At 40.4% G+C, this 144,179-nt stretch overlaps 1 protein-coding gene across 1 annotated transcript; it reads right to left on the reverse strand.

Annotated features, from left to right (window-relative positions):
• Positions 1-23,816: 23,816 nt before the first annotated feature.
• On the reverse strand, positions 23,817-112,544 carry FKBP5 (FKBP prolyl isomerase 5). The gene is made up of 11 exons (XM_065884975.1): positions 112,436-112,544; positions 76,957-77,085; positions 73,694-73,838; positions 59,869-60,011; positions 58,804-58,918; positions 43,312-43,468; positions 38,460-38,550; positions 35,644-35,727; positions 29,694-29,879; positions 26,902-27,141; positions 23,817-26,176 (listed from the first exon to the last, which is right to left on the reverse strand). The coding sequence occupies exons 2-11, from the start codon at positions 77,059-77,061 to the stop codon at positions 26,069-26,071; spliced, it is 1,374 nt and encodes a 457-aa protein (XP_065741047.1). The 5' UTR covers positions 77,062-77,085; positions 112,436-112,544; the 3' UTR covers positions 23,817-26,068.
• Positions 112,545-144,179: the final 31,635 nt, after the last annotated feature.

Raw genomic sequence — 144,179 nt, forward strand, 5'->3', positions numbered from 1 at the left:
AAACGTCACTAAACAGACAAACTACAAAAAATAGCAATTATAACAAGCTGCTGGGGAGGAAGAGAATCTGATTTGCAAGGTTACCATATTATATTAAATGTTCATTTTTCAACAAAAAATTGAGACATGAAAAGGAACACAGAAATGTGGCCTATGCACAGAAAAATGTAATCAATAAAAACCATTTCTAACGAAGTCTAGATGTGGAACCAACTAGAAAAATACTTTATTATTATTATTTTTTTGGCTGCCCCACATGGCTTGTGGGATGTTAGCTCCCCGACCAGGGATTGAACCCAGGCCTTCGGCAGTGAGAGCATGGAGTCCTAACCACTGGACCACAGGGGAATTTCCTAGAAAAATACTTTAAATCAACGATTTTAAGTATGTTTAAAGAACTAAAGAAGATAATTTCTAAAAAGTTAAGTGAAGGGTGGGTGAAATGAATGAAGGGAATCAAAAGATACAAACATCCAGTTATAAAATAAACAAGTCACGGGGATATAATGTACAGCATGGTCACTATAATTGATGCTGTATTGTATATTTGAAAATTGCTAAGAGTAGATCTTAGAAGTTCTAATCACAAGAAAAATTGTAACTATGGGAATCTTGCATGATACCATTACACCAACAGCACTAACTGTAACTATGTATGGTGACAGATGTTAACTAGACTTCTCGTGGTGATCGTTTTGCAATATATACAAATATTGAATCATGTTGTATACCTGAAACTAATATAATGTTATATGTTGATTATGTCTCAATTTAAAAAAAGACATAAACTTAAAAAAATTGGAAATAAAGAACTAAGTGAGAATATGAGAGCAATATCTCACTAAATAGGGAATATCAACAAAGATACAAATTAAAATGAAGAACCAAATAGAAACTCTGAAGTTAAAAAGTGCAATAATTGAAATGAAAAATTCACTAGAGGGGCTCAACAAAATATTTGAGCAGGCAAAAGAACCAGAAAATTTGGAGATAGTTCAACTGAGATTATCAGTATAAGGAACGGAAAGAGGAAAGAATGAAGAAAAATGAACAAAGCCTCAGAGATCCATAGTACAGTTCAGGGAGACAAAGGAGGGTCAGCCTGTCCAACTGTTTCTCAAGTACCTTTAATTCAAAACATCAATATACCAAAGTGGCATGTTTTGGAGTGACATATTCTGCTGCCCTTCAGTTATATTAATTTGAGTCTAAAGAAAAATGTTGAATGAAAAAAGTGAGTTGCAAAAGTATCATTTTCAATCAGGTTCTAAAGTGTAAGTAAAGAAAATGCTTCTAACTTAAGCAGAAAAAGGATTCATTGGGAGGATAATGGTAGTTCACAGAATCAGCAGGAGAGCTGAAGGACTGAGATCCAGGACCAAATTGTGTGGCTACAGCCGGGCCCCAGGCCCTTTAGTCAGCACTGCCATTGCTGCCAGGGGCTGTGGTCTGATTGCAGACCCTTGTGTGGTCACAGGCCTGTCCCAAGCTGGGAGGGCAGCCCGCTGGCCTTTTAGCTCTCATGGTGAAGGGACTCTTCCTCCTCCTGGGAAGGGGCCTCAGACACTGAGCAGCCAAAATAGTGACAGATGGCCACATAGCTATCATTTATGTGAAACTTACAAACACCCAAAGCAATAGCCTAGGTTGTTTGTAGATAAGTACACAGCGAAAGCAAAATCATTCACCGGAATGACATGCACTAACTCCAGGATAATACGTACCTCTGAGGAGGGACGGTCAGGGAAAAGAAGTGGAACTTCAGTTGTATCTGAAACATTTCCCTCCCTTCCTTCCTTCGCTGTTCAGCTTGCGGGATCTTAGTTCCCTGACCAGGGATGGAACCTGTGCCCCTTGCTGTGGAAGCAAGGAGTCCTAACTACTGGACAGCCAGGGAATTCCCCTGAAACATTTTATTTCTTAAAAATGAAAAAAATGTCACCACCTGTTTATGCTTAGTGATGAGTACATGGGTATCATTACTTTCTACACTTATGTGTATCTTACAAACATTTCCTAATTAAAAAATCACTTCGGTAAATCAGCAGTATCTGTCAGGCCACTCAGGTCTCTACAGACGCCTCCTTATATAACTTGAAATGCAAATTGATCCAGCACCCACAAGAGGAGATGGAAAGCTTTGCTTGCTAGCACCCACCTATCTTGTGAGAGTTTTCCAGCACTTGTATGGAGTCTCTGTCTCCATCAGCTGAAAGTTGGCAGGGCACTCAGCTGAAGCTGCAAGGCTGAGTAATGCTTGGCTGGATGCTGTTTATTGGGAAGGAGTGATTCATTTCATTATCAAAATCCTAAGCCCTTTAATATGCCTCCCAAGAATTTGTCTGGTTTGGAAGATCAAGACAAAAACTGAAGGGAGAACAAGAATTTCAGAAAAGTTGGAACGATTTTATAAAACAAACAAAAAGAACCAAACCAAAATCTTTTTGTGCAGACTGTGGCCAGTAGGGGTGAATTAGTGGATCTGTTTCTACATATTTAAAAAAAAATTGAGATATAGTTGATTTATAACATTGTGTAAGTTTAAGGTGTACAGCATGTTGATTTGAAACATTTACATATTGCATTAGAATTACCACTAGCACTGGCTAGCACCTTTATTGGCACGTAATTATTTTTTGTGGTGAGGACATTTAAGATCTAGGCCCTTAGCAACCTTGAAGTTTATAATACAGTGTTGTTGACTGCAAACACTATGCTGTGCATTAGATTTCCAGAACTTACTTCTCTTCTAGTTGCAAATCTGTATCCTTTAACAACATCTCCCCATTTCCCCCACCTCACAGCCCCTGGTAATTGCCACTCTGTTTCTATGTGTTTGTCTTTTTTAGATTCCGTGTGTGAGTTGTATCATAGAATATTTGTTTTCCTCTGTCTGATTTATCTCACTTAGTATAATGCCCTCAAGGTCCATCCATGTCATAAATGGCAGGATATCTTTCTCTCTCGTGGCTGAATAATATTCCATTGTATATATACACCACATCTTCTTTATTCATCAGTGGACACTTAGGTTGTTTCCATGTCTTGACTATTGTGAATAATGCTGCATCCATATATATGTTTTAATAACAGGAAATCAGTTTCTCCTTGTTCCTCTTCCCTCCGAGTAAATTTTTAGCAAATATTTAAAGACTATGGATTTGAATTCTAATTGGAAAAGGTACATGCACCCCAGTGTTCATAGCAGCACTGTTTACTATAGACAAGACGTGGAAGCAACCTAAGTGTCCATAAGTGGGTAGATAAAGAAGATGTGGTATATATACACAATGGAATATTACTCAGCCATAAGAAAGCAGGAAATATTGCCATTTGCAGCAATATGGATGGACCTAGAAAATATCTTACTAAGTGAAGTAAATCAGAGAAAGACAAATATGGTATCACTTATATGTGGAATCTAAAAAACAATACAAATGAATCTATTTACAAAACAGAAATAGACTCACAGACATAGAAAACAAACTTATGGTTACCAAAGGGGAAAAGAGGGGGAGGGATAAATTAGGAGTATGGGATGAACAAACCACTATATATTAAATAGACAAGCAACAAGGATTTACTCTATAACATAAGGAATAATATTCAATATCTTGTACTAACCTGTAATGGAAAATAAAAAGAAAATATAACTTGAATCACTTTGCTGTATACTTGAAACTAACACAATGCTGTAAATCAACTATACTTCAAAAAAAAAAAAACAAGACTATGAGTTTGAAATGACACCAGAGTGTTAGCCTGCCAGGGTACTGCCTGTCTCAGTTTGGTCCTGAGCATAGTTTCTACACTATAATGTGAGCTAAATAAATGTAAGCTATTATTACTCAACAGCAAAAAAAACCCAAATAACCAGAATAAAAAATACGGAAAGGACTTGAATAGACATTTCTCCAGTGATGATATACAAAAGGCCAACGAGCATATGAAAAGATGCTCAACATCACTAAACATTAGGGAAATGCAAGTCAAAACCACAATGAAATATCACCTCATAACCATAAGGATGACTGCTAATCAAAAAAAACCGGAGAATAGCAAGTGTTGGTGAGGATGTAAAGCAGCGGTCCCCAACCTTTTTGGCACCAGGGACAGGTTTTGTGGAAGACAGTTTTTCCATGGATGGGGGAGGGGGGTGGTTTCGGGATGATTCAAGCGCATTGCATTTACTGTGTACTTTATTTCTATTATTATTACATTATAATATATAATGAAATTATTATACAACTCACCATAATGCAGAATCAGTAGGAGCCCTGAGCTTGTTTTCCTGCAACTGGATGGTCCCATCTAGGGGTGATGGGAGACAGTGACACCCGACGTGTGTTGCTTAGGTCCAGTCTACTCCGTGATCTCGTTTTGGTCGCTGTCACTGCAGAAAACCCTGCTTCACAAAGACAGGATGTTGGAAATGGAAGCAGGCTTTTCAGTGCTTCTGTGGCCATCTCAGGATATTCCACCTTGACTTTAATCCAGAACATAAGAAGATTTGAAGTTGTCTCAAACATACTTTTAAGACCCACCGTCATTTGAGATCTCAAGCAGTTGATCGTCTTCTAGCACGGACAAAGTTGATTCACCTGGCTGATTCACAAATGGGTCACGGATCCATTCCTCCCCAATTTGGGAGTCTTTTGTGGTTGGGAAGTTATGCTCAAGCTCTTTTGAAAGCTGAGATAGGTGATCGTGCACCATCTGGGAGAAAGAAGGCCCTGGCTCAGTCTCTTTCAAAATCTCTGCTAATGTTTGAAACATGTCAAAAATCCCAATGTTCACTCATCGCCCCCATACTTCCAGTTTGGTTTTGAAGGCACCACATTATCTGCCGACTTGAACACAGTTGTTGTTCTCCCCTGAAGTGACAGATTGAATTCACTGAGCAGGTTGAATATGTCACACAAGTAAGCAAGTTTTGCGACCCATTCTGTGTCACTGAAATGTGCTGCCAGTGGTGACTACTTTTCTAAAAGAAATCTCTGGATGGGACTCCCTGGTGGTCCAGTGGGTAAGACTCCACTCTTCCAGTACAGGGGGTCTGTGTTCGATCCCTGGTTGGGGAACTAGATCCCGCATGCATGCCGCAACTAAGAAGCCCACATGCTACAACTAAGACCTGGCACAGTCTAAATATATAAGATCTTTAAAAAAAAATAAAAGAAATCTCTGGAGTGGCTCTCATAACTCAGAAACTCTGGCCAGTGATCTCCCTTTAGAAAGCCATCTCACTTCTGTGTATAAGAGAAGACGTGTGTGCTCTGCACCCATCCCCTCACAGAGCTGCGTGAACAGATGTGAGTTAAGGGCATGTACTTTAATGTGGTTGATGATTTTAATCACATCCTGTAAAACGTTGTTAAGTTCAGGTGACATTTTTCGGCTAGCCGGCATTTCTCTATAGATGACACAGTGCGTAGACTCACATTCAGAAGCGACCTCTTTGACTGGAGTGGTGAAACCAGAAAGCCATCCAGTCATGGCAGCCGCTCCGTCCGTGCATATATCGACACAAAATGACCAGTTCAGTTTTCCTGATATGTAGTCATTCAAAGACTTGAATAAATCTGCAGCTGTGGTGTTGGTTGGCAACAAAAGTACACATAACATATCCTCATGCACGTCCTCCTGAAAAATATATCACACGGAAACAAGCATTGTTGCCTTGTTGTCAACATCGGTAGACTCGTCAACCTGAATCACGTACCACAGTGACCCATTAATCCTCTCTAACAATTGTGCCTCAATATCCTCTGCTATTTCATCAATTCGTCTAGTTACGGTGCTAGAGAAAGAGGAACACGTGCCACCTTTCGGACTGCAGCCTTTCCTAAAAGTTCATGACAGATGTCCTTAGCAGCAGGTGGGATCAGCTCTTCACCAATAGTAAAGGGCTTCTTAGCTTTAGCAATGCAGTTAGCCACTTAGAATCATGCTCTCAGTGCAGACACATTTGACGAAGTGGTGGCCTTCAATAATTGCTTCTGTTCTTTGTGTTCATGTTTTTTTTCTTTTGAAAAACTCCAAAGGCTTGTCTTTTAATTCAGGGTGCTTAGTCTCCATGTGGCAAAGCAGTTTTGAAGGTTTCATGGCTTCGTTGGATAGCCGGTCACCACATATTATACAAAGCAGGCTTGGAGAATGTGATTCACCTGTTGCAATGAACCCATAATTTAAGTAGGACTCTTGGTATTTTCTTTTAAATGAAGCTTTCTTTTTGTTGGCAGTCTTAGAGTCTTCTGCTGTCTCATACATTGGGTCTTTCCCCCTTTTCAAAGCGACATTTGTTTTTTACTCATTTTGGCTAGGGTTAGCTTGTGGACTTACAAAAACTGTGACTGAGACAAGTGTGCAGTGCGGGAAAAAGGCGCGGACAGAAGTGGTAAATAAAATAATGGGTGGGCCACACGCAGACTAAAATAAGTGTTGGATTCTGACATAAAGCCTGCCACCAGATGCAGCTTAACTGTCCCTTGCCACTCCCTGATAGGGTTTTGATATGAGTCTGAAAGCAATTGATTTATTATGGTCTCTGCTAATGATAGTCTGTATTTGCAGCCGCTCCCCAGCGCTAGCATCACCGCCTCAGCTCCAGCTCAGATCATCAGCCATTAGATTCTCATAAGGAGCGCGCAACCTAGATCCCTCGCATGCGCAGTTCACAGTAGGGTTCGCGCTCCTATGAGAATCTAATGCCACCGCTGATCCGACAGGAGGCGGAGCTCAGGTAGTAACGCGAGTGATGGGGAGCGGCTGTAAATACAGATGAAGCTTCACTCGCTCGCCCGCCACTCACCTCCTACTCTGCGGTCTGGTTCCTAACAGGCCACGGACCAGTAGCAGTCCGTGGCCTGAGAGTTGCAGACCCCTGATATAGAGAAATTGGAACCCTTGTTCACTGTTGGTGGGAATGTAAAATTGTCCAGCCTCCATGGAAAACACTGCAGTGGTTCTTCAAAAATTAGAATCATCCTATGATCCAGCAACCTCACTTCTGGGTCTATGTCCAAAGGAACTGAAAGAAGGATCTCAAAGAGATATTTGTACCCTTGTGTTCACAGCAGCATTACAATAGCCAAAAAGTGGAAGCAACCCAAGTGTCCATCAGTGGTTGAATGGATAAACAAAATATGGTATATACATACAAAGGAATATTATTCAGCCTTAAAAAGGAAGGAAATTCTGACATAATGCTACAACATGGATGAACCTTGAGGACATTTTTCTAAGTGAAATAAACCAATCACAAAGAGACAAATACTGCATGATCCTACTTATATGAGGGAATCTACAGTAGTCAAATTTATAGAAATAGAAAGTAGGATGGTGGTTGCCAGGGGATGGGGAGGAGGGGAGAATGGGGAATTGGGTTGGTGGGTATAGAGTTGCAGTTTTGCACAGTGAAGACGTTCTGGAGATTGGTTGCACAACAGTGGGAAAATGCTTAACACTGTTGAACTATACATTTAAAAATGATTAAGATGATAAGTTTTATGGGTTTTTTAAACCACAATTAAAATGTGAAAAGTTAAATAAATATTAGCTGTTTTACATGTGAGGAAACTGAAGTCTCAAGAGGGAAGAGGTGACTTGACCAAAATCACTTCCTTTCAACACAGAGCTGGACCTGATCCCACGCTCTTGCCACTTGGCCTCGGGGCTCCTCAGATTTCGAAGCCCTGACGAGGACCTTCTGGGGGAGCATCATTTTGGAGTCGGGATGGTGAAGTCGCAGCACAGAGGTGTGTAGCACTGTCCACAGGAAATCTGGTCCCGGCCATCATACAGCCAACTTGGGTCGTCCCACAAAACTTGGTTCTTGAGGCCCAGATTCACAGCCTGAATGTGGCACTTGGTTTATTTGCTGTATGTTTGATAACAACTGAAGAGTGCATGCTTCACTGTAAAGTCTTATTACCATCTGCCCCTGTTAATAAGCCACAGCTGGGCTCAGAGGAAGCTTAGACACCCTTCCAGAAACTGCTGAGGAGAGAGGGGAGAGGGATTCAACAGCCCCCTCCAACAGAGCAGCGCTGTCTGCAGCGAGGCCAGGTCAGCAGCAAGGGGGTGGGTCTCCCCTCAATATTGGGAACTGACGCCCCTCTAAGAGGGGTAGTTCTTTGTTCTCCCCTTTTATGTTGTTTTTTAAAATTTTTTATTTTATATTGGAATGTAGTTGATTAACAGTGTTGTATTAGTTTCAGGTGTACAGCAAAGTGATTCAGTTATACATGTACATGTGTCTATTTTCCCATTTAGGTTATTACAGAATATTGAGCAGAGTTCCTTGTGCTATACAGTAGGTCCTTATTAGTTATGTATTTTAAATAGAGCAGTGTGTACATCTCAATCCCAAACTCCCAGTCTATCCTTCTCCCTGACCCTTCACCCTGGTAACCGTAAGTTCATTCTCTAAGTCTGTGACTCTGTTTCTGCTTTGTAAATAAGTTCATTTATATCACCTTTTTATATTCTGCATATAAGTGTATCATATGATATTTGTCTTTCTCTGTCTGACTTACTTCACTTAGTATGATAATCTCCAGGTCCACCCATGTTGCTGCAAATGGCATTATTTCATTCTTTTTAATGGCTGAGTAGTAGTCCATTGTGTATGTGTACCACATCTTCTTTATCCATTCCTCTGTCAATGGACATTTAGGTTGCTTCTATGTCTTGACTATTGTAAACAGCGTTGCAATGAACATTGGAGTGCATGTATCCTTTTGAACCATGTTTTTCTCTGGATATATGCTCAGGAGTGGGATTGCTGGATCATATGGTAGCTCTATTTTTAGTTTCTTAAGGAACCTCCATACTGTTGTCCATAGTGGCTGTACCAATTTACATTCATAAGGGCAGGGGGTAGTTCTAATTAAGCATCAAACTTGTTTCTTTGAAACTCAATACTTTCTAGTAGCTTTGCAGTAAACGAGGTTAGGCATGGTGTATCCGTCCAGTTGCTTTGTTAACTAAAGGGAACTTCTGGGGATTTTGTAGCTGCAGTCTAGTGGGTGAATCACTGAAAAACAGCCCCCCGACTCCCCAGACTTCTGCCTGGAGCTCCTTTAAAGAGGGAGGTACTGCTCCAAGGAGGAAATTAAGATTCTGCCACCAGGAGAAACTTACCCAGTCTGGGTCCAGGGCAGGGTCTGCATCAGGGCAGGAACCTACATCAGTTGCTGTTGCAGAAGGGCCATGTGTATGTAGTGGGTCTGGACGTTGGCTGTGGAGTGGGCCCTGGCTGGGACACTGTACGAGCAGGACACTGAGGAGGCAGAGTTAGGTTTCCTGCTTTGTTCTCCAGGTTTTGTAGGTCTGAATAGCAAGCGACAGATGCTCTGCCGTGGTCCAACCATCTCCTTGCTTCCTTTCCTACTTGTCTGTGAGCTGCTCGAGCACAAGGGCCCTGTCCTTCTCTCAGGCTCCCCTGCATATAGAACAGTGGTACCCAGATGGGCCATAAATGTTTGGGGGCTTGCTGGTTGTTGACTAGGAGGGTGGTCCTAGAAGTACTTCTAAGGAAAACATCCCACTTCACATTTCTTTTTTTTAATTTTTTTTTTTTTTTTTTTGGCTGTGTTGAGTCGTCGTTGCTGCGTGCGGGCTTTCTCTAGTTGTGGCGAGCAGGGGCTACTCTTCGTTGTGGTGCGTGGGCTTCTCATTGTAGTGGCTTCTCTTGTTTTGGAGCACAGGCTCTAGGCATACGGGCTTCAATAGTAGCAGCACATGGGCTCAGTAGCTGCGGCATGCAGGCCCTAGAGTGCACGGGCTTCAGTAGTTGTGGCATGTGGGTTCAGTAGTTGCGGCATGCTGGCTCTAGGGTATGCGGGCTTCAGTAGTTGTGGTGCACGGGCTCAGTAGTTATGGCGCATGGGCTTAGTTGCTCCACGGCACACGGGATCTTGCCGGACCAGGGATCAAACCCGTGTCCCCTGCATTGGCAGGAGGATTCTTAACCACTGTGCCACCAGGGAAGTCCCACATTTCTTTTATTGTGTTAGAATACTCGTAAAATTTACCATCTTACCCATTTTAACATGTAAAGTTTAATGGTCTTAAATACATTCACATTGCTGTGCAGCCATCACTACCATCCATCCCCCATAAATCTTTTCGTCTTGCGGATCTGAAACTTTATGCCCATTAACCAACATCTGCCCATTCTCTGCTCGTCCCAACCCCTGGTAACCACCATACAATTTGTATCTTTATGATTTTGACTACTCTAGATATGTCACATAAGTGGAATCAAACAGTATTTGTCTTTTTGTGACCGGCTTAGTTCATTTAGCATAATGTCCTCAAGGTTCAACCACGCAGTCATATGTGTCAGAATTTCTTTCCTTTTTAAGGCTGAATAATATTCTATGATATGGGGAATTCTCTGGTGGTCCAGTGGTTAGGACTCTGCACTTGCACTGCTGGGGGCCCGGGTTCAATCCCTAGTTTGGGAACTAAGATCTCGCCAGCTGTGCTCTCATTGTAGTTCTGATTTACATTTAATTCTGATTAGCGATGTTGAGCATATTTTCATGTGTTTCTTGGCCATTTGTGTATCATCTATGTAGAAATGTTTATTCAAGTCCTTTGTCCATTTTTGAATCAATTATTTTCTTGCTGTTGAGTTTAGGAGTTCTCCATATTGTGGATATTAATTCCTTATCAGATATATGATTTACAAATACTTTCTCCCATTCTGTGGGTTGCCTTTTTACTCTGTGGATAGTGTCTTTTTCTCAATTTTTCTTGAAATTTTATTTCAAGAAATAAAATTATTTATTTCTTTTATTGAAATAAATACTTTTTATTGAAAATATAATTGACAGTTTTATTGCAATGTAATCGACATACAGTTTTATTGAAATATAATCGACATAGAGCACTATGTAAGTTTAAAGTGTACAGCACTGACTGTCACATCTTGTGAAATGATTACCATAATAAGTTTAATGTCCATCATCCATACAGATTTAAAGAAAAGGAAAAAATGGTTTTTCCTTGTGATGATCTACTCTTTTAAAAATTTCCACACATACTATAAAGCAGTGTTAACTGTAGTCATCAAGTTGTACATTACATCCCCAGTACTGATTTATCTTATAACTGGGAGTTTGTACCTTTTGACCACTTTCATCCAATTCCCCCATACCCAACCTCTGGTAACCACAAATCTGATCTTTTCTCTATGAAGTTTTTTTTTTTTTTAAAGATTCCACATATAAGTGAGATTATACAGTATTTGTCTTTCTCTGACTGACTTATTTCACTTAGCATAATGCCCTCAAGGTCCATCCATGTTGTTGCAGATCTCAAGATTTGCTTCCTTTTTTTTTTTTGCAGTACGCGGGCCTCTCACTGTTGTGGCCTCTCCCGTTGCGGAGCACAGGCTCCGGACGCGCAGGCTCAGCGGCCATGGCTCATGGGCCCAGCCGCTCCACGGCATGTGGGATCTTCCCGGACCGGGGCACGAACCCGTGTCCCCTGCATCGGCAGGCGGACTCCCAACCACTGCGCCACCAGGGAAGCCCTGGTTTATGTATTTTTTGATGATAGCTTTTTTAAAAAATTTATTTATATATGTATTTATTTATATATTTATTTTTGTCTGCGTTGGGTCTTTGTTGCTGCATGCGGGCTTTTCTCTAGTTGCGGCGAGTGGGGGCTACTCTTCGTTGCGGTGCGCAGACTTCTCATTGCGGTGGCTTCTCTTGTTGCAGAGCATGGGCTCTAGGTGCGCGGGCTTCAGTAGTTGCAGCATGCAGGCTCAGTAGTTGTGGCTCATGGGCTCTAGAGTGCAGGTTCAGTAGTTGTGGTGCATGGGCCTAGTTTCTCCGTGGCATGTGGGATCTTCCCTTATCAGGGCTAATACCTGTGTCCCCTGCATTGGCAGGCAGATTCTTAACCACTGTACCACCAGGGAAGTCCTGATGATAGCCATTTTGACTGGTGTGAGGTGATATCTCATTGTAGTTTTGATTTGCATTTCTCTAATAATTAGTGATGTTGAACATCTTTTCACGTGTCTCTTGGCCATCTGTATGTCTTCTTTGAAGAAATGTCTATATAGGTCTTCTGTTCATTTTTTGATTGGGTTGTTTGTTTTGATGATAGTAAGCCATATGTGCTGTTTGTAAATTTTGGAGACTAATCCCTTGTTGGTCACATCATTTGCAAATATTTTCTCCCATTCTCTTGGTTGTCTTTTCATTTTGTTTGTGGTTTCCTTTGCTGTGCAAAAACTTTTAAGTTTAACTAGGTCCTATTTGTTTATTTTTGTTTTTATTTCCATTACCCTGGGAGACAGATCGAAAAAGATATTGTTGCAATTTATGTCAGAGAGTGTTCTGCCTATGGTTTTCTCTAAGAGTTTTATAGTATCCAGTCTCACATTTAGGTTTTTAATCCACTTTGAGCTTATTTTTGTGTATGGTGTTAAAGAATGTTCTAATTTCATTTTTTTTTTTACATGTAGCTGTCCAGTTTTCCCAGCACCATTTATTGAAGAGACTGTCTTTCCACCATTGTATAGTATTGACTTCTTTGTTGTAGATTAATTGATCATAGGTGCATGGAGTTATTTCTGGGCTTTCTATCCTGTTACGTTGATCTATATTTCTGTTTTTGTGTCAGTACCATACTGTTTTGATGACTATAGCTTTGTAGTGTAGTCTGAAGCTAGGGAGCCTGATTCCTCCAGCTTTGTTTTTCATTCTCAAGATTGCTTTGGCTCTTCAGGGTCCTTTGTGTCTCCATACAAATTTTAAGATGTTTTTGTTCTAATTCTGTGAAAAATGCCATTGGTAATTTGATAGGGATTGCATTGAATCTGTAGATTGCCATGGGATAGTATAGTCATTTCCACAATATTGATTCTTCCAATCCAAGATCATGGTATATCTTTCCATCTGTTTGTGTTGTCTTCAATTTCTTTCATCAGCATCTTATACTTTTCAGAGTACAGGTCTTTTGTCTCCTTAGGTAGGTTTATTCCTTGGTATTTTATTATTTGTAATGCTATGGTAAATGGGATTGTTTCTTGAATTTCTCTTTCTGATCTTTTGTTGTTAGTGTATAGAAATGCAACAGATTTCTGCATATTAATTTTGTAACCTGCAACTTTACCAAATTCATTGATGAGCTCTAGTAGTTTTCTGGTAGTGTCTTTAGGATTTCCTATGTGTAGTATCATATCATCTGCAAACAGTCAGTTTAACTTCTTCTTTTCCAATTTGAATTCCTTTTATTTCTTTTTCTTCTCTGATTGCCATAGCTAGGACTTCCAAAACTATGTTAAATAAAAGTGGTGAGAGTGGACATCCTTGTCTTGTTCCTGATCTTAGGAGAAATGCTTTCAGCTTTTCACCATTGAGTATGATGTTAGCTGTCGGTTTGTCGTATATGGACTTTATTATGTTGAGGTAGGTTCCCTCTTTGCCCACTTTCTGGAGAATTTTTATCATAAATGAGTATTGAATTTTGTCAAAAGCTTTTTCTGCATCTATTGAGATGATCATATGGTTTTTATTCTTCAATTTGTTGATGTGGTGTATCACACTGATTGACTTGCGGATATTGGAAAATCCTTGCATCCCTGGGATAAATCCCATTTGATCATGGTGTATGATCCTTTAAATGTATTGTTGAATTTGGCTTGCTAATATATATGTATTTTTATAAATTTTATTTATTTATTTATTTTGGCTGCGTTGGGTCTTCGTTGCTGCGTGTGGGCTTTCTCTAGTTGTGGTGAGTGGGAGCTACTGTTCATTGCAGTGTGCGGGCTTCTCATTGCAGTGGCTTCTCTTGTTGCAGAGCATGTGCTCTAGGCACATGGGCTTCAGTAGCTGTGGCACGTGGGCTCAGTAGTTATGGCACACGGGCCCTAGAGCACAGGCTTAGTAGTTGTGGCACATGGGCTTAGTTGCTCCGCGGCATGTGGGATCTTCCTGGACCAGCACTCGAACCCACGTCCCCTGCATTGGCAGGCGGATTCTTAACCACTGTGCCACCAGGGAAGCCCTGGTTTGCTAATATTTTATTGAGGATTATTGCATTTATGTTCATCAGGGATGTTGGTCTGTAATTTTCTTTCCTTGTGGTGTTTTATCTGGTTTGGGAATCAGGGAAACGTTGGCCTCATAGAATGAGTTCAGAAGCATTCCTTTCTCTGCCACTTTTGCAATAGCTTAAGAAAGATAGGTATTTGTATGCTAACACGTGTATATGGAATCTAAAAAAAAAAAATGTTCTTCAGAACTTAGGGCAGGACAGGAATAAAGACGCAGGCATAGACAATGGACTTGAGGACATGGGGAGGGGGAAGGGTAAGCTGGGATGAAGTGGGAGAGTGGAATGGACATATATACGCTACCAAATGTAAAATAGATAGCTAGTGGGAAGCAGCCGCATAGCACAGGGAGATCAGCTCCGTGCTTTGTGTCCACCTAGAGGGGTGGGATAGGGAGGGTGGGAGGGAGATGCAAGAGAGAGGAGATATGGTGATGTATGTATATGTATAGCTGATTCACTTTGTTATAAAGCAGAAACTAACACAACATTGTAAAGCAATTATACTCCAATAATGATGTTAAAATATATATGTATAAATGAAACAAATAAATAAATAAAGGAAAGAAAGATAGGTATCAGTTCTTCTTCAGATGTTTGATAGACTTGACCTCTGAAGTTGTCTGGTCCTGGACTTTTGTTCGTTGGGAATTTTTTATTACTGATGCAGTTTTTTACTGGTAATTGATCTGTTCATACTTTGTATTTCTTTGTCATTCAGTCTTGGGAGATTGTACGTTTCTAGGAATTTATCCACTTCTATGTTGTCCATCTTACTGGTGTATATTGTTAGTAGTAATTGCTTATGATCCTTTGTATTTCTGTGGTGTCAGTTTTAACTTCTTTTTCATTGCTGATTTTATTTCTTTGGGCCTTCTTTCTTTTTTTCTTCATGAGTCTGGCTAAAAGTTTATCAATTTTATCTTTTCGAACAACCAGCTCTAAGTTTCATTGATCTTTTCTTTCTCTCTCTCTTTCTTTCCCTTTCTTTCTTTCTTTTTGTTTCTATTTCATTCATTTCTGCTCTGATCTTTATGGTTACTTTCCTTCTACTAACATTGGGATTTTTTTTGTTTTTCTTTTTCTAGTTCCTTTAGGTGTAAAAAAGTTAGGTTGTTTATTTGAGAATTTTCTTGTTTCCTGAACTGGGCTTGTATTGTTATAGACTTCCCTCTTAGCACTGCTTTTGCTGTATCCCATAGATTTTGGATCATTGTGTTTCCATCTTATGGTTTTTTTTGTTTTTTTGTTTTTTGCGGTACGTGAGCCTCTCACTGTTGTGGCCTCTCCCATTGCGGAGCACAGGCTCCAGACCCACAGACTCTGGATGCACAGGCTCAGCGGCCATGGCTCATGGGCCCAGCCGCTCCGCGGCATGTGGGATCCTCCTGGACCAGGGCACGAACCCGTGTCCCCTGAATTGGCAGGCGGACTCTCAACCACTGTGCCACCAGGGAAGCCCCTCCATCTTATGCTTGTGTTCAGATATATTTTGATTTTCTCTGTGATTATTCCAATGACCAATTGGTTGTTTAGTGGCATATTGTTTAGCCTCCACATGTTTGTGTTTTTTTGCAGTTTTTTCTTGTAGTTGACTCCTAGTCTCAGCATTGTGGTCAGAAAAGATGCTTGAAATGATTCTAGTCTTTGTAAATGTATTGAGACTTGTTTTATTGGCCTAGCATGTGATCTATCCTAGACAGTATTCCATGTGCACTTGAAAAGAATGTGTATTCTGCTGCTTTTGGATGGAATGTTTTATATATATATATATATATACACACTCACACACACACACACATATATATATACTTTACATATATGTAAATTTCATCTGATCTAATGTGTTAAGGCCAGTGTTTTCTTTTTTTTGTTTTATCATCTTTATTGGAGTATGATTGCTTTACAGTGGCGTGTTGGTTTCTGCTTTATAACAAAGTGAATCAGTTATACATATACATATGTTCCCATATCTCTTCCCTCTTTTGTCTCCCTCCCTCCCACCCTCCCTATCCCACCCCTCCAGGTGGTCACAAAGCACCGAGCTGATCTCCCTGTGCTATGGCGGCTGCTTCCCACTAGCTATCTGTTTTACGTTTGGCAGTGTATATATGTCCATGCCACTCTCTCACTTTGTCACAGCTTACCCTTCCCCCTCCCCATATCCTCAAGTCCATTCTCTAGTAGGTCTGTGTCTTTATTCCCATCTTGCCCCTAGGTTCTTCATGACCATTTTTTTTTCTTAGATTCCATATATATGTGTTAGCATACGGTATTTGTTTTTCTCTTTCTGACTTACTTCACTCTGTATGACAGTCTCTAGGTCCATCCACCTCACTGCAAATAACTCAATTTCATTTCTTTTTATGGCTGAGTAATATTCCATTGTATATATGAAGGCCAGCGTTTTCTATTGATTTTCTGTCTGGATGATCTGTCCTTTGATGTAAGTGGAGTGTTAGAGTCCCGTACTATTATTGTGTTACTGCCAATTTCTCTCTGTACATTTGTTGATATTTATGTATGTAGGTGCTCCTATGCTGGGTGCATATATATTTACAATTGTTATATCTTCTTGTTGGATTGATCTTTTTATCTTTATGTAATGTCCTTCTCTGTCTCCTGTTACAATCTTTGTTTTAAAGTCTATCTTGTCTGTTATAAGTATTGTTATTCCAGCTCTGTTTTCATTTCCATTTGCATGGAATACCTTTTTCCATCCTCTAACATTCAGTCTGTGTGTGTCTTTAGACCTGAAGTAAGTCTCTTGTAGGCATCATATATATGGGTCTTGTTTTTTTTTTTTTAATCTATTCACCCATTCTATATCTTTTGATTGGAGCATTTAGTCTATTTACATAAAGTAATTATTGATAGGCATGTATTTATTGCCATTTTATTAATTGTATTTGGGTTGTTTTTGTAGTTCTTTTTTGTTCTTTTCTTCTTCTTTTGCTCTCTTCCCTTGTAATTTGATGACTGTCTTTAGTGTTCTGCTTAGATTCCTCTTTTTTGGGGGGTTTGTGTATCTATTATAGGTCAAACACATTCTAACAACCCTGCATTTTTACTGTTCCCCCCACCTTAATGTTTTTGTTTTTGTTTTTGCGGTACACGGGCCTCTCACTGTTGTGGCCCCTCCTGCTGCAGAGCACAGGCTCTAGACGCGCAGGCTCAGCGGCCATGGCTCACGGGCCCAGCCGCTCCGCGGCACACGGGATCCTCCCAGACCGAGGCACGAACCTGCGTCCCCTGCATCGGCAGGCGGACTCTCAACCACTGCACCACCAGGGAAGCCCCCCACCTTAATGTTTTTGACAGCATATTTTACATCTTTTAATTTTGTGTATCCCTTAACTACTTATTGTGGATATAAATGATTTTACTACTTTTGTCTTTTAAGTTTCCTACTAGCTTTATAAGTGTTTGATCTACTACCTTTACTATACATTTTCTTTTACCAATGAGATTTTTTTTCCTCTTATAATTTTCATTTTTCTAGTTGTGGTCTTTTCTTTTCCGTTTAGAGAAGTCCCTTTAATATTTCTTGTAAAGCCAGATTTGTGGTGCTGAACTCTTTTAGCTTTCATTTGTCTGTAAAACTCTTTATCTCTCCTTCAAATCTGAATGATAGCCTTGCTGGGTAGAGTATTCTTGGTTGTAGGTTTTTTTTTCTTTCATCACTTTGAATGTATTATGCCACTCCTGGCCTGCAAAGTTTCTGCTGAAAAGTCAGCTGACAGTTTTATGGGAGTTCCATTGTATGTAACTATTTGCTTTTCCCTTGCTTCTTTTAACATTCTCTCTTTATCTTTAATTTTTGCCATTTTAATTACAATATGTCTTGGTATGAACTTCTTGGGTTGATCTCATTTGGGACTCTCTCTGCTTCCTGAATCTGAATGTGTTTCTGTCCCCAAGTTAGGGAACTTTTTTCAGCTATTATTGCTTCAAATAAGTTTTCTGCCCCTTTCTCTTTTCTCCTTCTGGGACCCTTGTAATGCAAATGTTAGTATGCTTGATATTGTCCCAGAGGTCTCTTAAACTGTACTCATTTTTTAAATATTTATTTTATTTATTTTCCTTATATTTTGGCTGCATTGGGTCTTAGTTGCGGCACACGGGATCTTTGTTGAGGCATGTGGGGTCTTTCGTTATGGCATGTGGTCTCTTTGTTGTGGTGCTCGGGCTTCTCTCTAGTTGCAGCTCATGGGCTTCTCTCTAGTTGTGGTGTGTGGGTTTTCTCTCTCTAGTTGTGGTGCGTGGGCTCCAGGGCACGTGGGCTCTGTAGTTGTGGCACGCAGGCTCTCTCATTGAGGCACACAAGCTCAATAGTTGTGGCATGGGGCTTAGTTGCCCCGCAGCATGTGGGATCTTAGTTCCCCGACCAGGGATCGAACCCGCATTGCCTGCATTGTAAGGAGGACCACCAGGGAAGTCCCTAAACTGTACTCATATTTTAAAACTTCTTTTTTCGTTTCAGCTTAGATTTCCACTACTGTTTTCCTGTTCACTGATCCATTCCTCTGTATCATGCAATCTACTCTTGATTCCTTCTAGTGTATTTTTTATTTGTTATTCCATTCTTCAGCTCTTTGGTTCCTCTTTATATTTTCTAACTCCTCGTTGAACTTCTCACTCTGTTCATCCTTTCTTCTCCTAGGTTCACCGAGCATCTTTATGATCATTACTTTGAACTCTTTATTGGGTAGATTGCTTATCTCCACTTTACTTACTTGTGCTTCTGGGGTTTTGTCTTGTTTCTTCATTTGAAATATATTCCTTTGTTGTCTCATTTTGCCTAATTCTCTGTGGTCATTTGTATGTATTAGGTAGGTTGGTTACAGTTCCCAATCTTGGAGAAGTGGCCATTTGTAGGAGATGTCCTTACAGGGGTCTGGTAGTACACTACCCTCTGGATGCAAACCTGTATGATCTAGGGCTGTCCTTTATATGTGCTCCATTGGCCCTTCTGTTGTGGTGAGGCTGACTACTGTGGCTGGGCTGGTAGGTGGGGCTGGTGGTCCCTGGCCTGGTTGGCTGCCAGGCCCTGCCTTGTGCGAAGGCTGCTGGTGGGTGAGGCCAGGTCCTGGCCTGGCTGGCTGTGGGCCCCAGGGCTGGAGCCTGTGCACTGGTGGGCCTCCAAATTATCTGATGATGATCTTGTTGACACTCTCTTGTATGTGACGACTTGCTTCCCTCTTGCTGCTTTCAAGATTCAATCTTTGTCTTTTTTTTTTTTTTTTTGGCTGTGTTGGGTCTTTTGTTGCTACACACGGGCTTTCTCTAGTTTCAGCGAGCGGGGGCTACTCTTTGTTGCCTGCACAGGCTTCTCATTGTGGTGGCTTCTCTTGTTGCAGACCACAGCTCTAGGTGCATGGGCTTCAGTAGTTGTGGCACACGGGCTCAGTAGTTGTGGCATGCGGACTCTAGAGCGCAGGCTCAGTAGTTGTGGCACACAGGCTTAGCTGCTCCATGGCATGTGGGATCTTCCTGGACCAGGGCTTGAACTCGTGTCCCCTGCATTGGCAGGTGGATTCTTAACCACTGAACCACCAGGGAATCCCCATCTTTGTCTTTTTGAAAGTAGGATTATAATGTGTCTTGGTTTGGGTCTCTTTGAATTAATCTTACTTGAAATTTGTTGAGCTTCTTGGATGTTTACATTTGTGTGTTTCACTAAACTTAGGAACTTTTCAGCCATTATGTCTTCTAATATTTTCTCTGCCCCTTTCTCTCCTTCTTCTGGAGTCTCATGATGTCCACTTGATGGTGTCCCACAGGTCCATTAGGCTCTGTTCACTTTTTTCAATCATTTTCTTTTCTGTTCTTCAGTCTCAATAATTTCACTGTCATATCCTAATGTTCATTAGTTTTTTCTTTTGCCTGCTCATATCTGCCTTTGAATATGCCTAGTGAATTTTTCATTGCAGTTATTGTGCTTTTCAGCTCCAGAGTTTTTTTGGTTTCTCTTTAGGTTTTTTAAATCTCTGATAGTTCCAGTTTGTTTACACATTGTTTATTTGACTTTCTTCATATCTACCTTTAGTTCTTTGAGTATCTTTAAGAGAGTCGTTTAAAAATTTTGGTAGTATATCTGTCATGGGGTCTTTTTCAGGGAAAGATTCTATTGAATTATTTTTTCCTTTGAGTGGGCCATACTTTCCTGTTTCTTTGTATGTCTTGTGATGTTTTTGTTGAACACTGGCATGTGAATCTAATAATGTGGTATTAACTCTGGAAATCAGATTCTCCCTCATCCCCAGGGTTTTCTGGGTTTTTAAAATTTGTTATTTTTGTCTTTTGATTGTTGCAGGCTGTCTCTGTGCTGAATATTGGTCTGAGGTGTAAAGTTAACATCTTCTCAGGTCTTTTCTGAGCCTTTCCCTGAACATATATTGTCACTTTCTAATTTTCCCCATATAGGCAGTTGTTTTTGAATGTCCTAGTCTTTAATGTCTGGCTCCTGAGAGAGGAAAATGCAAAAAGTGAAGGTGGGGGGAGGGCAAAAGGCCACTGGTCTTTTAAATTCCCCTGGAAGTCACTTGAGCCAGAGATGGAGGGGCTTAAAATGATGGGGGAGCGGGGGAGATGAGACAGTGGCTTCCTGCCTCTTTGCACTTCAGTAATCAAGCAGCAATCCTACTCAGCGGACAGATGCTTAATGTTCAGGGGACAGAGTCCTTTTTGCCCACCCTAGCTCCCACGAGCTGTGCCAGAAAACTTGCAGAGCTGCCTGCCACGTGGCTGGTGGTGGTGGATGGGTAGCTGCTATTGTACTAGCCGAAATTGACTAAAATTGCCTACAATATACCATCCGTGCCTGGAAGTTGCAAGGTTTCAACACACTCCAGAATTCCAAAATAGTTACATCGGACAGATTCTGCCAGTGTAATTGTTGTCTAGGTGGGAGAGAGATTCCTGGTGCTTCCTATTCTTCCATCTCCCCAGAGTCCTCCTCCACTTCACATATGATCTGTTGGGCTGATGAACTCTGAGTTAATAGTGGAAATAGATTTAAGATCAGTGTGGCCTGAAGACCACAGATCCATTTTGCAGTTATGTCCCCTGCCCCAAGTCAAGTTGTTGCTGGTTCCCAATACATCAAGGACCAAAATCAGGTTGCCGGCATTGCTAGAAAAACCATGTGGTTCTGGCCTCCACATCTCAAGGCAAGTAACAGGAATGAAGGGCCACTGAAATAGAGATGTGAGGCTGCCTTATGAGAAAGGGAGGAAGCCAATTTATTGAGCATCTACTAAGTACTAGTTTGGGCATAGTGTACGAAATGCTGAGATGGTGATGAGTAAAGGAATGCATGAGTTCCTTGATCCCTCAGTGGGGGGGGTCATATGAGTTTATTGTTTCGGCTGGTGTCAACTTTAGGAAGACTTTGGTATCTGTAAAGGGCAAGGGTATATATGTGGGTTCACGTTTTTACACTGAAAAGATCAGAAGTTCTGTGTGGAAATGTGGTTGTAAGCAGACATCAAATCAGTTACAGTAACTAGAATTAGCCATTGCCTCCCCCAATACTAGTCATTAGCTACTTATTCTGCCCACCTTATCTCCTCAGTCAGAAGCTTTTAAGGAGATAATTTCTTGCTGTAGGCAGTATGATTTGGCTTTAAAGTTATTTTATGAAAGCGTATTATCCAAAGTAGACCCAGGCCAGGAATATATTTAATGCCTCAAGAGAGGCTGAGACACTTGGGGGTATTTATAATGTGTCAACTAAGCCAGGTTTGAAATACATCTCCCAGAATTCCTTCCTTGCATAGTTTTAGGTTGGTAAGGACCACGTGATCTTTTGTGAGATCCCAAAGGTAGAAACAGTGTAGAAGCCACATTCTTCTTCTATCTGGAAATTCAGTGTAAAGAGGGTTTAAGTGTCTGGCACATAGTAAGAATTCAAATAGTAATGACCAGTAAGCCTGTGGCTGCAGGACAGCTTTTTCTATGCACTGTTCTTAGCAACTGGTACCTACCCTACCCTTGTCAATGCCCGGCAGATTACTGAAGATTTCACTACTTGCCCTTGATTATGTTGAAAAGGTCTGGTCCCTCCAAACGTGGGTACTGAAGTGTTTGCTGAAAACGAGCAGGCTGCAGAGGAAAACCTTTTGCCTTTTCTTGCTCCAACCAGATTCCACGGTGGTGGGTGGTGAGGATCCAATATCTGGTTTGTTTTTTCTTTCCTCTAAACATTGAAATTCTTTAACTCAACCCACAGCATGCTTTAAAAAGCAAAACATCCCTACCCTTTACATACTGGTTAATTCCCTGCACTTACTCCAAAGTAGACCATGAGGCCTATGGCTCTGTTGCCATTTCAGTTCCACCAAATGCTTGGGGATTTTAAGGATCTATCAACATCTTATGCCATATGCCAAAAGAATCATGCTTTAGACTAGAAAAAGACCTATTTTGAAATCATAGAAGGGCATCAGGTGACCTGGATAACCACTTCACCCTTCTGGGTCCTCCTCATATCCTTCATTCTCCAGGGTCCTCAGGGAATTCCTGCTATATGGACTATGTTCCAGTCATCCCATCTGTAGGTAGCAGTTAGCTCCAACAGGTGCTGTCAGAGGTCTTCTTGGGAGCTACATTCAGTGATGTCCCCTTTCTTGCAATGTATCATTAAGGTTACACATGTAGATGATGTATGTTGAGATGAATTATATAAATAGCAGGGTCAAAATTATTGTGCCTTGTCTGTATAGTTTCCCTATCTCCCAAAGAAATGTCAGACAAGTAGGAGAGAAAAATCTGAAAGGAAGCACTGAGAGTTCCTTTTATGTACACTTCTGTCAGTCGTTGCTATTCAAACACGTAAGTAGCCAGTTGATGGAAATATACAGCTAGTTTGGGGAACTGTTTTTGGATTTTGATGAATCAGCTCAAATTAATGCTCTTTGTCACTAATGTTGGTGACAGTCCCTTGGAATACATTCTGATGCACCATGCTAAAAGAGGAGTCGAAGTGATGCCTTAAAGGCCAAATAACTATGGAGAAAACTCTTCACTGATATTCCTCATGCTCTGGAGCAGGTGCAGGCTGCCTCGAATTACCCAGACCACAAATTTATAGTTAGGAAACTCTCTTCTTATCTTCAAGATCCCTAGCTAATCATTATTTGTTTAGAAAAAACGTGCAAATAAAGGGAATTATTCCATTACCTGTAGCAGCAAAGGGGGAAGAGTATAATTCAAATCCCAAGATGAAGCAAGGAATTCAAAGGGAATAAAAGGTGGCTGGAGCCTGTGTTAAGCTGCCTGTAGGCCTTGGTGGTGCTATTGGGGTCGTAGTGCCCCCAGCCCCACAGCCCCCGTCTTTTGCACTGTGAATCAGAATTAACAAGCTACTTAAGAGGAAATACATGCTTAACGCAGAACACTGCCTGATGTATGCTTACTTATATTTTACATATTTATTAAAGGGCACAATTAAACCTCTTCATTTCCCCAAATGAACCTACCTTACACTCAGTTAAAATGGCAGAATATCCACTGGTTAATGAAAAAAACAAAGTCTTCTTGTTTTTACAAAGATGCATAATTCCACTGCCTTTAGCCCAATGTTGATCTCAAGCTGTGCATTAGAGCAAGGGGCAGGAGAATACTGTCTCTTGCCAAGTTTCTGAGGTCTCATTTCTTCAACTTGTCCCCCACCACAGTTTTTCAACCAAAACAACCTTTCTTGAAGACTATTTGAGCAAAACCAAGAATAATGAGAAATCACATTTGTTTTTCTTAATTTATTTAAGGAACACCATAAAAGTGCATCTGAATACATTTTTTAAAAAACCAATTTGTTTTTAATTCACCGGATGCTGCCTCACCACTCCAAATGCAGTCTAAGAGATGGTTCAGAGACATCTGCTGACTTCTAGACAAATTGTTTAAAATGATTGAATTTGATACAAGAATATGTGAAGTTTCTTTCTCTTGAGTGGTGATGGGCACCTCATAATCATTTGCTCCAAACCGCTTGCCCAGCCTTCCCCTCTCTCTCCTCGCCTGTTCACATGACTCATAACAGACGAGATGGCGGGCTAAGATAATAATCTAATTTTTGGAACAGTTTTTTGCTTGTTACCTGCAAAAATCTAACTGGACTTTTTAGGATCTAATTTTAACCTTAGCCTCACTGGAGTCATGCTCTAGTCAACAGAGCTACAAATACTAAACAGTTAAGTGGATAAGCAAAATCAACTTTTGCTTTTATATTCCCTAGGTGAGATTTCTTTAAAAAAAAGAAATAACTCATGAAAAAAGACTAATGTGTAAATGAGAAATTAAAAGGATTTTAGTTATCATTAAGGGAGAAACAATTCCATTTGTTCCATGGAGACAAAAACTGATGATATAAAAGGGAATGACTTTATTTTTAGGTTTTAACATGGGACCTTACCTAACAATAAGTGTTTTGTTAAAACCACTATAAAAGTAAAAATTAATCTAAAATACAATTGCCAGTGTTCTTTAGGATTTAAAAAAGTGAGATGTTCCAGGTTGAAGCCAATGTTTTCTTGGGTTGCCAAATGCATTCCCACGAGTGTTTCTTATTTCTTAGGCTGTGGGACCAGAAAGCCATGCTTAATCTCGCTTACCCGTAAGGACTAAAATTCAACTACATGTACATATTTAAGACTTGCCCTAATTCAATGCCCAAGTACTGGAGATTTTAGGCTAGATGTACCTGCATGGGAAGCTGTTTTCAACTCTTTTTCACAACTCACACCAGAACAAAGCAGCTATCAGTGCAGGAAAAGAAAGCTACTGTATGTCAAACCTGAAAGGAAAATGCTTAACGTAGAAGAGCGATGACTTTTTTCAACCCCACAGATTTTGTTTTTAAAAATTAAGCTACTTAGTAGTAAAAAGTCAAAAAAATTTTTTTAACATGATAGAGGAGAGTAAATAAACTTCCATAAATCAGTATACATGTGTTTATGAGACAGCAATTTTAAAAAGACAACAAAAAAGGCTGCATGGATCCTAGACAGATATGTAAATAAACTCACTCACTCCAGATATTATAAGAACAAGCCTGAAATTCTTGATAGCAAGGGTTAGAATGGAAATAAGAAACTGAATGGTAGCAATGCGAGCAGGCAGTACTGGAGTCAACATTCTTTCCTAAAAGGGTAGAGGAGGGAAGAAAAAGCACAATTCTGATAGTTCTATTCACATTTCAGCATCTCAGAACTTCATCCAAAACAGGGAAAGCTAATCCAGAAATTCCCTCTGCTCATTAGCGTTGAGTATTTCAGGAATGACGGGGTTCCTCCTCTGGGGGGACAGGCTGGCGGGGCAGAAGCCTGCTCTCACAAGGAGGCTGCTTCACTAAGGAGGGGGTCTGGGAGGCAGCCAAGTCAGCAAGCGAGAGGCCTCTGAGATTCTGGCTTCCAGGTCGGTGATGCTGCTGGGGAATCTGAGGGGGGACCCGGCCCCTCTCCTTTGGGTTCTGTTGGTTAAAAATGCAACAGCATGCATTCACAGCACTTCAGTCATTTGAAAAACAAAACCTCCCCCAACTCTCCCCTGCCCGACTGTAGGAAAGAAGAAACTCATTAAGCATTTATTTCTAGGTTTCTGCAGTGCTATTAAAGTTCAGTCAAATGGAAAACCTAACAGCCAGCCCCCAATTGTTAGGATGATCTCAAGAGACCCTGAACTGGATACTGCAAGTTGACATAAACTGAAATGAGCTGGACTTAAGCTGTTGGCTCAATCTCTCCACACCAACAGTCACTGCTTTGTTCCACCTGGAGTGGTCCCATGCCACCCCCTCGATGAGAGCTCCGGGCAGCAGCAGGGTGGTGGTTTTTTGGGAAGCTACTGGTTTTGCCATTTGCTTCCAGAATCACATAGACTATAACAAACTTTACATTAAACACTGTTTAGTCCTGAGTTGGGTGAAAGCCCGTGGAGGAGGGGCCGAGTTCCTTAGGACTCTTCCCTCCTTGGCGTGGTGTCATACATGGCCTTCGGCTTTCTCCTCTTCCATCGACTGACTTGCTGTTTCTTTTTCATTGGTGACCCCTTCTAAAGTCTTCTTGCCCATTGCTTTACTGGCCTCTTCCTGAGGAAGAAGTAAATCAAGAGGATTAGAGGAAAAAAGAAATGAAATGTCCAATTACTTCCTGGCTCCTCCAGACTGTCAGGTCGAACACAAGAGGGCATTACCGTGACTTTATTTAGATTGTGCAGCTGTGTGTCATGGCTCTGCTGCCATAGTTAGAGTGAGGGCTTTCACTTTTCTTTCGTTAAAGTGACCAGCCTGCCACAGGGACAGCTGTTTAACAGTCAAGTCCACATGACAAGGGGGTTTGAGCGGACGGTCAGCGCAGGACCAGAATACAACTTTGCTGCAGGGGAGGCTGAGTGCTCCTATCCCATTCGCTAGGTTGGCTCCTGAGCCTTAAAGTAAAGGGCATGACGGCGGGGCTTCCCCATCAGAGCCCATTTCCCAGGAAAATCGAAGTCTCAACAAGCAAGTGTTTTTTTTAAAAAAATAATCAAAGCCTTAGTACATTTCTAGGGAATTAATTTCCCTCTTCTCTTGCATGCACATGCCAGGGCCTCACAACTATGTGCCTTTGGGGAACAGAACAGTGGAACAGCTCTACTCTATTTCTGGACGCAAACCAGCCTCAATCAGATCTGAAATCATTTTCCCTATTCTTGTGCCTCTTAGGTTGTCTTCCTGTGCTCGTGTCCTATGCTGAACCTTCTTAGAACAAAAGTCAAAGGGGCAAGGTCAGTCAGTTCATGATCTACCTGAAGGCAAGTGGGTTCTGCACATACCTTTGCATCCTGCTCTGCAAACTTCTTGAACATGTTGGCGTATATCCTGCGGTCCCGCTCATTGTGCTCCTTAGCCTTTTTCTGGCACATGGAGATCTGCAGTCTCGCGGCCTTATTCTGGGGGTTTACTTCCAGCACTTTCTCAAAGTCGCCCTTGGCTGACTCAAACTCATTCATGAGCAGCTGGGCTTCACCCCTCCTGTACAAGCCCTTCTCATTGGCACTGTCCAGTCCAAGGGCCTAGGGACAGATGGTCTATGTTTTAGAAAGGATGCATGTACCTTGTGGGATTTGGAGAGAAAGGTCTCTGGACAAGGGAACTGGAAAAGGCATATTGAAAAGATCAGGCTCAAGGTAGTTATATACTACTGATCAAAATATCCAAATTAATTTCTATATTTAATGCAATTTCTATAAAGGTTCCCAGGGGACTTGGGAGGAGGACTTTTGAAAAGTTCATATAAAGTCCAGTGGAAGAAGTAAATGACTAAGAATGGCAGAGAAAATTCTGGAAAAACAAAAATAATGAGGGGACTTGACCCACCAGAGAAGAAGATATACTATTCAACTATTGAAACTATTAAAACTACTATTAAAAGAGTGGTAAGTACTCCACAGAAAAAGAGGTCAGTGGAAGAGAACAAGGCATTCAGAAACAGACTCATGTGTATGTATACAAAAAGATTTAATAATCACGAAGATGGTAATGTAAATCCCGTAGGGAAAGGATTAACTTTGCAATAAATGGGGCCAAGACAGTGACTATCCATGTAGAAAATAAGTTAGATTCTTACCTCGTATCATAAACACACAAATAAATTCTAGACCAACTAGATGCAAAAGACCCCCCCCCCATAAAATATAATAGGGTTATTTATTATTTTTTTTTAAAGTAAAACTAGTTGGAGTAGGTTTTGTTTTTTTTTTTTTTTTTTGGTGATACGCGGGCCTCTCACTGTTGTGGCCTCTCCCGTTGCGGAGCACAGGCTCCAGACGCGCAGGCTCAGCGGCCATGGCTCACGGGCCCAGCCGCTCCGCGGCATGTGGGATCTTCCCGGACCGGGGCACGAACCCGTGTCCCCTGCATCGGCAGGCGGACTCTCATACACTGCACCACCAGGGAAGCCCTGGAGTACGTTTTTAAAGTACTGAACCGGGTTATTTTTATTATTGTAGGATGGGGAAGACTTTTCTAAAAAGACAGATTTTACTATGAAATATTAAAACTTTCTTTTCAGAAGAAGATACCATCATCAAAGACAAACAAGTGAGAACAAGGTCCCTACTGTCAGACAAAGGGTTAACAGTGATAATGTGAGGCTACCTCAATCAATAAAAAACAAATAATCTGGTGGAAAGATGTGAACAAGTAATTCACAGAAGAAACACAAATGGCTAACAAGTCATGAAAAGATGTGCAACTTCACTGGTATCCAAGAAATAAAACTAAGAATTTTTTGTTGCCAATACTACTGAGAAAAGAAACCACTGATAACATTCAATGATATATGAAGTATTAAAATTTAAATATATTAAAATAACATCTTTTGACCCAGTATTTCCACTCCTAGGAATTTTATCCTAGAGAAATAATTCCACACATATGCAGAGAAACACTACATAATTTATAATATCAAAAACCTGGAAATCTACCCAAACGGATTGGTTAAATAAATTATGATAGATGCATACAATTGATACTACACAGACTTTAAAAAGAATGAAGAAGAGTTATATGATGAACTGATAGATGCAGAAAGATATCCTTGTTTTATACATCTATACATTCTCATTAAAAAATATACATGTTACTATGTATGGAAAAACAAAAGGAAGGTGTGTGGGAAATGAATGATTGTGGTCTTGGGAGCGGGTCAATGGGAATTTTATGAATGGACTCAGTTTCTTGTATGTTTCTGTAATGTCTGAATTTTGAATGACTTTATACTACTTCTATAATAAAGAAACACAAAGTTTAAAAATGTAATTAATAATAACATTCTTTTCTCAGGCAAAAATTTAGTATAACATGATAGGGAACACACCCACAAAACTCAAACTCTTAAATCTCAAAAATAATCTTACAAAGAAGGTATGAAATAGTTGCGTGTTATTCCTCTTTCCTTTGTCTATCTTTAAGATATATCCAGTTACTAGCTTTTTCCCATAGTATAATACACACTGCTCACTCTGAGACCAAATACCTAACACAATAGCAACAGCTAGCGTAGAAAAGAACAGAATCGTACACGTGATACTGTTACTGGTCTTTTAGTACTTAGGTGCTGCTTATTAACATGTTAACGATAGCGATGTAATAAGGTATGCGGATGCTTTGTGGGTCTTGCAAATTACTTATGTATATTCCTAGTCAGTGAATAAATATGATTATAAGAAAAAGTGACTTGTATATATCCCTGCATGAGCAGCCACAGTCTGTTCTTAAAATCCTAAAAGGCTTCATTTAAATGTTCTTATTAAATTGTGTAATCTGGTACCAAATACCATCGACTTAAGGTCATGGATAAAAATTGCTTAATTTTATCAAAACGTTTACTCATAATGTATTATTATAAATAGTCTAGGCATTAGGAAAGTATGACTGTAGTAAAAAAAAAAAAAAATCTTTCTGAATTTCCCAATTCTTGCTGAGAAACAAATAATCCCAAACAAAACAAAGCAAAATGAAAAATCCAAAGCTTGTCTGAGAGGAAGCAGAAGACGACTGAATACGAGGATGGAGAAAAAAGATCCGGACTATCTAACATTCATCCCACACGAAGACACTTTACCTTGTCACAGCATTCCACGGCTTTGGTGTATTCTCTAAGCTTCAGGTAGCACATGGCCAGGTTCAGGAAGGCAGCGAGCAGAAATGATTCAGAAGCTTTCGACTCCTTTTCTGATAAGCCATATTCCATCTCTAACCAGGACACTATCTTCCCATACTGAATCACCGCCTGCATGTACTTGCCTCCCTAACAGAGAAAAGCCAGCAATTACTTGCTGTACAGGCTCTGGAGCAGGTACAAAGGATGTGTATGCTCAGCCCTCCCTGAGAAAAGCAAATCCGCAAAAGGAGACAACCACCTCGTACCAACCAAGGTATCTGATCATTTCCTTCTGTTCTCAGGAGGTGGCTCTCCAGGCAGCTTTCCCCCTTCCTTCTCAAGTTCCAGTGACCTCTGAGCTGGTGCAGGGCCCGGCACCGTAATGCTCTTGTCCAGCATTTACCATCTCACCCTTTTCAGAGGGGGCAGTTCTTTCAGCAGGTGGGCATCAAGGCTTTTGGGTTACATTCTTTGGTGCTAAAATTTACCAGACTTTCAAAGGGCTGGTGAGTAGCTGTAGACTATCTCACTAGTTTACTTGAAGGGAAGTTACTTTTCCCTTTTCTCCTCCTGACGATCAGCACTGCACAGCACACACTATATTTTGGCAAGTGCTAGTCCCAAACCCAGCAAATCTTAAACCAGGGGCTGGCAAACGTTTCCTGTAAAGGGGCAGATAATATTTTAGGCTTTGCAGACCAAACAGTCTCTGTTGCAACTCTGTCCTTGGTAGTACAAAAGCAGCTACAGACAATATATAAATAAAGGGGCGTGGCTGCATCCCAGTAGACCCTTACCTACAAAAACAGGCTGTGGTCTGCTAACCTCTGATCTATAGACAATGGGAATATACATAGTGGAAGAGCAGCCATCCAACATAAATAACTATAAAACATAAATCACAGGTGTTAGTCACCTAACTACATGAGAAAGCTCTTTCTCTTAACCATATTTTTGCTCTCTTACCTGATTAGAATTCTAAAAATTGTGAATAAAAATTGTGTAATTAATTCACATGAATTATATCTGCTCTATACAAGAAATAATGGGCTGAAACAATGTGTTTACTGCCATTTTAGGATGAATGAGAGGAGTGATAGCTGGTAAGTACACAAATAAGATGGGGGTACAGGTGAGGGGTCTCCTCCTGCAGGAGGTGACCATAAGCTCGAAAACATGACACATCCCGCCAGATGGCAGAATTGTAGCCAGATCTCTTAGGACATTCAATTCAATGTCTGACCAATGAACAGTGTTGAGATCATGTCACTAGAATTTACCACAGTCAAAGCAGGGCATACACATCAGTGTAGAGTTATGTCTCCCCATGCACTCCAAACGTCACCCAATGACTAAGAGAAAAATCACAGACCAAGTCTACAAGAATGTTCCCGTTATAAAGGAATTCAGGTGGTTGTCATAAAAATGAGCTGCATCTCTAGAAAGGAAGCCCCGATGTCGATTTTTGGTGATAAGGATGGGGTAGACCAGTTCCAAGGAGAGGGCCTGGGTCTGAAAGTACAGATCTTCCTCAGCTTACAATGGGGTTACCTCCCAACACACCCCGGGTGAGCTGAAATGCATTTACTACCCCTCACCTACTAAACAGTGTAACTTAGCCTGGCCTACCTTAAGTGTGATCAGAACACTGGCATTAGCCTACAGTCGGGCAAAATCATCTAACACAAAGCCTGTTTTATAATAAAGTGTTGAATATCTCATGTAATTTACTGAATACTGTCCTGAAAGTGAGAAACAGAATGGCTGTGTGGGTCCAGAATGGCTCTATCGGTTATTTGCCTCCGTGATTGCAGGGCCGGGAACTGTGCTCACTGCTGCTGATTATATCGCCAGCGCAGGAAAAGTCAAACCCCAAATTCAAAGTGTGGTTTCTACTGAATGTGTATTGCTTTCACACCACTGTAAGTCAGGGGTTGTCTGTACTTATAGTTTGTCTTGGCCTTAGGCCCACTACTCAAGACTAAAGTCCACCAGTTTCAGGGTTGGGCATTTTCTGTCATTGTCTTTTCTCTTGCTGGACTGTGAGCTCTTTGGGACAGGAAGCATGTCCTATCCCTTTTGGAATATCCAGGGTTTAACATAAGGAGGCCCTTAATGAAGGTGTGCTAAGTAAGCATTAAGGTCAAAGGAATATAACTATGGAATCAAAAGTTTTTCAACCATTGGGAGCAAAATGGAGGCGTAGGTGAAAATAAAAGGTGTCACTTCATTTAGATTAGGTAAGGACAGGCATTTTCCCTGTTACGCCTAGTTTCTTCTTCCTCTCTCTCCTCCTCCATCTTTAGCGTTCCAATTACCTTTCTGACTAATATATTGTCACAGAGAAAGAAGAGTCAGGGAGCACAAAGATCCAGACCCTATCACTTCAGTAGGTTCTGACTATCAGAATGGTAGAGGCTATGGTTTCTAAAAAAAAAAACCCCAAAAGTATTAGACTTCATAATACATAAATGTTCCTTACCTTTATAGAGCACTCTAATTTTTTGATAGCCTTTTCTTATATAGTATATATAATTTTACTTATATCTCAACTTCTAATGAACAAAGACCTCTGTGTTATTTCTGCTTCTGATGTACTAAAACAGGAGTTCTCAACTAGGGTGATTTTGCCCCCAGGGGACATCTGGCAATGTTTAGAGACGTTTTTTGTTGTCACAACTGGAGAATATATGTGTACTACCGGCATCTAGTGGGTAGGGGCCAGCGATGCTGCTAAACGCACAGAACAGCCTCCTGCCAAACAGAATTTATACAGCCCCAAATGTCGACTGTGCTGAGGTTGAGAAATCCTGCTCTAAAAGAGTGAAGGAACAAGAAAGAGGGGCAGGTTTTTAGTTTTTTAAACCTAAAATCCTAGAGTCATAGACGACTTGTTTCTAAATCATAGCACCGGTTTCCTGGTTCAGTAATGGTGGTCAAAACATAGCAAAGCCTGGTTTGTCTGCAAAGGGTTCCATGGTTGAAGGACGATCCTTAACTAGCTTGCTTTAGAAATGCTTTTTTCTCCAAGGAGCACAAGGGGGCGCAAGAACCTCTTGGTTGGAAAGTGTCCTCAGCCTTACCACTCTGCCTCCAAGTCAGAAAAGAGAAACACGTGTGATAGTTAATGCTCTTGTCCCGCAGAATGCTGTCAGCTATGAGGGCAAAAATCATGTCTGTTTAACTGACTTGCACAATGCCTGGCGTAACGTCACATTGTTAAACGTGCTTAATAATTATTTTCAGAGCCAAATGAAGAGAGTCCTCTCCTACCTGTCTTCTCTTTAGCGTTCAGAGGTTGATAGGAGTTTACACTCTGAACGCCAAAATCACTCCCATTTAAAGGCTTATCACAATTCTGCCCTACGACGGGGAGAGACCTACCCACTTACGTGTAAACCAAACCGAGAGGTCAATGAAAATGGAGCTCCAATGTGCGGGTGGCATGCAATGTACCCCACCTCTGCTCTGGCCCACACACCCGGGCTCTGCGCTGTACACAAGGTGCCAAGTCAAACACCCTGGAAACTCTACGGGCCGGGAAGGCAGCACGGCAGATTGAAACCTGCCCTGACATTCGAAAAGGGAATGTGTGTAGGAACCCACCTACCAACCATTTCTGAAGTCTTACAGGTAAAACTAGGATCACTGCTGGGATCTTTTACCTATAATCATGAAGGTGCCTCCAAGGAAGTTCTGAGTAGTACAAAATGTTCAGAGACATTCTGGGGGAAAGGTCTTACGTCAGTGGTTTTGAACCTTTCATTAATTTCCCCCCAATAAACTAATGTTTTGAAAGATTTTGTCTATCAAATTGCATGTTAAAAGTAATATGTTCCATATGTGTGACTGCTGATCCAGATTTTATCCAAAGATCAGTAATTTTAAGAGGGTTCATAGTATTATGAAATACACAAATCACGGTTGCAGTTATGATGCTAAGAAGCAGTGAAGTTTAGTAACTGTACAGACAATTTAACACTGCTTTCTGTTGCTGATCGTAAATTCTGGCCATCTCTCTGTATATATTCAAGACACAGCTATATGACACGTGGCTTCACAACACTATTTAAGTCATCAGCAACCAGTTAGAGCTTCTGAACAGCCAAGCTGTTTTATTACATCGAGTTAATTCTAGTCAAATGCCAAAAGTTGCAACCCCTCTACCAAATGTTAATATTCTTTTCAGAGGTTTTGGGAAATATAAAAAATACACTTAAAGACTTTTATGGACTCTAAGTAGATAGGAAAACATAGTTCAGGACCTATGGTCTTAAGTAATTTTACAGAAAATTTTCTTTTTGTTCTAGTGTATTAGGTGTTTGGGTCTACAAATAACTCATCTGGAATCTACCTATTCATAGTTACAGAGGTATCCAATACCTCAATTAGAATTTAAAAAAATCAAAGTTGTTCTTGAGAGTTCAGAAACGCACCCAATTTTAGGGCTGGAAGGAAACTTAGGAGTCTTCTAATTTAACTCCCTCACTTTTCACATGAAAAATTAATCTCTTTGGACCTTAAATGACTTTAAATCATTTGGAGCCATAAAGCCCAGTTTTCCCAATTCAGAGGTCATTCTGCCATATCCTAATGCTTTCTGGTGATCCATACATTATTTTAATATATGTAATAGTTATAAATAAATAGAAATAATTATATATTATCTACACCCACAGTAAGAAATGTTTTAAATTATGACCTAGTACCCACTCACACACAACTGAACAAAGTTTTGTGAAACAAAGTGTATCCTTACTACATAAGGCACTTCCACTAAACTGATTTCATGACTCAATAATGGGGCTCCTCTCAAAGTTTAGAAAATAATAACCATACCTGTTGCCCTCTGGCTGCGTGATTCTATGTTGGTTATACAGTCTTACATAATTCTCTAGTTGTTTCATGTGGGTTAATATTGCCTCCCCTCCCTCCAGACAAGGCTGTCAACGCAAGGACACGTCTTACAGCAGGTTCTCCATGAAGACTTGTTGAAGTACACTGATGTATCATTGCTTTATAGACTGTTGAAAACATCATCTAATTGTTTTTTTTTTTTTTTTGCTCCTGGATCACAGCAGCAAGGAAAAAAAAAGAAACCTTGACAAAACTCCCATTCTTTCTCTCATTCTCTTCTGCGCTAAGCCCTTTCTGCTTGATGTGGAGAAGGTATAATATTTGGCAATGGGGAAGCAATGGATATAGTACATTCTGATTAGAACTGAACAAAGCGCTGTTTCTTTTTTTTTTTTTTTACTGTATCTGGGGTTTAAAATCTAAGTGAGGAAACAACACATTCCTAGATTATAAGAAAGTGTTTTCAAGAATCAATAAATGACAAATATCATTCAGGAATTTCTGCTTTTTTCTCACAAAAGCAAGTGTGGCAGGGATCATCTTGGCCATTAGAAGAAATTTATACTCTCCTCCTGCCAGTTCCTTTTGAAATCTGTGCATAATCTTTCCTTTTATCATGTTCCTAAGTGACTTCCCCAAGACAGTGGAAAGGAAAATGATATGAAACTTAGCCCTTTGAATTCTACTACTTGCTAACAATTATTCTATTCATTCTTTGTTTCGTCCCACAAACACTTGTTGAGTGACCACTATGTACCAAGCAAGATACTTTAGGTCTTGAGTGATACACAGTGGGTGGGCAAGCCGGACCTGGTCTGACTTTGCGGAGGCTTACAATCTAGAGTAGAATGTGTACAAGAGGCTTTTGTATTCTTTTTGTCACATAATTCATTCTGTCTCACCACTTCTTGTACTGAAAATGACAGACTTGTAAAATTTCAGGCTTATTCTTATCCAGAAGGGTATAGAATTCAGAATAGGGAATATCAGCACAATTAATTGATACTTGAATAAATTCTTTGAGATGAAAAGGATTGTACAAAGACTCACATACCTTGAAGTACACAGTTCCCTTCTCTTTGACAATGGCAGCCTGCTCCAATTTTTCTTTGGTATCCATCTCCCAGGATTCTTTGGCCTGTTGTGTAAATGTGTGACAATGGTTAGATGAACAGAGAAGGAAAAAGCATCAGCTGATGTCCGTAAGAAGAAACAATAGCTACTCCTAGAGGATACCCACACCCCAAAACACACTGGCTTTTAAAACTGCGTGCCCTTGCCAATGCACTGCTAGGCTAGAACTCACTTTCCATGAGGACAAAGCTGTAGCTTGATCCATGCTGCTCAAGAGGGAGGTGCAGGCAATAATACCATAAGGAAGATGAACTGTTGAGCATCGTTAAAGAATGCGCCTTTAGAATTACGAGGTGAGGCCACACGATGGAAGCTGGGGCTCCTATCTCCCTCCTGCAAACTCTGCCGCTAAACTGCTATTATAATTTAGGCAAGTTTCTCTCAAGCCTCAGTTTTTCAACTCTAAAGTGGTAACACTATTGTAGTCAAGTCACAGTTGTATATTCATACACACTTTAAAAATTCCAGGTCATGTAGTTGTCTCTCCACTCTGCGACAACCAGACATACTAAAGCCTCCAAACTGTAGCAACTTGCAGATGCGTACTTGGGGAATTTCAAGGAAAACATAAGTGGGAGGGTAGAGGTGATGCCAAGATGTAAACAAACGCTTTCACGATCACCTGCTAATTTATACTGTGTGTATCATTACTCCTCCCCCATTATAGATACGAACCCAGGGACAACTGCACTTTCATTATGAACAGCGGGATCATCAAGAGTCAACAGAACAATCTGCAGTCCTTTAGGGAAGATGACAACGGCTGTGTCAGTGCTATTTACTGCATAAGAATTATGAAGCTTAAGTGGGTAAATATGAAATTCTCTATTCAAAAGACAGTGGTATATATATCCCCTCCTTTTTAAAGTGACTAATGAGAGTTACTAGTCTTCCTGGCAACCCTATGTTGATTCTTAACAATTTAACTTTATTATTTAAAAATCTAATAACAAGCACTCTGCATTTTTTATATTAGGCTCAGTCTTTATTGATTATAAATCTATTCTTAGTATTACAAAACAGAAAATGAATTCATGTTGCCTCCATCACTGCCACACACTGTCACGTGGTTTCAGATATAATCTCATAGCACTGTGGTCAGAAAAGATGCTTGATATGATTTCAATTTTCTTAAATTTACTGAGGCTTGCTTTGTGACCCAGCATGTGATCTATCCTGGAGAATGTTCCATGTGCACTTTTGAAAAGAATGTGTATTCTGCTGGTTTTGGATGGATTGCTCTATAAGTATCAATTAAGTCCATCTGGTCTACAGTGTCATTTAAGCATGTGTTGCCTTACTGATTTTCTGTCTGGATGATCAGTCCATTGATCTAAGGGAGCTGTTAAAATCCCCCACTATTATTGTGTTACTGTCAATTTCTCCTTTTATGTCTGTTAACATCTGCCTTACATATTGAGGTGCTCCTATGCTGGATGCATATATATTTGCAATTCTTGCCTCTTCTTCTTGGATTGATCACGTGGTTTCAAATACACCTGGCAGTGCAGCCTGGCCTATGCCCTTGTAGCCGCCGTGACTGAGCACAGGCTCGCTGTGGCGTACTACAGTGGGGAGGCTCCTGAGTGTACAAGGTCCACTGGGCTGTGATGGGAAGGGGTGGGGGTTACTTTATTGCTAAAAATTATTTTCTCCTTCTTTAAAAATAAAAACCACTTTGTGCTATGAAGACAGCTTTGGAGGATCAGTACTGAGCTAGCAGGACTTCAGAAGACGTTACCTGACAACAAGCAATGGTTGTGACAAGAGCATACGTTTGTTTTGGGGAATGTGTTATGATTAGGAACATCACTGTTTGGGGAGGATCCCAAAGTTAGAGGCCTACAGGACAATGATTTCCTTTCTGAGTCTAATAACATAACAACAGTCACGTTTCCAGTCCAAAGCTTGAAGTATGGAACATGGAGATAGCACTGTGGGGATGAAAAAGGTCTACAAGATGCAGTTCCTGAGGCTCTCAGGGAAGGGCTGGGCTCTGGTGGTGCAGAGGACGTAGCCGGATGGGACAGCGTACCTAGCTCAGGCACATGCTCTGCGTTTGTCCAAGGAAGCTGCTGCCGGGAGCCTCCAGAGGCGGGTTTGAGATGGAAATACACTCAAGGAGGCGTGCCATTTCTGGAACCTGAGGCAAACGCTCTCTTTTTTTCTACTTGGACAGGTACAAAAAGAAAAAGTCTAGGGTTAGCAGGTTTGTTCCTTGTGTTCCTTGCCACCGAGCCTGGTGGCCCATGAAGCCCTTGCATTTTGGATAATAACTTGGAGCCACAGTGAAGGCCTCTTCACGAGTCCTGTGAAGGGTATGATCCGTCCAGCCCTGGAAAACTGCACCCCACTCCCCCAAGGAGATGCTTGGCAAGAACATGAACCTTTTTGTCTTCAACCCAGGAAAAAAAGTACAAAAAGAACAAGTCTAGGAACAAATAAGGGAACAAGTCTTGGCTTCTACCCAAAAAAGTTAATAAAAAAAAAAAAAGGCTGACACATAGGAACAAAATAAGAACACTGAGCTCCTTGGTTGTGTATCAGCTGTGCTGTATCAGTTGTCCTGTGCTCTAGTAGCAGCGTCAGAGACAGGAGACAAACTTGGTCATGAAAAGCACAATATACAAACAAATACCATCTATCTATACCACCTGGTAATATAAGACACTAATTTACAAGAAGTGGATGGAGAAGAAATCTGTCATGATTTCAGAGAAGTTGGTATTTTCTCACCTTTTCGAAGCTCTTAAGTGTAACTTCATATATAAGCTCAGCATTAGGTTCAATGCCAAATTCAGGCTTCCCTGCCTCTCCAAAACCATATCTGAAATGGAGAGTAAAAAAATAAAACTTTAAAGAATTGGTGTATTTCCAGGCACCCCCTTCAGTATTTTGAGGCATAGAGCTATCATTTGCAAACTACACACATCAAAGGCCCTGAAGACAAACCAGATGTTGATCAGAAGATATAGTGCCAAGTATCACTGCTGTGGTTTTTTTTTAAGAAACCAGGCTACATTTAGTTTTCTTCTTCATATTCATATGTAATGCAACACCTGTACTCCTTGGGACAGCTTGCTTAATGTGATTTTAAATGTCACTGTCTCTTTTTCTGCTTGATTTTATGTCTAGTTCTATCTATACAACAGCCGTTATTTGGCTATAAGGGCTTGTCCTGGAGCTCTATCAGGGCCCGGAGAAGGCAGCCACTGTAGTCATTACAGTGCTGACTGGGGAGAGGTGTGTTTTAACAAGCTTTTAACTTTAAAGTGCTGTCCCCTTCCAGAGGTACCACTTCCACGCGGATAAATGGGGGGAAGGTGCACACATCAGGAAGGATATACGTCCTCATGGTATTTCTTCAAGACTTGCAGAAAGCATACTAGAAAACAAATGTATAATCAAAAAGAACAGCCCCAGCAAACTCTAATACCTCATCAAGAGAAATACTCTGTACTGCATTCTCATAGCTCTCTGGCTATAACACTGTAAAACACTACACTTTTTAGCCAAAACTTACTGAATAAAATTACGGGGATATATAAATTTGTTTTTTGGGATCATTTAAAATTTTAACACATCCAAGGCATTTGAAGGAGCACACATCTACTAGAATGGAAATTCTGATGGAGCTTTGTCTGTCTGGTTCAGTGGTTCCCAGCATGTAGAACAATGCCCAGCGTATTAGGAAAACGTTCACTGGAATATACTCTGCTCCATCTGTTTCAAGCAAACTACTCTTTAATATATGGAATGGCACTGCAAAAATCTTAGTAAACTCAAAATCTCAGGCTGTGGTTAGAAACCAGGCCAAAACCAAGTTGATGTATTAATACCTTCAGTTTTCTCTGGGGCAAAAAGACTAGAGTAGGAACACTCACCTCTTGCTATTTGTACCACTTCTTTACTCCCTGCCTGAATTTTTCAGGAAGAAAATGCTTACTCATTTACCTCCCCTGTTACACAACAAAATGGAAGCTGGAGGCAGAGAGAGGCATAGAGATGGAGTGAGAGCTGGTAGGAATGGGGTGTGGTAGTTTTAATATCAGGGCAAAGGGTATCTTCAGCAAAGAAATAAAAGAGGACATAATTACCAGTGGCCAACTGTAGGAAGTGGTGACTAGTTTTCTACTTTGAGCTCTTAGACCGATATATCTCCTATTTTGTTTCTGCCATCTGGTAAATAAAAGAACATTCCTTAACTGATGGGAATCAGGTAGGCAGGTGAGTCCTCACTGAGCATGTGTTTACTGACAGCATGTTCTATTTGCAGCCCTGTGCTAAACAGGTACAAACCCAACAGATGCTCTTGCCTTAGACCAGTGGCTCTCAGAAGGGGTTAATCCCCCATCCCTATCAGGGACATCTAGCAACGTCTAGAGATTTGGGATTTGTCACAACTTGGAGGCTTCTGACTTCTAGTGGGTAGAGGTCAGGGACACTACCAAACATCTTACAATGCACAGGACAGCTCCCCCAGCCAAGAAATGTCCGGCCCCAAATGTCAATAGTGCCGAGGATGCGAACAGCTGCCTTACAACGCTTAAAAATAGGAGTTCCGTGGCTGGGGGGCGAGGAGGGTGAGGGTTTGGGTCGAGGGCAGGCACCAAATTGTTCTGGTTATCATCAACGGGATTAAAGAAGACTAAGGAAGGATATGATTTCTACAGTCTTTCCTGGGTTCAAATGAAGAAACTCTGTGAAGACACATGTGGAAAACATAATCCTGGGGAGGCGTAAGCGCATACCGAACTGTTTTGGGAGCATTTAACCTGACTTCCTATTTTACAGAAAGTTGTCTGATTTATGCTGGATTAGGCTGGGTGAGGAAGGACCCAGGGCACACAAATTCATCTGACTGAAAGAACACCACAAGAGGAATTCTAGGCTTAACCAAAAGACAAGCTGGATTACAGTGACAGAAGGAATCCAGTATCAATGTTCTTAAACTGACAGGTGCCTGCAGAGAGCAGAGATACAAATAATGATTGCTAATGACCATCAAGCCTTTATGTGCATACAAGAAGCACTTGCACCTTGTATGCAACTGCTCTTACCAACTGCTTCCTTTTTACAGATGAAGAAACTGAGGCTCAGAGAGAGGTGCTTCCTGAGAATCACACAAAGAGGCAGTGGTAGAGCCAGGATTTAAATTCAGACTCTGTGTGTCCCAGAAAGTTGTTTAGTTTTTGACCCACACTGCCGCATAACTGAGATACTCTGGCTCTTGGCAGCCTATGTTTTTGTTTGGGGTTGGTGCAGGACAGAAGATAAGGAAGGAAAAAGCAAAAAGCTAAAACTAGCCATACTTTACCTGAAACAAAAGAGCTTAATCAGTCACCATATTTAAAACAATATTAAAGACACTGTCCTGATGAGAAGAGAGAAAATGGCTTCTCTGGAAGTGTTTTATGAATTCCTTACTATGAAAACATCCTGCCAAGGAGTCTATCAGAATGAAAGGGAAGGTATATGCCCTGGGGTTTTTGGAGCATGAAATACAGATGACACTAAGAGTAACACAGAACACATATTTGCAACAGCCATATTTATAGCCACACTCAGATGCAATGTATCTATAAGTGGGACTCTGGTAAGACAAGCAAATTCACTGCACACGCTCACTGCATGCCCGGTGGGCAGGGATTCTCTATAGACACGGATAATCTTACGCAGCACCTGCGTGGACAGTCTCCTGGTGTAGACGCTGCACTTTAAATGACTCCTCAACATACTAAGCAACATCTTGAAGAGAAAAGAACATGTTCCTTTCTAACTATGCTAAATTATTTCCATAAAACATATGAAAAAACTTTTATATCTAGTAAGTTATGAAAACTTGTTGACAACTTTTATGCCTGAAAAATCTACCATATGTTAAAACGGGGTTTCCCTTTCCTTATGGTCTGAGAGTAAAATGGAAGAGAGAGATAATCATCACAACAGCAATAATAGCTAACATACTAAGGGTTTGGCTGTGTCAGGCACTTTGCTACACTCTTTACATGCATCATCTCATTCAGTCCTCCACAGCTTTGTATGGTAGATACCATTATCCCCATTTTACATAAAGGGAAACTAAGGCTTAGGAGAGTCGAGTACACAGCTGGTAAGCTGCATTTTTTTTTTTTTTTTAGTCACTAATCATACAACCATTTAAACTTGCAAGGAACTATTTGCATTAATAAATATAAGGATAATTCTTGTTTCCCTTTGCCATTAAACTTGAGACATCTGTTCCCACAACTGGCTTGTCAGCTAGGTTAAAATGTAATGAACCAATTCATATTATATGCTCACAATGTATAGAGAACTCATCTTCAAGGAACTTAGATCTGAAAACACATGGAGATAAATACCACTCTGTTTATATGAGTTTAGAACTACTGTAACTTTGGAATGCTGGATTAAAAATAGTTAGATATTACTTGGATATGGAAGAGATAGCCTCTCTATGTACCACCTGAATTTAAAAGTTCCTTATAGAAACAGATTCACCTAAGTGAACTACAAATACATAGTAAATGTAAATAAAACACACTAAGGTGGGAATATACTAGTTGAAAAAGGAATAAGACCGAGAAAAAGAAGGTATTAAATAAAAGGTGCCTCAGTGAAAGCTCTAAAGGGTTCGAGGTGTAGAGCATTTTGCAAGGATTTTCAAGTGGGTAGTGGCATGACTAAAACATCACTTAAGAAATACGATTATGGCTCAAGTGTTAGGGCAAAGGTAAATATGCCACTGGATTACGACCGAGGCTACACAAAGGCAAGCAACTGTAAAAAAGGCACAATATTACCTATTGGTAAGTGCAGGTCATCAAGATTCTCAATAACTCAAAATCCCACTGACTGAAATCCAAGGATCCAGAGAGGGATGAGACGTGAGATAAGCAGATGCACTTTCACACAAACAGAATCAAAACACCCTGGTTTCTCTCAAGGGTCCATTTCTCAAGATAGAAGGGTTGGATTCATGGTATAATTTTAGATCTAAAAATAATACCAAACATGTTTTCACCAGAGAGACAGTTAGTGTCTGATAGTTCTAAGCTTGGTAGTGCTAATGGATATCCTTATGATGGGAAAAATTTAGGCAAAAATGAGTCATCTCCGCTGCCTTTAGATCCAGGAAGAACACTCTTTTTTCAGGGAGTCTGTATAAGAACAGGTGGCACAAATTCAAGTGGTAATAAATCATCCAAATGCTTCTTCAACTTCTAACCCCCACGTTTTACTGCCTCCTGCCTAATTTAGAGAAAAGGAGAGAAGGGGCAAGAGAATCACGTGAGAAGAGCCAACAGCTTCCTGTCTTGGCAATATGGCAGGCAAAACAAACAGAAAAGCAAAACTTGCCTGTCAGTCCTACCCTGAACACACATGAATCAAGTGAATAGGCTTACAAATGTCTGTAATATTATAAGGCCCATTAACTCACTCTGTGACTAACTGTAGCCTGATTTAATTAATTGTTTCCACTGTTGGCCTTAACTTCACTGAAAATAGCAAAAGGTTGATTGAAAAAGCAAGTGTATCCCTGTTCTTTAGATAACTTCACTGTGTACCGAACTGGTATGCTGCTTACCGTGGTCCAAGATACAAAATACATTGTTCCTCACGCTGCATTTTCTCCAGGGCTTTGTCAATTCCGATTGGAATGTCGTGGTCTTCTCCTTCGCCAACTATGAACCCCACATCTCTGCAATCAAACATCCTTCCACCACAGCGGCCTTCCAGGTGGACTGAGGGAGAGGAGAAGGACAGTCAACAAAGCCGCTCTTCGTGACTAATTCAGGGACCTGATAAATGAGTAGTTCCCCTTCCTCATTTCATCTAGAGACATACGTGGTATGTCTTGTTGAAGCTTAGTCTACCCAGTCTGGAAATTTAAGAGCAATCATATTTCTTTCTGTTTTAAGTTTAAACTTATAATTACTGATAACTACATCAGTAAGATAGCTTAGAGGATAATAAAGTGGAAACACAGGTTTAACTTAAGCCTACTATATGACAGAGGTTTCCTCACCTGTAACACAAAACAAGAAATACTAGCTTATTTAATAGGTAATTATCAAAATGCCACAAACTTAATATCAAGTATACAAAGTCTTAAACATTTATAACTGCATCTTGGCTTCAGATGCTTGGGTTGAAAAACAACCGAATGGCTATTTCCCCAGTGATATTAAAGGGTTAACTGAATATAGAAGCTCTTTTTTTTTTTCTTTAAGAGTTTTAATCTCATTCACAAATATGTCTGAATAAAAATGAAAAGGCCAAAGGCAACATCATCAGTAACTAACATATCTGTAATCCTTTAGCGCAGTAAAAAATGTAAAATGTGAAGGAATCAATAGTCTCCTATAACTCAACAAATCAAATTACTCAACCCCCTCCTCTGAAATGTTAAGTGAAGAGGTCAATTTCTCAGGGCCTACTTCCTCATTGCACTCAAACTCAGCTCATTCCCAGGGTAATTTCACATTTGATAAGGGGCTTTTATGTTCATATAAAATAGGAAAACACATACAGATATATATTTTTCTCTTGGTTAGTTAGACTTTTTCTTCTGGGATAAACAATTCTTTGAAACTTTCCAACTATGTTTAATATTACGGATATTCATTCCATTTAGGTCTTTCATTCAATCAGAAAAATGGATGGCTTGTATGACAGCACAACAGTCGACAAGCAAGGTAATAATTTGCCTTTCATAAGAAAATTTTTTATTCCTACTTCTGTAATATAATGGTCTTGATTCAAATGTAAGGAATTCCTAAAATGCTTCTTTTCTGAGAATAGTTGATCTATTTTAGATCAATAACTTGCTTTAGAGATAAAAATCACTTGTTCTGTTACATTCGTTCCAGGAGACAATTATTTTCCAAATACAATTCCAACTTACTCTACTTTTGAACTACTTGATCTCAAAGGTCCTTTGAAGCTCTAAAATTCTAGGATTCTATGGCCCAGTAATATAACTCTCAATGTAGACCAGAAACCAGCTTCAAAGCTAATTCCTGTAGTTAATCATTTCATCAGGTTACCTTTAGCCCAGGCCTAGGAAATGAGAGAAACCCTGAAGAGTAAACAGCAGTGGCATAGACACTAGGGGCAGAAATGTCACATGGACATTTATGCTTTGAAGTTCTCTACCGTTTTCTAAGTCACTAGGATTAATACCATCCCGATTTGTTCCCGTTGCAAACATAGGGTGGAGTCGAAGACGCTTGGGCCAAACTAGAGAAGGCCTGACTCTCGAGTCAGACCTTCTAAACAGGCTAAACAGGGGCAAGAGCTAGACTGGCTCTCAGGGTGGAGCTGGCATACAGAAATTTTGTTCTATGTCCCATACTCATAAATGCACATGACTTTGTATTAACTCACTTTTGGAATGTTCTAGATAAAATATAGCTTAGCTTGCAGCACAGTGAACGTTCTTTTGAATTGGAAATAGTTTCAAAATAAATTCAACTTTATTATTTTCAAATATATACACACTAGAGAGGTTCTGCAAGGAATCCTAGGCTTAAGATATTTTTTACTGGTGTCTCTAAAGAATTTGAGAGTTTGAAAATTTGTGTTCTTAAATATTTTTAAATCTGCCCAAGAAATTTAATTTAGACTAATGTGATGACACTTTTCATGAGAAAAGATTTGCTGAGCAAAGTGAGTTTCGGCCCACGTATTACAGAATATCTCAAGCATTGAGATTTATTATCCTAGTAGCTCACAACTTAGCTGACAGATCTTTTTGAGTGAGGTTTATTGTTAGAAGTGTTTTCCTCCCTGATGGAGAGTACATTTAGTGGGGGAGGAAACTATCAGTACATTCGTTGTGGTTTTTGGTTGATCAAGTTTGAATGTGTTTTCAAAACAGGAAATCCAGAGACTCTGTGAAGGATTCCTGCCTGTGTGTCAGTTTCCTAGGCTGGTTTCTCAGCTTGATGCATATACTTGATATTAAAATTATATAAATAATTTCAGAAGTTCTCTACATGTGATAACCCTTCATATTAGGGAAAGAAAAGACTGGCTACTAATAAACATGTTGGGAAAGATAAGTCAAGCAAGCAAGCAAAAAAAAAAAAGTTCAAGTCAAAGTATAATTAAGAAAGCAAAAAAAAAAGGTTCACTGCAGCCGGTCTCTCTAAGAGAAACAATATATGGTAGAACCAATGTTTTTGGCCACCTAATAGGGAAACATTTGCAATAACTCTTATAAATACTTACTACCTTATATAGGGACCAATCTTTTTTTTCTATTAAATCTCTTTGAAGTTGAACCTGAATAAGCACTACCTACAGTACCATAGAATCTTAAATTGATAAACTGATACGCATGAGTGCATGCACAAGTAGCAAACACTCTGGCTAGATTAACTGGTTTCTAAAATTGGAACACTGGTGTGACAAGTTCTATGACAGCTGACAAGAACTCCTCCCCACCTTGGAGTCGATTGCCACAGCAGGGACCTCCATCATGGTGACAGATGCAGACATGCCTGGCTCCTATAGATCCAATTTTTTTTTTTAATTGTCTCGATAATTGCTACCAAAGAAAACCATGGCAGCTCTGGCTGTGGAAGACCTGTGGTTGCTTTTGACCTTGTATCGCTTAGTGCAAAAACTCATTTAATAAATATTTAATAATAACCATCATGACTCACTGGGAGCTTGGCCTCTAGGGCTCAGGAGGTCTGTTGCTAATTCCAACCAGCATGATTTACGGGAAGTAAATGATCTATGACGTGCCCAAAGAGAATAAAAGTACATACAGGATGCTTCTACTTAGGGTTTTTTTGGGAAGAGAAAGAAATACACAAGTTAAAAAGGGACAACATTTTCTCTTGACTTAAAGTCTACGTAACTTAAAGGGGGGAGGTCCTCCAAACCCCACGAAGTCAAACCGAACCAAATTACCGAGCCTTGCTGCGCAATCCGAGTGTAACCACATCAAGTGAGCCCAGTCTGCTGCAAAACATCACTTAAACTGGAGCTCTGACTTATTGTTCTCTTACTGCCCTAGAGCAATTTTGTTTTGAAGAGCACAGAACACCCTGTTCTGAAAGTGGCTGGCACATGAACTCGATGTGCTGACAGCAATTTGTACTCCGATTAAAATAGGGGGGAAAAGGAAAGAGTGCACTGCAGTAAGGAAAAAAACTGGAATGCAAGAGCCCGAAAACTGTATAGTTTGTATTTTAGGAAGCAAAACTGAGAAAGAGGCTCCATAACCCCCCAAAAAAAGTGCTGTAAACGCTCCAGCCTAAAGACCTTAGCTCTGGTAAGTGTCTGTTTTTCCCTTTTCTAATTATAGTAGTTGGTGTCTGATAGCTTTGCACTCATTCCCAGAACAATTACTGGGTCATGGGGATCTGAATGGGAATGTTGTAATGGCATTACGACTAGACAAGACTGGTCATTTAGCCAGAGAAAACCAGGTTGTGACAGGTTACTCCCACTCGGCAAGGGTTTTCTCTGCTGCCTAATTCATGCCAAGGGAGTTTCTCTCTGCCTGCATCTCCTGCCTAACAGAGCAAAGCATCCAAGAGACAGTGGGATCTTAATGACCCCCTGAAAAGGCAAATCCAGAGATGGATTTCTAAAATCAGGAGAGGCATATTAATCACTGATTAGAAGAGAAACTCTTCCCCTCAGTCATGGTGGTCAAATTTCCCCCAAACTGCCTCCTGTCCTCTGTACCATTTTGTACTATGATGAACAAATACCACTGGAAGATTGCTCATGGCACTGAGGGGACAGATGCTGAGGGCAGGTGTGGAACCTGGCTACTTGAACAGAATAACATTTATGCAAATGGTTATATGCCTTAGTCTAAACAGGAAGCATGCACACAGCAATAAATTCTATACCAATACAAATCCTCACCACTCTCCTCTTTACACCAGACTGGATTCCAGTCCCATTCTGTCACTTAACAACTGTGGCTTTGGGCAAGGTCATTTCAATTATCTGAAGCTCAGTTTCTTCATCTATAGAACAGGGGAAATAATGTCAGCTAACTCCTAATTGTTGAGAGTATTAAATTAGGTATTGAATTAAAGCTTTTAGCCCAATATCTGGCATGCATTCATTTAATGTCAGGGTGGCTACTCTGTGAAAATACTGTGTTATGTGTGGATAGACAGAGATGAACTCAATGAATGTTAGCTATGATTATTTTCCTGCAATTAGTGGTAAATTATACCAGATTAAACATGTTTTAGAACTTGGTATAAGAAACCACTTGATCGCTCCACAGAGAGAGCTGTCAAAGTATGAATAAAATTCAAAGTAGGCAAAGGCAATATCTTATTTTGTACCTCACAGTGTGTACAACTGTGTGTACAACACACAGTTCAGGGCCAGAAAGTAAATATTTATTTAATGATTAATCTGAAAACAGGGCATTAAGGAAACTGGTAGTAATTTTCACTCATTTATAGGAATTTTCCCTTTTGAATATGTTAGTACTCCTATTTTTAATAAATGCCAAGAGCTATTTAAATTCTTTACTGATATGGAGTTTTGTTTTTTAATACTATTCCAAAATAAATGGTCCACTGGCTTAATTTCTTAATAACAAAAAGATTATTTTCTACTAAGATTTTACTCTACCCGAAGCCTTGAAGATACCTTTTTAGAAGGAGCTATATAAATCCAAAATATATGAAAGAATAAACACTATCCATTTTAGACCCAAGTACCATACTACATTATTTTGTGAAAATATATAATAAAATGGTTTCAAGAATCTGCTCTCTCTTACTGGACAAAATTTGCCAGGACATTCATAAATACTTCAAAAGCATGTGAAAAACAAACAAAACCCAAAAAACCCTCATAGCTCTATCAGATTTCAACATGGTCATACATGAAATCTTTCCTCTATTTTCAATTTTGGACCATTTTGGTTTTTGGTGTTTTATTTATAAAGAACACATAGCTAGATTTTGTTGTCATCACTGTGTTAACCTTATAAGAATTTCTGCCTTTAATAGGTGACTTTATCTCATTCATATTTTTTGTAATCACTGACATGACTGATTTTATTCCTACAATCTTATTTTTGATTTCCTACATAATGTTTTATTGTTATTCTTCCTTTATTACTTTTACTAAATTGATCAACCTTTCCTCGTTCCTTTACTTCCCCACTCCATGCAGGGTCGCTTGGAAGTTCTACATCCTATTCTTACTAGTACCTAACGTTAAATTTTAAACAAATCATTCAACAGTGTGTGTGTATGTATGTATATATATACACACATACACACATATATGTGTATATATATACACACACACATACATACACACATATACATATTTATCAATGTGGACTAATCAGCATAATATCTCCTTGAATAAGAAAACCTTCTTAGACCATTTGATTCCCCTCTTCATTTCCCATTTGCACCTCATTTTGTTAATTCCCGTAGCTCCATACTGTTAAACAATTATTATTTTAACATTATAGTTCTACCATTTCAGAGATCCAAATTCAGCTGTCATGTTATGGAAATTACTTTTATGCTCACTAATGTTTCTTATGCCTTGAGTCTTCACTTCTTGGCTTTATTTTTTGTGATGTTTTAGAATATCCTATAGTATTTTTTTCAAAAAGGGCACAAGTCTGCATACTTCAAAGTTAATTTGTTCTCATAGTTGAGTGATAACTTGGCTGAGGATAGAAATTTAGGTTTAAAATATTCAGTTACAGACAATGATCAAAGCACTGTCTTTTAGTATTTAGTGTCACAAATAAGAAGTCTGATGTCATTCTGATTCTCATTCCTTTGCACATAGCTTATTTCTCCCTGGAAGAGTTCAAAATTTTCTTTTAAGTTATGGAATTAAGAAATTTCACCAGATATATATACAATGGAATATTACTCAGCCATTAAAAAAAAAGAATGAAATCTTGCCACTTGCAAAAACACAGATGGACTTAGAGGGTATTTATGCTAAGTGAAATAAGTCAGACAAAGACAAATACCCCATGATTTCACTTACATGTAAATCTAAAAAAACAAATGAACAAATAAAACAGAAACAGAGTTAGATACAGAAACAAACAGGGGGATGAGAGAGGAGTGGAAGGATGAGTGAAATAGGTGAGGGAGATAAAGAGGTACAAATTTTGTTAGAAAATAAATGTCAGGGGATGTAATGTACAGCATAGGGAATATTGTCAGTAATACTGTAATAACTTTGTAAGGTGACAGATGGTAACTAGACTTATCATGGTGATCATTTTGTTAATGTATAAAAATACTGAATCATTATGTTGTATACCTGAAACTAATGATATCTTAAGTCTATTATACTTCAATAGGAAGGAAGGGAGGGAGGAAGGAAAGGGAAATTTCACCAGGATGTATCTAGGTGAAAAAGCACTCCTTACTCCTGTGTGCCACCATTAATTGGCCCTTTCAATCTTAAGATTCTTCTATCTTGGGGCTTCCCTGGTGGTGTAGTGGTTAGGAATCTGCCTGCCAACGTGCAGGACACTGGTCTGGGAAGATCCCACGTGCCACGGAGCAACTAAGCCCGTGCACCACAACTACTGAACCTGTGCTCTACAGCCCGCCAGCCACAACTACTGAGCCTGCATGCCACAACTACTGAAGCCTGTGTGCCTAGAGCCGTGCTCCGCAACAAGAGTAGCCACCCCAATCAGAAGCCCACGAACCAAAATGAAGAGTAGTCCCTGCTTGCCGCAACTAGAGAAAGCCCAGGCACAGCAACGAAGACCCGATGCAGCCAAAAAAAATGAAAACAAAAAAAACTGTGTGTGAGGTAAATTCTTAAGAAAAAATTCTTCTTTCTCTAGGAAACCTTTTTCCATTACACGTTTGGTTAGATACATATCATCTATCCTTGATTATCCCAGTCTTCTAATTTTTCTTTCACTTTTCATCTCTTTGGTGTTTTTTTTTTTTTCCCCTCTGTGTTCTGAGATATTCTTCACTATCTTTTGTATCACTAATTCAAGATTCTGGGACTGTCCATTTTGCTTTTCAACCCTTCCTCAGAGTTCCAATTTTGATAATCATATTCTTAATTTCCAGATACTTTCGTTTTTTCTTTTTTGCAGTATGCGGGCCTCTCACTGTTGTGGCCTCTCCCGTTGCGGAGCACAGGCTCCGGACGCGCAGGCTCAGTGGCCATGGCTCACGGGCCCAGCCGCTCCGCGGCATGTGGGATCTTCCCAGACCGGGGCACGAACCCCTGTCCCCTGCATTGGCAGGCGGACTCTCAACCACTGCGCCACCAGGGAAGCCCCCCAGATACTTTCTTATCTTTTCCTTTTTCAGAGAAGCTGATTTTTCTGACTCATGAATTTAATATCCTGTTAAATATCTCTGAAGATACTAATTAGTATTTTGAAAGTTCATTTCTATTTCTTCTTAGTCCACCTCAGTGCTTCCATTTCATGGTATTTGCTGATGATTCTGTATTGTTTGGTCATGCTTTAAAAGGAAGGATTCAGAAAGATCAAGTGATTTTAGTTACCTGACACAGTTTTTCTAAGCCATTGGATATACTTCCATGGTAGGCCTTTTCGCAAGAGGAGTGGGCTGATCATGCAGATCTCTGGGTGAAGATCCCAAAGATATTTATTGAGCATTTACTACATGCTGAGCATCATGTGCACAGGAAGGCTGGGGACACCTTTTTCCACTGGTGTTGCAGGAAAAAGTTTTACTTCAGGAGCAAAACACTTCTGCTTATTTACTGTTGTGCAGAGCTGCTTTCACTTTTTTCCCCTTCAAATCTGTTTTAAAAGCTCAAAGATATTTATGTTCTCATTCTGTAGTCCAAGTCCTAACACACGGAGCCTTCTGAGGCAGATCCCTACTTTACTTTAGAAATTGGGCCTTACTGGCTTTAGCTTGGGAGCAAAAGTCACAGCCAGGCCCTAGAGGAGTAATTCTCGAGTAGTAATTCTCAATCCTTGGCTGCAAACTAGAATCACCAGGGTTTTTTTTGTTTTTTAAATACTTGTGCCTGGAGTTCCATCCTTTGAGATTTGCTATTCTTATTTAACTGGTCTGGGCTGAGACCTGGGCATCAGAATTTTAAAAGCTCCCCAAGTAATTCTAAATTCAGCCAAAGTTGAGAACCACTACACTACAGGCTTACTAGCCCAGCTGTTCCATATTGTTTTATAACAACCCTGATGATTACCCCATAGCCTGCCTTGGCTCCCTTGCACCAGCTGAGTAAGCTTGGAGTTCTTCCCAAGCTTGTTGAGACGAACAGTATGTACCTCTGCAGAGGTCTTCTCTACACCTGTTGTGGGTTGGGTTTCCTGAGTCTAGTTTCCATCAGTCCAATTTTATCTACTTTACGTATTCCAGAAATTCTCCATAATTTCTGACCCACTTCTTGTAGTCTTCCTATTTTCCACCACTAATAGGGATTTCTTCCTCTTTTTTTGAAATCATTCTCCACCCCTCCCCTCCCCATCTCTCATTTCAGTGGGATTTGCAGAGGGAAAGGAGGTGAGAGGGAAGGGTACTCCAACAACTTGAATCCCTGCAGATCACTCTGTTGAAATTTTCACATTTGAAAATACTCCCGATTGTCTGCATTCTTTGCACTGATGTGGCTGAAAGCACCGTGAGGCAAGAGAGTCACACACAGCATTTTGATGTGCCTACTCCAGGCATAGAAGTTAACTCAGAAGATGTGAGAGATGGGAGTTGGGGGAAGAGGAGCTGGTAAGCTATTCAGAGCCTTATGTCAGATTGGCTTTTCTAAGAAAGCAAAGCTTAAAAGTAACAATGTAGCCACTACAGGCAATGCAGCTAAAGTATGATGACTAAAGTATCAGTCATCATGATAATGTCAATTAGAGTACCTTAGAACACAGTGACTTTTTTTTAATGGAAAAAGGACAACACTGAATAAAAATTACAAGATGGTCATCTTAATTGACATAAAGCACACTGGAACAGAATCTAAAAATTGATTTGCAAGCATGAGGATCCTGACGGAGTAAAAATCACAATTTCTTTGAGAAAGAATAAATTCTGTCAAACTAATGTAAATTCTCTCTTCCCCAAAGAAATTATTAAAAGGAAGCAAAAGATCACAATTCAATAAAAGCCTTTTGATTCAGTCCACAACTTTGTTCTTCAGAAAACAAACCAGCAAAAATCCTGGAGAAATATGATTTAGGTAACATTACTAAGAAGATATATAATTATTTTTAAGACTGTTACTGAAGACAAATTGATCATGGGTTCTAGGTCAACCCTGGTAGAGACAAAATAATTTGCTGATGGACTGGCTATAGAATATAAGAGAAAGAGAAGTTTATTTCCTTAAATCTATTTAAAGGACGCAAAATAAATGATATAAACATTTATTTAGAGAAATAAATGTATTTATTTATAGAAAAAAGAAACTAAGTGTCTAACATGTATTAGGTACCTTTCTTCCCTTAACTGTCACAACAATCTGTGGGGGTAAAAGATTATTATTCCCATTTTACAGATGAGAAAACTGTATGCTCAAGGTGATTAAGTAACTTGTCTAAAGTCATAAAAATATCAAGTAGTGATTCCAAGATTCGAAATTCACATCTATCACTTCCAAAGCCTGTGTGCCCCCTCCCCCGGCTATTCACTGTACCTTTACACAGAAATGACAGAAACTTGATCACTCTTGTGTATCTATAATGACATATCATAATGGATGATCACTGTCTATAGTTTTTCTTTCACTGTGGAACTGGCTTTAGTTCTAGGATTTCTACTTGGTTTTGAATCTAATAGTATATGGGTGATGGTACCAAAAAAAAGGCAAACCAGTAAAGTGAAGACTGAGTAGACTTCAAAAGGAACAAGGTGATCTTGGCTTCTGACAGAGACCACTTTTGAGTCAACCTTCTGTCCTCCTCCCACACGGAGCTAACTGGTTTCAAAGAGGGAAAGCAGGACACCTTAACCTTGATAAGTGACAATACAATAAATTTTTATAAAATTGATTTGTTCCAGAAAACCAAAAAGGGCTTTTGGGAGAAAAAGTAAGAATAAACCATTTACTCTCAAATTTCCCAGGAAAGTACAATCTAACAAGATGAGAGACAAAAAAATTAGTCATTGCCCTTTCTTAATACATTTAGAAACAGAAAAAAAAATTATATAAAGGATTATTCACATATATTAAAAATTCTATTCATAGTATATTATCCTTCACGCAAAAAGGGGACATAAAAGTACATGTATCTGCTCACTTCTGCAAAAAAGTACAATAATAAACCAGGAACTAATGAGATTGGTTACCTATAGGAGGTAGGAAGGAACAGAGTGGAAACAATGAGGAAATGGGAACAGGTTAGTAGGGATGAGGGGGGGAATAACACTTCTGAGTATATCTTTTTGTATCATCTAGAATCATGATAATGTTTCATACACCAAAAAAACAAATAATTAAAACCTACCAGAGTGTGGGGGGAACCCCAATGGAAGGTAAACATAACAAATGAACTTAACTGTATTACAAATGAATAACATAACCATACTGAAGGGAATGAGGATGAAAGAACTAACCTAAGTTGGAAAACAGTGTTTTCAATGTATGCTATAGGCTAATGACAAAAGGAAGTACACTCAGATATTTCCTACTTAGGAAAAAATATTTTTTTAAATATTTATTTATTTAGGCTGTGTGGGGTCTTAGTTGCGGCATGCAGGATCTTTGTTGCAGCATGCAGACTCTTAGTTGCAGCATGCGTGCAGGATCTAGTTCCCCGACCAGGGGTCGAACCCAGGCCCCCTGCACTGGGAGCATGGAGTCTTACCCACTGGGCCACCAGGGAAGTCCCAGGAAATTTGTTTTTCACAGGGGTATGGGTTAGCAATTCTGAAACTACTTTCTGTATATACCATGATTGAGCAAATAAATAAATATACTGTGAATAATGACAGCCAGGTTTCTCACTGTTGGAGAAAGCAATTTCAAAGAAGCAAAGAGAGGAGGCTAAAACAAAACTGTGGTGGGCTGAAATTGAAAGTGTCAGTATGTACTCATAGTTTTTAATATATATATACAGACTAATACAGAAGTACACATAGAATGTGTATATATGCATGTCGAGATGTATGTATTTTCTAGCTCTGTTAAGAGGTTCTAGAAGCAATAACATTCCATAGCATGAGTATACCTAGCACCCAGATCTTCATTTCTAAATACATTCTCCAGTAAAAGGAATCAGCTCCTTGGAGGAATGGCTGATTCCAGACTGGGGGCAGGAAAATTACCAAATAAGCCCTAAGCATCTATTGGTGTCATAAGTAAGAAAGTGCTCAAGAAACAATGTTGGAAGGACCAAAGAGCCAAGCTGAAGGAGTTTCCAATGGCCAAATCTAGGACAATCTGAGCAACAAAATAAATAAGAATAGTAATGAATAATAACCTACAGAATAAAATGACATCCATGGGTCAATACTGATATAAATAAACAACTGAATAAACAGGGGAGAAGAGGCAGCTCTTCCTTACAGCAGAATTCTAATTAAATGTAGAAGAAACAGTGGACATAGAAAAATCACCATTAGGCAAATACCACAGTAATAACGGTTGCATACAAAAGTCATTCATAGATGCTAAAATTAGTGTGTGAAGGTGTGATGTAAAAGAGGTTATCTGAATAGTTTCCAAGTATTTCCTTCCCAATGAGATACTTAGTAACTAGAGAGAGAAAAATAGTAACTTTACAGTGGAGAAACATGGCAGACCCCACCTTAACCAAGTGGCCCAAGTTAACATCAACAGTAATGAGACATCAATGTCATGTACTTCCTGATAATGATGAACTGAGATGGGCACATCACTTATGTATTTTTCCAAATATGCATAGCCTAAATCTAATCAGGGGAAAACATCAAACCAACCCAAATTGAGGGATATTCTACAATAATTGGCCTTCAATTATTTAACTTTAACTTCAAAAGTGTTAAAAGTCACGAAAAACACAAAGACTGATCAGCTGTCACAGATTGGAGGAGACAAGGAGACATGACAACTAAATTACAATGCTGGATCCTGAATTTGATGGTGGACTTGAAAAAGGACATCAGCATGGCAACAGGTGAAATTCAAGTAAGATGTGTAGAATAGTTAATAGCACTGAATCAATGTTAATTTCCTGATTTTGATAAAAGTACTGTGGTCAAGTAAGATGTCAACATTAGGGGAAGCTGGGTGAAGCATATAAGGAAATTCTCTGTACTAGTTCTGCAACTTTTCCAGAAGTCAAAAAGTATTTCAAAATGAAAAGTTAAAAAAATGACTCCAATTGAAAATATTACCAAAAGCAAGATTTGATTTAATTTAGCCTGCTCCAAAGTTAACTCTACAGTGGTAGTTTTGTGGTATTGCCTATAACTGGGAAGTTTTTCCTTTTAATTTAGTTGACAAAACCCTCCAATTTTAAAATATATAACTTGTTAAATCTGGGGAGTCACTGTATCACAGGGGAAAAAACCCTCTACTTCTGTATATGTTTGAAATTTTTCATAATAAAAATTTAAAATACATGTTATAGACAAGATTTTTAAGTTCTTGTTAATATATTGAGGAGAATTTTCTATCATTCCTATAACTTTCATAAACATTTAGAATTCTATCAGGAATTTTTTGGGCTAGTAGGACCTTAGAAATTAAGGCGTCTACCCCTGCATCACTGGACAGGAAAGAAGCTGATGCCAGAGAGGCAACGTCTAGTTAGAGTGGGCCAAAGCCTGAACCCTATCTTCCAGCTCCTGGTCCAGGTATTTCTCCAACACTATACACCTGAGCTCTTCTTCATTTATTCTAAAACTTATCAAGAGTGATAACTATCTAAACACTTTAACTACAACAGAACAGTAATACTATTTATAACTGTTTCCAATTAAAAAAAAAAACTAAATTTGAACTAATTTGCCAGACTCGTGGAAATGAAACATGCATTCAAAGTAGAATGTAAAATAATGTTGTGGTTCAACATGCAACATTAAAGATGAGAAAATCAACTATTCTAGTTTACATTTTAAAAATGAACTCTTTAGGCCTTTTATATTGATAATATCAACAGTTCATGCTGCCATCCTTATTTAGTAATTTGATTTTTTTAAAAATTCTTTTTATTTTATTTATTTTTATTTTTGGCTGTGTTGGGTCTTTGTTGCTGCATGCAGGCTTTCTCTAGTTGTGGTGAGCGGGGGCTACTCTTCATTGCGGTACGCAGGCTTCTCATTGTAGTGGCTTCTCTTGTTGCGGAGCACCAGCTCTACGTGCGTGGGCTTCAGTAGTTGTGGCTCGCGGGTTCTAGAGCGCAGGCTCAGTAGTTGTGGCACACTGGCTTAGTTGCTCTGCAGCATGTGGGAACTTCCTGAACCAGGGTTGGAACCCGTGTCCTCTGCACTGGCAGGCAGATTCTTAACCACTGCGCCATCAGGGAAACCCAGTGATTTTATTTTTTAAGGGAAGTATTTCTTTCTTTCTTTTTAAAATTTAAAAAGTTGGGCTTCCCTGGTGGCGCAGTGGTTGAGAGTCCGCCTGCCAATGCAGGGGACGCGGGTTCATGCCCCGGTCCGGGAAGATCCCACATGCTGCGGAGCTGCTGGGCACGTGAGCCATGGCCGCTGAGCCTGCGCATCCGGAGCCTGTGCTCCACAACGGGAGAGGCCACAACAGTGAGAGGCCCACATACAGCAAAACAAAAAACAAAAACAACAACAAAAAAAAAAATTTTAAAAGTTTTTTTGGCTGCACCACGCGGCTTACAAAATCTTAGTTCCCCAACCAGGGACTGAACCCGGGCCATAGCAGTAAAAGTGCCGAGTCCTAACCGTTGGACCACCAGGGAATTCCCTTGACTTTTTTTTTTAATAACTTAAAAAAAATTTTTTTTTAATTTATTTGTTCTATTTATTCATCTTTGGCTGCATCGGATCCCCGCTGCTGCACACGGGTCCCCTCCAGCTGTGACAAGCGGGGGCCGCTCCTCGCCGTGGCACACGGGCCCAGTTGCTCTCCCGGACCAGGGATTGAACCCGCGTCCCCTGCATTGGCAGGTGGACCCCAACCACTGTGCCACCAGGGAAGTTCTCCCTTGATTTTTTTAAATGGAAGTATTTGTTTTCTCACTACTGTCTTTTTTGAAGTACTTCAACTCAGTAAATGCCATCTTGCAAAAAATTTATCCATGCAGAAAGCATTTACTGAACAACAAATGTGTGTAAGGCTCTGTAGGTGATGCTGGAAACAAAAAGATGAAGAAAGATTCTGGTCCTCCAGCACTCACTGTATACTAGGGAAATGGGCAGATGCTGATTAGAATATAAAGTAACAAGTAGTGTACACACAATGTGTGTACACCTCCCTCTGGGAGGGTGGACGGGTGCTCAGTTAACCCAGTCCTCAGTCAGCCCTGTCCTTATATTCAACTTACTAGCAAATGAAGAAAATGGAATAGCTTCAGGTCACTCAATAAATGACAAAGCAGAGCTCGAACCCAGGTCTCCTGACATAGAACAGAATAAACTATTCTCCTGTTTTGATCTAACTAAAATGATGAACTGTTTTTTATCTTAATGACAGCCAGTGAAATGGGTTTGATGCCCTGACAGGCATTACAATCTACTACTCTATTTGGTAACTCTGTAACCTTGGGTAATTTACATAACTTCTCTGAACTCACTTTTCTCACCTAGGGATAATTAATCATAGCTCAAAAGGTTATTGTGAGAAATAAATAAATAATATATAAGGCAACTAATATAACTGTTGGCACACCAAGGAATCCACAGACTAAGAATTCATTGATGGATGGGCTTACCTTTTACTCATTGTTTTGAGTTTGAAGAGGCTGGTACAGTTCTTGGCACACACAGGTTGAATGAATATTTACTAAATGAAGTCACTTTTAAATAAATGCTGAATTTAAAACTATTAAGAGATATATATTCAATATATTTATTTTCATAAACAGATTTTTTAAAACAAAATCTCCATTTCATCCACATAATTGGAACCCAACTTTTAAGGACCAGTTCCCTCTCGCAGCAGTACTTACTTTCTACTGTCGCTCCTTCATTTGGGTTTGAATACCCTTCTCCTTTCCGTTTGATTCTTCGGATAATACCTCCATCTTCAAATAAATCCTCTCCTTTGAAATCAAGAAGCTCAATCTAGAAAGGAAAAAGGGATCTGACTGAGAACGGACCAAAAAAGCCAATTTAACATACTTAAAGGCAAGGGCAACCACTCTCCTTTCATTTTACAAAATAAAACTCTGTTTTATATTTACCTGTGCTTCTTAATTATTGGAAAAGTAGGGAAAAAAGAACACTGCACTTTTCAATACCTGGAAAGAAACTTCATGTAATGATAATGTCTAGGACTACATCCTGTGGGGCTGCAGTGCAAAGACAGACAGGAAATACAAGGAAAACTGTCTTGTGGGCAAAAAGCCAGAGTGACACAGTGCTGGCCCAGACTATTTTGTCTGACTCTAGAGGCCACCACTTTTTCTCCCGATTCATGGAATCCCCTTCTTAAAATTAAGACTAAATCTTATGAATCAGGCCTACAACCAACTAAAGGTATATTTTACCTAGTTACAATGTTTTAGGCATTTCCCCTCTTTAATTTTTTAATTAGGTATGGCCAAATATGTATAATTAAACACAATGAATACCATTTTATCACCATCTACTGCTTCTAATGAGGAAGTGAGATCTGTGACATTTATAAACCTCTGTAATATGAAAATAGCTTTACAACTTGCTTTATAGCTTTAGGTATATTTCAACATGTATCTCCCACATTTCCATCCTGTCTTCTGATCAGGTTTGAGTATGTCATAACTCACACCACTGACCAGAACCTTTATTTCTAAGCCTGTTGTCTTTTGTTTATTTGGATATGACCGTTTTCTGCCAGAGACACGTTTCTAAGAAAGCACTGGCACACATCCCTTGGGTTTGTGGGAAACAATTCAAGAAGCCAAGCTCCAAAATAAATAAGTTGGATCTGATTCTCAATAGCAAGCTCAGCTCCTTGTTCCACTGCCTGTTGCTTTGGAGCCAGCATTATAGTAGAGCAGATGCTAACAAGGCAACATCACACACATACTTGCCTCAAAAAAGAGAGTTGCATTCGAGGGAATTTTGGGGAGACTGCCAGCCGAGCCATATGCATATTCTGGTTTGCACAGTAAATGACAGATCTCTCCTTTCTTCATGGTAGCCACCCCAATGTCCCATGCCTTGATAACTTGGCCTAGGAGAAAGGAAAAAGTGGTTGAAAGCTATAAGCCATATTTTAAAAGACTTAACTGTCACGAAACAAAAGTTCAAACAAATTTCCAATTCCTTACATGCTATTCAGCTAGGAAGTAGGGGCTAAAAAAACCCTCAGTAAGACCTATACACTAAGAAATAAATTGTGATTTTTTTTTTTGAGGGCTATCAGAGAAGATTCTCTGCTGAGAAGGATGAAAGTAGTATCAGTTTCTAAACTACTCAAAGACTAAGTCTTTGAAAAGTGGCAGTAACATCATCTTTGAAATGTGGCTGGGCTGCAGTTGTTGCTTAATTTATAATTTCAACCATAAGAATAAGTGCGTGTTTTCTAGGCAGAAATGGAACAAAAATAGTATAGAAAATGGAATTTGTCCTAAGAAAGCTTATAATTTAGTTGGGCAGACAAAAACAACAAACAAGAAACTGGAAAAGTATAAATTGTATAAAAAGGCCCATGAAACAGATTTCTTCTCAAAATTTAGAGTAAGAAAAAAAGTGGGTTTTGTTTTTCTAAAAAAAACAGAATGATATGTGTCCTTTTTTGCCAAATCACAAGAAGTGCAGAACTCAGAATTTTTTTTTTTTCCTACTTCCAGGGAACAAAGCTTACTGCTCAGCTATAGAACTATATTAACCCATATAATTGTATCTTACAATAAGCAGTCCCAAATCCTTTGGGAAACAATAGAAAATGTACAAAATTTCAAGGGATAATATATACATTTGAGGTGCTATGTCAAAGACTTTAGTATTCAAAGTGAGATCAGGTAATAAGCAATGAACTCCAGAGAAGGTGAATTTTGAAGAGAGCTATTATCTTGAACTGAGAACTGATGTTAGGATTAGAGTAAGGATGATTAGAATAAGGGGAACCCTATACTAAGGTATGTAAGTAGATATGGACAAAGCATTTGTGACTCATGACTTCAGCTTAGTCTTAGGCGTTACAACTTTTCAAAATATCAGATACGCTTATTTTAGTTAAAAGTGTATATAAGGTATACATGCCAATTATTAAAACACACGAGAGAAAGATATAAGTGAAAGGTAAAAGGTCATCCATTCCCTCCTTAAAAGAAGCCACTGTTATGTTTTTTTTGTACCCATCCACTGTGTGCTGTCGCTTTTAAAATAATTTAAAACATAAATGACAGCATACTATACATTCAGTTCTGAACTGTTTTCTCATTACATAGATATTTTAATTATACAGAAATATGTTATAAATATAAAATGTTTAAAATTTATTCATTTATGTGTATATACATATCTTTATCCATCAGCAGATAGGATATGCGTTTTAGGGGTTAGACGTGCAGCCTGCTTTAACTTCAGACTGACTAAATTAGAATACCAGGTCGGCCCCATATTAGTTGTGTGACCTTGTGCAAGTTTCCTCATCTGCAAAATGTAGATAATAATAGTACCTGCCATATAGTTGTTACAAGAATTATTAGATAAAATATGTCAAGTGCCTGGCATATAATATGTATTTAACAAAGGACAGTTATCATCATCCTAAATACATACTGACCTACTTCATTCTCGGTGGCTTCATAATATTCCAGTCACTCTACTATTGAGATACATTGCCAACAGTACTCTAATAAGAATTTTTGTCCCTTATGTTTGCCTATTTTGTGCAAGTATATTTAGAAGGTAAATTCCTGGAAGTGCAAAGGTGATGTGCACTTTCCATTTGATAGATATTGCCCAACTGCCCTTCCAAAAGGGCTACATCAATTTATATGCCCACACACGGTTCCAATGTGAAAACAGTCTAGAATCATCAGAAGAAATGTAAAGTCTGCTGTTGACAGGCTGCTCTACTGTCACTGATGCTCTTCAAAGACTGCAATGGCTTTAGCGTGGGCCATTTAGAACAATTTTTTTTTTACTCTCAACTCCGATATTTTAAGACAAATACCTTACACCCTCTTTCAGGAAATCTTTATACTATGGGGTTACTACTGTACATTTGTTCAAGGCATTCAGCCAATTACTGAGGAGCAAAGGTCTGTCTAGGTACTAAAAATACAAAGGTGGCTGTTCTCTTCTTCCTTCCAAGAAACATGCAATGTAGTACGGCTAGTGGAGCAGAAAGATACCTGCCCTGATTTTTTTAAGCATGGTGAACACTAACATAAGAGTACAAACAGGGGCTTTTGCCTTGGGGTGGGGTTGGAACAGTCAGCAAAAGCTTACTTCACAGATGATGCCTATGCTAGGCCCTAGAAGTTGGAAACGTCAGCCTGGCTATTAAATCCACAGGAGCCTCAAGCTGAATAAATCATGCCTATGCCTTTGGCTCTTCTTCTCATTCAGGAACATTAAAGCTTCTTTTAAACACTGAGCTTTAGACACTGAAGGAAACACACTGAGCAAAGAGCCAGACTGATATGAACACAGGTATATTTCTAAAATTGCCAATCTTGGGCCTCTTTTCTTAAAAAGCACTTCCCCCTGATTTAAAAAATAATACAGACTCATTATAGAACACTTGGAAAGTATATAAAAGCACAGAGAATAAAAAACCTGAAATTTCAGCATCTGGGGTAAACTGTCAATTTCTTGGCTCGTTTTCTTCCAATTGTGTATGTATACTTTGTTTACATATTAAATTTTTTATATATACATTCTTAAAATTCTGATCATAGTTTATTTGGTTTTGTAGCCTACTCTGCATTTCACATTATATGAGCATTTTTCTTGTGAAAAGACAATACCTGAAAACATGACTTTTAATAACTATATGCTATTTACTATTTCATCTTTTAAATACGCCATAATTTCATTACTCCCACTAATAAATATTTAAATTGCTTTTTTTTACTCTTATTAAGTTGCAATGAACAACTCTGCACCTAAATCTTCACGATTTTTTTTTTTGCATAATGAAAGCCTCTTACCTGACACATTAGGACTATGGTTGTAGGTTAATTTAAAATGTTGCTTTAAGTGAGGAATCATAAAAATGAACATATACAACCTCAAACTTTTTTTAAACTTAAAACCTATCAAAGTATATTAATTCACTAATCCTGTGATAGAAGTCCAACGCCTTGTCTGCGTGTGACAAGTGATAAGAGTTCTATATCATCTTTACTATATAAATCATATTTATGGCATATCATTTGCAACTTACAACATGGATTTCTTTAAAGTGAAGTAAGAAGTAGAAGACCCTTGTAAAAAGCAATCAGTATGTGGAATCCTGGTAAAAATGTGTTCTGAATGGCCTACTTATTTCACCTAGCGTTTACCCACCCCTAATGCAACTGCCATTTTTTAAAAGATATTTATTTATTTAGTTATTTGACTGCCCTGGGTCTTAGTTGTGGCACGCAGGATCTTTTAGTTGCGGCATGTGAACTCTTAGTTGCAGCATGTGAGATCTAGTTCCCTGACCAGGGATCAAACCCAGGCCACCTGCATCGGGAGCTTGGAGTCTTAGCCACTGGACCACCAGGGAAGTCCCTCAATAGCTATTTAAAAAAGGCTTTTAGCAATTCACTTTAATAAGTCTTTCCAAAGATGTTCAACTTAGTTTTCAAAGAAATAAGTCCCATTTCTTATTACACTAATTTCAGAGTTTTATATACTATCTAATGAACTTATATAATTACAAAAAGGACAGTGGATATAAACAAGTTTAGACTGATTCTTAATAAAAGTCTGAGGAAGAAAAAAGCACACCCTAACGTCTGGCAACTGCCCGACACTTACAGCTAGGCCTTGGTGATTCTGAAGCTGGACTGGGGCACACAGCCAAGCCATGTTGTTCTCCTGTCGGACATAACAATCTCACAAAACATCAACATCAGACAAGGTCACTCTGAGACCATGAAAAAGTGAGACAAAACAAGAACACTTCAAAATTTTGTCTGAGCATGGACAAAAAACAAGGTCCCTGTGCAACCTACAAAATACCAAACATCCCCCTCTCCTGGTGACATGAGTGACTTCTGCTTCTCTACAGGTGTAGCTTTAGTCTCACTCCAGTCAGCCCTCCTCCTAGATAAGATTTACTAAGATACCCAAAGAATCACCTGCATCCCAACAATATCCAATCCAGAGCAAATCCCTTCTTCCTTAAACTCTTCCCCAAATCACCTAAATACAAGTCCAAATCCTATAAAAGACCTTCTGAACACTCTGAGACACCTCCAGTTTCCCATGGTGTGCAGTCTACCTCCGTACGAGTAATAAACCCAACTTGTTCACTATAGTTGTGCTCCTGGTGGTCTGTGGGTGGAGGGCATTGACAAGGCTCACTCAACTGGCTGAAGCATAGTGCAGGGCCACAGTGAAGAATATGAAACTAGCAGTGTCACTCAGTGTATTTACAAGTAGAATGGAGAGCGGCAGTTAGTCTGGAGTTGGTTAAGCAAGCTTCTACCATATTTCCTTAGATTCAATTCCTAGAAGTAGAATTACTGGGTCAAAGCATAAACATTTTTAAGATTCTTGATCTTTGGGATCTTTTGATCTTTAGGGTCTTAACTGTAGGTATAATACACCAAGAATATATAAACGCAATTTATTCTTCCACTTGTTCTGGACTTCAGTTTTACCGGCTCAAACACAATTTATCAATTTCAGTAGTCCTATTTGGAATACCATTAGTAACAAAATCTGAAATAAGAATATATATTTACAGAAATATATAATGTATCTATCTTTAAGTGTAAATGCTTCTTATATATACCTAACTATAGGGAAGTGAAACGTTAAAAGTGTACAAAGCCCAGTATAAAAGCAATGCACTGTATTTTTCTTCTCTCTGAAGAATATTATATAATTTTTTCTGATTAAGAAAATCAAAATCAAATTTTATAGGCTCATTGTAGGTTCATCCACTGTAACAAGTGCACCATCCTGGAGGGGGTGCTGATAAGAGGGGGAGGCTATGCACATGGCGGGGCAGGGGGTACATGGGAAATCTCTGTACCTTCCGCTCAATTTTTGCTGTGAACCTAAAACTGCTCTAAAAAAATAAAGTCTATTAAAATATCATGCAACACGTTTTAAAATATAACATTTTAAATTAATCACTGAATACTTTCACTTATAATAGACTATAGTGACCATTTTAGAACATTATTTTTTATTGATTAAAAAATTTTTTAATTGTGGTAAAATACATAAAAATGACCATTTCAACTGTTAAGTGCACAGTTGAGTATGTTCACACTGTTGTGCCACCAATGTCCAGAACTTTTCATCTTGCAACACTAAAAGTCTACTTATTAAGCTACTCCTCTTTTCCTCCTGTCCCAAGCTCCGGCAAGAATTTTATTCTACTTTGTTTTTATGAATTTGATTACTCTAGATTTCTCTAGATGTAAGTGGAATCATGCAGTATTTGTCTATTTGTGACTGGTTTATTTCACTTAGTGTAATGTCCTCGAGGTTCATCAGTTTTGTCCCATGTGAATAATACTCCTTTGTAGAAATATACCATTGTATGTACAAAAGACATTTTGTTTATCCATTTGTCTATAGACAAACATTTGGGTGGCTTCCACCTTTCAGCTATAATGAATAATGCTACAAATATGGGTGTACACATATCTCATTAGGACCCTGGTATATACGGAGAAGTGGAATTGCTGGATCATAGGTTAACTCTATTTTTAATTGTATGTGGAACTACCATTCTATTTTCCATGGTGGCTACACTATTTTACATTCCCACCAACAGTGCACGGGGGTTTCAATTTCTCCACAACTTGCTAACACTTGCAAATTTCTTTTTCTTTTTTTTTAAATAGTACCTGATGGTGTGAGGCGATATTGTTAAATTTTTTTTTTTTTTTTTTTGGCTGTGCCACACGGCATGCAGGATCTTAGTTCCCTGACCAGGAGGGATCAAACCAATGGCCCCTGCACAGAGTCTTAACCACTGGACCACCAGGGAAGTCCCTCTCACTGTGGTTTTGATTTGTATTTCCCTAATGATTTAGTGATGTAGAGCATCGTTTCATATGCTTGTAGTCCTTTTGTATATCTTCTTTAGGGAAATGTCTATTTAAATCCATTGTCCATTTTATAATCAGGTTATTTGAGGTTTTCTGGTTGTTGGATTATAGGAGTTCTTTATATATTCTGGATATTAACCCCTTGTCACATACATGATTTGCGAATATTTCCTCCCATTCTTTAGGCGCCTTTTCACTCCATTATTGTATTCTTTGATGCACAGTTTTAAATTTTGATGTAGTCCAATTTATGTAGTTTTTACTTTTGCTGCCTTGCTGTTGGTGTCATATCCGAGAAATCACTGCCAAATCTAATGTCAAGAAACTTTGCCTCCAAGTTTTCTTCTAAGAAAATACAGTTTTAAGTCTTATATATCTTTGATCCATTTCGAGTTAATTTTTGTATGTGATGTAAAGTAAGGGTCTAACTTCATTTTTTTGCATGTGAATATCTAGTTTTCCCAGCATCGTTTGTTGAAAAGACTGTCCTTTCCTCAATAAACAGTCTTGGCATCCTTGATAAAATTATTGACTAATCTAACCTTTAAATGCATGTTTGCATTTGAAACCATTGATAATATTGACATTGTCTTTCTTTTTATGCTAGACAAAGCAAAGTTTTTCCTGTGTATTTTTTTCCTCTTATAAATTTTATTTAGTCTTACTTTTAAATGTCTTATAAAAGGGCTCTGATAATCATCCCTATTCCCTACCAAAAGTATCTGATTATGAATTCAACAAACTCGTTTATATGTTAAGATTCTTTTAAAGTGTTCATATGTCTTATGTTACATTCTATTTTTGCCATTTCTCTATTTAATTACTAAGAAAACTGACCACCAGATGATCTCTCCCCACCCTCATGGCTTATCATTTCAAAAACAGGGGGTGAAAATAATCTGTGCTGGGACAACCTCAATGATCAACTCTGCCAGGCTAAACTACTAGATACCTGAAGGCAGGAGTCATGTCTTGATTATTTTTTATTTCCCAAAGAACTTAAAACCACAATACTATATACTCAATAAAGGAACACGGTCCATGCTGCAGTATCTAATTTTAATGGAGTTAGAAATGTGTTAGCTTCTCCCAGTCTGCTCTCACCCCTGCCTAAATTAGCTTCTCCTTAATATCCACTCGGCGATGAAACCGGAAGCATTCTTACTCTATCAGAAAGTACCAGGTAAGGCCAAAGAAAGTACTTTCTGAAAGTTTGCTGTCTTTCTGGCTCACATTTTTGGGGAGGGTTAGGAAAATTAAATATTTTGGCCTAAAAGCCTTCTTTCCGAATCCTGAGTGCTCCTAAACTGCAGGTTAAAAAAAAAAAGTTAACAGATGTTAAGAATATATTTATGGTGGAGCAAATGTATCAATAGAAATTTAAAGGGAACACATGGTTAAACCACAACCCACAAGCAGCTGGCTGCATGGTTACCCATTACTAGTAAGTGTATTTTACTACTTGTAAAACGTTGTCAAGGCCTAAAATATGTGAAAAAGAATACACTTCAAATAAAAATTAAACTTTAAAAATAGGAATTAGGCCCACAATACCAAGCATGTAACAGCAATAATTTTGCTTTTGATAAACCTCATTAACTACATCATTCCTGTAAGAAAAATGTCTGGTGTACAGCAGGCACTCAGTAAATTCTGCTGGATCAGCACCTACTTTGTTTCTATACCTAATGTTTAGGCTAGTTTTAAACCTTAAGATCTAACATAACTTGAAAGACACTGCCTGGCTTTGAATCCTGGCTCTGCCACTTTACCATATTAACTTTGGGCTAATTACTTAATCTCCCTCTGTACCTTAGTTTCCTCATAGGAAAACAAAAAAACCAAAGCAAACCAAAACTAAAATGGTTATAGTAGGTACCTAAAACATTTTTTAAAAATTGGTAAAGTGGACTTCATCAAAATTAAAAACTTTTGTTCTTTGAAAGATCAATTAAGAAAATGAAAAGGCAAGCTAGAGACTGGGAGAACATACTTGCAAAATACACATCTGATTAAGTGCTTGTCTTGTCGAGTACAACTCAAAAAGATTGTTTTTTTTTTTTAATGGGCAAAAGATTTGAACAGATACTTCACAAAAGAAAATATACAAATGTCCACTAAGCACAAGAAAAGATACCCTCAATGTGACCAGTTACCAAGGAAATGCAACTGAAAACCAAAATGAGATACCATTTCACACCCATTAAAATGGCTAAAGTTAAAAAGACTGATAGGACTAATGGTTGACAAGCATGTGTAAAACAAACTCTCAAACACTGCTGGTGAGAATGCAAAATGGCACAGCCACTTTGAAAAAACAGTATGGTGTTAACTTATAAAGTTAAACATATATTTTACCATATGATCAACAAGTCCACTCCCAGGTATTTACCCCAAAATAAATTTACCCAACATAGCCACACAAAGACAGGTATATGAATGCTCATTACATTATTCACAATAGCCCCCAAATGGAAACAACCCCAATGTCCAATTTTTTGAATGGATGAACAAATTGTGGTGTTTCCATACTTGTAAAATGCTACTTGGCAATTCAACATGCATCAGTCTCAAAATCGTTATGCTAAGTGAAAGAAGTCAAATGCCAAAGATGACATATGATTCCATTTATATGAACTTTTGGAAAAGGCAAAGCTATAGTAACAGAAGTCAGATTAGTGATTCCATGGCCCCGGGTCCATAAGAAAACTTTTTAGGGTGAGGAAACTGTTCTATATTTTGACTGTGGTGGTGGTTACACAACTATTACCCAAATTCATCAAGCTATATACCCTTTAAAAGGGTTAAGTTTTATTATATGTAAATAGTACCTCAATGAAAAACTCAGTCTTATACACAGATGTTAATATGACTGTCACCTAAACTATACTAAGTAAATTGTACCAAAAAATCTATAAAGTAATAATAGGATTGGTGTGAGGATTAAATGAGATAATGCATTAAGCCCTTTGCCTGGCACTGTAAGTACTTAAAAGTATTAGCCATTAGTCTTTCAACATATACTTTCTCCCTTTTGCTCCAATATGCTAATGACTGCTAAATTAAAAAATGTTTTTACCAATAATCATGGGTCATCATGCATCTAATAAGGTTAGATTAACGTTAAAGGCAGATCACCGATATTTACTTCATTATGGTTTAATCTCAATAGTAAGAGAGAAGTATACGTATGTGAAAAATCCAAAATGACTGGTTTGTTTCTCTTCTCAAATCTGGAGGAAGAATATAAGAGAGAGTATTTTTATCTTCATAATTCCCAACCATGTTAGTCATATACGAAGAGCACGAAAAACCACTTCACTGAAGTAGCCTTTTATCAGAAATCACCAGGCCTTTATAGGGGTAGATGGGGAAGGGGTGAAGCTTTAGTGTCCTTGGATTTACTTATAAGAACAGAGGTAGATACAATTCTTTCAGCCCCCAAACCCATCCCTTCACAATTTTAGTGACAACATATTTGCTGCAGGCAGGGAAAGGGAAAGAACAGAACCCCTGTTGTGGAAGTATACTTGAAAATCCTGAGTCATTCTTATTTCAACTTCTTTTAAGATGGGTTATGGACACAGTTCTAGGAATTCAGAACATGTAACAAAGATTTAGTTAAGAAAATCCAGTGAGGGAAACCATCATCATTCTAATATCTGTAACATATTCTGTAGTGGTGATAACCAATTGTCTTAGATTGATCCAGTTGTTGTTTTTCCAGACTTCCTGGGGCTAAAAAAGATGGTTAAGCATTCAAAAGGTCTGTATGCAGGCATAGTAAATAGGTGTGAAGACCCAAACTGCTGTAACACAGCTCTTGCCACTCTATTGTAAAGCCAGCCAATAATCCCAGTACTGTAGCAACAACAATAACAAAAGATTTGAGTGCTTACTATGTATTAGGCTGAGTGCTAAGCAACAGTGTATACTATCTTATTTAATCCTCAACATATAATTGTATATACTATTATTATCATCACTTTATATATGAGGGAAGTGAAGCACAAAGTTTGAAAGATGGTACGAAAAGAACAACAGACACACATACAAACAATGTGTAGGTATACCTCAAATTTACACTTATGGTATGTGTATTTTTAATGCAATTTTTATAGATAAGTTCTTATGATTCTATTTTATTTTATTTTATTATTATTATTATTTTTGCAGTACGCAGGCCTCTCGCTGCTGTGGCCTCTCCCGTTGCGGAGCACAGGCTCCGGACGCGCAGGCCCAGCGGCCATGGCTCATGGGCCCAGCCGCTCCGTGGCACGTGGGATCCTCCTGGACCGGGGCACGAACCCATGTCCCCTGCATCAGCAGGCGGACTCTCAACCACTGTGCCACCAGGGAAGCCCTATGATTCTATTTTAAATACTGAAGTCACAATAGAACCCCAAAATCAGTGTGACTTTCCACTGAAATATTTCTATTTATTCCCTTGGGAGAGGTACACTATAAGGGATCAAGAGAGTTCAATGTACAATATTTGTGCTACAGTTATTTATATTATTTTTCTTCATTATGTTATGAAGTAGCTACTGCCATAACATATAGGTATAAAACTATAAACTGCCTAACCAATGTTTGTTTTATAGGCAACTGAACACATTATGTTATAGAAGTTTTACCAGAGGGATACTGCTCTAGTCTCATATTTCTAATTATCATCTTAAGGGGGCCTCTAAAGGTTCTGTAATTGTGTTGGGTTTAGTCCTTTACAGTTTTTGTTCCTGTACTCTTTGCAGAATATACAAGAATGGAATCTTAGACTCAGGATTAATCTCAAAGCTCTTCTACAGATGCTTCCTTTTTGTAAGAGCAGGGAAGGTTAGGTGGCTTACTCATGTTAACATACCACAGGAAAGAACAAAGACAGGAACCCTGGCTTCCCAACACCCAGCTGGATGTTCTCCCCATGAGACAACACTATCTCTAGATAGGTGTGCCATAGGTACCAAGTCAACTGGAAGTTGCCTCTTTTCTCTCTGCTCAAAATTCTAGGAAAGGTGAAAGACACATTCACCATTGTACGTTTTACTGAGAAAATCTGGGTAGAGAAGCAATTCTTAAGTCTACTTGCAAAGATAACTGCTGAGAGGAGACCTATTATCTTAAACCTACCAACTTCTTCTAGACAGAAATTCAAAGGCAGGGGGCAGTGGGAACAAAGAGGTCTGATGAGGCCATTTACTCTGAGGTCACCTAAATTAAATTTTGATGCCACAGCCATGCTGGTGGCCCTGGAAATTCACATCCTTACATCAACAAAAATGAAAAAAAGTTTAAGTTAACCGTCATCCTTATCTGCTATGGTAAGAAAAAAAAAATCTGTATTTGATTTTAATTGCTATCTTATTGAACACAAGATTAATCTCACATGAGCCATTAACTCCCTGAGGACCCAAAGGAGAAGGGAGCAGTGGCACAGCCAGCACTAGTTTGGAGGTAGTACAGCTGTACAGGAAGCAGAAGTCACCATGACATACAAATGCCTGTGGGTACCAGGGAAGGCAGAGAGGCAGAAAGAGTTTAACTCCTTAGCTACTTGCTGTTTCCTTTCCCACATCGTTGCTTAGCGAGCAACTCAACTAAGGTGTAGAGTCAGAAAAAGAAAGGAATTATTCAACACTGAGCCATGGTGGTGAATGAGGGGGATCGCCCCTTTTCTCCTACACTTGATCTGGGAACAAACTAGAAGTCTGCTATATCTGTGGCAGATAAGAATAAAAAGACTCTAATTCAGCCACTAACTTCCAACAAGCCACATGGTAGCTATTCAATTTGATGTATGGGCTATTATTCTTCTTCCAAGATAAAAAAAAATAAGAATACTAAATTAACTGAAGACATTTAAAAGCATTTGTAAAGAAATTAGTAAAAAATCACATTTAAGATTTTAAAACAGTGGTTCTCAACTTATTTTCCTCAGGACCCCTTTATACCTTAAAAATTGAAGACCCTAAGTCCTTTTGTTTGTATGCTGTATCTACTGATCTTTACCATATTTTAAAATTTTTTAATAGTTATTTACCAGTTCATTTAAAATAACAATAACCTCATATGTTAACATAAATTATTTTTATGGAAAATAACTATATTTCTCAAAAGAAAAAAATTAGTGAGAAGAGTGACACTGTTTTATCACTTTACAAATGTAAAATGTGTCTGACTTAATAAAAGACAACCAGATTCTCATACCTACTTTTGGATTCATCTGTTGCAATTTTTGGCTGAAGTATATGGAAAAAATCCAAACCCGCACATATAGATAATTAGAAAAGATAGGAGTTTTTAAATAGCCTTTTCAGATAATGATGAATATAATCTGATACTACATCAAAACTGGACAAGTGGTAGTTTCATAAAGATTAGTTGCAATGTGGAATCTGAAACCGTTATCAATGAACTTTTCATATTATGTTACGTTAAAATCCATTGGTCTAGCTTACACATCAAATGGACCTTTTACTTATGCATAATTTTATAACGTCTTGCACTGGTCATTGGGAAAATATTGTTCACTGAGTCACACAATCTTCCAAATGTTAACACATTTCATTTCATGATATTTTAAAAATCACATTCATTAATACTCATTGATCTCAACAGAAGTCTTTTAAGTTTTGGGAAGCTGTTGAGCTCTGAGTAGCAGATACAAATTTTCTGAAACTGTAATTTTCACTTGAAAACTCAATGGCAACAAATACTGTCAGTTGCTGTCCTTGAAGTGATCACTTCATTCATTTGCGAGAAAATATCTGCCAAATAGGGAAAAATCAAGTCTGAATAATCATAGCTTGCCCTTTCAAATAAAAATGGTGCTTCGGGCTTCCCTGGTGGCACAGTGGTTGAGAGTCTGCCTGCGGATGCAGGGGACACGGGTTCATGTCCTGGTCCGGGAAGATCCCACATGCCACGGAGCGGCTAGACCTGTGAGCCATGGCCGCTGAGCCTGCGTGTCCAGAGCCTGTGTTCCGCAACGGGAGAGGCCACAACAGTGAGAGGCCCACGTACCGCAAAAAAACAAAACAAAAAAAATGCTGCCTCATGGAAAAAATGCAGCTAGTTCAGCTCTCAACTAAAACAAGTACACAAGTGCTTTCCCTTGAGATAGCCACTGTAGTTGGGGATGCAGAAGTGCTTTCCCATCTGTCACAAAATATCAAAACAATGTGAAACTCAAGGATTAGGATTTAATAAAATTAATATGTTTTACACCTTATCAAGGACATTCTTAAGTGATACTGGCCTTCTTTTTTTTTTCTTATTTAAACAGTGAGTGAGGGCATACTAATGGTGTAGTTTGGTGCCATTGCCTAGATTTGTGATAAGGCTCCAGCAAATATTCACCATTGCAGCTTGGTACCATCGGTGCAAATGTCAACACAGTAAAATAAATAAATAAATAACATCTTAGTATTATTATGAAAATAATTTTGACACTATGGACCCCCTAAAAGTATCTCAGGGACCCCACAGGGATCCACGGACCATACTTTGAGAACTACTGCTCCAAAATATCTTTATTTTTGGCAAGGATAGGATCCATGAGAACTACTGCTCCAAAATATCTTTACTTTTGGCAAGGATAGGATCCACTAGCTCCCATATAATATAAATAGCAATAAATCTAAGCAAAACACAACTCAAAAAAAAAATACCCTCTTACCTTTGCCAAGACTAAAGACAAATGGTTCGTTTCGATCATGACTGGAATCAAACTTCTTTCCATTTGACAATTTTCCTTTGTAATGGACATAAACTTTGTCTCCAATCATCGGGGTTTCCTCACTATTCCCCACTCTTTTGACAATCTAGAAAAGACAAACGTCAAGAAAAATGAGGTTAAACATTTTATTTCTAATCAGAGAATAAAGAGGTCACACAGTCCCTTCCACATCACTCAGGCACGTTTGCAAACAACTGTCTGTCCTTTCTAAAGGCTTCCCTCCCAGTTCTCTCAATGATCCTCACTGTTACAAAATTATCCTGTACTACTCTAAATCTTTAATGCTATATTTAATTGTATTGTTAATCACACTATTCTCTCAAAATAATTAATCAATAGATCTTATTTCATTGGTTTAATGCCCCATCTTATGACACTGAAATCTTTCAAAACACAGAGTTAGTCCATGTACAAACTGAATTAGACCAAAAAGATTAGTGGACTTTCAAAAACATTCAAAAAGAAGTCTGAAGCAAAGTTTCAAAGGTGAGATTTTTATTTCTCTCCTTTGCTAAAAACATTATCTTTTGACTAGATTCCACTAGTCTGGTTTAATTTCAAAAAGCCCAATTTCCTGATATAAAGGTTATACTTCCTACTATTTGAAGAATATTCAAAGTGTAAAAAAAACAGTACCACTGCACAGTTTGATATGATACTGAGTAACTTGTGTTCTAGTAAAGGAAATGCCAAAAAGCTCCAAGTTGAAAAACATTTAACTATCATAAAATCCAGTATATTTATTTTGTTCTTGGCAGAGCAAGCCACTAATGCAGTTGGTCAGTTCTGGGAAAAGAAAATCAAATCCAGGCATGTGGTGTATAATTTATTCTGTCAATCACTTATGCCAAATTAATCATTTTTATTAGATAACAGAGGATGGTAGCTAATGTCCAATAAACATCATTTTTGGGGAAGGGTCTGAATTTTTATCTGAAGAATTCAATTATTTGCTCCTAAATTCTTTTTTGAGATGCATCCTCCTTGCCCCACCCTCATATCACCACATAAACACTGTGAACTTAGATTCTACAACAAAAGCCTAGACATTCTAAAGGAAAAAAAATGATTACTGCAACTTCATCAAAAAAAGTGTTTGGGGGCTTCCCTGGTGGTGCAGTGGTTGAGAGTCCGCCTGCTGATGCAGGGGACACGGGTTTGTGCCCCGGTCCGGGAAGATCCCACATGCCGCAGAGCAGCTAGGCCCGTGAGCCCTGGCCACTGAGCCTGCGCGTCCAGAGCCTGTGCTCCGCAACGGGAGAGGCCACAACAGTGAGAGGCCCGCGTACCGCAAAAAAAAAAAAAAAAAAAAAAATCTAAAAGAAATCACACGATATTCTAGAAGTGCTCGTGTTCATGAACTGCATGCAGTATTTAGGAGCCTGAGCCTCCCCTGGAGGGAATCTGCATTTCTAGGACTATAACCAAGTAACTGGGCATATGGGATGAATGGCTACCACGGAGTCAGAGCTGTTCACATCAGCAAGTGATACTCTGGTATCACTTCCGGTTTCCCCAACAAGACGAGTTTAGTGCCTAAATCTGGAGCTGTCTTAAGGATACAATCTAGTCTCAATTCAGTTTAAAAATGTAAGCTCCAAAAAGAAATTTTATCTTCCTGGGTTAGTTTCTCACTTCCCAGATCTGCCTTGGTCTTTTAAAAAATATATACAGTAACAGTTAATAAGAGAGATTATTACAATCATGGCACTGTGCTAAATGCTTTATGTAATCTCAATAATTCTATGAGGTACGCAGTATTATTACTCTAATTTTACAAATGAGGAAACTTCATCACAGATAGGTTACTAAATTGCTCTAGGTCATAGAGTTAAAAGACCTATTTAATCTTAACCAAAAGCCATGGTGAAACATGAGGCTTTAGACAGTGATAAACCACCATAAGATTTAAAGGGTTTATAATCTCTAAATGTTTCTTACAAGCCTAAAAATCTTATTAGATTTACTCCCTAGAACAAAGCAGGGCCTCAGGCAAGTTGGGGGCCATGTCCTCTGTACCAGTGCTCTGAAAAGATGAAAGAGAAGAACTTAAACAGAGGTAGGGAGATGCTGCAGATAGCCCACAGAATTTCCACTGTCTTGAGAGGCATTATGGAGTATGGGATGAGTAATTCACAGAGCTACAAGGTTGAAAAGCCCTCTGAATGAAGATATCATAATATACATCTTATGCTATAGATAGCATAAAGCCCTTATTCTACAGGTTCAAGTCTTCAAATTTTGGCTTGGCATACAGCAAGCTAATAGTAAAACATGTATATTCGGAAGAAATTCGGCACAGAAAAAAGCTTCCACATAAGCAAGATTAGCCAAAACAAACTAAAAAAATTCTCATTTGCTACTGATAACACAAGGAGATATTAAAACTCAGCTTAGTGGTAATATTTAGAATGTTTAAGATAATCTTTTCAGCAAAAACAAAAATTAATTATACAAAACTTGAACGCATAACAACAGTGTAGGAGAAAAAAGAACTTAGTATGACTAAAACCATTTAACCTCTCTTTATTATACGAAATAATAACACATACATATCTTCCATACATAAATGGAAGAATCAAAAAGAACTCTGTCTCACAAAACCACTGTGAGATTTAAAAAAATGTAAAAATGATTAATTACAGAATGAAAAAAGTGTTTTTAAGGAGGAAAGCTAATTCAAAAGTGAGATATATTCTCTGATGAAACCTCAAAAAAATACCTTCACTGCACACAGGAATTCTATTTGTATGTAAAAAACCAATCCTTTTGAACTCTGCAAGTTAGCTTTTCTTTTTCTTTTAAAAAAGTCTTTTGAATTGTCATTAGCTAGCTTTAATATACTTAAATATTATATTAAAATAATCACCCATTTATACACTCTGAGAATAGAGAGACACAGCCTTTTGGAGTCAGACGTAACTTGGACCTAAACCCCAGATCTGCATTTACTAAGATATATGATTTGGGGCAAGTTAATTTACCTAGCTGGCCCTCAGTTTTACCATCTATAATCTGGGATTAAAAATAAACCTCCAGTTATGAAGACAAAATGGGAATTTAACTGCAGTGTCTGGTACTTAGTAAGCCTCAATAAACATTATCCATCTCCACCTCCAACCATAAAAACAAAAAAAGATTTTTATGAACAATATTTCCAGATAGCAAATTTCCCTAAATGTCATTCATCCTTGTGGCCTCACCTTTAATACTCCTCTATCTTTTTTGGAGGTAATATCCTCTCCCTGTTCAGCAACAGCTGCTGCGGGGCTTTCTCCATTGTTCTTGGCAGCTTCATCAGTAGTCATTGTCTTTTATAAGTAGACAACCTGCTGAGAAGAAACATATTTTAGCTAGGAAAAGTATCACTTCTTTATGCATCTTAAATGCCCCTAGGAACTGAGCTTTAGCTGACCCAAGATTTACTAAGGGCCAATAAGGTTAAACACAGAAAAGGAAAATAAAAACATCTGCTATGAGCATGTACTGATGTCATGAGGCATGTAAATGAAACATCATCCAACTCTTCAATTTCCCATCCAGCTCTGATCCCAGATTAGAGAGCAGAACAAGTCAGGTTTGATAGTGATTATATTCCTTAGCGTGATTACACACTGAGAAGTAGTCCTTTCAGAATTCTGAAAACGTCCTTTTCCTACAGCCATATTCTTGACAGAGAATTAAGAACTTATCAGGTGATCTGATAAAAGAAATGACAATATATCACAGTGAAAAACAGGACAGGCTTTCAAAATGACAGACCCTAGTCTGAGTCCTAGCTCCAGCAATATCTGTTTGACATTTGCAAACTTAAAGTCACTGAGCCTCAGTTTCACAGCTGTAAAATGGATGGAGTTTTTGTTCATAGGGTTACTGTGAGGCATTAATGAGATAACAAATGTTAAGAGATTAGCACAAAGTCATAACTTAAAAATGTAAACATTTATCATGATTATTACTGGGTCTTTTATAGAGCCACATTTTTCATTCCCTGCTCAAAAGTTCCTTTGGAATGAGGTTCTTCCCTACCATGGCATTCCAGGCCCTCCACAACATGATCCTTACCTATCTTTCAGGTCTAGCTTCCACTACTTTCTTTCATGCACCTCATGCTCTAGCCAAACCAGACCAATTCTTCTCCTATAACAAGTCCCGTGCTTTCCCATCTCCATGCTCTTGGTCACTCTTTTTTAAAATCCCCACTCTTGGGCTTCCCTGGTGGCACAGTGGATAAGAATCCGCCTGCCAATGCAGGGGACATATGTTCAAGCCCTGGTCCAGGAAGATCCCACATGCCGCAGAGCAACTATGCCCATGCGCCACAACTACTGAGCCTGTGCTCTAGAGCCTGCGAGCCACAACTACTGAAGCCCGCGCGCCTAGAGCCCGTGCTCCGCAACAAGAGAAGCCACCGCAGTGAGAAGCCCGTGCACCTCAATGAAGAGTAGCCCCAGTCGGCGCAACTAGAGAAAGCCTGCATGCAGCAACGAAGACCCAACACAGCCAAAAATAAATAAAAATTTTAAAAATTAAAGAAAAATAAAATCCCCATTTTTCCCACTCAAATGCTACCTCCATCTTACCAAACTCGACCTTCTATTTTATAGTTGTCTGCCCTTTTCTGTACTTCCTTAGCTCTCCCCTTGATTTGTTGTCTATAATACATTCGGTAAGACAACACACTTGTTGTATTTAAAAGATCCTTGAGAGCAGGGCCATGCTTTGTCCATATTTAGATTCCTTAGAATGCCTCTACCTTTTAGACTGGAATGACAGAATGGTCAAGGAATCTGGAGCTCCTTACAAGCTGTTTAATGTGCTTACTTTAACTTCTCTAAGCTTTTTTCCCTACCTGTATAATTAGAATAAAAATAATATCTACTTTCACAGAGTGATCTTCTGGATTAAATGGTATAATGTATATGTTAAAAGTATACTATTCCAATGTTAACTCTTTTTATTATCATCAGTCACCTAAATGACAGACACTTCATGCAAGGCAAATACCAACAGGCTAATCAACAAGACAAAACAAAACACACCTTGCTGGCTGCTGCCATGATGAATTCCATACTGCTCTCCTGGTTGAGCAGGGGAAGACAAGAATTAATCACTTCTACAGCTATTCAGTATTAGGCTAATAATGGACATAAGGCTCCCTAAGTCACCTGTGGGACCCTCTTGCCTACACAGTTAAAAAGTGCTATTTTACACTTGTGAAAAATGTCTGACTGATACAACTGATAATTAGACAACTAAATATAGTTGATATAGTGTTTTAAATCATTTCCAATTGACCTAAATTTGCTTTAGTGTCAACAAAGACACAAATCAAATTTTGCTGTGACCCCAAATCTTCAAAGAGAACACCAAAAACCAGGGGCTTAGCCCTCTGCTTTATTTTCTAGTACACTTTATGCCAAACACAAAAGATCCAAATGCTTGGCTCAGGATAAGGGAAAGGCCAGAACAAAGCGTCCTCAAACAAACAACAACAAAAATTAAGTACCTACTTGTTGTGTGATGCTGGGCAAGATAATTAGGGAAATTAGATGAACAGGGTTTGTTCCCAAATTCCAGTAACCTACCACTTATAAAACACTCTCTGATGCATAGAAATTTGCAGGAGCCACCTCAAAAACAGAGGGAAAAGATCTTTTAAACACTCTGGAGGTGTTGGACTGTATCCCTGGAAAAATACATACACACAGAAAAATTTTCCTGGTGCTTTACAGGTACATAGACATCCATCAGTAAACCCCTGGAGAAACCCTGGAGTAAATCAATAAACAAATTAAAACCACCAAATGAACGGTTATTAGGGAACAGGACAGCTACACAGTCTCAAAACTGGTTTGTGTTAATATAGAAGATGCAGAGTTTGGTCATAATGCAGACCACTTGTGTGAAGGGGGAGGTTTGTCAGATCACTCCACTGGAAAGCCCTTTTTCCTTTTTTAATAATAGCTTTCCAGTGGAGTGATCTGACAAACCTCCCCCTTCACACAAGTGATCTGCATTATGACCAAACTCTGCATCTTCTATATTAACACAAACCAGTATCAGTGTGCCTCCTGATGTGATGTAATGGGAAGCATACATGTAGTATTCCTACCAAAAACATTTAACCTGAAACTAATCAAGAAGAAAAGACAAAATTAGGTTGTGGAACATTCTACAACTGGCCTAGACTCCTCAAAATGTTAATGTTATGAAAGACAAAAAAAAGTTAAAAAAAAAAAGAAAAGGGGCCTGTTCTGGTTTAAAAAAGACTAAAGAGACACAGCCACCAAATGCAGTGTGTGATCCTTGGCTGGATCCTGGATTAGGGGGAATAAAAATTTATAAAAGCACATTTTTGTGAGAATTAGGAAAATTTGGAAAAATAGACCATATATTACCTTATTATTACTGTATAATGTTAGCTTTCTGGAGTGTGATATAGCATTGTGGTTTTATACAGAATAATATCCTCATTCTTAGGAGACACATGCTGAAGTATTTAGGGGTGAGGTGCCATGATGTCTGCCACTTACTTTCAAATCATTTGAGAGAGAGCATGTGTGAGCACAAATATCACCAAAAGCTAAAAACAGAGCATTCAGAAAGCATGACTACAACACATCCAAAGGCAATGCCTTTCTTTTGAATGTTTGTCATTTGTAGATCAGCTAAACTTTTAAATGAAAATACTGTCAATCAAAAAACATTTTCTTTTGTTCTAACCTTCCCCTTTGGAAACAATGGCTTGCTAAAATTTAAATAAATAGGGAACTTGTATAAGTTGATTTGCAAGCTTTATAAATCTCATTTGATAAAGGAATTTGCTCTTCATTTTTGGTTCTAACACTTGAAGGGATACAAATAATCTTTGTAATCTCAGAACGATTCTCACTAGTATGGAGTCCATGTGAAAAGAGGTAGCACGAATTAAATTAATTAAAACACAAAGATAAAAACAACACTAAACCTTTGTTGAACTTTCAAAGGCAGATAAATCTGGAAAAATAAAGAAATAAACTGAACATTCCAAGTACTTCCCCTTAATTCCAGTTATACCATTTGGGGTATAGATTTTTGTAAGCAAACAAAACAAAGAAAAACTTCTTCCTTGATCTAATGTTACATGAAAAAAAGGCTGTAAGAACAGATAATTCCTAAAAACCTGTAAGACACACTAAGGAAATTTCACTTTTTTCGTAAGAGAGCCTTTTCTTCATTCCCTTACCCTAGGTTTATTCTGGATTTAAAATCACTCTGTAGCTATGGATATTAATCTATGATAAAGCTCACTGTCCTGAACTGTCCAAAGGGGGAAATTGCTGCCCAGAGCCTCAGAGAGGGAACACACAGTTCGTTCTGTTATGGACATGCCAGATAAGCATGCACTCTCCAAAGTGCTGGTCAGCAAACACCTGAGACATCACAGAAAAATGAGACTAAGCTTAAAATTTCATCAACAGTGTACTGAAAACGTCAGTTAACATAACTAAATTGTCATATTCCCCCAAATGAGAAATCAGTTTAAAGGTTTATCCACTAATTAACCATGTATATTACTACTGTTGTAGTTGTTCTCTTTGTTAAAATATAGGTACCTTGTATCACAGATTATCCTACTGTCTAACAGAAGAGTTTTCAGAAAGAAGACAAGAAAGAATATAGGAACTGGCTACTTTGTTAGAAACACAGAAAATTACAAAATTACAGCAGCACTCTTTCTAAGTACCATAGATGTCTGGGCCATAAAGGCTTTCCGTCTCCTAAAACTAAAACACAAAAGAAAGAGAGAAAACACAAGGAAAGGCTTGTAACTGAATGCAGTATAAGTGCATCCTCATTTTGAAAATATTCATGTAAGGACTAACTGGAAAGCCCTCATTTACTTTCAACCCCAGGCCTCTATCAAATATTCAAGTCCAGTAACACAGGAGTGTCAGGAGTAGTTATCTATTTGTAGGCAAGACACACACAAAAGAGAGATATACATGCATGCAGAGGAAACGAGATCAAATATAAAGACAGACTATATGTCTATATGAAACTGCACACTGTATTTATTCACCTACTTTCCCCCAGTTAATTTGCTTCCTCCATACCGGGGTGCGGAATGGGGAGACGACGAACAACGCTCTTATATATGCTCATACATTTACGTTCTCTCCTTTAAAAAAGAAACCTGCAAGAAGATATACAAAGAGCCAATAAGCATGTGAAAAGATGTTCAACATCCTTATTCATAAGGGGAATGCAAGTCAAAATCACAATGAGATACCACTTCACACTCATGAGGATGGCTATTATCAAAAAAGGAAAAATGACAAGTGTTGGTGAAGATGTAGAGAAATCAGAACCCTCATGCACTGCTGGCAGTAATGTGAAATGGTGCAGCCTCTGTGAAAAGGTTTGGTGGTTCCTCAAAATATTAAACACAGAATCACCATATGATCCAGCTATTCCATTCCTAGGTATGTACCCCAAAGAAGCAAAAACAGAGACTCAAACAGATACAGTAGTAGTAGTCACAAAAGCCAAAAGGTGGAAAAACTCCAAGTGTCCATAAACAAAATATGGTATGTGTGCAATATATATTATGTTATTATTAAAATGAATATTATTCCATAAAAAGGAATGAAATTCTGATACATGCTAAACATGGATGAACTGGAAAACATTATGTTAAGTGAAATAAGCAAGACACAAAAGGACAAATATTGTATGATTCTACTTATATGAGGTACTTAGAATAGGCAAATTTATAGAGACAGGGACTTCCCTGGTGGCACAGTGGATAAGACTCCACACTCCCAATGCAGGGGGCCCGGGTTCGATCCCTGGTCAGGGAACTAGATCTCACATGCATGCCACCACTAAGAGTTTGCATGCCACAACTAAGGAGCCCGCCTGCCGCAACTAACACCCTGCACAACCAGTCAACCAACCAAATAAATAAATAAATATTAAAAAAAAAATTATAGACACAGAAAGTAGAATAGAGATTACCAGGGGCTGAGGGGAGCAGAGAATAGAGTGGTTGTTTAATGGATATAGAGTGTCTTTTGGGGAAGATGAAAAAGTTCTGGAGAAGAGTGGTGATAACTGCACAACAATGTGAATGTACTTAATGCCACTGCACTGTACATTTAACCATGGTTCTCTCTTTAGCTCTCCTACCTCCCCCTTAATTGAGGATACCTTCTGTATTTCCAATGCAATCCCAAAGTGCTGAGTCGAGCCTCCAGAAGTGATTATTGTATCAGTTCTTCAGGGACCAAGGACTCTGGGATGTCCAATCATGAAGACTGGAGAGGAAAGAGAATCCTAAATGGAGCTACCCCTTGATTGCTACAAATTATTTCCTCCTTTATTATCTCTCTCTGATACATACAATGCTTTGGTAAACTCACTTTCCTTCTCAGTAATTAGTGAAGAAAAGCAAAGTTCACAGACCAAATTTACCATTACTCCTGTCACTAACCCTGTTTACTTGGATGAATTACTGTTCTTAAATAAGTAGGAGGCAAAGAGTTATATATATTAGCATTAAAACAAAACAAAAAAAGGTCTAGAAAATATTAGACCATCCAAATGCCAAGGGCTGAAAGACTAAGGGATCAACTTCCCCCACGATGGCAATGGAGTGACAGAAAAATCTGCAAAGCTCTGAGCTTGAAAACAAGAAAAGGTTTATCACTGAACTAGAACACAGATGAGATCAGCCAGAAGGAGAGAACAAAGAAGAGCAAACTGCCTTCTGAACACCGACTGTAAGAACAGCTCTTCCAAAGGGAACCTGGTCAGCATCACAAAGAGCAGAGAAATTAAGTAGAGCCCCACCTGGGGGACAGAGCAGACGCTGTGTTCAGATCAGTTAGGCCAGGTAGGTTTCCCTCCCTCCCGAATGCACAAGGTGGCTCCCATTTTTTTCTATGAACATGTAAGAATTTTCTTTACTCCTGGGGTTCGGATGTATCACCAGAATATACGTGTTATTAATCTTCTTTCCTTCATTCCTGCAGGGGCCTTAACATCCCGGTCCTTAAATGCTGAAGACAAGTCTTTGAGGATCTCAGGAAAGTTCCTACTAATATTTCTTTTCCTTCACTGTCTGTCCTCTGCTTCTAGAAGTCTTATTAGACAGACTTTGGGCATCTTGGTTCTATCCTTCAGGTCTCCTAAACATGTTTCTGGGATAAATATTAGAATTACCTGAGGGAGACGCAAGAGGGAGGGGATATGGGGATATACGTATGCATATAGCTGATTCACTTTGTTATACAGCAGAAACTAACACAACATTGTAAAGCAATTATACTCTAATAAAGATGTTTAAAAAACAAAACAATAAAGTACAGCAAAGAACCAAGGGAAAAAAAAAAAAAAGAATTACCTGAGAAGCTTTAAAAAGCCACTGATGCCTGGACCCACTCCCAGAGAGTCTGGATTTAACTGGTCTGTGGTCAGGACATCAGTGTTTTTAGAAAGCATCTCAGATGATTCTAATATACACACAGGGTCCAGAAACCACCTCAATTCCATCTTTGCCTTTTTGCTCTATATTCTAAGAGATCTCCTTTGATGGAATTTCTAGATCACCATTTGGTTGTCAGCTATGCCCACTGTGTCATTTAATTTGTTCAAAGGATTTTTAAAAATATTTATTTCTATATACTCTCTTATTATCTGATTGCTCATTTTTTCTTAGCATGTCTTTACTTTATGGATGCAATTACCTTTCAAATATTTCTGAAGATTCTACTTACAATAAAATGGGACATCTCCTATGAATAAGTGTTTGGCTAAAAAGTTTTTAAGGAAAATAAAATGCTGATTTTACGTATCCCCTAGCATCTCCCAAAGGCACTGGGCAGTGGTAAAGGTTGAGAAGTTAAGAAATGGAAAGGAGAGAAAGGTAGCATATTGTGAATGTAAAGTATAAGGGGAATGTATAAGATGCAAAATGTGAGAATTTTGAGACTTTTACTAGGCTTACAAAGGGAAACAGTAAAATGCTTTGGTGGAAAGGGGAGTGGAGAGCAAAGGTTTAAGAACAAGAAAGAACTTGACAAGCTTAAATACACAGGGAAAGAGTCACAGGGAAACAAAAAAAGTAATGATTCAAGAGTAGGAAGAACAAAGGCATAGATTTGTTCATCAATTAAACATTTATAGATTGCTTTTTTTTTTAATTTTATTTTACTTTTTTATACAGCAGGTTCTTATTAGTTATCCGTTTTATACATATTAGTGTATACATGTCAATCCCAATCTCCCAATTCATCCCACCACCACCACCCCCCCGCCACTTAAGTTACAGCTAAATTAATATGGCTAAATAAAAGTATTCTAAAACTTTTCCTCAAGAGGAATGTTTAAATAAAAATTATCAAATTCGTACTATAAAAATATTATGCTGTCTTTGAAAAGGATGAGGTAAATCTAAAGAGAATCACTGAGCTAAGAGTCTAAACACCAAAAACATCAAAACAACTAAACTGAGAAAGGATTTTGTAGATGTCCATCCACTAAAAAAGAATACCATTGTAATAACTGAAATGTATTGTTACAATGCATAGTGCCCAGTGATGATTTGGTTCTCCCGGCTGTAAACAAAACCAACATCACTTGAGGATGTTACAAAGGGATAATACATGTGGTACAGACGATGTGGTATATCATAATTGCTTGCAGGAACCAACCACGTTTCCCAGTTATTTATAGATTTTGGTGTGTAGAATCATTTTTTAGAGCACTGGCTTACAATTATGCAAATATTACATATTACATGCCAAAATGTCTTTTTCATCACTGTTCTTCCTTAGAGTTAAGACAACTAAACTTTGGAAATATTAATACGGAACAGGTGAGATCTTATCTATTCCAGATAAGCAAGCTTCTAATAATGACATGAAAGTTGGAACAACATCCAACATGGACTATTAAGCGAATGGCAAGCTGCAGAACAATTTGTAGTATGATCCTATTTTTAGGAAGAAAATGGTGTATATTTACTTACATATACAAGAAAAATATATTTAACCACAGTTAAAACAATGTTACCTCTGGAGAATGAGATTTAGGAGTTTCAGAAGGGATTTTCACTTATAAAATTTTTTATCATTTAAATAGTTTAACACTAAGTATATATTACCTCCATGATTTTTTTTAAAAACTTAGGACAAAAAGACGAAAACACTTCACAGCTGCACTCATCAGGACTTATTCTTTCTGTTCAATTTAACTCAAACATTTTGGAGTGCCTCCTATGCAGAGGAAGCAAAATCTGGTTGGGCAGAGTTCATGCTTGTGAGACGTCCAGAAGGCAGTCAGAGACAAGGCCTGCGCTCAGGAGAGAACTCTGGGGGACAGTACACGTTGGGGCGTGACCAGATTCTACATGGAATTAAGATAAAAGTACACTTCCAGGGCTTCCCTGGTGGCACAGTGGTTGAGAGTCCGCCTGCCGATGCAGGGGACACGGGTTCGTGCCCCGGTCTGGGAAGATCCCACATGCCACGGAACGGCTGGGTCCGTGGGCCATGGCCGCTGAGCCTGCGCGTCCGGAGCCTGTGCTCCTGCGGAGGAGAGGCCACAACAGTGAGAGGCCCGCGTACCGCAAAAAAACAAAAAAACAACAACAAAGAAACAAAAACAAACAACAAAAAAAGTACACTTCCAGTTACTTTTAAGAAAGTACAACAGTGGTTCTCAAACTTTTAACGTCCCAGCCTCACTTCTGATTACTAGGTCTTGTGGCAGTACAGATGAAATAATTTCCATCTCCCTGGAACTTACATTCTGGGAAGGGTAAACACAGTAGGAGTGAGCCTCCATTCATGTTTTAATAGAAAAATTAAATTTCTACCTGTGCTACAGTGGTAGATTATTAACTTGAGTTGATTCATTAGGGTCAAACAGTTTGATTCCAAGTCGGCTGGTGATTTCTAAGAACAGGCCAGCAAGGTAACATATGGCAAAGGTCTGTAAACATGGTATAGGCAGAGAATGTGTCCTATTCTTTTTTTTTTTTTTAAAGAAGATGTTGCGGGTAGGAGTTTACTAATTAATTAATTTATTTTTGCCGTGTTGGGTCTTCATTTCTGTGCGAGGGCTTTCTCTAGTTGTGGCAAGCAGGGGCCACTCTTCATCGCGGTGCGCAGGCCTCTCACTGTCGTGGCCTCTCTCTTGTTGCGGAGCACAGGCTTCAGAGGCGCAGGCTCAGTAGTTGTGGCTCACGGGCCCAGCTGCTACGCGGCATGTGGGATCCTCCCAGACCAGGGCTCGAACCCGTGTCCCCTGCATTGGCAGGCAGATTCTCAACCACTGCACCACCAGGGAAGCCCATGTCCTATTCATTTTTGAACCCCCAACACCTAGTGTAAATGGATGGCATATAAGAGGCAGTTGATAAACGCAAATGAATTGTGATTTTCAAAAGCAACTGATATAAAGACGGTAAAATAGCAGACACTACAAGGAATTAGCACTGAAATATCATTACCAGTTGACTGTATTTCTTCTCTAATCTACTCTGAAAAATCTAATCTGGAGAATTACACCGTACCTAAGTGCTCAACTATGAAAGTAAAAATAATATTCTGTTCTAATCAGGGGTGGTAATCAAGAAAACCCTAGCATAATTAATACATCCCTGAAGTGCACTGTAAGTGTATGTCTATGCATACATACACATAACAGGTTTATCTTATTAATTATATCAGTTTGACTTAAACATGGGCAGTCAAAAACAGAGCACCACACCTAGCTGTCAATCTCTGAGTATACACTAAATAGCAACTGGAGGAAGTGATGGCTCAGAAAGCTGGACTGCAGAAGGAAGAAACCTAGGATAAAATTTTTGTATAGTACTGCATTCCTCTTATAGTTTCATTAAAGCACTATAACATAAATTAAGCAGGTTTAAAACATGGCTTCACTCTGTTTCCCAAGGTCCATTATATGTCCAAGAGTAAAACTGCACAAGAATAAACTACATTTTGTGTCTGTGATCAAATCCTTAAATACAGAAGGAAAAAACCCTTGGCCACCTTAAATCCCTCCACAAAAGTATGGAAGGAGGACAGGGACTGAGGAGAGAGAAGGGAAAGAGTGCTGCTCTCAAGTTTGACGACCAGAGCCTCTGCCTTGGCACTGGGTTTTGAGAATAAGGGGATGTTCCATAACAGGAGAGACTCCTGTTTGGGGAGAAGTCTGGGGGGAAACTGAATCTATAAGGCTGTAACACATCCTAGGCAGGAAGAAATAAGGAAAATTTATTTTTGATGTGACCCTGCCATCTCCCAAACCCCTCCATTCTGAGTTGGTACCTCCTCTGCATGCAGATCTAGTTATTGAACAGTGAAGTTTGTTAATATGACTTATTCCTTCTCCTCAGGGTCAGGGTTAGGGTTAGGACCTTCCAAAGTGACAAATTAATCTCATAAATTAATCCTGTCAACTAGATAAAGATTTGTCTACCTGCCTAAGTAAACAACCCTTTTTGGAATGACTCATATATTCCATATTTCCAGAACAAATTTCTAATTAAAGGGTATATATGAGAGAGGATTGAACCATGCCTAAATTTAAACTCAAATCCACTGGTAACTAGCTCTGGAATCTTTGGCCCTCACTCAGTTTCTCCATCTGTAAATTTCCGGGGGGTTAAGGTTTATTCCAACTCCAATATTTAGAATTACTTTTTAATGAATAAGTACATATTTTACCTTATAGGACAATGAAGTTTGATATGTGGAAGGGAAAACAATTCCTAAGGAATGGAAAAAGCTATTCTGGTATCACAGAGTTCACTTTCTACTGCAACCCTGTGGCAAAACATTATTCTGAGGTTTATTCCCTTAGATATTTTCTACAGCTGCCACAACAATTGTCACCAACATAATGGCTTAAACAATACACACTTATTATGTTACAGCTCTGGAGGGCAGAAGTCAGAAATGGGTCTCACTGGGCTAAAATCAAGGTGTTAGCAGGGCTGCATTCCTTCTGGAGGCTCTAGGAGAGAATTTCCTTTTTTCCAGACTCTAGAGGCTGTCCACGTTCCTTGGCTCATGGCCCCCCTTCCTCCATTTTCAAAGCCAGCAATATTGTATCTCTCTCATCATTCTTCTATTAGTCACATCTCCCTCTGGCCACAGCTGGGAAAGTTTCCCTGCTTTCTTAAATTTCTTAAGAATCCATATGATTATGCTGGGCTCACCTGGATAATCCAGGATAATTTCCCCACCTCAAAGTCTTTAACCTTGATCATATCTGCAAAGTCCCTTCTACTCTGTAAGGTAACGTATCAACAAATTTCAGGGATTAGGATGTGGGCGTCTTTGAGGGGTCCATTATTCAATACTATCTACCATAGATACCTAGTCATCCAAACAATATCATAAGAATTTCTCCCAAGCCTAGAATTCTGTTGACTTCCTCCATTTTATACTTAGGGCTCTTTCAACATTCTTTCCCCTCTCTCCCTTTATTTATCATCCAGTTGGATTACAGTGTTCTAATATGACAATACAATTAAATCTAACATTTGATCATTATTATTCTAAAAAATTCTTCAGAATTTCAGAAAGCCCAAATTGGAACATTTATTCAGTTTCTCGATTTTGTAATAAGTTAAAATTATAAGTAAACTTGATATATACAATGCAGGTTTTCCCCCCTCATCAAACTTAATCACTGACAAATTATTATTTTTTTTTTTGACAAATTATTTTTAAAATTATTCTGAGTCCCTTACGTGCTTCTGAAATTTAAACAGCTTGCTATAAATGTTGAAGAACACACAAGTACATTTTTTAAACAGATTTGGTGACAATACAATAAACTTCATATATTTAAAGTATACAAGTTGTAAGTTTGTATGTTTTGACATATGTATATATTATCCATAAAGCCATCACTACAATCAAGATAATGAATATATTTGTCACCCACAAAAGTTTCCTTGTGTCTCTTTAAAATTCATTCCTCTCTGGCTCACGTCAGAGCAATCTCTGATTTGCTTTCTGAAGAGTCTGTATTTTATAGAATTTCATATAAATGGAATAATGTCTTTTTTCCCTGACTTCTTTCTCCTACTGTAATAGAGAATAAAATACATTGCTGCGTGTATCAATAGTTCATTCCTTTTTATTGCTGAGTAGTATTCCATTGTACAGAGACAGTGCTAAATGTTTGCCTGTTGATGCACATTTGGGTGATTTGCCTTTTAATGCACATTTGGATTGTTTTCCATTTCTGTCTATTACAAATAAAGCTGCTATGAATATTTGGGTACAAATCTTCATGTAGTCATATGCATTCATTTCTCTTAGATAAATGCCTAGGAGTGGAATGGCTAAATCACAGAGTAGGTGTACATTTTAGGTCTTTAAGAAAGTAGCAAACTGTTTTCCAAAGTGGATGTACCATTTTGTGTTCCCACCAGAAGTGTGTAAGAGTTTCAGTTGTTCCACATCCTCATTAACACTTGGTACTATAAGCCTTTTTAACTGAAGACATTCTAACATGTATGTAGTGGTATCTGTGATTTTAATCTGCATTTTCCTAATGACTAGTGGTGTTCATCATCTTTTCATGGGCTGATTTGCCATCCATGTATCTTTGGTGAGCTGTTCAAATCTTTTGCCTATTTTTGACTGAGTTTTCTTATTATTAAGTTTTGAGAGCTCCTTATATAATGTGAATACAAGCTTTTAATCAGATAATGTGATTTGCGAATATTTTCTCCCAGTCTGTGACTTGTCCTTTTATTCTCTTATAAAGGTGGCTTTCAAAGAGATGTTCTTAATTGATACAGTCCAATTTATCTTTTTTCCTTTATAAATCATGCTTTTGGTGTTGTACCTTAAAAATCTTTACCAAACCCAAAGGCAAACATGTTTTCTTCTAAAAATTTTATTGACTTGGGCTTTACATTTTAGGTCTATGATCAATTTTGAATTAACTTTTATATATGATATACAGTGTGGATTTAGTTTTTTGTATATGAATCTCAAATTGTTCCTCACCATTTGTTGAAAAGACTAAAATTTTTTCCATTTAATTGACTTGGCACCATACTCAAAAATTAATTGATATTTTCCATTCTATGGGTCTATTTGCTTATCTTTTTTTTTAATTTATTTTTTCGCGGTACACGGGCCTCTCACTGTTGTGGCCTCTCCCGTTGTGGAGCACAGGCTCCGGACACGCAGGCTCAGCGGCCATGGCTTACGGGCCTAGCCGCTCCGCGGCATGTGGGATCTTCCCAGAACGGGGCATGAACCCATGTGCCCTGCATCAGCAGGCGGGCTCTCAACCACTGCGCCACCAGGGAAGCCCCCAACCTTTTATTTTTAATCTATTTCTATCTTACTACGTATCAGAGGTTTCTTGTAGGCAACATGCAGTTGAGTCTTGCTTTTTTACCAAATCTATTAAGCTCTGCCGTTTAACTGGATTGTTTAGATGGTTTATAGCTAATATAAGTATTGATACAGTTTGGTGTAAACCTAACATTTTGCTATTTGTTTTCTATTTGTCATCTGTTCTTTGTTCCATTTTTCCTCTTTTTTTTTTTTTAAGATTTCTAGATTTATAGTTTTTATCAAATTTGGAAATTTTTGACCATTATTTCTTCAAAAAAAATTTCTGCACCCCCTCCTCTCCTTGAGACTAAAATTATGCATATATTAGGCCACCTAAAGTTGTCTCACAGCTCACTGATGCTCTATTCATTTTTTCCTAGTCTTATTTCCTTTCTGAGTGTTATTCTGGATAGTTTGTATTGCTATGGCTTTAAGTTTACTAATCTTTTCTCTTGCACTAATTTGTTGTAAATCCCATGTAGTTTATTTTTCATCTTGCACATTGTAGTTTTGATCTCTAGATGTTCAATTTATGTCTCAAATGTATTTTTTATCTGCATTTAACATTCTCAATCTTCCCTCTACTTTCTTGAATATATGGCATATAGCCAAAACTGTTTTAATGTTTTTGTCCACTAATTCTATCACTTGTGTCATTTCTGGGTCGGTTTCTATTTTTTAATTTTCCTCCTCATGGATTGCTTCATTACAAGTCTGATGCTTTTGACTGGAGGCCAAATGTAAATTTTACCTTGGTGAGAGCTAGATATTTTTTTCCTCCAGTTTTATTGAGATATAATTGACATATAGCACTGTATAAGTTGAAGGTATACAGCATAATGGTTTGACTTACATATATCATGAAATAATTTATCACAATAGGTTTAGTGAACACCCATCATCTCATATAGATACAAAATTAAAGAAATAGAAAATTCCTTGTGATGAGAACTCTCAGGATTTACTCTCTTAACAAGTTTCCTATATAAAATACAGTAGTGTTAATTATATTCATCATGTTGTACATTACATCCCTAGTACTCATTTATCCTATAACTGGGAGTTTATACCTTTTGACTGCCTGCATCCAATTCCCCTCCTCCTGCCCCTGCCTCTGGTAACCACAAAGCTGGTCTCTTTTTCTATGAGTTTGTTTTTGAAGTACAATTGCCTAAAACACTATGTTAGTTCCTGTTACACAACACGGTGATTCGGTATTTCTATATGTTTCAAAATGATCATCACAATAAGTCTAATGATCACCACAATAAGTCTAGTTACAATAGGTCACCATACAAAGATATTAGTTATTGACTATGTTCCCCACACTGTACATTTCATACTCTTGACTCATTTTTTTCTGCAACCAGAAGTCTGTACCTCTTAATTTCTCTCACCTATTTCTTTCTTCCCCCTATTCCCCTCCTCTCTGGCAACTCCCCATTTGTTCTCTGTATCTATAACACTGTCTCTGTTTTGTTATGTTTGTTCATTTGTTTTGTTTTCAGATTCCACATGTAAGTGAAATCATGTAGTATTTATCTCTCTCTGATTTATTTCCCACAGAATACCCTCTACATCCATGTTGTCCAAATGGTATAAAGATCACATCTTCTTTAACCTTTCATCTACTGATGGGTAACTAGGTTGCTTCCATATCTTGGCTATTGTAAATAATGCTGCAATGAACATATGGGTACACGTAACTTTTCTAATTAGTATTTTCTTTTCTTTGGAAAAATACACAGGAGTGGAATTGCTGGATCATACAGTAGTTCTATTTTTAATTTTCTGAAGAATCTCCATACTGTTTTCCATAGTGGCTGTACTAATCTATATTCCCACCAACAGTGCACAAGGGTTCCCTTTTCTCCACATCCTCACCAACACTTGTTATTTGATAATACAGTGCTAGATATTTTTGCATAACTATACACATTGAGCTTTGTTCTGGGATGCAGTTAAATTACTTGGAAACAGTTTGATCCTTTTGAGACCTATTTTTAAGCTTTGTTAGAAAGGATCACAGCAGTCTATAGTTTAGGTCTACATTTGCACCACTGCTGGGGCAATACCCTCTCAGTACTCTATCCAATGTTCTGTGACTTATGAGGTTTTTTTCCTATGGCTGGTGGGAACACAAACTATTTTTAACCCTGAAAAAGAATCAGGGATTATCCCCTCTACTCCTTTTGGGTGGTTCCTGGCTTCAGGTAGCTTCCATACAACATAAGTACTAATTGTTACTCATATGAAGACTTAAGGGAGACTCTCTGCAGACCTTTGGAGTTTCCTCCTTGTGCAGCTCTCTCTTTTCCAAACTACAGCCTCCTTGGCCTCCAGCTCTGTCTCCTCAACTAGGGAGACTGATGGGCTCCGTCTGGGATTCCCCTCCTTATGCTGCAGCCTAGAAACTCTCTCCAGGCAGTAAGCTAGGATAATTGTAGGGTTCATTGTTTGTTTCTGCTTTCTTGGGAATCATTGTCCTGTGCTGCCAGTTGGTCAGTATTTGAAACTTTATATAGTATTTCTGGGGTTTTTGTTTGTTTTTTTGTTAGTTATGTGATTACAGCCAAGAGAGTAAATCCAATCTCTGTTATTCCAACTTGGCCAGAAGCACAAGCCCACAAGTATATTTTTAAGCCAGAAAAAGGGAGACACAGTAAAAAGACACAAGTACTATGAATGGAATTTCAAGTGGCAAGAAAATATCTTAGAAAATAAACATTATCTAGAACTAATTTTGACAGTCTGAAATTTGAAGGATATAGTTTTTCCACGACAATACAAAAGTCAAAGCCTGTAACTGACAGTAAATATCTCTCTCCTAAAATGGCAGGTACTTGATCTTAAGACAGCAATCAAAACTATGATTTTGTGCATATTTCTGGAAATTTGGATAATTGTGGTATCTCATTTTTTCTTTTATCTATGTAAGAAAATGATAAGTTTAAGCCTTATAAGAATAAAAACATTATGATTTTACATTTCTAAATGCCATTAATAAATATACCACAATTTTTAAAAATCTGAGTTAAAAACTGTTTTCCCCTTCCTTTGATTAATTCAACTAAAAAAATACATTGTTAATCATCTTAATACTTCAAAGTCACAATGCTACAAAAAAGTTGGCTTGTGGTTGACACTGGTATTAGTCTTTAGCAGGTCTATAAAACTTGCTTTTGTTTTGGAACAAACCTCAAATGGACACCTATTATATGCAAAAAAATAATAATAAACTGAGATTTTAATACTGCTTCAACTGGAAAGAAAGCCCCCAAACTTTAGAACATGCAAACTCTGTAGCGGTACTTACAAACAACATAGGAAGAGCAGGCTGTCACCAAGTTACAGGGCTTGTTTCTCTGTGTGTCTATTTAAACTTTTAACTAGCCTAGCAACACCTGCAGATCTCTGCCCTCAGCATATGATTTCATAAGAAAACAACATATACAGATGCAAAGAAATTGACAGAACACAACAAGGGAAGAGAAGGCCATAAAGAGCTCTACTTGGATGACTCCCCCCGCCCCAAATCACCTTCCATCAAAGTGACTTCTGTGGCTCAGACTGCATTATCTGGCTCCTTGCCCCCATGCTACTCAATCACAATTCTTTTCATTTCTCAATGGCCATTATACAGACTAGCCAGATTCCAAAAATTTCACCTAAATGTTCTGAGGAAAGTCTTAGTTAGCGTGTGAGGGAGGGCTTTTAATGGAGAGTGAGAAGACGAAAAAGAAACTGAAGGAAACCGGCGACAGAAAGGAGCATTCGTGGAGCTGAGTGTTAAATCTGAGACTGGCTCATTCTAACCATAACGTTATGCCCCAGCTCTTCACTTTCATACATTCTTCCTGGAAAGTCAGGTAACTCTGGTTTTTAGCTACAGAGCTAAGAGTTGTCTCTTGAGTTAAAAAAAAAAGTATTCTATTGGCCAAAACTTAAACTTTTAAAATTATAAATATTATATAGTTATATATTACAGAAAGTTTGAGAAATAAAGAAAGGAGAAAAGAATTCACCATAATCCCAACATTACAATTCAGGAGGCCTTTTTTTAAAAACAGACTTTATTTTTAAGAGCAGTTATAGGTTCACAGCAAACAGAATAAAATCGCCAAAACAACCTTGAAAAGAACAAAGTTGGGAGGACTCACGTCATGGTTCTAAAACTTACTACAAAGTGACAGTAATCAAGACAGTGTGGTACTAGGATGAGGACAGACACATAGATCAATGGAATAGAATTGAGAGCTGATAAATAAACTCTTACACTTATGGACAATTGATATTTGAAAAAGGTGCCAAGACAATTCAATGGGAGAAAGAACAGACTTTTCAACAAATGGTGCTGGATCTCCATATGCAAAGGATTACAAAGTTGGACACCCTACCTCACACAATATACAAAATGGAACTCAAAATGGACCAAAGACCTCAGTGTAAGAGCGAAAACTATCAAACTTTTAGAAGAAAACACAGGGGTAAATCTTCACTGACCTTGGATTAGGCAATGTCTTCTTATGTGAAACTGAAAGCAATAAAAAAAAATTTGATAAATTAGACTTCATGAAAATTAAAAACTTTTGTGCTACAAAGGACACCATCAAGAAAGTGAAAACACAACACAATAGGATGGGAGAAAAATTTTGCAAATCATGTATCTGATAATGAGACTGTATCTAGAATATACTAAGAACTCTTTTAACTCAATAACAGAAAATAACTCAGTTAAAAAAGGGGCAAAGGATTCAAACAGACATTTCTCCAAATAAGATTTACAAATGGCCAATAAGCACATGAAAAGATGCTCAACATCATTAGTCATCAGGGAAATACAAATCAAAACCACAATGCAGTACTACTCCATATCCACTAGGATGGCTATTAGCAAAGAGATAATAACAAGTATTGACAAAGATGTGGAGAAGGTGAAACCCTCATGCATTGCTAGTGGAAAGGTAAAATGATGCAGCTGCTTTGGAAAACAGTCTGGCAGTTCCTCTAAAAGTTAAAGTTATCATTTGATCAACAATTCCAAGAAAAATGAAAACATGTCCACACAAAAACTTGTACATGAATATTTGTAACAGCATTATTCATAATAGCTAAGGAGTAGAAACAACCCAAATGTTCATTAGTTAATGATGGATAAACAAAATGTGGTATATCCATACAGTGGAATATTATTCAGCAATGAAAAGCAATGAAGTACTGATAACATGCTACAACATGGATGAACCAAGAAATATTATGCTAAATGAAAGCCAGACACAAAATGCCATATTTTGTACAATTCCATTTATATGAAATGTCCAGAACAGGCAAATCTATAGTGACAGAAAAGAGACTGGTGATCTTCTAGGGTAATGGGGAAATAGGGAGTGACTGATAACGGGTATGAGATTTCTTTGGGGGTGATAAAGTGTTCTGAAGTAGAATAATGGTAATAGTTGTATAACTCTGTGAATATACTGGAAACCACTGACTTGTACACTTTAAAAGGGGTGAATATTATGCTATGTGAATTTTATTTCAATAAATCTATTCTATTATCCAGCTTTCTATTATTCTATTAAATGGATGGACCATAATTAATGATATACATTGCTTCCAACTTATCTATTCTACATAACACTGCTGTGAACAGTTTTGTGCCTAGGCTTTTACCATATCATATAATTAAGGGTATGAATTCTGTTAGTAGGAATCTTGACTTACAACATAGCAGCTGTATGATCTCGGGCAAGTCAGTTAATTTCTTTGTGCCTCAATTTCCCCATATATGACATGAGGTTAACAGTATTCACACCTCTTGGAATTCTGAGAATTAAATTAAGTAACGCATGTAAAGGGCTCTGCATGGTGCCTGTCACATAGTAAACTATCAACATTAGTGGTAGAGGTAGCTAATAATTGTTATTCTAGTTTGTGCTCTTTTCTGAAGATGACTTCCAGAAGTGATATCACCACCTCAAAAAACATGGGCATTTATATGCCTGAATACATTCTGCCAAACTACATTTCAAAAGGGGTGCACTAGTTTTTGGCACTAGTAGTAAATATATGAGAGAACCAGAGTAATCATGCCATCATCAACATTATGTTATAATAAATTTGTTTTGTTAATTTAATAGGCATCTCACTTTAACTGTTCATTTTTGCTGCTTTTGGTCCTTAGCAGCTTGAAACCCAAGTTTTCTAATTATCATATGAATCCTGCATACCTGGAGCATCTACTGAATGTGAAATCTGTACAAGACCCTATACTGGGGGCTACAATGGAAACTGAAAATGAGTAAGGCCAAGGATTTTGTGTGAGGTAAGGGAAAGAAACATTTTTATTCAAAGTAACTATGATTAAGTATAACCGAGCTATGAAGTATTTATGAGGGTAGGGAAAAGATAGCAGTTTATAAAGGTTTATAAAGTAGAGAAAAGACGGCAGTGTTTGAGCTCGTTCTTGAAGGGTGGGCATAATTTCAGCCGGCAAGGGTGTGGCAAGAGTAAAATCAAGGCTGGTAAAAGAACACAGCACATTCCAGGACTACGCAGCTTGAGTACAAAGTGGCTAGGGGAGGGAATGGTGACAGAACAAGGTACAGGGTGCTCTGGGAACACAAAGAGGACCCTCTAAAACAGAGCCAATGACCATGGGAGCTGAGGAGGACAGTTTCTCCCAGGGCAAACAGCATGCAGAAAAACACAAAGACACAAATCATCGTGACCCATGCAGGGAACTGCACGTAATCCAATTTAGCTGAAGTGAAGTGTACATGTGGGAAGGAGGCCGATGATGCTAAATAAATAGGCAGAGGCCCGACTGTGAAGGACCCTGTGTGCCAGAATAAGGCATTTGAACTGTATTCCAAAGGAAATAGAGAACTGAAGCATTTTAAAGAAAAGAAGTGACAATCAAACAGACTTCAAAAAAATTTTTCTCTGGCAATCCTCCAAGAGCTTCCCATCTCACACAGAATAAAATCCAGTCCTTCTTATGTTTAAAACCCTACGTGCCGGTCAGTGGCTATCTCTGAAATTATTTCCTATTGCTACTCCTCTCACTCACTCTGCTTTTATGACACTGGCCTTCTTGCTGTACCCTTCAATATACCCCTACTCACGGCTTCTGCACTTGCTGTCCCCTCTGCCTGGAACTCTTGCCCCAAACAGCTGCACAGTTTGCTCCCTCACTTCCGTCAGGTCTCTGTTCAAACACTTTCTTATCAGAAAGGCCCTCCCTATTACCCAATATAAAAGAGCAAGAAACAATGGCAATCAATCCTACCATTTTTTTCCCTCCACTTACCACCTGGCACATGTATTTATCTGTAAGTTTCCCATCTCTCTTTACTAGAATATAAGTTCCAGGATGGATCCTCTCAATTACCCTGATATAGGAACTGTTATTAGCATTTCCAGATGGTGAAATTCAGATGCATAATATTGCTACTGCACCGTGGAGCAAGGCAGAATGACTCCTGAGCCTACATTCGAACCATTTCACACACTGACTCAAGTGAAGTTGCAGGGTCCTGGCTTTGATTCTAGATTATTTCCAGTGACTAGGCTCCATCCAGACAAGCACCAAGATAGTGTACTCTAAATTCACACTATGTTCTTCTAAAAAGATATGCATTCTTATCATTTGTTATTAAGCCAAGTTTCAATCGCTAGGAAACTTTTTTTTTTTTTTTTTTTTGCAGTACGCAGGCCTCTCACTGTTGTGGCCTCTCCCACTGCGGAGCATAGGCTCCGGACGTGCAGGCTCAGCGGCCATGGCTCACAGGCCCAGCCACTCCAGAGCATGTGGGACCTTCCCGGACCAGGGCACGAACCCGTGGCCCCTACATAGGAAGGCGGACTCTCAACCACTGTGTCACCAGGGAAGCCCGCCAGGAAACATTTTTAAAATGAGCAGTGAAAATGCACGAGGTATCTGGACTTTTATCTATTCAACTATAAGCTGTACTTTTTCTTGCTTTAGGTCTACAGATATTAAAACAAGATGAAAAGATTTTATGAAACCAGAAGGAACATAGCACATGACACCAAAACTACTTTTCCAAGAGCTTTTTTCAAGTATAATAGTCAGGAATAAAACTAACTCCATCTTTAAAATATTCACACCAAAATTTTCTGAGGTATTACACAAAAGAAAGGACATGGTGGCTACCTCGAAAACATCCAGTAAACACAGTATCATATGTAGAGAAAAAGAATGAAGGTGAGATCCCAGTAACATTGCTCCTGATTCTTTTCCTACCCCTCAGATTACCTGCTGCTTCTTTCCTTGATTATTCTTTCATCCCATCTCCTATTATTGCAAGTATCTCTTTTCAAAATGCAGTTTTCAATCAACAGCTTTTCCCCTGTCAACCACTTCATACCAGAACTCATCCACTCTTAATTTCAAATATGGCCTCTATTAAGATAACCTCCAGATCTAGTTATAATTTCTCCCTCTTCCCTTCTCCTGTTTTTAATCTCTCCCAAATTGCCTGGCTATAGATACTCAATACTTCAGGACCCTTTTATATCCCTATTTTTTAAAGAAAATCCACTTTTTCAAAATTGGCTCCTTCTCCATTTACTTTATCATCTGTATTGTCTGGCTATTCTCCTATAACTTTAATTTTTCTCCATTTAATCAACAGGACCTGCCAACTGTTCATTGTGTTTCCTACTATCTTACTTTCCAATTCCATAGCTATCACCACATTCTGGGTTTTCTTCCTTTCCTTCCTGAGTCACCACAGCCCTCCAGCTGACCTGCCTACCTCCAGCCTACTCCCTTCTATTCATTCTGTACATACTGCCAGTAAACCTCTCTCACACGGTACACACCCCAATTCAAGGACTTAAAAGAGTTCCCCAGCATAATAAAACTAAACTTCTCAAATCAGCACTCAGGTCCTTCCACCCCTCCAGACTGTCACTCATGAACGTTTAGCTTAAACATACTAAGGAGACAAAACCCTAGAAAACCAACAACTTGATCTTCCACATCTGGATCAGTGCAATGCACACTACAGGTCTGTAGAGTACAGTCCACCATCTTTCACTTGACTTCAACTACTTATGTCAGGCAGTGGGAATATATGACTTAATGCATCATCTTCTGACAACTCAAATTACCATGAGGATTCATCTTCAAAAGCTGAACACTTCTAATCCACAGAATGGAAGTATGTAGTTATCAAAAAATAACACCTCATACCCTTAAATGAGAGTGCAAAGTAGTATACTATCTTTAAGGATGAATTTTCCAACATCTATAAAAAGTGTAAGTGCAAATATCCTTTAGCCCAGCAATAGCACTTCCGGGAAATTACCTATAGATATTCTCACAGAAGAAAACAAATTATATGTGGAAGGAATATTAAACACTGTTGTAATGGTTAAAAAAAAAAGGGGGGGGGAACAACTGAAATTTCCTTAATTGACTATTATTATATATCTCCACAATGGAATATTATGCAGCAATTAAAAATAAAGAAGCAGGACTTCCCTGGGGGCACAGTGGTTAAGAATACACCTACCAATGCAGGGGACACGGGTTTCAGCCCTGGTCCAGGAAGATCCCACATGCCGCGGAGCAACTAAGCCCACGTGCCACAACTACTGAGCCTGCGCTCCGGAGCCTGCGAGCCACAACTACTGTAGCCTGCGCACCTAGAGCTCATGCTCCGTAACAAGAGAAGCCACTGCAATGAGAAGCCCACGCACCGCAACAAAGAGTAACCCCCACTCACCGCAACTAGAGAAAGCACGCACGCAGCAACAAAGACCCAATGCAGCCAAAAATAAATAAATAAAAATTTTAAAAATAAAAAAATAAAGAAGCAGTTATATATGAATTGATAGGGAAAGATGTTTAAGAATGGCATGAAGAAGGGAAAAAGCAAGTTATACAACAGTGTAAATTACTATTCTACTTGTATGAAAAAATGCATATACATTTGTAAATGCAAGAAAATATCTAGAAAAAATATACCAACCATTAATAGTAGCAAATTCTGGAGAATGGGATTCAGGGGAAGAAACAAGGGATTTTTACTTTTTGTACTGTGTGTGTGTGCATGTACATACACACATATGTATTTTTTAAAACAATCGATTTATTCAATTTTCATTTTTAAAAAAGGGCAGAGCACAGCAAAGACTCTTAACTTTGGATGAATATAATTGATCTTGATTATCCATAGTGCAGGAAATATGAGCTACTCAAAGTGCTTAATGAGAAACTCATCCATTCATTCAGCAACTATTTATGGAACACTTACTATATGCCAGGCATTGTGCCTGATGATACTGTCATAACCGTGAACAAGACAGACCTAGTCTTTGCTCCATTTTTCCTGTTTCTCCTGTAAGAACCACTGACTTCCAGGTCTGTGTTCTCATTATGCCCATTATGCCTACGGTTTCCCATAAAATAGAAACAAATTAATAGAATAATTATATCAAACAAAAACAAAGGCTTTAAATGTTATTAACTCCTATTTCCTTCATAATTAATTTTAAAAGTTAACAGAAACAGAATTTGTGAAAGAACAATTGAACAAGCACCATTTCAAATAAACAAAATTTAGAAAGTAATTTAGATGTTAAATAAAATTTAAGGGAAATTAGCTAAGAAAATTCAAAAGAAAAAACATTATAGGAAATTTTTATTTTCTTCATTGATTTATATTTACTTACTAAATTCTTCTACAATAACCATGTACTACACAATAAGAAGGAAGTAAAAGTTGTTCTTGAAAAGAATCCTCTGTTGCAACAACAGATCAGCTACTGCCTCAAGTCCAAGCCCCTAACCCATTATACCAGGCCGTTTATGGTCTGGCCTTGTCGAGACTCCTTGTTTTGTCAGCCCAGAGCCCATTCCACCCTCTGCTGCAAACAGCATTCTGGGACTTTCCACTGGGGAATCACTGCTCCTCACCTCCCGGGGTGGGCCCAATCCCCAGTCTTTGCCAGTCAGAGCTTCTTATCCCCTTGGCCACCCCAACAGTTCAGAGGTGAACACATGACCCTAACAGATCCAAATCCAAATCAATCCTGAAAAGAGGCTAATTTTAATGAGGCTATTCAAATGATTATAAGTGCTGACATATAATACAGCTAAATTTCCTAAAAGAACTTTGTAATAAATAGAATTCTCATTTAATGTGGTCCCTGAATATTTTGTGTGACTATAACTTCAAATCACAAAACTGGCAGTGAAAACAGTCATAATTGATCACTTTTGTTGAAACAGAACAGCAACAAAAATACAATATTAGAAAATTCCCATTTCTAAAAAGCTATTAAAACTTGATGCTGTCTCAAAGAATGCTGAAACCATATAAATCACATCCTGTTAAAATAGTTAAGTACAAAAACAGTAATACAGGTTACGCAGCATATATGTTAATCACTTATGATCTGACAGAAATCTTTTAAACAACTTCAAAAATAAAGCTCCTACAGGTAGTATTTCATGAGGCACCTAAAATGCCACAATCCTAAAACAAACAAACAAAACCCCAAACCCAAGCATTTGAAATATATTTAACTTTTAAAATAATTTTTATCAGGACTTCTCTGGCGGTCCAGTGGGTAGGACTCCACGCTCGCAATGCAGGGGGGCCCAGGTTCGATCCCTGGTCGGAGAACTAGATCCCACGTGCCACGACTAAGACCCGGAGCAGCCAAAATAAATATAAATAAATAAATTTTTAAAATCACCTTTATTAAAAATAATAATTTTTATCAGTTAACCATTTTCCTTTCAACACTAAGAAAACTATAGAGTATATTAATAAATTACAGGGGAACAAACTTCAATGCAATATGAGAAAATAAAACTTAACCATTAGAATTTCCTAAGAGTGAAACGGACTGTCTTGTAAAACAGGGACCTCTCCTTCCCTGGAACTAAAACTAAAACCAAAGCTCTGTAATTCTCTGAAAATAAGATATCCTTGAAGAATTCAACTGCTGTGCCAGCTGTTTTATTTCTTGAGAGTATAGCTGAACACATATTATAATCCATTGCATTTTTTCTAGCATTGCACAATTTTCCTGGCACACAATGTGCATACTGTATTTATTATCATATTTAAGCATCTGACAGCATTGTTATAAGAATCCATAATATTATTCTCTAACTAAATGCACACATAAATTTTTCAGTCTTCAAACAGCCATGGATTTCAGTAGTTAAGTATCATATATATTTTTTCCACAAAGTCTAAATACAATACATTTCCTGAACTTTTAGCTTTCAGTTTCCTGTTCGTCAATGGTTACAATTCTAGAGGCAATACATAAACACACCCTAGCCATGGTATTTCCACTCCTGACAACAGTGGATGTGAACTTAATATGACCAAATATAACTACAGTGCATATAAATGGTATATCACAGCTAACACAGCAATAGCAGGAATTAAGCTATAAAATGGAAATATAAATTATATTCCTTATTAAGAATTCACATAACCTCTTTTTATAACTTAGAACTCAGAAAAAGTTTCTCTCCCATGAAAAACTGATAAGCTTTCTTTATCAGACAATAACTGTGAAACCCATCCTGTTTCCTTTTTTCTCCTGCTTGCCAGGAAGCTCAGAGCTAAATTTAATGTTCAAATACAGAAAATATTTTGCCTCAGATTATTGCTGTAAAGATTTCTTTCCACTCCCTCATCCTGCTCATTATTTCTCAAGTGATTTATGCTGAATTTCTGACTTTGTTTTTAATGTTTCTTGCCTTTTTAGTTTTAATTACAAGCTATCAAATCTTTTCAATGAATACAGAGTATACAGAAACAATTTAAAAGATATCTTTACATCACTGAATAATCTGTTAATCCAATTTATATAAAATGGGGCTTCCCTGGTGGCGCAGTGGTTGAGAGTCCGCCTACCAATGCAGGGGACATGGGTTCGTGCCCCGGTCCGCGAGGATCCCACATGCCGTGGAGCGGCTGGGCCCGTGAGCCATGGCCGCTGAGCCTGCGCGTCCGGAGCCTGTGCTCCGCAACGGGAGAGGCCACAACAGTGAGAGGCCTGCGTACCGCAGGAAAAAAAAAAACAAAAAAAACCCAATTTATATAAAATGTAGGTCCTAAAATGTATAGTTATTTTCCCCTTTCAAAGTTAATTGTTTCACATAATTCATGATTCACTTTTAGAAGTCACTGGCAAGTCTTCCAAATAAAAGACTCATAAAATGACACAAGGATCAAAACAAATTACTAAATGAGGGACACTAGATTAGGAGGATTAGTAATTTTTAAATGTTTTTAATTTACTAACAAAATTGGTCTGGCAAAGCTAGATTGTCATAAAAAATTAACTCACATAAAGTGTACTGAAATCTTATTTACTGTTATCAGCATTTTAGATGCAAAATAGACAACAGGTATAAAAATATTTAAATAGCCTAGGAATCTTAAGAAAAGAGGGAAACTCGGTCACACTTGTTTAGAAACTACAGACACACACACATATTAAAATATTCAGTATATGGTAATACCAAAAAGTTTGTTAAGTGGAGATAAAATGAGATATTAAGAAAATGAACAAAAACAACACGAAGGTGAAAAGAAACTACAACCCAAACTGACAAATCCAGCCGAAAACTAAACAAAAATACACCATGAATTAAACAGAAAACCTAAGCATAGTCATATTAAACATGGAAAAGAGAAATGAGCACATTTTGTAACAAAGACTACGGTCTACAAGAATGCATAATATTAAAGCTCTTCACTTTTAGAAGCCATAAATTAAAAAAAAGAAAATGATAATAAATGGAAGACAGCCAAGTAATTTATATAAGAGTTACAAAAACCAATTGTTCCTTCCTCTCTCAACATATGAGAATTGCAAGACATACCCAAATAAGTTAAATTACAAAAAACTTAATATTCTAAGGATGAAGTTAACAGCAAAATGTATTACTATATAAATTACTATATAATTTATATAGTATTATTATATACTATATACAGCATAGTATTAATATATATTTATGCTATATATATAACATATATAATACAGTATTATATATAACATATAGTTATATAGAGTAGAATTTATAGTACTATTACTATATAAATTTACAAGGAAAGGCTAGTAACCACTCATAAAATATAGCTTAAAAGACTTCTTTCAAACAATAAAACAGTTCAACATAAAAAAGATTTAAAAACAGAAACAAATTCCTATATATTATCTGAAGGGGCTGAGAGAAACACACACACACACACACACACACACAGCCCTCAAAAAAGAAATCTAAAATTTAATTTTGAAGCATTTCTCTTCCCCCCAATAGCACAAATAGAAGTTAAAATTTGTTATAAAGAGTAATCATCTAAATACAAAACAAGTCACAGATCATAAGAGAGAAAAAAATCCCTTCTCCCTTCAGAAAAATGAAGACAGGAAAAAGAAACCAAACCATGGGAAATACAACTAAGTGATCTGATACAAAGCACTGAGGACACGGAAAAAATTCTTTTGTATATATATTTGTGTATTATACAATTCAACTTCACAGTGTTTGAAAATGATAAAGAAAAATTAGTATTTCCGTAAAAATGAATCCAGTTAGAAGTCTTTTTTTTTTTTTTTAAGGAATATGGCAGGATGAGCAGAGAGGTCTAGGGTATTTTTATGTAACCCATGCCACTTTTTCTTTCTTTAATCATGGGAAAGAATATAGAACCTGAAAAGATTACTAGCTGTGAAATAATTTTATGACAAAATTATGCTTAAAGTGACTAAAACGTATTTGTACGTCACACAAATTTTCAAAATGCAAGGACAGCATCTTGTCAAATTTAAAACGACATTTCAAGGGAAGAAAAGTAGTGTGACAGTGATTTGGAGATGAGGAACTGACATTAATGAGAAAAAATTACGTGCTCTGTAAAAAGGGAAGGGAGTATTTATTGAGCAACTAGAGTATCCAGACACTAAGCTTAGGGCTTTATAAAAGACATTCTATCACATTGCATTTAGGTAGGAAAACAATATAGAAGAAAACAATGCTTAAATAGGTTTCTCACCATTATGTGTGGCATATGGTAAAATGTAAGAGACGAAAGAAGATGTAAACTTAGAGACTACTGTACTAGTAGAAGTACACGGCTGGGGGCTGTGAGGTGAAAGTACAATAGTTCCCAACTTTTCATGCTAATCTTACTGGACTATCAATCACTCTAAAAGAACCTGTGTTCCACCATGACAGAAACAGAAGTCCACTTTTTTTTGAGAATGATATTTATGTTTACAACACTATTATAGTTATAATTTCCAACTCCAAAAATAAAAGAAAGGAACCCTTTTGTTCCTAAAGAAGATTTTGGAGCCTTGGTTTTATTTTTTAATTTTATTTTTTTAAATAAATTTATTTTATTTATTTTTGGCTGCCTTGAGTCTTCGTTGCTGCGCGCGGGTTTCCTTTAGTTGCAGTGAGCAGGGGCTACTCTTCCTTGCAGTGCGCAGGCTTCTCATTGCGGGGGCTTCTCTTGTTGCAGAACACGGGCTGTAGGTGCACAGGCTTCAGTAATTGTGGCTCACAGCTCTAGAGCGCAGGCTCATTAGTTGTGGCGCACAGACTTAGCTGCTCCGTGGCATGTGGGATCTTCCCAAACCAGGGATCGAACCCACGTCCCCTGCATTGGCAGACAGATTCTTAACTACTGCACCACCAGGGAAGCCCTGGAGCCTTGGTTTTAAATATTACTTTAAGAATAGTAATGCCTGTCCAAGAAGTGTGATCATGGGCTTCTCATTAAGAATAGAGTGAATTATTACCACATTATTCCTGGCAGTAAAATTGTTTCTTACCTTGGTGTTTGATAGCTGTTAGTAGAAAGATTATTGGTAATACTACTGTAATTCCCACCCAGATGGTTAAGAGTCATACTAGGACGACAGTAAAAAAGCAGCCCTAGTTTAGCTCTGAAAGGTACAGGCCACTAATTAATTAGCTGTGGATCCTGACTTTACTTCCTCTGGACCTCAACGTCCTCATCTGTACAATAAAACTGCTGGACTAGAGCATACTTCCCTACCTTCCTCCCCCTTTTTCCCTCTCCCTGGCCCTTTCTACTTTATGACTTCGGTGATTTAGGATCTAGACTGGGATTTTTGAGGACAGGGAGGTAAATAGCAGAAACCCACTAAACTCTGGAGAAAAGGAATAAGAATTATGTAAACAACTAGAATATGGAGAGAAAAAGAGAAAGCCCAAAATACATGTTTACAAAAACAAATGGACAAATTAAAGAGGCATAATGGTTCAGAATAGAGGATCATGAGCTTCATCGTCAAAATTAGTATGATAGTAGTTTCAGTTATATGACATCAGGAAAGATAGTGAGAAGTGCTAGAGATACAGACTTAGAAATGTTACTTGTAACACACAAGAATGTTTTACAAATAACCCAAGAAATCTTCCCAAGTTCCCCCAGTACATATGGAAAAGATGCCATACTCCCTGGCTTAATCATTCATAATTCTGCCCTAACATAATCACTCACTATTTTCCAACAGGTTATTCCCTCCAGTCCATTTGGCTTCATCATTTCAGACAAACCTATGAAATCTCCCCTTCACTGTCACTCAGTGTTCTGTCAAATGCTTTCTCCCTTCTCCAATTTATAATAACAATTTATCATGCTCTAACCATGTTTGAGGCACCATTCTAAGCACTTGACATGTATAAACTCATTTAATTCTCTCAACAATCCTAGGAAGAAGGTCAAGTAACTTGCTAAAGATTACACAGTAGCAGAGTCAGGATTCCAACACAGGCAAACTGGCTCCAAGGAGCCTGTCCTCCTAACTTGCTAACTAGTCCTACAAGGCTTAGGTGGAGCTCTGTCACCTTCCTGAAGTTCTCACCTGCTTAGCAATTATTCCTGCCTCTTGAGACCTTAAGTAAACCACTCCTTTGTCACTTACCACAAGACCTAGGTTGTTATTTATCTTTTGTGCACATGTTCTATCTTTTCTAAGGACAGGATCTTGTCTTATTCTGTAACAACGCTACTTAGAACCTAACAGAACTTATTATCTGGAATACAAAAGTGCTTATTAATGAAACTATAATAGCATTTAATATTTATTGAAGACATATGACAGGTTCTGGGCTAAGGACTTTATTTGTATTGTCTCATTTATTCCTCACAACCCTTAGGTAGGTATTAATACTGCCTGCACCTCCTATTATTATAGATGAGGAAACTGAGCTTAGAGAGAAGCTACATATCTTGTCCCATATCACAAAGTGGTGGTGACAGTCTTACTTAAGGGTCTAACCAGAATCTTAATCTCCAGCCAACCACAGAACACCCTGAAGAAAGAAGCAGTCCTAACAACAACTCAGTTCAACTTCCGCTTACTCTGCAGCACTATGCTGAACATCAAGGATTCAGAATTAGAGGCACAGCTGCTGCCCTGATGAAACTCACAGTGCACTAAGACTTCAGGACCAAACTCTGATATCACAGGCAGAGCCACCATCATCAAAACTTAAGGAAGATTTTAACTTATATTTTAAATCAAAATATCTAAATAATCCTTGGAAACTCTTCCATCCCCTTCCTTCTCCCTTCAGGCTTCCCCCACTCCCTCTACCCTAGGACTAATCTCTCTAGTTTCTGTATTATCGAGTAGAAGGATCCCACTAATCCTGACAACTATTAGGATGTCTAAATTTATCAGTAGCTCAGACTCAAGGGTCTATTTGGCGAATTCCATGTCCATAATGAAATATGGGCAATGGACAGCTAGAAAAAACCAGTAGCAAGGAGAAGCAGCAAAAAGAGGGAGATGAAAGTCACACTGTATAGCAAAGAAAAAGCAAGAAAAGCAGGAAAGTGGACACAAATAGAAGGTGAAAATGAGTCCAGAATAAATCCAGTAGAGAGATGTAGATAGATGAAAACACTAAAATCTAATTCATTTTGCAAATGCTGACTCCTTTAATTATTTATTTTCCTAACTTTTAACGGAAACAGAAAAATACGTAGGTGAAACAATTACTGAAAAAATCATTAACCAGGAACAGTATATAAATCAGGAGTTTTTCCCCTGAAAAACCACTCATTTTAGAATTTCAGAGCTGCAAAAAGACCTTAAAACACTATCTAATCCAACCCATTCATTTTACAATTAATATAAGGCTCGGTAAGGTTAAGTAGATCATGTAAGATCATGTAGCAACACTCCTGAATCTCATCCCTGTCTATGCCTACTATACTAGGCTTCCTAGAAACGGTGTAATTTTCTCTTCCATTTTCCACTCGTAATAACTATTAAATTAATTTCTGCATAAGCATCTCAGAATCCCCATATTATTCCTACTTCTCATAGAAGAAAATAATCAGGTATTCTGGATTATCTAAAACAATATCAAATTTTATTCTCTTATCCCCAAAGTCAGTAATCTTAAATTGGGTCTTGATTTCTACAAGGAAGAAATTCAAACATTTCCCAGAAGAGCGGAAAGAAGAAAGAGCTCCATAAGCTGACCAAAAGCAAGCCATGCTGATAAGCTACAATCCATCTGTAAAGGACTCAGGCCCAAGACCACTGGAGGGTGGACAACTGCTAGTGGGAAGCAGAATGGATATCACTTATTTTCCCATTTCTATTTTATATCTTTCCAACTAACCTCAGGTTCCTATCTTTCTGACAACCGTCAATTCTAGGAGCCTGTAAAAAGAAGGGAAAGTAATGAGGTAAGAGTATCATGTCACTTTCAGCACAATGGCTTTTTGATAAGAACTATCTTGGTCAGGAAATATGCCACAAGGAATAGAAGGGTTTTTGGGTAAACCCACAGATCTTCATTTTTACCATAAAAACACAAGAAGTCCTGAAAGTTTGTTATATACACTCAGTATTTCCCCCACTGCAAAGCACCTGCAGATATTCTGCTGGAAGGAACTCATTCTGGGCTGTTTCTGTGGTCCAAGAAAGTCTGCTGCCTATATCCCTTGATAAACTGTGGGCCCTGCTGGCCATTGTTCACGAGGTTATTAGAGCTGAGTGATTTGGAAATCGTCTCTATCACCCTGGTTTAAATATAATGATTTCCTAGCCCTTAAAAATTACGTGTTTGCTTATAAGACTGACTGAAGCCTTCTCTGAAAGGGAAGAAAATGCCCTATTTTACTTTAGGAACATATCTTAATTTTGATATGTATGAAGTTCATTACAGATTAGGGATAACTTCCTGCTAACATGTTACCCAAATTAGGACAACTGGAGTGGAAATGAAAAAGGACGAAAAGATAAAAAGACATTTAAAAACAAAGTGATTTAGTGGCTCACTGAGCTTAAGAAGCAAAGGAAGAGTAAAAAATGACCAGTAAGAATAATGGTGTCACAAACAGCTAAGAGGAAAGTCAGGAAGAGAAGCGTTTTGACTGGGGGTGGAGAGAGGGGGTGTTGGTGTGCAGTTGCTACAGAGATGGTATTTAAACATATTTAGTTTCAAGACATAAGTGAAAATTTGGGCCTCAGTTTTGCAAGGCCTGGAGTTTAGACATAAGATATACATTTGGAGCCTAAAAAAGCACAGCAATGACTGAGTTTTTAGAGAAAGAGAAAGTAACAGCAAAACATTTAGACAACAGCATTCCTCAGACACTACACTTTGAAGATAATCTAACTTACCAGATGAACAGTACTACCTTATTCTATAGATTAGAATATTTGGACTAATTTATTATAAATAAAAGGCTAAAAAATTAATCTTTCTTTTCCAGGCTATGAATTGACAGAAAGGAACTTAGAATAAAAATAGTTTCATAATTACTGATTGTCCAAAGTTAAGTCTCTGAGTTAAATAAAACACACTGCTTTTCAGATTTCTCTATTTACAACGAAACTTTTGAAAAAAATTGAGAGAAAAAACTGGTACACTAATACCACTACTATTTTACAATATTTGTGAGAATGTATCAATTTTTAAAAGCACACTAACCAAAATGTTGATAATTAATAAATCTGAAGAATGGGTATACGGAGGTTCATTATTATTCTCTCCAGTTCTGGATATGTTTAAAACTTTTATAATAAAAAAGTCTAAAAAAAAAAAGGCTACCTACAGATATTTTTAAAGTTCTATCTGCAGTTAGGGTTTGACAACTCAAAACAAAATTCTAAAAACTTTTCAAATAATGTTTTATTCATGCTCAATAGACCAATGAAATTTACTGTGTATGAAAGGGAGATAAGGCCCTGTCATTTCAAAGGAAAATGAATATGTTCATTAAATGGAGAAAGTCCTCCTTTTATCCATGTTGGATGAGTTGGACATTTGTCATTTTTCTCTTCAAAGAACTTATATTTGTTAAAGAAAAATATATAGACCATATAAATGTATGGTTTTTGTTAGTAAAGGCAACATAAATGTTCATCCCCAGTTATCAATGATTAATTTGCTGAAACTGCTGGCTAGTCATTCTGTTACTTCAAATCATATTCCACTCTAGTAAATAACCAAATAAACAAATTTCTTATGTGGATGCAAAAAACTGATTAAAAAATGAATATCCATAAATAATGCCCAATCCTAAATTGTGAAGAACACATATTTAAGATTATATAAAATAGTAAGTCGAGAAAAAAAGCTGAACGTTTTAAACAACTGACATAGTTTTAGGGCTGCTGTAGAGTGATTTGCTTTAAATTAAACCTATTTAAATTACAGTTTAAACTAACAGTGAGCGTCAAATTCACCACCTTAGATTTACCACTTAACCTACGATCAAGATTAGTTTATATGGTTTACAAGCACCAATCCTTCCCCCTACTATAAATACCACCCACAAATGACAACCAGCTTTGTTTGCCTCTTCTTTGTCTGGTGAGTTCCAGGACAGTAAAGACTGCACGTTTGTGCAAAACCTAGCACACTGGTGTGCAACTCTCTTAACAGGAATTATCAATTCCCAGGAAGCTATCGCTAGGTATCAGTCTCATTCCCTAGGTGACTTACACAGGATAACAAAATAAAGCACAGTTTCCTGGCTGGCAGTTTGCCTTGAATTATTTTCAGGATCTTGTCTCTTCTAACAGAAATATGTTGCCATGAAACTTCAAAGAGAAGCAGCATAGATACATATATGTAGAGACAAAAGACTGTCAGTAATTCTCTTCTCCTACATCATTATTAAAGCACTGCTTAATTTCAAATTGAGGTATTTCACTTTTTTCAGATAACAGGGTCATTCTCCTCATCTTCAACAAATTTTTATAGTTTTTTTTCCTTATGAAAGTAAAAGTTACATACCATAAAATGCACGGATCTTAAGTATTCAGCTGGGTAAATGTGAACAAATGTATACACCAACAGTTGGTGAATCTGGAAGTTCCTCGTACTGGTCTTGCAGCTGTTCTGTAAGTTAAAAATTACATGAAAATGAAAACTTACCCCAAAGGTGTACACTTGAATTCCATAGCTTGATTCCCAAATCAAGTTATAGAATATTTCCATTACCCTAAAAAGTTCCTTTTTGCCCCTTTCCAGTCATCCACAGCCCTTACCCAAAAACCATTGTTCTGATTTCTATCACCATACCTAAATTTGGCCTGTTCCTGTATTTTTTATAAATGGCATCTTATAGTACATACTTGTGTTTGGCTTCTCTTGCTCTGAATAATATTTCTGAGATTCATCTATGTCACTGTATGAACCATTAGTTCATTACTATTGTGAAAAAGCTGCTATGAACATTTTTATCAGTCTTTCTGTGTACATGTACTTTATTCCTCTTGGTGTAGCACGATTTCATTTTTAAAAAAAAGGTTTCACATATAAATAAGCCTGTGAAGTCACACAGTATAGATAGATGGATTGATTTATATATATACATATAGCAAACATACAGTTACATATATAATGCAAATATATATAGCATAGATACTTTATCTACCTGTGTGTATATATTTATGTGTTTGTGTATATATATATGTGTGTGTCTCTCTACAAATGGATTCTGAGAGGTCCACCTAGGACCAACAAAGATATTTTAAAAGACCTTATAGGGCTTCCCTGGTGGCACAGTGGTTAAGAATCCACCTGCCAATGCCAGGGACATGGGTTCGAGCCCTGGTCCAGGAAGATCCCACATGCCACGGAGCAACTAAGCCCGTGCGCCACAACTACTGAGCCTATGCTTAAGAGCCTGCGAGCCACAACTACTGAAGCCCGTGGTGCCTAGAGCCTGTGCTCTGCAACAAGAGAAGCCACAGCAATGAGAAGCCCTTGGCATGCCGCAATGAAGAGTAGCCCCGGCTCGCCGCAACTAAAGAAAGCCCGCGCACAGCAACAAAGACCCAGCTCAGACAAAAATAAATAAATTCATTTTTTTAAAAAAGACCATATAAAGTTCATAGTGCAAGTAAATTTAAGATAGGAAAGATGACATTTCAATTTTTCTTAATAAGTATTATGTTTTAACCTAAGACTAATTCAAAAGAAATTTCTTTCCATGTAAATTACCGTTTTGCTTCAATGAAATACCCTTCTTCTCATAACAAATCCCCTTCTCAAACTAGAATTTCAAAAAAAAAAAAAAAAAACAAACTAGAATTTCAAAACATTAAATATTACCATCCACCATGTAACAATTTTTTATGCTAGGGGCCAAATCCAAAATCTGTCAATATTCTATTTTACTGTCTTGCTTTTTTAAAAAGTTAAAAACATGGAAATAATTCCATTGGCTAATGTTTAACATGGGTAAAGACCATTTCATCCTCATTCAGAACACTGTATATTCTGAAAAAGGCTAGGATGTTTTCTGTTCCAAAACGTATCTTACTAGAGCATTAAGTCTGTGATAGAGACATTCTAACCTTCAAATTCTGTGTGTAATTTTCGGCAGACAGTAGAGGAGGATCTTTAATTTCCAGAGATAGAACACTGAGAAACATACACACAAATCTGATTTTTGATGAGATCAATTTGAAATTTCCAGCCCTGTTTTTGATAATCAGATGATCATTTTCAGGGGACTAGGAATGGCTCCTTATTTAACATCATACATAAATTGCCAAGACTGAGGCTGAACACTACAAACGGTTCCAGAAATTTACCATCATCTGCTTCAGGAAGGGTTTGCAACTACAAAAGGGAAAAAAAAACCTCTTCTAGCCTTTGATTTTTCTCCATCTTTTATTCTTCCTTCCAAACAATGAACAATTTCAAGACCATACAATTCAAATGTACCATATATATATATTTTTTTTTTAATAAATTTATTTATTTTTGGCTGCGTTGGGTCTTCGTTGCTGGGCGTGGGCTCTCTCTAGCTGCGGTGTGCGGGCTTCTCACTGCGGTGGCTTCTCTTGTTGTGAAGCACGGGCTCTAGGTGTGCGGGCTTCAGTAGTTGTGGCTCGTGGGCTCTAGAGTGCAGCTCAGTAGTTGTGGCGCACAGGCATAGTTGCTCCCCAGCATGTGGGATATTCCCGGACCAGGGCTCGAACCCGTGTGCCCTGCATTGGCAGGCAGATTCTTTTTTTTTTAAGGCAGATTCTTAACCACTGCACCACCAAGGTAAGTCCCGTGGCTACTGTTTTTAAATCAATAGTTACGTGATTTACGTACCAACGTCCACCTAATCTCTGGTGAGTGTAGATTTAATTTTCCTTACACTTTTGGGGACATAATGTCAGAAGTTAAAAATGCGCTGTAAAAAAATTCAGAATGTAAAACAAAATCTAATTACTAATCAGCTAGGTTAGAAAGTTCACACAGTCTCAGAATTATAAAATGTATAAAATATTTAATTGTTCAGCATAAAATAATTACAGAATTTAGTGTGCCAAAATATATACAATATAGATTCTTTGTTAGGAATTGTGGGAAATTATATTAAAGGCCTACAGAAAATATTCTTAATGACAGATACAGCATGCATACTACTGTTAAATAAAGCAGTATTAATGTCTAACAGTATCATGTGATCTACCCTCAAATTTAGCTGGTTTAATGTGTCCCTGTTCTTTCGTAGCTTTATTCATTCAAAAATATTTGCCCACCCCCAAACTAAAAAGGAGCCACACCTGAGGGTCAGTGACTTAAAAACACTCCCAACATTTATTGTGTAGATGCAAGAATTCAACTTATGCTTAATTTTGAAGCTGTAATGTGGTTGATAATTTTATGATATGGTCTACCGCAAGTTAAAGTGGACAACAATCAGTAATTAAAATATGTAAAAACTGAATTTGAAAATAGTCTTTTAATTAAAGGGCACTTCCATAAAGTTCCCCAAATTTGCTTTACGTAAATAAAACTAAGGAATATAGCTTTAATTTATGATATGTGGTATATTTAAGCATCATTATAGGATAATGACTATAAAATTTCTAATTACACATAGTAGTTAAACTAATATATTCCTATACACTTTAAAGGACAATTATATACATCACCCATAACCCCAGTCTCATAAGATTCCTTAGAACTACTTATACATAATAAAACCCACTCTGCACGAGTCACTGTTCAAACAATCTACCTTCACTAAACATCAAAAAGCCAACTCAGCTTTCAACAGTAATAACTTCTTCTACAGCTAGAGAAAGAGGATGCTCTTCCTTCTCTAGAATGGTTCTAAGGTAAGAAGCCTTTAGGAAACAAAACAACCTAAAATACGTATCCTTTTCCAATCCAAGGATAAACGGAAAATTGAAGATTTCACTAGTTGCCTAATCCAATATTTTAAAATGTTCATGTTGAACTGGCTAAAATCATGTTTTTAAAAAAGAAATTCACCCAAAATTCCCATCACTAAAAAAACTGAAGATTCAGAAACACACTTGTTTTGTTAAATATTGTAAAGACAAAGACCTCACAGCATATAAGCCTGTTGTTTTAGAGAAATAAAACATTTTATAAAGTCCATCTTTGATTTTTTTTAAATCCCAAGTAGTCACAACTAGACTACTGGTTAAAGAGTTCACCTTTAAAAGGTGTTACTAATTAGCTACGTAAGTAACTAAAATTACTATTCAATGAAACACTAATAAAGTACCATAATTAAAATGACTGTCCTTACGAAGTTAAACTTACATCTCTTAAGTACACATCATACCCAGCATAGATATAAAAAAGACATATTAGAAGAAAATAACTGAGTAATCTAAATCAACTGCTCCTCACAAATGAATGTTATTAATAACCTTCATAATATATTTTAAAGTAATTATACATTATTTAAAAACTTTTTTTTCTATAGATGCCCTAAATTGGTCAGGGCCATAACTGTATTGTTAAGTGAGGTCAGATGGGAGAGAGAGAAACAGAAAATAAGTGAAACGTATAACAAATAAAAATTTCCCGCAAGAATAAGAAGTTTTTCAACTGTATCCTTGGGGAAAAAAAAAAAAACTCTTATGCGGGGCGGGGGGTGTGGTGCGGGAGAATTCCCACAGACTACTCAAAATACTGAACCAAAATATGCCTTAACTTTTCCCTTGTCTAAAATCTAACAAAACAGTAAGACAACGAAAATAAACACTCCTGTGAGCCCTCAGAGAGGCAAAGAAAGCTCCCATTCAACGCTAAGCCTTATTCCACTCCTGTAAAGTAAATCCAAAACCACGAGCTCAAACTGCTTCATGAAGAATTTACTGAATGGCGGCCAAACGTTGTACACGCTACCCTGAACCACAGTGAAGGATATCTAGAGTTCTGCATTCTCCATTTACAACCTGTACCTTACTATGCATGCTTTCGCCACCACTGCAAAAACCGATTTTTACAAAGATGTTCCTCCCGGCAAGTCAATGGAAAGAAGGCAATCTACACGCTGACAACACCCGCCCCCCACCTTTTTTTTTCCCCAATCAATACTAGTTTTGACTGCTATACTGCGGCCAGCACACCTTTTTAGAAATCATTAAGGGAGAAGGCGTTATAACGTCCCAGAGTGAACTGAATACTGAGCTCTGAAACAACTTTTCACTGGCTTTCACCTGGCACTAGGATTATCACCTGTTAGAACGCCGCCGCACCCGCACCCTCTACGAGCGGCCGAGAGCGGGGATGCTGTTCCCAGTCACTGGTCCCTGGGCGGCAGGTGAAGACGGTGAACGCGCATCCACACCCACCGCCCGGGGAGCGCAAACCGAAAGCCAGGACGGCGGCGACGGGACGCTCCGTTATCCTCACTCTCGGCTGGCCCGCCAGGTGAGCGCGGCTCCATCGCGCCCACGGCGTCCCGGTGCACGGCTCACCCCGGCTCCACTTCTCCCGCCGCCCGGGCCCCGGAAAGCGAAGTTTCTCTCCCGCCCGCGGCAGCTGCTGTTCACGCGCCTGCCGGCTCTCCGCCGGTCCCGCCGTCTGCTCCGGGCTGCCGCGGTCACGGGCGCCGGGCCTCGGGCGAGTCGGGGGCCGCGGACGGGAGCCGTGACCTGTCCCCCCGGGAGGGAAACAAAAGCCGGGTGAGGACCAGCGGGCGCGACCGGCCTCGCCTCCGAGAGAGAAAGCGCGGCGGGGGGCGGGGAGCCGCTCCAGCAGCCGCCGGCTCCGCGCCTCCAGGAGGGAGCCCCTGCCCCGCGGCCCGGCGGGACGTAGAGGAGCCCCGCAGCGGAGCTAGGGGCCTCCAGCGCGCCCGTCTGGGGGCTCCCCAGGCCCCCCTGGCCCCGACGCGCCGCTCCCGGGCTGGGGAACCGCGTGAGGGGGCGAGGAGGCGGCGCAGCGGCGGCCGGACCGCGAAGCAGGGAATTCGGCTCCCTGGGCTTAGCGACCACACTCCCCATCCCTGCGGCCATGGAGCCAGTACCTATCGCCGCGGTTGTTCGTCTGCTCTGTCTCTCTCCGCCTAGCCCGCGAGCCACTGCCCCTCAGCCCGCCCAGCAGGCCACCCGCGCGCCGGACGCCGCCGCCCGAGACTGGCAGCGCCCGCGAACCGGCCCGAATCCCCCGGGCAGCGCCCGGCGCCGTCCCACCCCCGCCGGCCGCAGGACCCGCCTCCCATAGGGCCCCGGGGCTGTCAGTCCGCCCCCAAAAGGCGCGCGGGCTGTCGCTCCGCCTGTCCGGATTGGCGGCCGCGCGCCGTCCATGCAAATAAGGCCCCGCCCCCGACCATTTGCACCTCCGCCTTGGTGTAACCTCCGCCTCTCCCCGTCAGCCCACGTGTCTGGCCCTTGCCCTTTGTGGGGGCTGGAGGGAAGGGATGGAGGAAACTGACCGACACCCCCTCCCACCATCCCTTATCTCCGGGAAAACTAATGCCTAAAGAAGCATACGGATCTCTCTCTGAAAGCTCTGCCCTCCTGTCTGCCCACTAGACCTGCCCTGAGGATGGAGAGTGACAGACCAGGCTTGTTTGTGTGAGGTTAGCCCCAGGAAACAATACCAGGAACTCAAAGTTGTCCATTTGGAACTGGGGAAAATCCCACCTGGAGAACCATAGCACATAGCACATAGCACTTCCCTCTGGACACTCGGGGACTGTGAAGACTACGCTTTCCTGTGGCTTTCTACCTTTCAAACATGAGATCCCAGGTGACTGAGAGAGCAAAGGGCCTTAAAAGATGTCTGTGTTCTCTGACACCTGCGAAAGGGTAGACCTGCTGAGCAACTCAGCTTCAGGAGGTGCTCAGTCCCCTCCAATGAAATGGCCACCCAGAGATTCAGATAAGGGGACTGAGCTAGCCACCTGGGCCTTAGGGAGTAGCTAGCTCAATCTCATTTTTGAGAAAACAGAAACCTGAAGTCCCATAGCTATGGAGCTTATTAATTACCTATGGAAACCTAACATCTCCTAGCTCCACAACTGCTGTCTAAGCTATATCACCTGCGTCATTTAGGTATTGATGACGAGCTTCTACAAATCACCATCCCTGCCTTCAAGAGGTGCTGCCTGCAGAAATAACCACTAGAGCTGACACTGAAACCTCGTCAAGGGTAAAGGCCCTGTCTCAGTGCCTAGAAGCTTCCCTTTTTACCAGATGCCAGGGAGAGTCACTGAAACAATTTATTTGTGCACTAATTCAGTAAGACAATGGTGATTAAAACTACTCTGCATACTAACACCAGTTGATTAAGCATCTACTACTATGCTTTTTAACAGCAAGTATTAAGCACTGTGCTGTGTGCAGGGTATACAGAGGTGAGAGGACACTGTCCCAATCCTTAAGGGCTTCAGCCTAAAAGACAGTGACATCCACATTGCATATCAGTGCTCCTTATGTTTCAGAGACTGTGACAGATGTCTGCATAGGGAGTGGCTATGCATAGGCCAGTGGATGACTCCAAGGAGAGGGGAATTTGCTTTTCCTGGGAGAGTCAGGAAAGGCCTGGAAGAGGTGACTCTAGAGCTGAGTCTTAAAAGATAAGTATTAAAAGATGGTGTTTTTGCCAGACTGACAGATGTGGAAGAGGAAGGAAAGGAACTCCCCTGGGCGGGGGCCGGGGAGGGGTGCGGAGGAGGGAATAGCAGGAGCAAAAGAATGCAGACCTGGAAAAGCCTAGTAACTGAGGGAACAGCAAGGAACAGTGTGGGCAAATCTGCAGGGCTGTGTGGCCATGTCACATGGTCTGGGACCAGGCTCTTCCAGGAGGAAGACAGAAAGACCCGGGAGGCTGCCAGGCTGTGTTGTAACACACCGCAGCAAAAAACAACAGGCCCTGTAGATACAGCTGCAGACTTTTTTTTTTTTTTTTCCTAGGCCAGAGTCTGTGGGGAACGGTCAGTTCCACAGTTCCGATGGCAGCCTGGCTGGCCACACCCACTCTCTCAGAAAACCACTCCGGTCACTGCACTTGCCTGCCTCAGCATTTGGAAACATGCATGCTTGCAATTTCCCTAAGCACTGCTGCCCTTCAGAACGCAAAGATAACGTGGGCTATGGCTGCAGACACCTGGGTGTGAGATGAGCAACCCTTTCCTCGTGCGCACATGAGTCCTCTGCAAGGCCTGTCACCACAGCTGGCTTCATGGGAGTGTAACCTGTGCTCGGATTAATGCTCTGCTGTTACTGTCCTGAAATTCTTAATGTTTTAACAAGGGGCCCACATTTTTATTTTGTGATGGGACCAGCAAATTATTTGCCCATCCTACCTGTCACTGTTAATGCCCCTAGGAATGCTTGTGATACTGCTCAAACCATATCTCATTTAAAATACTTAGCATGGGGAATTCCCTGGTGGTCCAGTGGTTAGGACTCTGCACTTTCACTGCCCAGGGCACGGGCTCAATCCCTGGTCAGGGAACTAAGATCCCAGAAGCTGCACGGCACAACCAAAAAAATTAAAAATAAAATAACTTGGTTTGTTCATATGCATTGTATCACCTGATTCTCACAGTGACAACGTGGAGTGGGCCTATATTACCGGTCCCATCTATCAGTTGAGAAAACTGAAGTTTGGCAACCTTCTCCAGGTGGCACAGCTAGGAGGTGGCAGAGTTCATATTTGAACTCAGCCCACCCAAGCACTATTCCATCCACTTCAGAGCTACCTCCATGTCAGTTTCAGAATCCTTTCAAACGTAGATTTGTACATGAAGGATTTTAAGAGTCAGAACACCTGATGGAATGGATATCTGTCATTTCATGGCTATCACCTTTTAAATAGTTTTTCATCAATTTTGAAAAACTCTCAGCCATTGTATGTTCAAACACTCTTTCTGTACATTTTCCTCTTTCCTTCTGGGACCCCAGTTGAAATATATATTAGACCTTCTCACTACATCCCTTTCTTCTGTATTTTCTATCTTTTGTCCTTCCATGCTTTGTTCTAAAAATTTCCTCTCTTTCAGTTCACTAATTTTCTCTTCAGCTTTTTAAAAAAATTCTCTTCTTAAACCCATCCACTGAGCTCTTAAATTTGGTTATTCTATTTTTTTTAGTTCTAGAATTTCTATCTGGTTCTTTTTCAGATCTGCTATGTCACTTCTTATATCCCTTAGTGCCCTATTTAATTTTCAAGCTCGGCTTTTCTCTCCTTAAACATAGTAAGTATAGTTGTTTTAGGGTCTGTGTCCCTGGTGGGGGGAGGAGCACAATCTGGAGTCCCGGGGGGGTCCACTTCCATTGTCAGTTTTTCCTACTGGTTCTTCCTCATGTTGTTTTATCTCCTCATGTACCTGGTTATGTTTTGGACATTGTATTTGAAAAATCATTTGAGACGTTGATGATAGTATCTTCCTCCAGAAAGGATTTCCATTTGGTTCTGCAGGCATCCTGGGATACTAGCAAGCTAGGATCACCTTAACCCAATTTCAGGGGCTTCTGATTTTCTGAACCTCTCTGATAACTAGAAGCTAGACTAGAGTCTGTGGGAGGGTTTGTTCATTTATGGTTTCCCCTTACTCAGTGCTACAGTTCTTTGAGGTCCCAGTTGAAGATGGGGAGTTTTTTTTTTCAGTTATATATTGTTTCATAGCAAACTGTCCCCAAATTTAGCAGTTTAAAACAGATGTCAGTAGATTTTTTCTTAAAGGGCCAGATGGTAAATATTTTAGGCTTGCAGGCCATATGGTCCCTATCATAACTACTCAACTCTGTCATTATAGTACAAAACAGACATAGACAACACATCAGTGAATGGCCTGGCTATTTAACAATAAGATTTTATTTGTAAAGATAAGCAGCCACCCTCAACCTGATAAAGGACATCTACAAAAAAGCACAACTAATATCGTGCCTAACGGTGAGAAACTAGATACTTTTCCCAGAAAACAAAACAAGGAACAAGACAAGGATGTCCACTCTTGCCACCTCTATTTAATATTGTACTGAAGGTCCTAGCCAGGGCAATTAGTTAAGAAATAGAAATAAAAAGGCGTCCATGGTGGAGCCACTATGGAAAACAGTATGGAGTTTCCTCAAAAAACTAAAACTAGAACTACTGTATGATCCAGCAGTTCCACTCCTGGGTATACATCTGAAGAAAATGAAAACACTAATTCAAAAAGATACATGCACCCAATGATCATAGCAGCATTGTTTACAATAGCCAACATATGGAAACAACCTGCGTCCATTAACAGCTGAATGGAAAAAGAAAATGTGGTTGGTAGATAGATAGATACACACAATGGGATATTACTCAGCCATAAAAAAAGAATGAAATTCCGCCATTTGTAACAAATGTGGATGGACCGAGAGAGCATCATGCTTAGTGAAATGTCAGATGGAGAAAGACAAATACTCTGTTATCATTTGTATGTGGAATCTGAAAAATAAAATAAGCACATGTATATAACAAAACAGAAACAGACTTACAGATGTAGAGAACAAACTAGTGGTTACCCCAGAGGAGAGGGAAGGGGAGAGGGGCAAGATAGGGGTATGAGATTAAGATGCAAACCACTACATATAAAATAGATAAGCAAGGGCTTCCTTGGTGGTCCAGTGGTCAAGACTCTGTGCTTCCACTGCAGGGGACATGGGTTCCATTCCCTGGTTGGGGAACTAAGATCCTGCATGCCGTACAGTGCGGCCAAAAAAAAAAAAAGAAGATAAGCAACAAGGATCTATTGTACAGCACAGGGAAACATAGCTATTAGTTTGCAATAATTTCAAATGGAGTAAAATCTATAACAATATTGAATCACTATGTTGTATGTCTAAAACTAATATAATACTGTAAATCAACTATACTTCAATAAAAGACACATCCATACACACACAAAGGCATCTAGATTGGACAGGAAAAGGTAAAACTATCTCTATTCACAGATTACATGATCTTGTGTATAGAATATCCTAAGGAATCCACCAAAAACCTGTTAGAACTAATAAATGAATTCAGCATGGTTGCAGGATACAAGATCAATTATAAATAGCAATTGTGTTTCTATACACTTTCAATGGACAATCAAAAATAAAATTAAGGAAGAGATCCCATTTATAATAGCATCAAAAAGAATAAAATACTTAGGAACAAATTTAACAAAAGAGGTGCCAAACTTATACTCTGAAAACTATAAAACATTGTTGTAAGAAGTTAAGGACTTAACTAATTGGAAAAACATCCTATGCATCAAAAGTCTTAACATTGTTATGATGGCAATACTCCCCAAATTGATCTACAAATTTAGTGCAATCCCATCAGAGTCCCAGTTGACTTCTTTATAGAAATTGGCAAGCTGATTCTAAAATCCATATGGAATTGCAAGGGACTCAGAATAGCCAAAACAATATTTAAAAAGAAAAACAATGTAGGAAGATTTACATTTCCTGATTTCAAAATTTACTACAGACAACAGTAATCAACACCTGGTATTAGAACAGGGTAGACATATCCTTGACAATGAAATATACAAGATCAATGAAATAGAATTGAGAGTCCAGAAGTAAACCCATACATTTGTGGTCAACTGATTTTCCACAAGGGTACTAGTGTTGGTAAGTATGTGGAGAAATTGAAAGCCCTGGGCATTGCTGGTGGGAATGTAAAATAGTTTGGCACTTCCTAAAATGTTAAACAAAGAATTACCATATGACCCAGCAATTCCACTCCTAAGTATATACCCAAAAGAATTGAAAACAAAGACTCAAACAGATACTTGTACACCAATGTATATATCAGCATAAATTCATAAAAGCCAAAAGGTGAAAACAACCCAAATGTCTATCAGCTGATGAATAGATAAACAAAATGTGGTATATCCATACAGTGGAACATTATTTGGCCGTAAAAAAGAATGAAGTACTGATAGATGCTACAATGTGGATGAACCTTGAAAACATTATGCTAAGTAAAAGAAGCCAGTCACAAAAGACTGCATATTATATGATTCCATTCATTTGAAATGTCCAGAAAAGGGAAGACAGAAGACAGGAAGCAGGTTAGAGATTGCTTAGAACTGGGAGTGTAGAGGAAGGAAGGATAGGAAGATAATAGGTAAAGGGTACAGGGTTTCTTTTTGAGGTGATGAAAATGTTCTAAAGTTGACTGTGGTGAAGGTTGCACATTTCTGTGAATGCATTAAAACCACTGAGTTGCATAACTGGATTTCCAAACATGGCGGCTGGCTTCCTCCAAAGGGCAAATGTGGAAGCTGCCAAGCCTTCTTAAGGTTTAGGCCTGGAACTGACAGCATCATTTCCACCATGTTCTGTCGGTTAAAGCAGGTCATGGGCCAGTCCCGATTCAAGGGGAGAGAACTAATAATGATGTGAATACCACAGTGCATGGTTCACTGGGGCCCACTGAAGTAACAATCTATTACAACCTGCCCTCTGTCCCCTAATGATATACCTCCTCCCACAAGCAAAATACACTCACCACCTCTTAAGACCCTCAGATCTCACCCCATTACCAAGATTGAGCTTGAAGTCCATAATTTCATCATCTAAATCAGGTCCACATGTGAATGAGGTTTCTCAAGGGATTCTTCTCTGAATCTGATGACTTTTGAATTAGAGAGACAAGTTATCTGCTCCCCACAGGTAATGGTGAGGCAGAGGAAGGAAAATCCCAATAAATATTCCTATTCAGAAAGGAGGAAATGGCAGGCACATGGCAGCCACAGGTCCATGGTAATTCTGAAATCTAGTTGGGCACGTGTCACCGATTCCTTGGCTAGGTCCCAGTTCTTAGGGTAGTAGGAGTTCTTACATGGCGGCTGGCTTCCCAAAACCAAAATATGGAAGCTGCCCTCTTGAGGCTTGAACCAGGCCCAGCACAACATCACTTGCACCACGTTCTATTGGGTAAAGTGGATCACAGGGCATGAAGACCAATAGTCACGGTTCATTGGGGGTCATCAAAGTAATAGCTTACCACAGAGGTAGTTTATCAGCGTTTACAACCTTGTTAGGCCCTGAACTCCAATTTTGTGCCTGTAGTCCTAAGAAGCTTTCAAAAGCACAGCTCAGGCTCTCTGATGACTCAGATTGGCAAATGCCCTTGGGTAAAAGCAGCCCCAAATGCTGGACTCACTTCTCCGTTAGGGTTGCCAGATTTAACAAATAAAAATATGGGGATGGGGCTTCCCTGGTGGCACAGTGGTTGAAAGTCTGCCTGCCGATGCAGGGGACGCGGGTTCGTGCCCCGGTCTGGGAGGATCCCACATGCTGTGGAGCGGCTGTGCCCGTGAGCCATGGCCGCTGAGCCTGCGCATCCGCAGCCTGTGCTCCGCAACGGGAGAGGCCACAGCGGTGAGAGGCCCCCGTACTGCAAAAAAAAAAAAAAAAAAAATACAGGGACATCAAGTTAAATTTGAATTTCAAATAAACAACAAATTATTTTTCAGTATCACTATGTCCCAAATATTGCATGGGCGTACTTATGCTAAAAAAATATTTTGCTGTTTATCTGAAATTCAGATTTAACTGGGAGTCCTATATTTTATCTGGCAACTCTAAGCCCTCTGGATTCTTATCATTTCATGTATCTTGGTCCAGTAATTCCTCACTACCTTGTTAGATTTTTGATGCTTTTAAGATTCGAAAATATTTGTCTAATGTATATAGTTGTCTTTGATGAGAGGAATGATCCAAATTCTAAATGGCATTTCTACATTTGGGGAAATCCTCCTATCATGAATTTTGCCTCTCAACCTGGAAGTCAGAACTCAAATTCCCAGCCTCCCTTGCAGCTAGATCATAGCTCTACCAATCACACACCTAAGGGAGACTTCAATTTGGAAATGCAGGACAGGAGGTCTGGTGAGTGGCCCCTGCTTTCCAGTGGACAGGGGGCTATTAACAAATTCCATTTTTTAAAATGAGGTAAATCTGTGTATACCGTAGCAGAGATTGTTAGTCATCCCCCAATATCCATTCTCCTCTTTTCTTGTTTTTGTGGTACGTGGGCCTCTCACCGTTGTGGCCTCTCCCGTTGTGGCCTAGATATAGATATCAGATAGATATAGATATCAGATAGATATAGCTATGTTTGTATATGAGTAGCTTTTTCGAGAAGGATATACTGTTTGAATTTTTTTCCATGTTGAAATATTGTTTAATTAAGTTAATATTAACTTTAAAAAATCAAAATTTTAAGCCTAGTTAAAAATTTTAAATGATTTACATTTTAAAGCCGCAGTCATTTGGTGGAACTATGGTTGATTTTCCTCCTCTTTCTATTTTCCTGTATTTTTAGGTTTCTAAGCATATTTACATGCAAAATCAAATTGCTCCAGGCAATAAAAATAATTTATGCTTTAAATATTTTTCCTTTGTGTTTTTTTGTTTTGTTTTGTTTTGGCCACGCCACCCAGTATGCAGGATCTTAGTTCCCCAACCAGGGATGGAACCGGAGCCCCCTGCAGTGGAAGCGCTGAGTCCTAACCACTGGACTGCCAGGGAAGTCCCTAAATATTTTTGTTGTTGTTGATATGCATACCCTTTAGTTCCCAGGACCTCAAAGACCAATATACTGAACATCCACTTTGGACTGCAAATCCATTCAACAATATATATTGAACACCTACTATCTATCAGATTCTAGGCAAACAAAACAGACAAAATGCCGTTGGTGGAGCTAATGTTCTTACGGGGCAGACAGTCAACAAGTAGACAAACATATAAGATTCTTTCAGATAGGACTCACTGCTACAAAGAAAACAGACAGAGTAATATGATCAAAAGTGTTGAGGACACCAACAGAGAGGGTGGTGAGGAAAGGCCTCTGAGGAGGTGACACTTGTTCTGAGACCTGAATCATGAGAAGGAACCAGTTATGGAAATTTTGAGAGAGGATGAGAATTCCAGGAAAGAAGCTCAGTACATGGGAGAAACAGAGAGATGGTCAGAGTGGCTAAGGAGGAGTGTGGGGCAGGGGCACTGGTCCCAGAAGAGTTGGAGAGGTGGGCATACGTGTGCTTCAGTGAGAGACCACTACACACCTAACCAGTACTGCTAAAATGAAAAAGACCAACAATACCAAGAGTGGCAAGGCTGTGGAAACAACTGGAGCTCTCACCCTTTCCTGGTGGGAACATATAGCCACTTTGGAATACTATTCGGCAGCCTCTTTGAAGTTAAACATACACTTGCCGTATAACTCAGCAATTCTGCTCCCAAGAGAAACAAAAACGTGTGTTCACAGAAAGAGTTGTACAGGAGTGTTCATAGCAACTTTTTCAGACTAGCCTCCAACTACGATCGATGATCATCTCCATCCACAGGAGAAGGGATAACAAATAGTGGTACAGCCGTGTGATGGAATACAATACGGCAATCAAAGGGAAAAGACTACTGATCCATGCAAAAGCAGGGACAAATCTCAAAATCCTTATGTTGAGCAAGAAGAAGCCAGATGCAAAAGAGTGTGATTCCATGTATTTGAAATTCTAGGAAATACCAATCTAATGCAAAGTAACAGAAAGCAGATTAGGGGCTGCTCAGGCCAGGGGGAGACTGATTGCAAAGAGGAACAAGGAAACTCTTAAGAGTGAAGGAGATGACCTAGGCTGTGATAGAGGTTACACAGGCAAACACATCTGTCAAAACTCATCAAACCGTGCACTTAAATGGGTGTGTTGTATTGTTATGTAAATTATGCCTCAGTAAAGTTGATGGAAAACACACACAACGTGTGTGCTTGTTTACTAGTCTGGTACATTATCTGTCTGTTTCTCTGTATACTTTCTAGGAAGTAGCTTGCAAATGATCATTTCTAACCTGCTCACTTGTTTTTCTCCCTCTACTCCTAACCCCAAAGGGAATTAAGTCTGTCACCCAGAATTTCTAACTTTTGGCTGACTCCCTCACCCAGCCCTCCACACAGAAATGTTTACCTGCATTTTACAGAGAACAGAGGTCCCGCATGGTAAAGTCAGCAGGAGTGCTTTCCCCGGAGGCCTCCTTGGTGGACTTGGGGGAGCCCCTTAAAGCCCCCAAAGAGTCCCTTTCCTCTGCTGACTGGTACCTGAAATTCATGAGTCCAGTGGACATCCTTTTAGCTTTGGGCTTCAGTAACGTGGGAAGGCAGGTGGCACCAATCTTGCTGACTCAGTGAACGAAGAGAAACCCTTGCAGTTGAGTGTTCCATTCAACAATCAGGCCCTGCAGGGACTGGGGACACAGAGAGGAGTGACACCCAGGCCCTGCAGCTGGAGTACTCACAGTCTCTTTGAAGTGGTCTCCCTTCAGTAGACCTAAGACTCAGCCAGCAGCTTGTTCAAAACACAGACTCCTAGGCTCCCAGGGGATTCTTATTTGGGGGGGGGGGCGTGTTTAACTCCCAGGTGGTCCCCTGCAAACCATCTTTGAGACACAGTTGTTGGGATAGAAGGAATACTGAAACCACTTAGAATAAGTATTGGTTGAAATTGTTCCAGAGTTGATGAATGAACCCCAAGCAGGATGAACACAAGGGAAATCTCACCAAGGCACATCATTATCAAACCACTAAAAAAACAAAAAACAAAAAATGAACAGCGATAGAGAGAAACTCTTGACTTAGGGGGTTTAAGAGAAAGCTTTTGCAGGATGGTGTTAGGAGAAAGCCCCAGAAGTGGGTAAGAAGAGCAGGATGGGGCTTCCCTGGTGGCACAGTGGTTGAGAGTCCACCTACCGATGCAGGGGACACGGGTTCGTGCCCCGGTCCGGGAGGATCCCACAGGCCGCGGAGCGGCTGGGCCCGTGAGCCATGGCCGCTGAGCCTGTGCGTCCGGAGCCTGTGCTCCGCAACGGGAGAGGCCACAACAGTGGCCTGCGTATGGCAAAAAAATAAAGAAAGAAGGGCAGGATGGTGGGAAGGTGAACCTGATAGTTCAAAGAGAATCGTCAAGACCCTCAGGGATTGCTCAGGAGCATCCCACTGACCTGGCCCCAGGAAAGGGTCCAGGCTCTGTTTTGTAAGCTCATCCCCTTGCCACCTGCCCCGACGCTGTGAGGAGCCAGATTTATAGCCCATCTCAGCCAGGTTCTCAGGATCTTTGGGCTGTCATTGCATAGCTGGATGCTGCTCTTACCCTGCTGTGCAAAGGACCAACAGGTATTTCCCAAGCCTGGCTCCCTGCAGGGCTGTGAGGTAGCCAAAACACACCACCCCCACCCCGGGAGACACTGAGGCACCAGTGCCTACTCTCTGGGGACTTAGCTCTGGTGTCTAGAACCTGGCTGACTCTCGAACTGAAATTGGCCACGTGCCCTGTGCACTCCCAGAAAGTATTTACTCAGGTTTCTTCCCAGCTTTGCTCTCCCGCCCAGGCTCTATGGCCACAAAGCAAAATTAATCTCATCCCAAGAAGCCAGTGTATCAGCACAGTAGGCATAAGTGGGCAGGGGCAAAAAGAGGGGGGAACTGACTCGGGGCATTTGGTGGGTAAGGAGGTCAACAGGAACCATACCTGTGGGGAGAACCCTGGGACTGGAAAGAGGTGGCAGCAAAGGCCCAATCCTGTGGCCTAGAAGAGGGATAACCCAATGAGATTTTGCATCATTACGAAGACCTCTGGCTACAGTGACCGTATTAGCTAATGTCTACTGGACACTTGTTAGAAGCTGGATGCTTCCAATGATCTAGATGATTGAAGTGCTTTAACTAATTTAATCTTCAACAACAACCTAAGGAAACTGTAGCACAGAGGAGTTGAATGACCCTCCAAGCTAGCAAGTGGCAGAGTCATGGCTTACCCTCTAAGCCACACCACCTTTCAGAAGTTGAGTGTAGGGGGACTGAAGCTGTTGGCTGGTTGGGTGGTGAACCAAGTATGTTAGATTGGAGAATCAGCGATCTCTCCTGCCCTGGGGATGCTCATCTGAGCTTTTCCCTAGGCTTAAATGCTCAATTTGCACATAGGATAGCAAAAAATTTAATTAAAAAACAAAAAAAAATTTTTTTAGCTGTGTGACACGTCTTGCAACACGCCTCGTGGCATCCTACTTCCCTGACCAGGGATTGAACTTGGGACCCGGCAGTGAAAGCACCGAGTCCTAACCACTGGACCACCCAGGAATTCCCACAGAAAATTTTAAAATCAGCCACCTGTTCAAAACTGTACAGACACCCAGGGTGGAAGTGAAGGTGATTTCACACCTGCCACTCCACCATGAGCTGTTACCTGCCTGGTCTCACCTTCCATCACATCCTGTCTCCCTCTCCTGTCTTCCTGCCCTACTCTTCCTACCACTAACCTAGAGTCCAAACGTTCTCTGGATTTCCCTGCCCTTCTCCCTTCTCTCCAATTATCAAAATCCTTCATGACTCAGCCCAAATCTCACCTCTTCTAGAAAGCCCTCACTGACATCCGTGGTTGGGATGACTGTGTCCCAGGCCTGTGCGATGAGATGGGATGCTCTTTCAGCATCAGGCACAATTCACTTTGCATTGGGTCACTTCTCAGTGGGTCTGTCTCCCTGGGGGCAGCAGGCCATGGTAATCAGGTCATTAGAGGGTCCTGAGGACATTTCTCTTCATCAGCTTGAAACAAACTTAGGCTTGGAGATCCATGTAAATTTTATATAAAAAACAAGAAGATGAAAAAATGATGTATGGGATTTTACTCTCAAAATCCCTTTTCTTTAAAATTTTCTATGTTCATAAAAATCAAATAGCTTTAGCATGGCAGAATCTTATAAATGAGGAGGGGCCCTACTTCTTCATTCCATTCAATTTTAATGAGTCACTCATTCATTTATTCATCAGACATTAACTGACTCTGATTGTTCAAAAGCTATATAAATTAGCAAACACAGTAATGAGTGAGGCAGTATAGTGCAGGGATTGACTACATAGACTCTAGCTAACTGGCTGTGTGTAAATCCCACTCTACCACTTATTAGGCATATCACCTTAGGTAAATAAGTCATTTACATTCTCTGTGTATCAATTTCCCATCTATAAAATGGAGATGATAATGGTAGCACCTATCAAGGTTGTTATGAGGATTAAATGAGCTAATATATATATATAAAATACATATAAAGTGACGAGTCAGAAGAGTGTCTGGTAGGGACTTCCCTGGTGGTGCAGTGGTTAAGAATCTGCCTGCCAATGCAGGGGACATGGGATCGAGCCCTGGTCCGGGAAGATCCCACATGCCTCGGAGCAACCTTGACTACTGAAGCCCACGCGCCTAGAGCCTGTGCTCCGCAACGAGAGAAGCCACCGCGATGAGAAGCCCGCGCACCTCAAAGAAGAGTAGCCCCCGCTTGCCGCAACTAGACAAAGCCTGCGCACAGCAACAAAGACCCAACACAGCTAAAAATAAATTAATTAATTAAAAAAAAAAAGAGTGCCTGGTATGTGGCTTTTAAGTCACTTTTGTCAGCACTCTTATAAAATTGGTTTAAATAGAGACCAAGAAGGACCCCCTCAGTCTGGAAAGATGAGGAGGTCCTTGCTAGGTCAAGGAGGGATGGGCATTCCAGGCAACAGGAACAGCACATACGAAGGCTCAGAAGTGTCCACCAGCAAAGCCAGTTGGGGGAACTGGGAATTGGGGGCAGGCTGAGAGGTGCAGGGGTGCTGCGAGCTGTATACAGATGGATGGCTGTGCCATGTCAGGCACTTGGGACTTTACTCTAATGGTAATAGGGAGCCAGTGAAGGGCTCTAAGTGACAGAGCAGCTGTGTGTTTGACACAGATGGTTCCGGCAACAGTGTGGAGGATGGAATAAGCCTGGAGGTGGGACTCCCCCCACCCATTAGAAGTCCAGGAGGGAGGTGGTGAGAGATGCCCAGACAGTGAGCCCTGAAAGGAGAGAGTGGATGGAAGAGATGGAACAAGAAAACCCACAGGATGGGGGGCAGATTGGATATGGTAAGAGAGGGAAGATCTGGAGCAGCCCCCAGGTGTTGCCCTGGGCCACCATGTGGCCTTAGTAAATCAAAATAGGAAATATAGCAGGAGGATCAGGCAGATGTTGTGTTTGTGATGCTCTGGGGAGGGGTGGGCAGAGGTGATGGCTTCTGTGTAGAGCACATTGTGTTTAAGTTCCCCTCCCGGGGGTTGTTCTGCCTGTGTGGCGTTTCCTGGGCCCCCACCCAACACACATACACACACACACACACACTCTCTCTCTCTCTCTCTCTCTCTAAGAAGACAGTTACTGTGTCTTACTCATTTCTGTATCCACCCCCCATCCTCCCCACCCACCCCAACACCAGGCCAGGCACACACTGTGTGCTCCGTGACTGCAGCTAAATTGGGTTTAATGGAATCCAAGCTTGCTCCCTACCCAACCCTCTAGATTGGGTAACGATGTTACAAACACAACCATTCCACCTCCCATTCTCTGGATTACTGCTGTGCTGCCCTGGAGGAGTCCAAGAGAAGCTCCCCTTCCATTTGAGGGGGCAGCCTGCCTGGGACACTGCTGTCAGCCCCAGAGTTGCACACATCAACCTTGCGACTGGACCCTCTTCAAAGCCTTCCCCCCACCCCCCCCACAGGAAGAGAACAAGGACCTGAGGCCCATGAATGGATGGAATGGAGTAAAGAGAGTGACAGTGAAAGCAAAACGACAATGATGGCTCCTTGGAGACATTGCTCCCAGGAGTGACAGAATCCTCCCCCCAACCCTGCCCTGGGGTCCCACGCAAGGTGAGGCCCTGGAGTGAGCTCACAGCTCTTGGGGCTTTCCCTGCTTCCCATAGGGCCATCAGGAAGGAAAATGAAGACAAAAGAGCCTAGTTTGATACAAATCCAGAGACAGCCAGACCCCAACCATGGAGCACTCTCGTCATTCCAAGTGTGAGCTGGGCCCCCTCATCTGAGAGCTGAGGGTGGAGAGGAGAGTGTGTGTATATGTGTACCCTTGTGTGCCCACGTGTGCATGCGTGTGAGAGTGTGTGCCCCCAAGGTGCACGTGGGCATGACTGTTGCCCATCATGCACCCATGCATATGCACTTGTGTCCGTGTGTACGTTGCCCATGTGTGTGTCTGTGTGTGCCCGTGTGTATATGTGCGATGATTGCGTATGTGTGTGTAATGCCTGTCTGGGGGAGGGGCGGGGGGAGCAGTGGGGTGTTTGTTTACAAAGTTGCTAGTCTGTTTGTGGGCAGGTAGGTAGGCGTGGGTGTGTTTATGGGAGTAGGAGCCCTATGTTTATTGTAAGGGAAGATTTCTGCCAAGGTGTTTGTGGATAAGGAGGGACAGGTGAGGCGGGGCAGCCATCCTTCTGCCTGAGACTCTGCCTGTCCTTCTACCCTTCCAGGGTTCACCTCCCAGGGCAACCACCTTTGCCAGAACGGCCCCAGTTTGATGCCCCAGTTTCAGCTGGCCTGCCCAGCAGAAAGGCGCAAGCTCTTGCAGGCCCTGAGGAAGGATGAGCTCATTCTCTGCAAGTTGAAAGGGGCACACAGACGTGTGGGATGGGAGCAAAAATTCATTTCAACTCCTCCAGTGTGGCTGACAAAACAAATACCTTTCCCACTGGAGGACCTGCCCCGGGATGGGAGGGGTGCAAAGTGAGGGAGGCTCTGTCGGTTCTGGTGGTGGAGACCTAGGGGACACCCCTCAACAGATCCCCCAGATTGTGGGGGCCTCGGTGGGTAGCACTGGAATTAGATAGCAGATGATTGGGAGGCTGTCAGAGGAAGGAAATGGGAGGGAAAGGGGGCTTTCAGTAAGAGAAAAACCTGAGCAAAGGCCCTGAGGCAGGAAAATGCCCAGTACGCTTGAAAGAGTTAGAGCAAAGGGAACCTTAAAGCTCCTCTGGAGGCGGCCTCCTTCACGTACATGGGAGAAAACCTGGGAGGAAACTGAAGCCCAGAGAGAGGATGTTTTTCTGAGACCTAGCAGCAAAAGCGAGGGCTCCTGCCTTCCAGGTCAGGGCTCTTTCTGCTGCTGGGGTGTCAGACTGTTTGGTTTTGCCTCCTTTGCTTTCTTATCCCCAGCTAGGCAGGCTGCGTCAAGGTCCCCGTTCTCGGCCTCCCTCTGCCAGCAGCCAGCTGTGTGATACCGACCAAGTCACTTTACCTCTCTGAGCCCCTCATCTCCATTATGAAGGTAGTATAAGGCCTTGCCTCACCTGGGAATGCTACCTTTGACTCCCTAGGGAGATAAAATTTCTCTTAGTCGTCCTATCCCCAGCACTAGCAGAAGCTACAACACAATGTAGGTGCTCAAGTAAGTGTTTTTATTTTTATTTATTAAAATACATGTTTTAAAAATCTTTTGGCCATGCCACATGGGACCTTAGTTCCCCGAACAGGTATAGAACCCATGCCCCCTGCAATGGCAACACAGAGTCTTAACCACTAGACCACCAGGGAAGTCCCTTAAGTAAGTGTTTTTAAATGAGAGAAATAAGGAATGATGAGCTCCTTGACTCTTCCTCTACCACCCTCCTTTGAGAGCCTCAGCCTCTCCCCCACCCCCACCCCCCCACCCCGTGAGGCGGGACATAGAGTGAAGGAGGCCCAGAATCAAAAAGACCTTGAAAGGGAAGGCAGGAAAGATAAATAACCTAACCGCACAGAGGCCCTGACTTCTCCCTGTCTCTGGGCAGATGCCCTTGAGAGCGCCCTTCCTGGCAGCCTTGGCCTTGCTGAAAACTGCTTTGGTGAGGGGGCTGGAGGAAGGGCCTAGATCTCTAGCAGAACATGGGGGCAACTGGACCCAGGAGGAGCCCTGGCAGGACTCTCCTCACTCACTGCCACTCGGCTCATAGAAGTATCCCAAGCGTCCTGTCCCAGTCCTGAGGGGTTGGCTCTGGAACCTTCCGTTTCCCATTGCAATGATTCCTTAGCTTTTTCAAACTCCAATTACCCTCCTTTTTTGAGGCCCCCTTCTCACGTTAAGTTTTTTATTGCCTATTTCATTCTTCATGATAGCAGCTGTATCTCTTTTAACCTTGTAACACACATACACACAGGAAACTAATCTATGGTGAGAGAAATCAGATCTTGGTTACCTCTGGGGTGGGGACTGACTGGGAGGGGGCACGAGGGAACTTAGGCATGCTGAAGATGTTCCAAGTCTCTATCTAGGTGATAGTTACGTGTGTATACATATTTGTCAAAATTCATTGAGCTGTGCCCTTAAGATTTATGCAATTTACTGTATGTAGAGTAAACCTCAGTAAAGTACGGCTAGCATAAGAGACACACATACAGAGAAACACATAGAACAGACATGATCAGTTTAATGAATTATAAAGCAAGTACCTGCATAAACACCACCCAGAATGCCTGGTGCCCCCATGCGGTCCACAGTGCTGGCTCCCCTTGGACCCCAACACCCACACACTGGGCATCACAGGCCCCAGGCACCTCCTGCTCCCCAGATTTACAAGGACTCGGAGACCAGGGATGAGGGCAGCACACTGGCTTAGGAACCTCACATTTCCCATCAGTGTAACCCCAGGCTTGACTGCAACTCCTGTTCTGATGAGTTGAAGGAACAGAAAATACAGGCGTTTCCCCTTTCTGAGACGGGGGTTTCCGTACCAGACTCCCCCGGCCAAGTCTTGGCTGGGGGGTGAGGGGTGTCCCCAGCGAAAGTCCAGGAGAAATGTGCCTTCCCTGCATCCCTGCTAAAAATAACCTCAAGCAGCACTGCTGCCACTGAGCAGCAGGAAGGACGGAATCGTGTTTTGCTTTAAACCTCGAAGCAGCTCAGCAGTTGGGGGCGAGGGAGGGGTGGGAGAGAGAGGCTAGGGATCTGAGATCCCTGGCAGCACTCTCCCCACCCCCACCCTCAGCTGCAACTGGTCCTCTCAGGGGTGCCTGGGAGGAGTGTTGGTCGGGGGGAGGGATGACAGCGCTTCCCAGCAGAGCAGAAAGCCCGGGAACGTTGGGGATGGGTGGGGAGGGGTCTCTGTCCTGCTAACTGGAGCGTGCAGGCTGGAGGGGCAGGAGTCACGTACTCCACGGGGTCCCCACCTCCTCTGAGGAGGACTCTGTCCCAGCAGCCCACGCCAGGCTCTCTCTGCCGCCCCTGCCCTCCTGCAGCGTGGCCGCCTGCCCCCGGGGGCTCGTGGCACACACAGGGCTGAGGATTTTCATTTCACGTTCCCGGCTCTGCCTGGCTTCCGCTCTGCCCAAAGAGATCGGGAGGTCCTCAAGGGCGGGTGCGGTCCAGCGCGAGGAATTTCCCTGGAAACGGGAAGTACAAGATGTGTCAGTGTGGGATCCCAGCGCGAGGAGCTGAGGAGTGGCTGAGTAAAGGGAAGAGGCCCTCCTGGCCGCCCGCTCCTGCTCTCTCCTCCCACAGCTACCCTGCCCGGCTCCTGCATCAGAGGCGTCACGTGGTGGCAGGACCGTTCTGCAGTCGACCCCAGTTTTAAGAACTACCATGGGTTGAATGTGTGCCACGTTCCAGGCACTGTACTGACCTTACGTGGATTACCTCATTTAATCCTCTCTGCAAACCTATGACATTGGAATTCTTACTCTCCCTATTTACAGATGATGAAACTGAGGCTTAGGGTGATGAAATACTCATCCTAGGCTGCCGCTAGTAGAATATGACAGAGACAGGGCTTGAAGTCATGATTTGGGACACAGAGAACCTCCAGGATGAATCTCCAGAGAACAGTGAGACGGAATTTTGGAAACTGGACCTTCCTAAATAATTTAGGACACTGGTTGCTGTACGTGATACTCTGGTAGAAAAAAGAGCTGTGGATTTAGGCCAAAATTTGTACTACCAGTTAGGATATTGGCCAAGGAACTTAACCATTCTGAGCCTCAGTTTCCACCTCTACAAAAGGGATACAATAATCCTTATGTAGAGTCGCTGGGGAGTAATGAATTTGAACCCAACATTTTTTCTAAACCTGAAAAACACCAAGCTCCATCCTGCCTCAGGGCCTTTGCATGTGATTTTTCCTTGGTCTAGAACCCTAAGTCCCCAGATGTTCACATACTGGTTTGTTCTTGTCATCTAGGTCTCAGCTCATACATAACTGTCCTTAGAGCAGTCCACCCCATTACTTACGACTGCATCACTGTGTTTTATTTTCCTTTGCACTTAGCACCATCTGAAATTATCTTTTTGATTTATTTATTTTGTTTTGTTTGTTTGTTTATGGCCTATCCTCCCTCCGCAACTGCCGAGGAGGTAAAGTTTCTTGAGAGCTGAGACCTCCATGGGGTTCAATGACCCATTCCCAATGCTCAGAACAGCACCTGGCAAACATCAGAGCTTGCTAAACATTTATGAATGAATGAATGATTATGCTTTAGAAACAGCATTACATTGAAGTGTCTAACTCTCCCTCTGGCCTTGCTGAGCCAAAGGACAGTAAATGTGGGTTAATGGGGACTCGAGAGAGTGTTTCAGTCCTGGCCCAGGCCCAGCCCTGGGGCTCCTAGGCTGTAGGGAGCCATAAGGCTGCTTGGGTTTCTGGCTGCTCCAGGACAAAGGTCAACTCTTTTGCTGGAACAGGAGGTTCTGTACCATCTGGGGCTGCCTGCCTCTGGCCACATCTGCCCAGGTTCCCCAACCTGCACTCCAGGTCCAGGCCAGACCAAACAACTCGAAGTGCCCGCCAGAGAACCCAGGGCGGCTTCATGCCTGTGTGCCTTTATACACACTGTTCCTTTTACCTGGCACGCCCTGCACCCTTGCTCTGCTTGGCTAGCTCCTCTCAGACTTGAAGACTGGCCTCCTCAGAGGAGCCCTCCCGGAGCCCTCTGGCCACACCAAGTCCCTGACTTCCCAGGGCATTATAGTGATCTGTTTTTGTGAGTCTTCCCAAGTAGCCGGGAGGTCTCTCTTTTTTCTTTAATTTAAAAAAATAATTTTTGTTTATTTTTTGGCCACGCCGCGTGGCTCTTGGGATGTTAGTTCCCCAACCAGGGGTCGAACCCAGGCCCTCGGCAGTGTAAGCCTGGAGTCCTAACCACTGGGCCACCAGGGAATTCCCAGCCCAGAGACCTCTTGAGGACAATGACTAGCTTTTGTGCCCCCAAGTTGAAGCACAATGCCTGGTGCACACAGTAGGTACTTAATAGATGCTCCAGCACAGCTTTTGGACTTTGGATTCCCCAGGCATTAACACAGTTCCTGAGGCACACAGTAGGCACTCATGAAGAGCACACTGAACGCATGAACCAGAGCAATGTGACCTGTCTTCTAAAGTTGGAGGTGAGTTAAGGAGTGGGGGTGGGGGTAGGAGTGGAAGATGCTTCCTCGCAAACAAGATGGTGTCAGAGGGCAGAAGGCAGAGGGGACCTTAGGAAACGTCCCAGGAGAAGGGACATACAAAAAGCAAAGGTGAAAAGCAAACACAGATGGATGGAGGCATATAAACACGGCTCTCAGTGAGCCAGGAGAGAAAAAGAGAGAAGGAAGGATAAAAGAGGAAGAAAGAACTGGGCTCAGAGGGGACAAAATGTGCCTGTGAGAGCCACAAAGGAAAGGAAGCCAGAGACTTGGCCAGGCCAACTAACTACAGGATGTCTGGTGCCCTTGCTTCAGCCCTGGGAGTAGATAAGGGTGGCATGGGCAGTGTGGTGCTGTGGTCACTTCCTAGGGTGATAGGGCTGGATGAAAGTTCACATGTCACCATGTTTGGGGACATCTTGGGAAACTCTTCCTCTCTTAGCTCAGGAGAGGCCCTATGTTATGAAACAAAGCACCCCAGATATCACAGTCACAAATTTAGTTTCTTGCCCTTGGGTGAGCAACTTAGCTTCTCTTGCCTCAGTTTGCCCATCAAGAAAGTGGGTACTGTTCTCCTTACTTTAGATCTCCTTACATTAAGATTGTACTGAGTTGGGACATATAAGTGAAATGTATACGCCCTGATATGGCCAGGGATTGACGTAATGGTGGTGATTTCTGCCAAAACCCTGCTGTGAATGGGTCCTAAGAGAGGCCATGCCACCGTGTCACTGGGTGCCACAGACAGTCCTGAGTTTAGAGACCCGGAACCCAGGTTCAGCCCCTGGTTTTTAGTTCCCAGTGCTGGAGCAGTACAGTAAGGCAAAGTTTACTCCCAGGTGAGGGGCTGAGTGGCAGCAGGCATGCCAGTCAGCCGAGAGACGACTGAGGCCGCACACAGCCAGCAGGCCTGACCACCCACCGCCCTCACTGAGTGTCCTCTGGGGCCTCTGCATTTCAGCCCGTCAAATGGGCTGAAAATGGTTTTCTGGCTGTCATATTATACCTCAAGGCATGCATGGGCTCTAAGGAGGCAGAGTTCCTGGAATCATTTGAAGAGAGGAGGGAATAAGACTCTGAGGCTTGAGAAATGGAAGGTTTGTGATTTAGGTACATGATCTAAGCCATCTAGCAGGACACTTCGAAGTGCTGGCTTTGTTGTCAGACAGACCTAAACGTGAATCCCAGCTCTGTCACTTCTCTGAGCCTCAGTTACCTTAACTGTCAAAGGGGGCTCACGGTAGCATCCACCTCCTAGAGTCACTGTGAAGAGTAAATGAGCTTGTGTACATCAAGCCCTGAGCCCAATGCTTGGTCCCTAGGAGGCAACTGATATGAGCTATTATTGTGAATAATAATATCACATGCTCCTGGGGGAGGAAAGCCAGATCACAAACGTATCGATCTCTGGATATCAAAGCCACTTTGAGGAGATTAAAGTGGTCACCACTCAAAAATCATTATGTCACCAAGTGTCAAATTCCATTTTGCAGCTTCTGTTAGTAATGTGTGACTCCTGGGGTGGCGGGTGGTAGGATACCCCTCTCCCACCTCCCACCTCCTCCGTGTTCTCTGTGACCAGTGGGGGAGGATCAAGGATTAACAGGTCTGCCAAGCTTTTGGGGTGGGTGTGGGGGGCACCTTCAAACGAGTCTTCAGCTCACTTCTCTAGCTGGGCTCAGGTATAACTGCTGAAGTGCTCGGGAAAACAGGGTGGCAAGGAGCCTCAGAGGCCCAGAGAATCTTCAGACCCAACTTGGAGTGTCCATGGCCTTGGAGACTGTTTCGGGCTGGCTGATGGGAGAGAGAGAAGGGGACTGGGGGCTTCGACCTTCCCAAGTCCAACTTCTCTCCTCCAGGGCTCATTCCGCCCCCCACCCTCACCTCCCAGAAGAGTATAGATCCCAAGGTCTGACCCATGGTGGGTGCGGGAGCCCAGGTGGGAGGTAGGCAGATGAGAGCAGGGGTGACAGGCAGCAGGATGCCACGGCTGAAGAAGGAAGTATAAATATAAAGCAGCCAGTGTAGGACTGGACAGAGGCCATATGAAACACACGGTACATTCCGGCCCCAGCGTAACAAACTGTACCAGCCTTTTTCAGAGCTGGGAGCACTGAGGGGAGGGAAGAGAGCAGAGGTTCCTTCGAGGTTGGCCCTGCCTCCTCCTCCCCCACTTCTCCCACAGCAGGGAAAGTCCCGATGTTCCTTTTGCAACCACAGGAAACCTACTATCCCTGCTCACACTCTGTACCCAGTGTTCCTCTCAGCAGCTCCAGACTGGGAGGGAGCAAGGGGGTGGGGAGGGGGAGGGGAGGTGTCGGGGAGGGGAGAGGCACAGCAGCCCAGGTCACATCAGGGACGGTGGCAAGCATCACTTGGACACTGACTTAGAATCACAGGCTGTAAGTGCTGTAACGGAGGTACAGATGACAGGGAGGTGTAGGAAAGGAAGTGCCTTGCCCAAGGTCACACAGCCAGTTGTTCACCAGGGTGGGACCAGAGTGCATCCAGAGCTGGGCAGTGCTGGGCAGCTGTCTTGGGTGTAGTATGTAGGAGTGGCAGGCCAGGGAACAGGCAGTGCCCGGGGAGTGAGGGTGGGGTGCTGCCAGACCCAAGGCTGCCTCTACACTCTGATTGGCTCTGGGCAGGTCTGGCTTGGGTACTGTCCCCTCCAGTCTTCCCAAACCTAGCCCCTTCCCTTAAATATTAGAGACAATGTATGTGAAGTGCCTGACATGGAGGCTGGTTTGTGGTGATGTCAACCAGACTGAGTCACCTCCACGCCTTTTCTCTCCTCCTCCACACACAGAGCTCAAGGCCTAGAACCTCCTGGGATCTTTCTCCCATAACACCACCTCCTTCCTATTGAGTCCCTATAGCTCTTAACACATTTGGTACTCACCACCTGCTGGCTTGGGTTATTATTTAACCTCACATGCCATGTGTTTGTCTCTTCAACTGGTCTGCAAACTGCCCAAGGGCAGGAAATCATTTCAATACACCCAACATTTATTGAACATCAACTCCAGTGCCAAGCTTGGCCTGTGGGGAATGAGCTCAAGCCATGGGGGGAGGCCTCAAAGAAGCAGACTTTGTTTCTACCTCAAGGACTTTCTAATCTGGTTAAAAGAACAGTATTAGTAAACAGATCACTAGAATATGAGACAGGCCACATGCTGTGTCCTGAGAAAGGTACAGACTGAGTGTGCTGGGCTTTCAGAGGAGAGAGGAATCAGATTGGGCTGGCGCTGTTCCAAGCAGGCTTTATGAGCTAGAGCTTGAGAGATGGGTAGACATGGAGGACGGGCCCTCCTGGCATGGGAAGTGGCAAAGGAAAATGTGGAGTTTGGAAGGAGGGAGAAGAAACGACTTCAGGAACTGTGTCATAAACTTCTTGATAACATCCTTAGCATGACCTAACAGAGCCTTCCCTATGGTAGGGGCTCAGTATGTAAGTCCTTTGTCCCCTCCTTGGTTCAGAGATGGTGGAACCTTCAGGACCAGCGTTCAGGGACGTCTTTCTGCAGAAGGATGGGTAAGGAGAAGACGTGGCCCTGAATAAATCCGGGTTTGGGCTGGACAAAGGGAGGGGTCAGGCTCGGGTTTGGGGTCGTCTTCCTCCACCCTGCCGCCCCCTCCCACTCGCTAGTGTCCAGGCTCTTCCTACCCCTGGCATCCTGCCAGGGGGTTCCCAAGCTATCCAAAAGAGCTGGGCTTCGTTTGCCAGCCCCTGGGGATCCCTGGAGTCTCCAGGCTTGTGTGAAGAAAGGATCAATCAGGGAAGGGGTCGGAGGAACAGGGAAGGCTCCTCGGGGATATGGCTTGAATCGGCCCCCTCTAGCGGGCTTCCGTTGTCACGTGACTGCATCCCAGGTCTCCCAAGTCTGGGGCTGACGCACTCCCTGCTATCCTCCTCCAGACTCCTGGACTGAGCGCTGGTGGGGCTTGGGCGGCAGTCTGGGCGGCTCCTTCTCTTGCATGGAGCTACCAACCAACACCTGCCCCCACCCCTTCCCGACTGTGCTGCCCCGGGCCCCCTACACGACTGGGGATCCAAGTCGGGGCTCAGGTGGGAGATGGAGTGGTCTGGTTGCGCCAAGGCCGGTGACCGGTCAGGGCCGCGCGTCCGAGGGGTTGCGCACCAGCCCCTGGCCGTCCCCGGTGCTCGCGCCTGGCCCGGCCCCAGCGCGCGCTCGCAGGGCTGCAGCGGCGGCGGGGAAGCTGCGCGCCGAGCGCAAGCCGCGAGCACAAACAGGGTGAGGAGGCTGGTGTGAGCGCCTGGGCCCGGTGCCAGCGCGCCGGGGCTGGAACACAATGTCCCGAGCGGGCGGGCGGGCGAGCGAGCGGGGAGTGAGAACAGCCTGACTCAGCAGCTGGGTAAGTGGGTGTGCTCGCTCACCAGATCAACCGCTCTTGCAGCCTGCGGTCAGCGACGACCCGACTCTCGGAGGCTCCCTCGAGCGGGAGGGGCGAGCGCACCGCCCGCTTCCCGGCTCCCGCCCTGCCTGTCGCTCGGGACCTCCACGTGGCTGGTTTGCGCATCCCTCTGCCTTCTCGCCCCTCCATTAAAGCGTTTCGCCGCCCCCAGCCCGAGCAGAGCGGGCTCTGCCCACTTGGGAGGGGCACTCTCCTCACCCCAACCGGCAGGTGTGACCCACCAGACAGCTGCTGGGTACTCGTTGTCGCATTCCCCCACCACTCTGGGATGCTTCTCTAGGTCTTGGCGTGGGGGATGTAACCCTTAGTTGCAGATGGAGGTAGAAATTTGGTCTAGGGTGGTGGGGAGCAGAGGAAGAGGATGCTGGGAGAAATAGGATTATAGGGCAAGAAGATCTTCCCCATCTCTGTGCTCAGTTGACCCAGAGTTCAGAGTCTCTTCCTGTCCCCTCCCCTCAAAACCGCTAGGCCCCTGAAGATTTCCTCAGAGGGAAGGAGAAGCAGGTGGGGAGGTGCTTTGAAGCCTGAGACCCTGCTTTTCTGCCTTACCCACCCTCCCACCCAAAGCCACAACAAAGATCCACGAAGCCTGCCACCCAGCCACAAAGCTTCTCCTTCCTTCACTGGCCTTATGTCTCCTGCCGTCTGGCGGGGCCATTGTGAGGATGACAGCCCCAGGGCGGGGAGCTCAGATGTCAGCCCACAGCAGGACTCTTCCTGCGAGGGTGGGGACCTGTCCCATGCCCCAGTCTCCTGGGGTGTCTGCAAGGTGCCCCTGGGGACACCGTGTGCCTGGAGTGTGCCAGGGCAGGCAGGGAGGGGCTCCCTCCTCTGCCAAGTTCCAGGAAAGGCCTGGCAGGCAGCACAGTCCTGGGCTCCAGGGCCTCCCAAGGTGGAGCTGGGGGAGGGATCCCAGGCTGCTGAAGTGCCTTACCTGGGCCTCAGCCCCCGCTTCCCAGGCATCACTGGCCCCTTCTTTAGCCAAAATTGAGGAGACAGTTGCCAACCTTCTTCCCACACATACAGGCATACTTCCCACACATGTGCTCACCCAGCCAACGCTCACCAAATCCCTCAGGCAGAAGCCACTTTCACTGTTGTTGACTCCAGCTTTCTACCTGATGTATGAAATCTGCCCACAATATCCCAGGCCAGTGTTCTGAAGCTGTTTGCATACCCATAGTGACGGGGACACTTTTATACAAGGTGGCCACTACCCTTCAGGTCTTCCCTGTCTCCAAGTCCAGTCACCTACAGGATACCTGCCCTCACATGGCCTAGGAGTGACTGATCTCACCCTCAGGTCCCTCATACCAGCTCCACCCCCTTTCTCACGGTGACCCTCCCACCCCTCAAACTCACCATGAAGGAGGATTAATTCTTAACTATTTTCCCTCCTTCACCATCCTATATCTGATCTATTACCAAATTCTTCCCTTTCTTGCTTTTATTACAACGTGTATTTTTTGTTACTTTCTTCACTTACCCTTCCTTCCAACCCCTAGATTCCACCTTTGGCCCAAATTCCCACAGTCACTGCCACACTGTCCTTTCTGACCCAGGTTTTTCCTTCCTCTTACACACCCTGCTGGAATTATCTTTCTCAAACACTGTTTATT

The sequence above is a fragment of the Phocoena phocoena genome, chromosome 10 (assembly GCF_963924675.1).
Source record: "Phocoena phocoena chromosome 10, mPhoPho1.1, whole genome shotgun sequence".
In the NCBI taxonomy this organism is placed as follows: domain Eukaryota; kingdom Metazoa; phylum Chordata; class Mammalia; order Artiodactyla; family Phocoenidae; genus Phocoena; species Phocoena phocoena.

Excerpts from the sequence above, each read along its gene's own strand:
- FKBP5 (XM_065884975.1), bottom strand. The coding sequence starts at position 77,061 with ATGACTACTGATGAAGCTGCCAAGAACAATGGAGAAAGCCCCGCAGCA. Across the intron at positions 73,839-76,956 it reads AAGATAGAGGAGTATTAAAG|ATTGTCAAAAGAGTGGGGAA; the intron begins GTGAGGCCACAA and ends TGTCTTTTCTAG. Across the intron at positions 26,177-26,901 it reads TTGCAGAGCAGGATGCAAAG|GAAGAGGCCAGTAAAGCAAT; the intron begins GTATGTGCAGAA and ends CTTCTTCCTCAG.